The sequence below is a fragment of the Rattus norvegicus genome, chromosome 1 (genome assembly GCF_021556685.1).
Source record: "Rattus norvegicus strain SHRSP/BbbUtx chromosome 1, alternate assembly SHRSP_T2T, whole genome shotgun sequence".
Classification (NCBI taxonomy): domain Eukaryota; kingdom Metazoa; phylum Chordata; class Mammalia; order Rodentia; family Muridae; genus Rattus; species Rattus norvegicus.
Window position 1 is genome coordinate 103,043,574 of NC_141534.1, and position 127,512 is coordinate 103,171,085.

Below are 127,512 nucleotides of genomic sequence, written 5' to 3' on the forward strand. Positions count from 1 at the left end.
CACTGTCTCATGTGAACACTACTTCTCCCTTCCCGTGTCTGATATTCTTTCTTCATTAACACATTTGGCTAATGTTTAACTGTGTGATGACATACAATTTTATTTTCTGGTTGTTCTATTTGTCATTCTAAATATTTCCTATATTTTACTTTCCAAGGTGTGAGACGGTTTTCTGATCGTCTTTGCTGAACAAATTTCTACCTCTTTTGCCAGGACTTTAGCTCTTCCATGTATTTCTGCTTTGCATTAAGTTGACATTTCATGCCCATTTGGTTTGCATATTCTATCATCAGCTTGTTTGAAGATGCTGTTCCTTTCTTTTGCTTGATGTGGTTCATTGCCAAGACATCCTGGAGAGATTTTGTCTGATTCACGGTGATTTCTATTTACAAAGTTTCTATTTAGCTATTCTCGGAATGCTAACAAATCACTCTCTCAGATCCCACATCACCGTCCTTAGTTTACTTATTCATTCATTAATTCCCTGGCCATTTTTAATGTCACTAGCTTGAGCCACCATACAAAAGCCCCAATGTTTCAAATGCATTATAGTTGAAAGAGATTTTGGGATAATGCCAGCAAAATTTCCCATTAAAGTTGAGAAGTAACATGTCAAGAACCACACAACCTGATGAAATGCCCATGTCTTCTCCCTACACCCAAGACTGTCACCAACACAAGGCTCCTCTCCTGAAAGAAGTGAGGACAAGAAGAGGCACCCATACTCCAGCCTTCCTCAGAAAGTCAGCAACAAAGTAGCTATAATAGCTAAGGATCTCATTATACACTCACAGTGAAACATGGAGACGATCCAATTGGGAATGTAAAACCTTGCTTTTCCACCAAACCTTTCATCTGTACAGAAAAGCCATTTGGCTGACAGCCAGGGTGTGTGAAATAGACTTCTGAACAGGGATAGAATCTATGGAGAATAGTCTCAACATCTGGTCATGGCAAATTCCAGCATCTTTAGGCCTAAGCGTCTAGTTTCTGTGTTTCAAATCTTCCTGTAGCGTGATACCTGAGACTGGTACTTGGTGTCACTCAGTACCAGACAGGTGATCATATGGTAATTCTTTACTCCACTAATGAAGGTGTGAATGGTTGCGTCCCTTACTTGGGTAGAGTTGAAGACAAAGAATGAATGGCTGCATGACGGGGAGTGCTGGTGTAATGAAGATGACAACGATGATGGTCCTTCATGGCCTTATCGCTGTGGCCAAACAAGGTGCTTGCTTTTTAGATATTTTATCCATGTTGGTGATGACATTGCTAAGTGGACACAACCACTCTTTGTCAACCTTTGATGGAAAGAAGTCAGTGGGAGGTTTATTAACCTGCCCAGAACTGCCAGGTAGAAGCAGAGATGAGCTCAGGTATGATCCTAATATCCAGGCTCCTGTTTCATTCTTGCTTTGCATGATCAATTGTACAAAGTAAAGGGTTTTGTTCTTATACTTCATGCATGACTCTACTGCAGTCATTTAATCCCTATAGTACCCTTTCTTAGCCCCCTCCCAGTGTACCTTTCCAACATTCCAAATAGTGTCTCTTCTACTTTTATGACCACTCCTCCCATGGAGACCACATGAGAGAAGACTATAGACACCTGTTTTATAATATCAATTTATTTTGCTTACTTTGATGATCTCCAGTTCCATATATTTTCCTACAAACGATATAATTTCATACTTCCCCTTAGATGAAAAAGAAAACTCTATACGTATCTGACGTATCTTTATCCATTCACCCACTGATTGGCACCTGGGCAGATTCCATAGCTAAGCTGTCTTGAATACTATGCCAGTGATCATGGCTATGTAGGTAGCTATTGTTAGTGTGTTGTCATTCCTTGGTGGATATCCAAAGTCTTATTCAGAAACTACCCAGGTGCTCTTTTGTGTCTAAATATTCTCTATAAAGACTGCGAGTGAGTTTTTTTTCTTTTTATGTCTCCTATTAAAATTTTGAATTAAAAAGCTACCTCTGCACATCAGGCAAGCGTGTTGAAGCAGCGCGTGGGCCTGAGCAGAGAGAGGTGGATTCCCTTACGGCTGATATTCAGCTGCTATTACAAGAGGGGATTTCAAGGGGAGGTCATGTTTAATTGTGCACAAGTCATCAGGGCAGGGCTCTCAAGCTGTTCCCCAGGGCTCAGCCTTCATGTTCCTCGGCGTGTGCTCCTCTGGGTTCTGAGAGCCTCTACTCAGTGGCATTCCATTTACATGCAAGTTATGGGAACTTGGTAGCACTAAATGATTATTTGTGTCACTGTCATGATAGACATTATCCAGACAGAAATTAATCTATTCATATGTGATATTCTGGGTATGTCTGCTCACCAATATTGTTTCATCACATTTTAAATATTAAACAGTTCGTTTCTTAGTGCTTTCTATTTTGCGGTTGGGATAGTTTTCAGGACATCATTTTTCCCAATTTGAATAATTGAATATAAATTCCTACTAAACAAATAATCACTTCCCGCCACGTTCTGTTTAGATTTTGGTGTACAGTTGCTGCCAATTATCAGGTACTTAAGAATCACCCCTCTCTGATAAAATAAGAAGAAAATTCTGAAACCTTTTGGTTGGGTCTGGCTGTGCATCTGTGTGACTAGTATGTGGGTGAGAAGTTCATATCCCTGAGACCTTCCTAGAGATGTGTTTCTTAGGCTGTGAACATGTGGTAGAGAGGACTTGTAAAGAATAACTCTTCATATATTGTCCAGAGCAAGTTTTATCATTCCAGAGGCCAGCTGCTCCCTCTGTTCTTTTCAGGAGTTTATTAATTTGAGCAGTCCAAAATGACTTCCTACTGTAATACTGTGCTGTAATTGTCCTCATGACATCTTAAACTTGAGTGTTTCATTTACCTTGGATGTCAGGAGATAAGGAGGAGACTAGGAAGCTGTTTAATCCTGCTGTCAAGGAGGGGTTTGAGGGAAGAAAATGGGAGCTTCAGACAGGAAGAACCAGCTCCCCACATAAAAGCTGCCCAGGTTAAGGGGTCTGTTGAAAGGAAAGGCCAGCCTGACTGAAGTGTATGATGTTTAAAGTGTGTGTGTGTGTGTGTGTGTGTGTGTGTGTGTGTGTTTATTTTATAATACCTTTAAACTAAAAATGCAAAATATGTCCAATATGTCAATTTTGAGGAGTGGGCTATTAGTTTTCAGTATTTCATCACATTTGACACATGGTAAGGTACTGTCTCTGAGATTAAAACAAAATGAGAGCTTTGAAGGCCAGAAAGGAAAAACAACAAAACAACCCACAAATGAATATCAGTTGTTTGGCTTATTGATTGAAATGGGGTGGTTTGGGGGTAACCAGAAAGTCATGTCTGTCTTCCTCTTTAGGAAACAGACTGTATAAATAAATGAAAAACAAACCATTTAAATATCATTCTTGCTTTTTGACTCATTATGTTCTATTTCTCAATGGTAGACTAAATTAATGTGTGTGAGACCCAGATGAGTGTACATTCTGCCAAGATGTGCACACAGCACCAAAGAAAGGGGAAGATGTCAATCACCCACTCTTAAGCTAATATGCTTCCAGATCTGGCGTACAAGTGTCCAATTCATCAACTACCCATCAGGTACCCTAAGGACATTACCAGAGTTTCTACCTTCACTCACTGTAGGAAAAGAAAGGTTGGAGTAGGAGTGAATTTAGGTGGTTTTTATAATATTGAACTAATGCTTGCCTGTGTGGGGAGAAAGAGGCATCAAGTTTGCATGGCACCAAGTTTGTTGATGTGGAATGGTGTTGAAATGGATCTTAGCAAATGTTCTTGGGTTCCAGAGTTTTACATGCCCACAGTGGTTCAAAACACAGGAGCATCTGCACAGTACTTGTTGATAATAAAGGGTGCCAAGCTATGGAGGGTGTGAGATAGACACTCCCCTGTTAACTGTTACCTGCATCCTTACCCGTTCCCAGCAGTGTTGACTTTGTCCCATATGGGGCTGTGTAGATTTATAAGGGATCACTATATACCTCTGACTGAGCTGAAAATTGTTATACAGATCAAGCTGGCCTCAAATTCAGAGACCTGCATGCCTCTGCCTCTTGAGTGCTGGAACTATTAACAGTGTTCCATACCATTCAGGCCCTTAGCTTTTCCCCCATATTATATGTGTTTAAGGAAAGTCTGAGGCGAGATAACAGAATAAATGCTACTTATTATTTAGCCAGATCATACAGAACTGTGTTCATGGAGCACATACTGTTTTGTGAACAAATAAATGGATAAAGTGCCATCCATTGTTAAATTGGAAGAATTGGAGTGGTTACTTCACCTTGCCTGGCTCCCAGCTGTATCTGTAAAGCACATTTCTATGTATATTTCTGAGGATCTGTCACTCCCAGGGGTAAGCCAGTACCTCATTCTCAGTGGTTTATCTGGTCACTATCTGGTTTTAGGACAGTCTTAAGAGTCTCTGAGTACCACACTGTCCATACACATGTCATATGACCTATGTCATGGTATGTTTCATAGCCCTAGTTCTTGTCTATATATACTAAAGTTGATTTTCAAAAGAAGCAAAATGTCAACAAACTACACTATCTATCTAACAAGGCCATTGTGAAAAGGAACCAGGAGAAAATGAAAGAGACTGCCATGTGCCCTCCAAATACTTAATTTTCAGTGGGGAGTCTCTTGTTTCTTATTCCAGCTAGTTACCATAAATGTAATGGCTTGAAAGCACACAGTCTCTATTATCTCACAGTGCTGAAGGTAAGATGTCAAAAATGGATCAAGGCTAAATTAAAGTGTTACCAGAGCTGGGTTCTTTCTGAAGTATCTAAGAGTAGGGAAGTCAAGTTCTTGCCCATTCCAGTTTCTAGAAGCATCCTGTGTTCCTCAGTTCATGGTTCCTTCTTCCAGCTTCAAAACCAGCAAGACCCCATGGACTCACTCATGTTATACTATATAGGCTTCTGCTGATATGCCATCTTCTGAGACAAGGGAGCCCTGGCTATGTTTCCTAGTACAGTGCCACCTCCCTATATTCCTTCCCTCTGACCTACCTTGACACCAAAATTTCATCTTGCTTTGTTACCTTTTCTTGAAATTGTTTCTGAAATGACCTTTCCAAGAAAATGTCAGCCCTTGGTGATTTGTAAGACGGGAATGCAGATACAGTTGATAGATGATACTGTTTTGAGTTACCAATGCCTATTCAAATCCCAAAGAGAAGAGTGCCCATAGAGTCTACATCTTTCTCACTCCCAAGACTCAGGTTCATCTTTCTGAGATGAGCCTGCTTTGTGATGTCCTTAGTAAGTCCAGAATCCAGATGGTGAGGTGGCCTAAAAGCTATCTTTAGAACATCACAGGATACGACTGGATCATGTTCACCAACCTAGTACTGAGAAGCCCTTCCTATTGGGTGTGGTGGCTTCTGCTGAGTAGGGAGCTTGGGCTGATTTCCAACATTCTGCCTGCTCATTCTGTTTTTAATGTTTTTCAGGTTCTTTTAATTTCCTCACTCACATCTACAATTCAAATTTCACCTTTGTGCCATCCATAGCAATAGGTGTATCAGGTATGTGACAATGGTATCACATTGCAACTAGATAATCAAGACCAGTGACTACATCCTAGGTTACAAACTGAAGAAAGCCAATGTTATGTAAAATTTCCCTTGTTTACTTAAAGGGAAACCCAATCACCAGTTTCTGAATTTCTCCTGTTCTTGTTGACTGGAATATGCTGAAGCCATATGTTTGAAGGCTGAAGATTTTCTGCCCGTCTGAAGAGGCAATGAATATCTGATATTCTTTCATCATCATCAATGAAGATGCTGGCTGATGTGATACATCTTTCTGTCACCATCATCTCCATAGCCTGGAAATCTTTTCAGTCATAATTGCCTCCCTGCCTGAAACCAGTGGAGGTTGTTGGACATTCCTTTTAGAGGGTCAACATTTAACATAAAACCTGCTGTAGAGTAAGTGCCTGATAACTAGGAAGGCAGGGGCATAGCTGTCGCAACTACTGTCATTTCTACTGTTAGCATCTCTCTCCTCCTATGCTGTGATTCAGCTGAGGTGCTAGTCTGTGCTTCAACCCCTCAGAGATGGCATGAATATTCAATTAGGTAATTAGACAGGGAAGCATACTATCTTGTATAAAAACAGATTATATTGTAAATGTAGGGAATCGATTTTCTCCATTTCTGCTACCATGAAGGTCAACTGCAGCCCTTAAGGCAGGCTGTGCAGGCCTTGCCAGTTCTGGTGAGCTTGCTGTACTGCATACAGGTCAGGGTTACACATCCCTTGACACGCAGGGTCTACTTAGAACATAGAGGACAGGGATCTGTAACGGCACATGGGGCTAGATTTGTAGACTGAAAAGCTAATTTTCTAATCTCCTTAAATAGGACTGTCTTAGTTTGCTTCTGTTTCTGTTAAAAACATGACAAGGAAAGTAAACTCAGATAGTAAAACGTTATTTCATCTTATAGCTTACAGTCCACCATAAAGGAAAATCAGAGCAAAAAGTCAAAGCAGGAACCTGAAGATGGGAACTAAAGCAAAAACTGTCAAAGCTGTTTCCTGGCTTGCTCTCCTTCACTCTTCCAGAACAACCTGCCTAGGGTTGACACCACCCACAGTGGGCTGTGACCTTGTATATCAATCATTAATCCAGAAAATGTCCTATGGATTTGTCTACAAGCCAGTCTGATGAAGGCATTTTTTTTTCAATAGAGGTTCTCTCTTCCAGATAAATCTAGGTTTTGTTAAGTTGATGAACTCTAATTAGCAAGGAACCAAGCATTAGAACACGGTAGTTAAAACATGAATCAGTTCTTTCTTCCTACTCAACATAAGGGCAGGAGCCATCCCAGCAAGCTCCCGGATTCGCTTTGCCTCCTTTTGGTTTGTGGTACTTTATGACACCATTCTGTGTGTCTTAATTCATTGTCAAACCAGAAAAATATCAAACAATTTTGGACAGATAAAAAGATGAAATTTTACCTCCCCATATAAAGCACATTCCAAAGCTCTCAGCCTGAATACTTTAAGTATTTAAAACCAATTTATTATTTAAAAGCAGTTCGGAATAATACTAAAAGTGGATCATTGAGAATCATAAATACAACTCATAATCTTATCATCGCATAATGAATATGCCAATTCACATGGAATTGAATACTAGGTTTATGGAGGAAGAAAATGAGAGTGGACTTAGACCATAGTACAGTGGCTCCCCACTGTGAGTGGTTCCCTGATTTCATAAAGTCCCCACCCCTAAGAACTGACTTCCTGGATGTCGGCCTGAGCATACAGCACTATCACTGTTTGATTTGCCTAGCAATAACTAGTGGTCTAAACCATCCATGTATGTTCTCAAGTCTTTCATGCCTTCTGCTAGCTATTTTGCCACAGTCTGTAGCCAAAGCTACTTTTTTTTAAATTAAAGATCCAAACAAAAGCAATGTTTTGATAAAAAAAAATACCAACTTTTGGTTTTGTCTCCAAGCCCACATGTCTTCCAAGTCTCACTCCCCAGTCTGAGCTTTGGAGACATATGTTCCAAAAGAACATATGACTGTCTGTTTGTTTTAAACATTGTTTTGTCCTAAGTTGGGGAGGGATTTTTACTCTCACACATAAAGTGACACGAGTGAGCTCAATACGTCAAATAAATCTCAAGCTAGTCCTACAGAAGACTATTCAAACTTGCCACTGGGCAAAGTCATATGCTGAAAAAGAATCACTAAATTCTTCTTGTATGCAGGATCAAAATAAGCTGTTGTTTCACATTGTTGTTTTTAATCTGAGACGTCACAGGCCACACCTACTAATAGCACTACTCCCCGGGTCAAGCATATACAAACCATCACAGGTCTCTAACACACAAGATGTTCCCTTTCCTGTGATTCCTTCATACTCCTTTTACTTTATAAAATGAAAATCTGAGGTCAGAGTATGAGGGTGTTTTGCTTAATGTTAGATTATGATGTAAAAGTGAAACCAGGGATTAAACCTAGGTCTCAGAACAGCCCATTCAGCTGTCACACCTGTGTTCCCTCCATTGACCATCTTGGATAAAACTCCTGGTTTTTCTGGGTCTTATCTTGTCTGTTGAACCATCAGATATTATGTTCTTTTCTGTATTGACCTCACAGAATGTTTGGAGGACCCATGTAGATAAGAAACAGTATAGGACTTTTGTAAAAACATTAGTGTATTATTAAAATAAGACATTATCAAAAACAGTGTCATTTATTTAATACATGGGAATATCTTACTGGAGAAGACATGTTTTATCACTCTAGATACAGGGCAAAATGGCATAGTGGTTAGATGGATATATTAAATCAATGCAGACCCCTTGGGATCAGCTCAAGAGTCTTATGTCCAGAGAGTTATTCAGCATAACAGTCAGAAGCAACACTTAGGAGCAAGGTTGTTTCCATGGTAACCTCCACCCTCATCCTTCATGCTAGGAAGCGACTACCAAGTATTAAAGACTGATATGCAGTTTACTGAGGACATTCCCCAACCATCTCCAGCCAGCGTCCACTTATTCTCAAACTCACAAAGCTCTCATTTAAGATGCTATGAAGTATTCTGATGGTGTCACGTGAGACAACCATGATTGCTTTTGTCTATTTACTGTTATTTAAAACTCAGTTATAATAAGGAGAAAGAGAAAGCTTCATATGGAACCAGAACTGACGTCATCTTTATTTAATGATCTAAGTTCTGTCTTCAAGGTTTAAAAAGGTAACAGTCACATGGCAACACAGATTAGTGAGTTCCCAGGATCTCCCGATGAATGTTTATTTTTCGTGACAGTAACTCAAAATGCTATGCTTTTCCATTATGTGAATTGTCCTAGAAGAGCTAATCACCGGGCATCATTCTTCTAAGCCAACCCCTACTAAGCAATCTCGAATTCTCCCAAAGGAACTCTACCCTTCAGATAAGGCTTTGGTATCTAAAAGAAAAAAGTTCCTAGAAGAAATAACCACTTGAAATTGTTAATCATATATAATTTAGTATATTAACCAGACTTTCATGGTTCTCATGAAATAGCTGGCACAGGCTGAATTTGTAAGGGAAAGAGGTTTGTGTACCTTACTTGTGGAGGATTAAAATTCGCCCAAATGCTTGAATTACCCTAGATCCCTAGAACAAATGAAACTCAAGATGGATGATCAAAATGTGAATGCTTCATTCCTTCTTTAAAAGGGGAACAAGAATACCCTTGGCAGGGAAGAGAGAGGCAAAGATTAAAACAGAGACTGAAGGAACACCCATTCAGAGCCTGCCCCACATGTGGCCCATACATATACAGCCACCCAATTAGACAAGATGGATGAAGCAAAGAAGTGCAGACCGACAGGAGCCGGATGTAGATCGCTCCTGAGAGACACAGCCAGAATACAGCAAATACAGAGGCGAATGCCAGCAGCAAACCACTGAACTGAGAATAGGACCCCCGTTGAAGGAATCAGAGAAAGAACTGGAAGAGCTTGAAGGGGCTCGAGACCCCATATGTACAACAATGCCAAGCAACCAGAGCTTCCAGGGACTAAGCCACTACCTAAAGACTATACATGGACTGACCCTGGACTCTGACCTCATAGGTAGCAATGAATATCCTAGTAAGAGCACCAGTGGAAGGGGAAGCCCTGGGTCCTGCTAAGACTGAACCCCCAGTGAACTAGACTGGTAGGGGGAGGGCGGCAATGGGGGGAGGGTTGGGAGGGGAACACCCATAAGGAAGGGGAGGGGGGAGGGGGAAGTTTGCCCGGATACTGGGAAAGGGAATAACACTCGAAATATATATAAGAAATACTCAAGTTAATAAAAAAAAAAGCTAAAAAAAAATTCAAACAAATGCTATGGGCCTTTGTGATGCCATCATTGAATCACTTCATAGGGAGATACATCACAGGAGATTTGTGGATCAAGGGTCATACCTCAAAGCAGAGTGCTGAGGGGTTTTTCCTAGCAAGGTTATCATAAGTGGATTCAGAAAGGCAGAATGAAGAACACTTAAATCTTAAACCAATTCTAGGGGCATTCCTTCGTGACCCAAAGGCCTGCCTGTTATTAGAGTTTCCAACCACCCCCCCAATCATTCTACCTGTAATAATAAGCCTACAATACTTGGATCTTCAGTGATAATGGTCAACATTTGTGGTCAGTGATAATGTATCCAAGGTACTGAATTCCATGTGAAAGCTTTCTGAGTTCTGACTCAAGTGAGAATGTCCAAAATAGCTGATTGTGTGGTACAGTTCAAACTTCGTGAGATCATTGCAGAATGATGGGTGATTTCATATTACTGAGGCCAAATTTGTGCAGTCTTTTTAAAATGCATTATCTTGTTTAGCTCTCAGAGCCATTTATATGGAAGAACTGGTTGAGTCTCCATTTTATAAAGAAACTGAATCTTAAATATGGAGAGTCACATGGCCACTGTCACACAGCACAGAATCACTATAACAGAGGTTTGAGCTCAGAAGGTGTTCACTCTGGGGCTCATGTGCCAATCACTACCCTGCTCAGGAGCCTTTGCAAGATTTAGCAATCCTTATGATGATGATCAAGATGGGACTGAGGCTAAGGGATGGTGACACAGACTGTTCCAACATTTAAATAACTTTGGTTGAGTTACTTTAAGTTATGTCTTTGTTCTGTCACAAATTTATATACTGAGTATGTATGTAGTCTTGTGTTCTCGTGTGTGTGTGTGTGTGTGTGTGTGTGTGTGTGTGTGTGTGTATTCAAACTCATTTTTCCTTCATCTAACTTCCTGGTCAACTTCAACTACTTCTTCGTGTTGATATCCAAAAGTAGGTGAAACTTCCTGGAATTGCCTTATACCTCTGGCCTGTTTTCTTATGTGGTTATAGCACTCTAGGGGGATACACTGAAACTCCAGATTTCCATAGAGTGGAACATTTCAGCTTTCTACCATAACCTGGTTACAAGATAGTATTTATTTCTCATTCTTGGACTGTAGGCTCTTAGATGGTTGGGTTTTGCTCGTCCTTTATGACTAATATTTCATACACACTTGTTCCATGAATAATAATTACATTCAGCTATGATAATGAAAGCTGCAGTCTATCTCCTTTGATGTATTGGCCTTTGTTAAGGGTCCATTGAGAAGGCCATTATTCCTAGTAAAAACAGCAGGATATGCATAGGAATGTAGATCTCTTTATAGCTCAAGAATGAGATTCAGAAGACCAATATCTCCTGGGTACGATTCACAGGGACCAGTGCAAGCATGGAGGATCTGAGACACCAGGGGAAAGAAGTTTCTGACTTACCGCACTTATCTTTATAAGCCCTAAGGAGGGGCTTCCATGTCGTGTGTGCCTATCTCTCCTTCTGCACAAGGGCTTGGATTCTATTTACATATTTCTTCTTCTGTAGCAGGGATGCTACAGAATTCTGTGCCATAATTCCATACATATTTTAAGTTTTTTATTAGTGTACAGTCATTACACATAAATACCTTTCCACTTAAGTAGGGCACATACTTTGATCATAGTCATTCTATTTTTAAAACTTTTCTATTAGTTCTTTGAGAAGTTTCTATAATATGCTTTGATCATATTCACCTGCCAAAACTCCAGACATAACTCTCCTTCCTTTCTCATCTAACTTTGTGTCCTCCTTTTTTAGTTGTTTTACATCTCCTAGGTCTATTTTGTACTACTTATATCTTCTTTGGTGTGTGGTCTTTCACTGGAATGCTGTCAGCTTAACAAGGGCTAAGCTCTTAAAGAGAACCAAGTCTTCCCTCAGCAGTTATCAACTGCCAATAGCTCCCTGACTAAAAGAGGAACTATGTGACCTCCTTCCTTCCCCGTGCTGCTCTTTGTTCTTTCTTGAGCAGCTGAAGAACTTGGACGGGCTAACTTTCTTGTCCTCCACCATCTCTGGCTCTTCCAATTTTTCTGTCCCCTCTTCCACAATGGTTCCTCTGCCTCAGTAGAGGTAGTGTATGATATAGACATCCCATTTAGGGCTGAAAATTCCACCCTCTCGAATAAGAGTGCACTTTGAGCAATTGTGGGTCTCTATGTTGATCACTATCTACTGCAGATGGCAGCTTTTCTCATGAGGGTTGAGAGGTACATTAATCTATTGGATATAATGATAAGTCATTAAAAGTTGGTTGAATACTATGTCCATTTAGTAGAGTAATAATAACAGGCTATCCCCTCAGGCCTGTGACCTATCTAGCCATAGATTCTTAGTCTGATCAAGGTGCCAGGTATAGGTTTCATCTCGTAGAGAGAGGCTTGAATCCAATCAGAAAGTCTATTGTTTGCTGGTATGATAGTCATTCTATTATTACATCAGTGGGCCTGTCTTGCCAGGCAGGTCATTAGAATTGTTTGCTGGGTTCACAGCTTTGTTAGTTGATGATTACTCTTTTTTTCCTCTGGTAGATTGCATTGTACCTCCCAACACTATAAAAGTTAGCTCACAGGGATGACACTTTTGAGTGAATACCAGCTTTATTTCTCCATGTTCCGACTCAGGTATGTAGTGTCTTCATTCTTATTACTCTCTTCTGTCCTCCTTCTGTCAGTCCCTTTCTTTTTCCTAATCGGACTTTTACTTCTATATCATATATTTATGATATAAAATCCAGGAACCACCCATGCATGAGAGAAAACATAATATTTGTCTTTCTGAGTCTGACTTATTGTGTTTAATATATCGATCTCAAGTTTCATTAATTTCCTTGCTAATGACTCAATTTTGTTCTCTATGGCCAAAGCAAACATTATTCTGCATCTATACTTTATTTTCTTCATCTATTAGGCTGATCTCATAACTTTCACCATGACACAGAATTTCTATGAACATGAACATACCAGTGTCTCTATTGTGTTAACCTAAATACCTTAAATACTTTGGGTACCCTTACTGGTATCAGAATAAGTTATATTCCCACCAGCAAGATATGAGGTTCACCCAATCCTTATCAGCATTTTTGGCAGTTGGTTTCCTTAAGGACATGAATAGATGGAAATTTTCCTGTTCTTATTGTATGAGCAAAGAAGCCAACACTCAGAAGGATACATTACCAGACACATTACCAATCAGTAAGCTGAACAAGACCTCACACCCGAACTCTTCAGGGGGCCTTCTATTTCAGTCCAACATTGAGAAATGCTACATCATTGTTCCTTCTACAACATCAGGTAAATCTTACTAAACTGGGTTGGGCTGAAATTTGCGAGAGAAATTATGTTTAAATTTAAGAAGTGAAAGACCAAAGTGGAAGGTCTGTGCATCTAAAAAAAAGAAGCTGACTTCTATCCATGCCATCTGAGAGCTGCGTGGTGGTGGTCTACAAATGAGTCAGTAAATATAGGAACGTGAGTGCAGATCCCATTGAACATACCTCTGCCCACTAGTAGGAGACATATGTTAAATTTTGCCTTTCTGAAGCCATGCATGTGTCCAAGAAAGAAGAGCTATTTTGGGACAGGTTTGCTCAGCCAGATCTTACAGTGCATCTTCTTAAATAAAGAACCCAGTCTTACCCTTTCTCGGGAGCAGGAAGTCTTGGAAAGAGATGGCAATGCACAGCACATGTTATTAGCCCTTCTCTGTCCCTCAGCATGAGACAGAAGACAGCTGAAAGCTGACCCAGCCTCAGATTCCACCCAACTTAGAGCTGTGAACAAAAGAAGCCCATCTGAATAAAGAGCTACAACAGCCCCACTGGTATGACTTTAATGTCTGTTAGTTTCCTCTTCAAAATAACTACATGAATGGGACTGGCGTTTAATTGATCCATTTCGTAATGGATGAAATCACTCATAAAAGTTACCTTACCAAAGCCATATAAGGCAGTAAAAGGAGGGCCAGAGTATGTATATAGTCCTTCAACACAAGAGGTCAGCAATATCTGTGGGTTTGTACTTATATTTTCCTTATTCTTTATCATAAATAAAGAAGACCACGAGGCAGCACTTTTTATTTATCTGTTCTTACAAAATTTGTAACAATTCTTGCAGCCACTTATCACTGGCAAACCCTTTCTAGGTTACTCCTGTCTCTTACATAAGGCACACCCAGGTAGGGACCTTTTGGAAGTAAGTGGTATACGTAATGTAACGGGAGAGAAGCAAGGTACCTTGAGAAGCCTCATGTCCTACTGACTGGATGTATGCCATGACCTGGGGAACTGGGAACAATTCTGGAGTAAATGGTAGGCAAGGCAAAGATAGCATGGATGGATCTCACCCAGAACCACTCTCTTTCATTTCATTATGTGCTGAATGACCATGCCTTTCTGAAAGGCTGAAGGACCAATCTGCAGGAGAAAAAGTGACAGTGTTTCAAAGATGGGCTTAAAGGAGTTCAGAGCATTCACGTTGGTCACTAACCTCAGGGTAAAAGAGAGTGTGAGGATACTCAACACGTGCTATTCCTGGGTGGAGTTCCCTGCAGCATTTTTCTAGAAACATGCTTATTTCGAAGTTATAAAAGCACTGGAGTATATACACTGAAGGATTAGGTTTCATGATACCTTTAATTTTGGGTGAAAGAAAATGTTTAGTTACAGATGACAGTTGGGAGTGAAGTGGAAAAGAAAAAATTAAGCTCGACTTTGGTTCAGTTTAGAATCTGGGAACGTTGATAACTCATAATTAGGACCATTAATTTTTTTCAGCGCTTACTTCTGTATGCCAAGCCTTTCAGACACCACATCTTACTTAACCCTCCTGACAGCTGCAGTAAGTAGATCTTAGCCAGACTGGGGCTCTAGCTCATCTTTAATGAAAAAGAGCTGAGCTTGTTCCTCAGACTTCTCCCTAAAACTCCCCACATATACCCAAGAAGTGGTGAGCCCTAGTCAAGGTTCCAGTGTGGTGAAGAGATATCATGACCAGAGCAGCTTTTATAAATGAAAGTGTTCATTTGGGGCTTGCCCACAGTTACCGAAGTATAATCCATTCTCAGCATGCTGGGAAGCAAGGCAGTACACAGGCCATGGTACTAGAGAAGTAGCCAAGAGTTCTACATCTGGATCAGCAGGCTGCAGCAGGAAGAGAATGCCACTGGGCCTGACTCAGGATTCTGAAATACCAAATCCCAACCCCAGTGACACACTTACTCCAAAAAGACCAGCCCCCCAGCCCCCAACAAAGCCGCACAGCCTGATCCTTTCAAACAGTGCCATTCCCTAAGCATTCAAATATTATGAGCCTAGAGGTGCCATTCTTATTCACTACAAACAACAGGTTGCACCTGGAAAAAAGACTCTGCTTTTCACAGCTCTTTCTGTAGGCAGTTGGGAAGCATTGTTTGCCTAGAACCCCTTGGGTGCAGCCGTGCTTATCAGTTGAAACTGGACCTTGATTCCCAAGTGCTAAGGAGCTGGAAGGCAGCCCTGTAATGATGACATTTACCTAGTAAAAGACAAGTCTCTAACATGTAGTGCCTATCATTTATAGAAGCCTCTCTAGGTGACGTGTAAGCTTGTAATAGCACACAGGGACCATTAGCTGCAAAATGCAGGAGAAGCATGTAAGGTCAGCTTGGAAACTCACTCAGGCCTTGAATCACTACACTTACTTATCAAGTCATGTAATTAAAATAAGAGAAAACTCAAGCCATTTGCTTTTATATAGTAGAATTCCAAAGCACATTTGTTAGACATTGTTTAAATCCTCTCTAACTCTTCATGGGAAGAACGGGGCCATTAAAAGTTTATATCCAACCTCAGGTAATGCTGCTGATTCATTAAATAAACACAGTTTGAAAGCATGGAGGGAGATGGTGAGGAGCAGTTTCAAATTAATGAATGCAATAAATGTGACTGTCCAAGGGATAAGTACCAGAGAGCAAGAGACAGCCCCATGGAGGAAATAACTTTGGTTGATTCGGGTGATGTTAAATATAGTTGCTTGGCTGACAAGAAATAGGCTCTCTGTTGCTCCTTATTCAATGTTCTGGGCACACACACACACACACATGAACACACACACACACACACACACACGTATATATAATGTAATTAGAGATACACACACCATTCATAATAAACATCTCTAATTATCAGAAGAAAGAGAAGTGGGCCCCCATTTTTTCCTCCAAATGTCCATACTCCTTCTACTCCTGATGCAGGATGTTGTAATACAGATGAAGCCCAGGCTGCAGGTCTTAAGGCTTTTCTGAAGGAAAAAAATCTCAAACACAGACATGTGTTTGTGACAAAGGATATGAAAGAGAAGTCTCTATAATGAGTATTTTGGCACTATAAAAGGAGAGTCTTTATTGCTGCCTATTAATAGAATCCCAGGATCCTACTCTTAGTCCTGGAACTTGGCAGTGTCCCTTGACTGGGACCCAGGGATACCTCTCTACCTCTTGATTCTGTTTAGCCATATGATTTGCTTGAACCATCAGGATGTTCATGGACACAATCCAAAAAGAACTTCAACAGCACTTGTGTAAATGGCTCTTTCTCCTTGGCTCTCTGTCAACTGCCATGAAGATGGGATATAGGTAATCTGCGTGTTCCTGAAGACTATGAAACAAATGGCGGCGGCATCTCCAAAGAATTCAGCAGAGCATTCTGTAGAATATCTTGTTCTGAAAGTATCTCCTAATTTTGAAGAGACGGACCCTCTGCCGGACTTTGCAAGCAAGTTAATAATACACATTGAGATCATTTAAAAATAAATTCAATTTGCTGTCCCAGTTTGGATTCAGCCTGTTTAATTCACCGTTCAAAAACAATGCAGTCAACCATACTCTGCCTTGGGTTTCACATTTAGTAAACTTCCACAACCTAAGATAAATGTATAGCTTTAAGCTTGCGCTTTGTGTTCCTATGTACCACTGACCCAGAAGAATGTGTGTGTGCATCTGTAAGTTGTGGAAATCAGTCAACAGTTGAAAAAAACCTTACACCACTAGTATTCCATTAATGTTGGAAGCCACATGTGGATATACATTCTAACATCTGTGTATGGTTTTGATGAGTGCTATTCTGGGTCAGTAAAGTAGCTTCATTTCTTGTAAAACTCTGTTAAGGATTTTTGAAGAAAAGCATCTTTCTTTCCATTATCAGACTTTGTTGTTTGTGCTGTTCAATAAATATAGACAAAACATTTTGTTAATAGCAGGCAACACAGACAACAGGAGAGACTCAGATCCCCCCTCTCTCTCACACATACACACACATACACACAACACACAACACACACACACACACACACACACACACACACACACACACACACACACACACACCAGAAGACAACAGACAGACTATGGAGCACAAATTACAGATAGATCGAAGACAGAGAATTTAACTTTGAGCTTGCTTTTGGTCTCAACTATTCCATGATTTCATTCCTTAACAACATCTACTCATCCTTGCATTTATATCAGTGGTTCTTAACCTTGCCAATGCTGTAACTTTTTAATACAATTCCTCATGTGTGGGAGTCCCAGCTATAAAATTATTTCATTGCTACTTCATAACTATAATTTTGTTCCTTCTATGAAGTATAACATGAATATCTAATATGCAGGATATCGGATAAGCAACTCCAAAGGGGTCATGACCTACAGATTGGGAACCATTGATCTATACAATGAATGAAAGGTACTTTAAGCGACAGAATTTAGCAGTGACTTGTCTTCCATAGATTGTTTTTTAATGGCAATAGCTACTTAGTACATATATGACAGCAGGTGGATATTGATATCATAGCAGTAAGATTATAAGTGAGAGCCTATTGTGATTTTTCAAATCAAACTTTATTTCACAACCTATTCTGAAGAACCAGATGTCCCACAGGAGTATAAAGTTTTATCTGTCCCTTCTACCTGATCAATTGTTGGTTATGTGTGTTTTATCTCGGTAAGTCCATGTGGAGTCAATCATAAAGGAATCACACTATAATAAGTTTCAATATTTTGGTTTCTTATTTGTTTTGTTTTGCTTCACTTTTTCATAAGAATCTCATTTTGTAGTCATGGCTGGCCTTTAACTCTCCTGCTGTGTTCTTGTATTCTCTTGCCTCAGCCTCCTTTTGCTGGAATTATGGACATGAGTCCCCATTCCCAGTTTGTTGTGATTATTTATCTGCAAGAAAAATCATATTTATACTAAGATTTCAGAAAAGTAGCCAATTACAAAACAAATCAAAGTAGTAAGTTTTGTACAAACAAATTCTGATAAGAAAACTCAGTGGTTAAAATGATCTGATTCTCCATTAGAGAGAGAAGACAACAATAAGCAGACAGAAATAATGTTAAAATGCAACAGGTTGCTGCATAACTTTCTCAAGGTCTTCACTGTTAATTATGCCTCCCCACATTCCTCCCTTTACCTTTTCCTCCTATCTGCCACCCCACTCAATCTTTCTGGCTCCTTTAATCCCACCATTCCTTCACCCCATCTAAATTCCACCTCTCCTTCACTGAGAGTCATACATTTATTTAGTCAATGTTTTTTAAACATTGCACACATGCATGCGCACAGGAGTACATGGATACACGTGTATGTATGTCTATGCACATGAGTGCCATGTGTGTGGAAGTCAGAAGATGACGTTGGGTCCCCTGGATTTGTAGTCATATAATTAGATTTAAGCCACCCAAGTTACATATTGAAAGCTGGATTTCAGTTCTTTATAAGAACAACAATTTTCTTAACCACAGAGATGCCCTCATCAGACCCTATGATTTCTATTATAGGTATCTCTTACATATTTATGAAATGAAATGTGTCCATAATCATTTAATTTTAGAGCTGCTCAAAATGGCATGGTTTCCATTTCAAACAATTCACTATTTACAAAATGCAGTGTTGTGAATCGTGCAGATTTGCTGAATTGAAGTATTAGTAGTAACAGTCCACTTGGGGAGTATTTGAAGTCCTCCTGGTATAAAATCATGCATTCGGCAGACAATGGTGGTTAGACAACTTTTGTCCCAATTTGAAACCATAGCTTTTGTACTTGCAATACCATATTTAAATAAAATTACGTCTGTGGACATGCTTGTTCTAGATGTTATAAAGATCTTACCTTTTACTGTTTAGTATAAAATTACTAATTGGATGTTCATATGTGTTCTACACTAAAGTACCTTTATTCAATATCTTTCATTATTTTATCACAAAGAGATGGTGAATTTTACCAAATACCTCTTTTATATTTATTGGGGTTATATTATTTCTAATGATCTGTACCATGTTTATTTATGTTCATTTACCTATGTCAAAATACGTCTATCTTCTCTGCCAGTTAGAGTAATTCTAACAACATAGTATGTATGTAGAAGAATTCCTCCCTTTCACAAGTTTTGGAATAACTTCAGGATAATCAGTATTGGGTTTTCTTTTCTTTGACTCCTCAATGAAGTTCAGCAGTGTTATCAGGTGGTCCAGGTTTTGTCTATGATTGAAAATTTTCCATTATTTTAATCTGTCTCATTACTACTTATCAATATATACAAATCTTCTATTTCTTTGTGATTCAACTTTTCTAAGTTGTATACATCTAGGATCTCTCTGGTTTTCCTACATGTAAATATTTGAGGAGTATCATTTTTCAAAATAACTCCTTATAATCCTTTGTAATGTCAGATGCTGCCTTTCTCTTTACTTTATTGTTCCCTTGTTTCATTTCTTTGTCCTTCTCTCTTAGTCTAGCTTCCTGTTTGCTTGTCCTTTTGGAAGCATTCCTCTCTTGCATTGGTCATTTGCATATTTGTTTTCTTGGCATTTTTTGGTATAATGTTAATATTTATAATTAAATCCTATAGTAAGTTTAGGTTTTCTTTGCTTTTCTAATTTCTTGAGCTGTGACAATAGTTATTTATTTGAAAAATTTCTGACCTTTTGATGTGTGGTTATTATAAATAGTCAGACAATATGACCTCTACTGTACCCTTTTAGCTTTGGTATGTGGTATCTCCATTTCATTCTGTTGCAAAATATTTGAAAATTTTCTTCTTGACTTCTTCGATTCATTGTTCATTTCAAATTTGTTTGTAACCCATGTATTTTGATAATTTCCAAAGCTTTTTCTGTAATCATTTGTTATTGCTCTGTGATTTCAAAAGATACTGCATATATGCCAGGAGCCATCTAGGGGAAGCAAAAAACTAGCAGGTGATCTTCCTGAGATGTTCCACCACGGACTATAAATATATGATGGTTCCGCTTCTTTAGGGTAAGGCTGTGAAGATTATATCTGAGGAAGAATTCTTGCTATTAATATACTTTTCCTGTTATTATTAAATATATATGACAATCACTAGCTATTAGCCTACTCTTTTGAGTAGCTTTTTGGAGAGCAATGAAGATGTACTGTCTTGTAGTAATGCTGTATAGACAAATAGATGATGTCTTAATTCTTAATGAAGATTATATAAGAATTCCTAAAATTATATTAATAATTATTAAGATCTCCTATAATAAGACTGCTATTGAGTCCTTTCTGGTGTCACAACTGCAATGAGAACTGTGCCAGACTTCAAGTGCCATCAGTTAGTTGCTTCTGAGATAGCAAACAGTCATTTATAATTGAGAGCATATTCCAAGAGACTGTAAAAACAATTAACCAAAGGTCATAAAAAAGGAACTAAGGACTTACTATAAGTACAAAAACAGAAGATAAAATATTAACTGGGTTTATCTATACAAAACTTCAATAGTAACTTAGTTATGGTCTTTACCTCTCCATGAACCTGTAGAACTAGTAACAGATAATCAATGCTTAGCCAGATAATTACTTTTAATGGACATGCATGTAAGCATTCTCTGTTGCATACTTCTTATTCAAATTTTGATTTGAAATTGTTTGAACTTATAGTGAATTTTTGTTTAAAAAAAGGGGGGGGAGGTTGGAGGGATGCTTGGATAAGCCATATGACCTATTCTCCTAGGAAAGGTACAAAAGACTAGGAAAGATTACACTGCATGACATTGGGAATAAGGGATTATTATTGCTACATCAGAGCAGAAGAAGAGTGCAAGATTAGGAGAAAGAGCAGAAAGAACCTTTTAGAGAGAACTTTCTTAAAGAACTTTTTAGAGAGAGCTAAAGAAGAACTCATTAGAGAGGACTTGAAATCACTTTTCAAGGTGCCCCTTTCCTTCCTGGGATTTCACCTAGCAGGCTGGGAGTTAGAGCTTGCAATTCCTTCCTAGACAGAACAAACACTACTTTACTAAATCCTTTCTGTTTTAGAATGAGGTTCCAAATGCCAGAGACGGCAGTTTTCTGGCCTCAGAGGTACTCAAACAGGCAGGTCAACTCCCTCAGCAAAGTGACTCAGACTTTATAAGTAAACATTTCGTTATTCAACACCAACCCTAAACATCTCTCAAGACCAAGTCTTGTCCCTGCCAACTAGTCTCTTCCCCTCAACTACTTTCAAGAAAGAACTAGAAAGAAGAACAGCCAGGGCCTGCCCTGGCACATGTGAGTTGTTTTTTAAAATTTGTTGAGATTGGCGTTGAGGTCTACAGATAATCTGTCTTCAATAATAACCTATGTGCTCTTGAGAAGACCATTGGATGAGGTGTTCTGTAGGTGATTATTAAGTTCATTTGGTCTAGGCATAAGGTCTACTGTACCTTGTTGATTTCTGCCTAGATGATCTGTATATTTCTGGACATAGGATTTTTAAAGCTCCCAACCAGTAATGTATCAATGTCTATATTTCCCTTTGGTCTGATAACATTTGCTTTATATGTGAGTCTTGCTGTATTCCTCCTCCTCATAAATAGAAATGTTATTCTTATAGCCAAGTTGACCCTTTCTCATTACACAATGATTCTCTTAGTCTTGTCTCACTGCCCTTCATTTGGTTTCTTTCCTCTTATGTGACTGTGTCTGCCGATTCTCTTCCTCTGCTTTCATTTATGTGAAGTGTCTTACTCCGTCTCTCAACTTTCATTCTGTGCATGCCCTCAGACACGTGGTAAGTTTAGTTAGGTGTCATATAGTAAGATTTTGACTTACACCCCCTCACCCACTCTATGACATTTACTTAGATAATTTGAAACCATGTATATGAATGCATGTAGCCAGTTTGAATATCATTCTTCATTATATTATATTCTCAATCTTGCAATTTATTTCTTTTCCTTGCCCTTTTTATTGTCTGCTTTAATGACTAAGTTACTGATTTTTTTAATGATATGTTTTCATTTCTCATGTTTGTCTGATTTTTATTTAAGGTTTTGTTTCTTTAGATGCCATAAGACTTATAAATATACCTTTTGATTATAACACACAATTTAAAAATAATAGCAACCAAGTAATTATAAAGATAAGAGAAACAAAAACCATATAATAAAGACAAGCACTTGTACAGCATTCTTCCCATACTGAGTGTTTCTGCTATCTTATTTTACGTCTTTCCAGACTGTCTAGCTGCTCTCATTTAAATCAGTTGTAATTATTTCATGATTTTGTTTATATACTGCAGGCATTTCTAGTTTACATACTACATTTAAAATAAATATTAGACCATTGAACATTGTTCTATATTTTCTGTGGAGTTTTATACCTTCTCATGTGTTTTTAGTACTCACAAATGCCTTTTCTTTCCTTTGAAAGAATTAATGTGTTCAAGATACTATCTGTTGGCTCCTGTTTGGGGATTTTCTTATCACTGCTCTATTTCTAGAAGATTGCTTCACTGTGTGCTATATTCTGGAATGCCACTTTTCCTCCTCAGTCCTATGAAATGTCTTATGGTTTTCTCTCCAGGGTTATAAGGGTTTTGTTTGTTTGTTTTTGTTTTTCAGACTGGGGCCTTAATAATGAACTAACTAAAGAAGCTATGACAATCCGATAACACTAAACACTTGATATGCTTGGCTTGGAAGGCTTTGTTTGTTTGTTTTGGTTTTTTTGTTTGATTTTTAAATAGGCAATGAAAGAACTCGTCACAACCTACCTGGGGATGATGAGGGTAGATGAATGCCGTGGAGGTTGAGGAGCTGAGGAATATAACTGTACCCATCTCTCCTTAAGCAAAAGGCTGGATTTCCTGAGGCAATGTGAGGGAAATCAGCCCCTGATGAACTACCTCAAATGTGCTACTGGGGAATATTCAGTTCTTGCCATCTGGGTTTCTCATAAATAATCAGGGAATGAAAGACATTTCTAAGGGAGCTGGGAATGAGCGAAGCTGTGCTTGATCTTTAGTTCACCAGGCAGATGTAACTGTGTTCACAGGAGAGTTAAAAAAGAAATTGATTTGGCAAAGACCTAGAGACTGGCACTGGGCTTTAGTGGTATTTCTGAGTGCCATGGTGGGACATGATTTTATGAAGCAGGAGCAGCTTTGGTGGATGATGGAGTGCAGACTACCTTCATTCATGGCAGCCTCCAAAAGCACCAGGGGCAATGAGCAGTGATTGGTGGTTCTGGAGATAAAACAGTACATGTACAACCCATCAGCTTTGTTTTATATGAGCACAGTAATTCTCCCAGGTAAACTGTGTAAGTTTCTCTACTGAAAACAAAACAAAACAAACAAACAAACAAAAAAACATATGCTAAGGGGTGGAAATTGTTCATCTAGCATGATGCTCTCACTACAGACAGGTACAACTGAGGGGAAAACAGTGGAAGTGACTACAAGTTCAGTTCAGTCCTGAAGTCTACCAGACTCCAAGTGGGGTGAAGGTAGGCTGGTACAGTCTTGCCTTCTTTGCCATGAGTTAACTCAAGCAGCTTCATCTGGCCTCTCCAAGTCCATGAGAGCAGGGGATTCATGAAGGCTTTAAGGAAGTGCCCCAGGATGAGGAAACTAGACACCTGATACAAGAGATAGAATCTTTGCATACTCTATTAGACCCTGTTAATGCCTTTTAGAAAATTCTTTTAGCTCCAGGAACTTCAAAATCTACTTGAAACGTTCAACAATGTGTCTTTATAATAAGTAACCAAGCTGCCTAACAAGTCAGTGGAAAACCAACCCTGCCCCTAGCCTTTTACCAAACCTGGGACTTAGAAATCCCCACCATCATGACCCCAGGTTAACAAACAAGCAATATTTCCAGACAAACTGTTCTTTTCTACTATTTGACTGTGCATAGTCCACTAGCTCACTGTGTATGCTTCAAATATCCCATAAAAGTCTACTGCTTTACCCGGCCTAGTGCTATCTCTATTCCCAGTCAGAGACGACTGCCATCCCGTTCTTCTCCCAATAAATTTCTCATGCGAAGTTTGTTGTATGGTGTGACATGTGGTATTCCTTGGCTCTTGACTGACAAGATACCCTTGCACCAGAAAAATTCTTATATTGTTTCTGGGACATAAGTAGGCTCTCCCATTGCTTGTGCTCCCTCTTGGAGTCTAAGCTGCAACAGAAACCTATCCCTCATCTCCTGTCCACTGACGACAGACTCACCTTCTGGTTCACTGAATGCTTGGCATCCTATCCACCAGTGGTAATTTGGTAATTTTCCCTTCTGGTTAATGTAAATGCTTCCATGAGTCTGAGGAAGTGACCTATTTAATGTCCAAAACCCCTCTGGTACTTTTGGAGGCAAAGTCACCCATAACCAGGATTTTTATGGCTATGGCTAGCCCTCTTCATTATCCCCTACACTTCTCCTGCCACAAACGTGCATCTTTCATAAGCCCTACTGGAATATTTCCCTCTCTGCTCCCCTTTTTACCTCCTCCTTGGAGATATCTGTAATCCTACAGCTTCTCTATGCCCTCTTGCCTTTTAAAATGCCACAAAACTTCATTCCCTATCCCTTTCTCGTGGATGAGACCTCATTCCTGAGCTTGGTTTTTCACTACCTTTTGGCAAACCTTCAGGCTTAATCAAAAGCCCTGGTGCTAGACATCGAGTTTCCTAGAGTGGTTAGTCCGGAACCCTGTTGAGTGATGTGATGACTTACTAAATGGCTTGGTCTCAGTCTTCTCTGAGTCCTAGGGATGCCAACTTCCCCCAACCTGTTCTCATCCGTGTCATCTATACTCTCTCATTCTCCCTTGGGATGACTCTACAAAAACCTCCAGACTTTCCACCTGGCACCAAACCTGAAGGACCCCAGACTTATATTCACTTTCGCGACTAAATTTAGCTTCAATATGCCTTAAGTAATCAATCCAAACCATAACTAATGCAAGCAATTGGGGAAATTGAAGAGAGTCCCCATTCTTTACAATCCAGCTTTCTCTTATCTCCACTCCAAAACTGTTCTGTTTTTCCTATTCCTCCATCAAACTACTCCTAAGTATGAAGCCCAAATCACTTCCAATTCAGCTAATGAGCCTCCCCTACTAGCTCCTCCCGCAGCTCCCTGACTTCCTGTGGCCTTCACAGGTAGCCTGAATTAACTCCCCCCGGTACTACCTTCAGCCCACTGGCAGCCCTTAGTCCTCCCACTACTCCTGTTCACCATGAGACCACCTTTAGTTCTATCTACCCAACCTAACCCCGCCTAATGTGGCCACGGTTCTCCCTTTGTGGGAGATTTCTGGGATGGACGGTTGGGTCAGGGTACCTGTCCCCTCTTCAGTAAGCAAACTCCCTCAAATAGAAAATATATCACCCAATTTTGCTACCTCACCTTCCCTGACATTTACATGATTCTCACCAACAGTCTTATTCCTGAGAAGTGTAGGTGAGTCTGGTACCAGACTAGGGTACGTGTGGACAAAGATGACCAAACTAATGCCAATGCTGCCCACCCAGTTTGGGTTGGGGTTATCCCTGACAGGGCTCCTTAATGGAACTATACTCGTTGGTGGCAGGGGTGGCGTTCTAGCTTGGTATCAATTTACAACTTGCCTCCTGCCTGATCTTTGTAAGGCTGCCTTTAACGTGTTAAATTATGAAAAAAATCCAAGAGCTCGTCCCAGATATTAAATTAAATATTATTTAATATTTAAATATTAAAACCCTTCTTAATACATACTGGCTTATAAAGGCCCTCTTACAATATACCAAGCTGGATCCTGAAAACCCGGATGGGAAACAACTCCTTGTGTCCTGTTTCATTGATATTAGGGCCAAACTTAAATGCCTAGAAAGGGGACCCCTGATGCCACAGGCAGAAGTCTTAGTGGTGACCTTCCAAGTGAGGGATGAAAAAGCCTGAAAACTGACCTCGTGTTGCCTAAGGCCTTTAAACTGACCATAGAAATTGCCCAGGCTTCCTCACCTCCCAAAGCCTGACAACCTCTAGGTCCTTGCTGCAAATGCACGAAGGAGGGTCACTGGGCCTGGGCTTGCTCCAGCCCTTGTAAACCACCTCAACCATATCTAAGATGCCATCGAAAGGAACATTGGGCTGTTGCCTGCCTCCTTGTCCCTCACGGCATGAGGAAATCAGGCCCATATCTCCCTGTAGCCAACCTTGGCCTGACCTTTGCAATCTCTGACAAGGAGCCCCTGGGAATCATCACAGTATCAGAGCAAACCATCTTCTTCCTTCCGGACATTGGGATAACCTACTTGGTCCTATGGAGTTTGGGAAACCTACTTCCTGTTCTCACGTCTCTCATTGTTGATAAGAGCACAGCTTTACCAACCTCACTAAACCCTACCACTTAATTATGTCCTTCGGGGTGTCCTCCTTACCCACTCCTTCTGAGTGATACCAACCTATTCTGTCCCCTTGCTGGGGAGGGACTTCTTAGTCAAAGTGGGAGTCCTTTTTTCACTTCCCCCATATTCTTGACCCCTGGCTTTCTGCCCATTCCCCTCTCTTTCTCAAAATCACACAACCTGACCTATCTTTTCTCTTTCCAGCCTCTCAAGTGCCTCCATGAGTGTGAGACACTCAAAACTCCACTGTAAGCCTCTTGTCATCCAACTACACTCTCTTTTACTCCTATAAAGGGGGCAAAAAAAGAAACTTCACTTACCCAGCTGGTTCCCATTGTCTCATTGTGTGTGTGAATGGGTCTGTATTTACTGGTGGCAAACACAGAAGCTGAGATAGAAATGGGTCAGGTTCAGGTGAATTGAATGATGGTGGCAATGCACGTTTTGTTTTTGACTTGTCTTCTTGAGTGTGTGAGCTCTCAGTATCCTGTGTCTATTGGTTTCATTTCTGCTTTCTCTGTCACTGCCAGCCATCCACTACCACCATGAACGCTGCTTGCACTGGCTACTTTGATGGCCAGGACTCAGAATTTATCTCTGGATTTTCTGATCATTGGGTTCAGTTTATCAGGAATTCAAATGTCTTTTGAGTATGGATAATGTTAAAATTGTTTAATGTTGCTCTACTGGGAAGTTGACTCTGGAGTTAGGCTATAGTTCTTCCTCCTCTAGACCCAAACTTGTGTGTGTGTGTGTGTGTGTGTGTGTGTGTACACACATATATATATGTACATATATATATATATATATATATATATATATATATATATATTCTTCAAAATCTCCATCCCTCTCAGGGAGGCCACCTGACTGTGACAGAGAAAGGAGAGCAAAATAAGACAAAAAGATTTAAAGGAACTTGCTTTGAAAGCACTGTTCCCGCTAATGACCACTTGTGTCTGTAGTAAATGATTAGATGGAAAATCGTGAAGGCTTAAGTAAGTTCTAGCTCTAAGAAAGTGTTACAACTATCTGAGCATGTGGAAGCTTATAAGTTCTGAGGTCCAGGAAAGCGTCTGAAGATGTGAAAGCTAGTGTTGTAAGGTATATAAATGTAATTCATAATGATATAATAAAGTAATCTAAGGTAATGAAAACTGTTCCAGATTTCATTCCCTCTCTATTTTGAAGGTTCAGCATTTTAATATTGTTCAATGGAGTTCTGATACGCTGATAAGGCACTGATTATTATTATTGATCACAACAATTTTAAATTTCCTTTGGTTGCCTTCTAATAATAGACTTAAAATGTGCTTTTTATAGTCCTAAAAGATCTGTCAAAGCTTTATATCTAGTTCTCTAGACAGACGTTTAAATCCAAAAGTTCTGCTATGGCTTGAAGGCACGACAAGCATTAGCTATTTTTTTCTACGTGTGTTTCAATAGTGTTTGAACAATGGTAATGCTAATATATGCAAATTTTAGCTCTGCTTGTAAACAAAAAATATGTAAACTTCCGGGTCTTGAGGGAGCCATAAGACTTGGATCCATCTCTCACAGGTCAAACAGACTTCAGAAAAGTACAGCCTGTGTCTCTTCACATGCCTACTCCTGAGGGTGTAATCTCTCTTTCCCCTGGTTTTGGAATTCTTGTCTTCCCCCAAATACCAGGACTACGGGCTGGCAAGTGCCAAATGCATGCTTTTCTTTTAAGTTTCTAAACTTTAATGTCTGCTCTTAGACTGTATCTGTTTCAGCATATTTTCATTTACTGACAGACACCATCCAGGGATCGCCTGTGGACTACAAACAGCTCCAAATGACTGGGAGCTCTGCACTTTTTGAAAACTGATACAAACCTTCTGAGGTTTGGTCTTCTGGTATGTGTTGTAAGCTGAATACTGCTCCCTAGGCCTCTTTTCCCCCAGAGAGGAGAGTATGCACATACAGTAAGTAGTGCTATGGGACCTTGCACCTCAATTTAAAACTATTTGTTAAATAAAGATGCCACAGCCTGTAGCTGGACAGAAGAAATGTGGGTGGACTTTGAGTTCCCAGGCAGGGGTATAGAGGAGAAACCATGAGGAGGAGAGAGAAAAAAATACCATGGGATCAGAATCTTCAAAACGTGGTCATGAGGGTTAACCAACTGGAGCTAAGGGAACGTGGCAAGTTATAATTTGGGTTTATTGATTCTAATAGCTTAGAGGACAGATACCTGCCCGGATCTAGCACATTAAAGGTTTATAATATAAAAGTTTGTGTATTTTACCTGGGAATGGAATGATCAAAAGTGGGGTAGAAATCCCCAACTGAGATTAAATATTTATAAGATAAACCAGTCCAGCTAATGTGATTGTTTCCTGTCACTTTAGCTGGATCAGTAAACCAGTTGCTTCTGACAGATGCCCCATTTCCTGACTCCAACCTCCTAGCCTTTGACTACCATTGTAGCCTTCATTAGCCCTGATAGCAATGTCCTAATTTCAGCAGGAAGTAGTTATAGGAAAGAACATGTCTCTCTTTATCCTGTATGGAAGGCTGGTCCGTTAGTTCAAAAGGAAATTCCCTGGCCTAGGGAACTAAATGGTAACTGTAGTGCCCATTGGGCCTACCAGGGAGGGTTCTTGCACATGCTCCAAGGACCCCATTGACCCTACCCTCCACCTAGCCCACTGATGTCATTGTTCCTGGTCAGAGGCAGCTGTCATTTTATTCCCCATAAGAAATCTCTTGTGTGAGGTTTGTTGCATGGTGTGACTTTGTGGTATTCCTTGGCTCCTGAATGCCAACGTGCCCATGCCCTTATCTTCATAGTCCCACTTGTGATGAAATGACCTAGATTGGGTGGCTTTTGGGCATGCGTGCATGCAAAGGTGCACACACTATAGATGACACCGTTCCTTGGACTTGCATCCTGAATTGCACAAGTAGAGGAAGTGATCTGAGCATTGAGCTTGCATACACATATATTTCTTACTGCTCTGTCTGGACTGTGGATGTGATGTGAGTTGCTGTCTTAAACTTCTGCAGCCATGACTTCTCCGCACTGATGGGCTTTAACCTGGAGTTAGGAACTAAAGTAAACCCTTTCTCTTCTAAGTTGCTTTTTGTCAGGGTATTTTATTGCAGCAACAAAAGTGAACCCAGGGCAACTGGAAACCTTCAGCCTCTCTTATATGTGACATTTTGAAATAGTAGTTGTTCCTAACTACTATGCTACAACACATTAAAATGATCTCTCCCATCTAACTACACCCTTGGACACACAATGAATTGTCTTCTGCTCACTACTTTCTCCAGATTTTGGTGGATTTTGTTCTAATACCTTTTGTTCTAATGGCATCTACCTCCAATGCCTCCAGTTGAGAGTGAAATCTGTGCCTAACTGTTTTTAATTAACTTCATATCTCCCAGGATCAAGCATGCTGCCTCACATTACAGAATTATGTTTTTTCATATAACCGAAGAGTATCCTGCTGCAAATATCCACACCACCTTTTCTTTCTTCATCCTGTAATGTAATTCATACTTTAATATCGAGGACAATAATGATTAGGACAGTCAAGAATACAGATATGCATCAAAGGTACAAAAGGGGTCCAGAAGTACAATACTGTGGCTGAAGTTATTGATATTTGAAAACCAGGTATTGGAAGCACTGGGGACCCGCCATTTGCAGTGTAGAGTAGTTGCATATTTCAGGGATGATATTTTGGAGACCAGACCAGGGTGGTGAAAAAGCCCCAGAGATTATTGTAGCCGTCCCCTATGGAGAATGATCTACAATAGATGCTCTTTCGTTTTCAAATGAGTTTGCTAAGCACAGTTCAAGCAAAAATTAATAAAACGAATACCAAATAGCAGATAGACATTGAATGCTTACAACAGCCAAAAGAAATGGAGGAAGTAGCCCATTTGGGAAAACAGTGAAAAATAATACATCAGTGATTTGCAACATCTAATAGAGATGATTAAGGAAGCCCTACTGAGAATCACACTGGAATTTCTGACAGAGCTTGCCAAGTGAAGCAGGTCATTCTCTGTGCATAAGTGTTGGGCTTCTCTTTGCCACCATAGGCATGCTCATATCATGGGTAAACAGCAGTATCCTCCGTTTGAAATAGTTTAATTTCTAGCTCTTTGTAGAGGTGCAATGTTTTCAACACCCTTAGCTGTTTGCTCTTGTTGCAGAGCCAGGGAGCCAGCCTGCCCCAGGACAGGGAGGTTTGCCATATACTTGAAATAAACATTGAGTCTGAGACAATGTAGCTTGCTCTGTCCGCAGAGCTAGCTTTCAGTAAGCACAAACAGCACTTGGCAATTCACCAAGGTCATTCCTATTATAGGAGTGATAAAGACTGACCCAACCGGGACATGAATGGGAGAGCTTGAGAGGGAGAATAAACAGGACAGTCTGGTTGTTAAGAAACGGAGTCAAAGGAAGGACGATTGGGACCTGCGTGATGGGATGGAGGATCACTCTGTTGGAAGACACACTAGGGATTTGATGCATATACGATTTGAAGAGAAGAATAATACACTTTCACCTTTAGATGTTATCTTCCATCTTCACTGTTCCGTGGATACCTTGTCACTCAAAATGATCAAAAACATAGGACAGTCAGCAAAGAAAGGTCTTCAAGGTAAAAATCCCATCCATCTTGTCTTACAGCTAAAGAAATTCCCGCATCTCTAATACCTGTTAAAAGGTTTCTTCCCTGATGACACATGCATTTCCTAGAAGATAATCCCTATCAGTTTCTGTGTCTGTCTGTCTGTCTCTGTCTGTCTCTGTCTCTGTCTCTCTGTCTCTATCTCTGTCTCTGTCTGTCTCTGTCTCTGTCTCTCTGTCTCTGTCTCTGTCTCTCTTTCTCTCTCTCTCTCTCTCTCTCTCTCTGTGTGTGTGTGTGTGTGTGTGTGTGTGTGTGTGTACCAAGGCAGTCACTGAAATTACGTTTTCTGGCCAATGAAATAAAGTATGACAGGACTGTGTACCTCCAGGAGTTGAAGATAAATGTGCTTGAGTCTGAGACTCAACTGCTCCCTATTTGCCTGGTCACACTAAGCATGGCATACCTGGTAATTAGAGTCTATAATATGCATATTAATGAACACATGTTACTTTTAAAATGTAGGATTTGTTCGAGAGCTGTTGAACAATTAATTATGCAGGTGCTCCTTCCAGATGCCCTAAATTTAAACCACGTTAGTATTTTGTATTATCATTCGTATGCACAAATTAATTTTGAGGATCATTTTCTCTTATTGTTGGAATAAAAGTCTTCATGATCAGCATATCTCACGGTGGAGATGTCAGTTCATTCCCTTCTTGTCAGAAGCAGGAGAACAAGTGAGTCCATTTCAGGTAAAAATTGGATGAGCAGAGCATCGGAAAGTGGCTTTATTCCATCACCAGCAAGGATGCTGCAGGTATGTGACCCAGCCTTCCGGAGCCATTGAACACTGGCTGTGTACAAAGAGGAATGCTAGGCAGAAGAGGTGCTTGTAACTGATCCAACTACATGGGGGATCCTCAGATCTCCGCATCTGTTGGTTCTAGCAAGGTTCTGCATGGTTAGGTTAGACTTGGGAAGGCAGAACTCTCCTTAGAGGGGATTAGGGAGTAGGGTGCAAATGTCTTATATATTCATAAAACTTTTCTTTAGCATTTATTTCATTGGTACATAAGTTGTTCACTTTGCCCTTCCAGAGTCTGATCTTCACCTGGCTTGTCATTTCCTCTTCCTTTGCCCTTCTGCTCTTCACACATGTTGGATGTCATAGTGGCCCACCCCTGCCTGGAGTTTCTTTCTCCCAGTTCTTTCCCTTTATGATGTGTGCTGCACCTTCCGTGACACCACATAACACTCAGTCATATCTCCTTGGCTCTCCTTGCTCTGACCTTCTCAGGCCTGTTGTGCTGTGCATACTCTGTTCTGAATTCCCTCAGTGTGTGTGTGTGTGTGTGTGTGTGTGTGTGTGTGTGTGTGTGTGTAATACATATGTTTTTGCTTATCCTTACTAAAAAAATCAATATGGTATAAAAAAAAAAACAGGTCTTGCCAGGCATGGCTTTGCACACTTTTAATCCCAGCACTCAGGAGACAGAAGCAGCAGCTGAGGCAGATAGATCTCTATGAGGTGGAGGCCTACTTGGTCAACAAAGCAAGTTTCACATCAGCCAGTGTTACACAGTGAAACTCTGTCTCAAAACCAAAACCCCGTCCATTAGCATTCAAATGGCTGGGTTCTGACATATATTAGCTGAATCTGAGAAAGAAGGTGCAATAATAGTCTTACTTTAAGTTCCTTGAGAATGTTAGTAGCAGTTCCTTGAGGGTCATTATGTAAACTTTTTTTTTAGAATTTATCACAATGTCTGGCACATAGCTACTTCCTGGCTGTATATTGTTTCAGCTGACATCATTTTATTCCGAATCTGGATGTTGTAACATATTGAAAAATAGCTGCTTCATTGAAAAGCCAATCTCAAGACGGATGATGTCATAAAAGCTGTAATCCTGGAACTTTCTGCAGTATTTTGTAGGCAGTCCAAGAAATTTTTTCTTTCTGACTTTGGTTAGCCAAAATCTCCTGACCCAGTAGCTGCTTGCTCCCTTTTATACTGCCTGTGGGCAGGGATGAGGGTTTGCAACATGAATTTTCCAGCTTTCTGTCCTCTCAGTCCTGTGACCTCTTGATGACCTCCTGAGGCCGGAACTGGTCCCTCCCTTCTGGAAGGAGTGCTTGAATTTGGAGGAAGTTGTCATGAGACAGCTGGGATGGAGTGAAGAGCTGTAAGAAACAGCCTCTGAATTCTTTCTTAGCAGAGTTGGAGAGGTTCTCCAATTCATCATTGGTGGCTCCCTGCACACCCTGAGATCATTCCCATTTTACAGGGGAGGAAACTGACTTGTCATGAAATTCCCAATGTGTTGTTAGCATCACATCAAGGAAGGATCTGCACTGGTGGCATGGCATCCTCTGGCCACCATGAGACTCATAAATGGTCAGTAAACAGTTAAGTGCTCTATCCCATGGGTACAACATCAGAACACTCAGATGGAGAGACTTGCTCAAAGTTTTGATAAAATGTAAAATCATGTAGAGCTTGGGACCCTAGTAATACAAATACAAATATTTTGCATAACTTTTTTGCTTTTTTTCAACTTTTATTTTTCTCTTTTGTTTACATTCTGATCACAGCTCCCTTCTCTCCTCTCTTCTCAATTTTACCCCTACAAATAACTCTCCTCATTGCCCCCACCCCCCACCTCCACAGAGAAAGGGAGCCCTCTTGGGTACCACCTGACCCCGAGGCATCTAGTCCCATCAGGTCTAGGCACATCCTTTCCCACTGAGGCCCAACCAGGCAGTCCAAGTAGGGGGAAGGGGGATTCAATGGCAGGTAACAGAGACTGAGACAGCATCCACCTGCCTCCATTTCACTTGTTAGGAGAGCCACATGAACACCAAGCTGTGCATTTATGACAGATGTGTAGGGCATCCAGGTCCAGCTCCTGCATGCTCCCTGGTTAGTGACCCAGGCTCTGTGAGACCCCACGGTCTCAGGTAAGTTGACTCATGAGTTGTATGCAACTTGTCCTTTTAGTCGACAGAATAAAATGTCTGGATCAGGGTTGGGGAGGGGCTCAGTGGTTAAGTGTTCTTATCACTCTTGCTTATTATTATAAAAAACCTAGGTTGGGTTCCCTGCACCCACATCAGATAGCTTACCACCTATAACCTGTGCTCCAGGGGATATGGTACCTTTTACTGGCCCCTTCAGGAACATGCTACGTATAGTCAATAGATATAATTTATTTCTTTTATGGGTATGGATGTATTACCTGCAAACATGTCTGTGTAACACATGTGTGAGTTACAGAAGATTTTGAGCCACCATGTGGGAGCTGGGAATTGAACCCAAGTCTTCTGGAAGAGTCATCAGTGCTCTTAACCACTGAGCATCTCTCTAGACTCTTAGCCAATATTTTGAGGTAGAGATGGTCAAGAAACAAACATTTGGCAATATATCTGGTAATAAAACATTTGGAGATGTCAAATATATCTGCAATGATAACTTTGTTACTTCTTATTGGGGAATTACCCAGATTTTAGTCTATCAGCTCTGGAATTTAGCTATTGAAAAATAAAAGTCCATGTTCAAAGAATCTTTTGACAGATTCTTGTCTAAATTAAATGTTTTGCTCTAACCTTCTGCTGAAGGCAGAGTGGAAAAGCTGACATCACTGACTTGAGTTGTTGCAGGAACCCAATGTTTCACACAGAAATGTTTCCATGTATTTCAGTGTGACTGAAAAGTGTTTTCTGATACTGTTTGTTCACAAAGTTGTATTCTCGGGAGATCTGTCCTGTGTGTAGACATCCAGTGACCAAAGGACAAGTTGAGGTTGAGTTCATTCAATCACTAGTGTGATTCTTTTTTGTTCTTTGTTGTTTTTTGTTTGTTTGGGGTTTTTTTTTTTTTGCCTAAAATTAGGGCTCATGATACTTTTCATTTTTCTCTCACTAATTTCACAAGCCTAGCTATTATATTCTAAGGTCTCCAGTTACATTAACAGGTTATTTAAAATCTGTTTTTGGTCTTCTAAATAATAGGAAGAGTAATGGCTGCTTCTGGGCGACGTAGTGAGAGAGTGAGTCAGAAGAGGAAAGGATGGACTTTATCCCAAGGAGGGAAATGGAATAAACACAGGAAGCACACCAGAAAAAAAAGTAGAAAAGAAAAATGCTGTATAGATAAATAAGCCAAACATCCTCATCTATACAGTTCCCTGGGGGGGGGGGACAAGTTCATGTTTATTTTAAGGCCCTCATCTTGGCTTTATGGGTGCGTGAATACACACACACACACACACACAGAGAGAGAGAGAGAGAGAGAGAGAGAGAGAGAGAGAGAGAGAGAGAGAGAGTCACAGAGACTAAAACTTTAAATTCAGTAAGATCAAATCAGTAATGTAATGTTTACTAAAAATCATTTATGTGGTTGCAAACTCTTCAGACTAACTGTGGGAATGGGTTGGTACGTGAAAAAGATTAGGCATCTTTAAAACCTTCGGAAGGAGATGAGGTACATCAGATACACTCAGCTTTCTCAGGACAGGGATTAAGAACTATTCATCACTGTCGTTTATGATCAAGCACTACTGAACACTGTTTGAGCTGTTGAGTCAGTGCTGATATTTTATTAACACCTTTTAAAAATGTTCTTAATATTCACAGAACCAATTATTTAATTGAAGGTACAAAAAGAGGTAAGACAACTGACAAATTAATTAGAAAGGTTGTTCTAGTTTGCTTCCTATATCTGTGATAAGACACCCTGACTCATGGCAACTTGGAAAAGGAAGGGTTTATATGGCTCATTTGTCCCAGGTCACAGTTGATTTCTGATGGATCTTAGGGCAGGAACTTAAGGCAGGAATTGGAGCAGAGACCGTGGGGGGATGATGCTTTTTCTTCATGGCTTTCTCAGTTGGATTTCTTCTTCAAGCCAAGACCGACAGCCCAAGGGTGACACCACGCACACCAATGATTAATAACGGAGATGCCGCACGGACTTGCCTGCCTACAGGCCAGCCTGAAGGAAGCAGTTTCTCAGCTGAGGCTCCTTCATTCTACGTGACTCTGGATTTTGTCAAGCTGACAAAAAAGCTAACCATCAAAAGAAGTATTTAGAATGTTCAAAAAATGAAAATTGGGAGCAGGACACCACAAAAAACTGTATGGGAACATTCTTTTTCCTTTTTTTATTGGATATTTTTTATTTACATTTCAAATGTTATCCCCTTTCCCAGTTTCCTGTCCATAGACCCTCTACGCCATCCCCCCTCCCTTTCTTGTAGGAGGGTGTTTCCCACCTCCCCTTTCCACCTCCCTGCCCTGACATTCCACTACACTGGGGGCTTCTCCTCATGTGGGAACATTCTTAAACTGCACATTGAAATAGAACATTATAGAGTCTCATAATAAAGACAGATTACATGTACCCTAAACATTAAACTCAAAATAGTGACCAAAATTTTCAACTAAAGTTTAAAATTCCCTTGTGTTAAACCATCGTTCCATACACATCTTACAATACAGCAGGCAAAAATATTTCAGTGACTCCATGGCACATTTCACAAAGCTCTCACTATTTCCATAGTTCTGTATCTGATAATGTACACTTCCAAACTTTACACCGAACTATAGCTTGGCTGACAAGCAATTCAGCCCTACTAGCAAACATTTTTCACTTGTGTGTTTTGTCTTAAAGATTTAGTTTTATTTTATTTGTGCAGGTCCTTACCAAGGTCCTTAGATCTTGAGCCACCTAACCTGGGTGCTGGGAATCAAACTGATATCCTCTGCAAAAGTCAGAAGTGCTCTTAACCACTGAGCCATCCCTTCAGCCCCATAAGCATATATTTCATGCTCTGGCAAAGGGTTAGAAGTGTCCAGAGTACCCACTTGATAGGCCCTTTGTGGGGAAGCAAGTTTTTCTCTTGCCTGCTCATGACTCACATTCTTTGTAGTTACTCTGCAAACATCCAGTCAGCTGTAAAGAACCACTGTAACCTGGTTGGAGTCACACTCAGGTCAGACCATTCTGTGTGGACCAGACCAGTAATGGAAAACAGTGCTCCAAGACAGAGACAGCCCTGGGTGACTAATGGATGATCCTGCAGCTGTCTTCATCCAAGCTGGAGGAAAACTTTATCATCCTGAGCAGAAAGTTTGTGACTAGAGCAGATTGCAGTCTCTCATTTACATGCATAGCTGTGTGTGCTGGGTTTTCATCCATTTGCTCATGACATCTGTCCCATACCCCTCACAGGCCACTTCACATACTTCTTGGGTTTGCCAGATCTATTTCAAGAAAGTCTGTCTACTGTTACAACATTCAACCTCTCTAAAGACTTCCTGCCAACTGGCGTTGAATGCGATCTTTGTGGCAGTCTGAGCTGGTGACTTGGAGAAGTTGGCAGCAGCAGAGGCAAGGGGCAGAAACAGTGTAGACAGCAGTAGCAATGGCAGAGGCAGCTGAAGAAATATGGCAGAAAAACCACGGACAAGAGTTGTACTATATGAGATGCTGAGGGTCAGTGGACATACTAACAAGGCAAAGAGGAGGTGAGAAGTAGCAGAGAACTCAGTGACAGCGGAGATTATAGGGAGTCAAGGTCAGGAGTTCCCTAGTCAGTAGACAAGTTCAGAGCACTGAGAGCACTACAGTTAAGGGTCTGGATACTCAACGTTTGAGAACTTTTAACGCTAGCCCCACCCTTCTGCAATGGGTGATGACTGATGTTAGGGGCTGAGCTCTTCAATATCATTAGTTAAGAAGTAGCAATGCTGGTCAGCACTGGATATGGCCAGTGTTGGCTGCTGCTGGTATCTAAGAACTCTGAATATTAGACTGCTGCAGCCAAGACTTAGAGCATGAGCTGAGCAGCTAAAACTGTAGAACTCTTGTTTAAGAGCCTTGATCTCTTGTCCTGAGCTTTTACTTGTAATCTCTTGTCTAAGGAATCTCTTGTCCTCAGGATTTACTTTGACTCAAAAGCCCTGAACTGACAACAGGGAAGAGGCCACCTTTGTCTAGCCATGCATTTCCATGTGGACAAAGCAGAAGAACCACCTTCTTAATCATTTGTGAAGCAAAGCCTGGGTAATGAGACCTTGGGCACTGGGACTTTGTAAACAATTCTGTAGTCTATGGGACAATGTGGATGTTCCCAGCACAGAACATGCTCAAGAAAAAACTAAATGAGGACCCTCAGTTCTTACCTTGCTTGACCCTCAAACTCTGCAAAAGCAGAAAGTTAAGTAAAGACAAAGTTGCAAATTCCTGGCTGATGGGTAAAGGCATTTATCACACACACATATTGAACATGCATGCACACTGCATAAAAATATCGAGTGGCCTGTTTGTGTGTGGTATGCATGTGTAACATAGGAAGCATATACATGTAAGAAAATCTCTGTAAATAAATAGCTGACCATTAAGCTAAATCCAACAATGACTTCAATGGACAGAAGGACAAAGTACAGTGTTTTACTGAACAAGCTTTAAGAAATCCGTATAACCCACAGTATATACCAACAAACACCAAGAAGGAGATAGTTGAGTTTGAATGCCATCATATTAGTCTCCGTGTCCTGTTCAGAAGAATTTACAAGATCTATGGCCACATAATAAGGGCTTTTTGTTTGCTACTGAATTTTCACAGACATATCCAGGCTGCAGCTCATGTACTGCAAACGTCCCAAGATAGTTATGAATATGACACCATGTGCTTCTAGATGAATTCATATCTCAAGGTCAACAGGTTCACATCTCTGTGTTAGAAAGCACAATTCAAAAGATTTATGATTGCCTATTATTGACACGTTGGAAGACTAAAACTCTGCTTGTGTTTTCATTTGTTTTGAGAGCCAGGGCCTCAGTTAGCCCAGGCCAAATTCAAATTCTGTGTGTAGCTGAAGATGACCTTGAACCCCTTGGCACCACCTCTCAAATGTTAGGGTCACAGGCACACAACAGCCACGTCTGGTTTATGTTGTTCTGGGAATCAAACTCAGACCTTTGTGAATGCTGGGCAACCATTCTGTCAGCTAAGCTACATTCCCAGCCTCTAAAACACACTTATTTCTAGTTCTTAAAAATTAACCGCACCCCCTTTTGATTGCTTTAAAATTCTGTGTGTCTACAAAATCCATCAAGCATTCTAAAGAAGTCATTCACATATGTTGAGTTCATATGTTCAATGTGTAGCAAAGTAATTCATTTTGTGACAGTTTCAATGTCACCTAACATAATTATAAATGTGTCACATTATCCTTCTTTTAATAAATCTTTGCACAATATTTTAAAAGAATATTCTGTATTGCATCTCCATGTGTGAAGGCTTTGGGAAAGCATACCAAATACGTTATGTGCTGGATAGTAGGAAACACTCTAATGTTTTCAAACTAACTCAATAGTTTGTTATACATGATGTTATTTTTTTCTAATTTCATGTCTTATTTTCTTTATAAAACAATATATTCTCTAACAATTTCATATATATATGAAAATTCATATATATATATGTATGAAATGTGTTTTGATCATATTCATTCCCTGATCCCTCCCATTGGAACCCTTCCTTCCCCAATAGAGTCCTCTCTTAGTTCTATGTCTTTTTTCCTTTTTCTTTTGGTAATCTATTGAATGAAACAGTCTTTCTTACATGAACATGGGTGTGGGGTTACTGATTAGACTGTGGATAACTTTCCAGTGGGTACATCGTGAAGAGAAGTGAGTCCCTCCTCCCCAGCTGCCATCCACTAACAGTACCTTCTCAGTTCTGTAGGGCTAGGGTCTCATGTTCCTCTCCCCATCTATGCTGGAGTGTTAACCACAGTTGCCATGACTTTGTGAGGACCTTGAGCATGTCATGTTCAGATCTGAGATAGAATTCTGTGGCAGTCCTCCTTCATCTTCCTGCTCTTATACTCATGTGGGAGGAGCATTCTGAGGCTTACTGTGCATATGTGTGTGTACACGTGTGTGTGTGTGTGTGTGTGTGTGTGTGTGTGTGTGTGTGTGTGTGTGTGTAGGGAGTGATAGAAACATCCTATTTGGTGCTCTGCACTACACAGTTACTGTCTCCAGCTCTTATTTCAGCTTTTTGGGTGGGTATGAGCATCTACATTATCCATTGCCCACTGCAGGAAGATGCTTTTCTGACCAAGGATGAGAGTAATACCGATCTACGGGCATAAACATATTTAAAAGATATCTGTCGTATTTTTAAATTTCAGTTTTTCTGCTGCTATTCTTTTCATAAAACAAACCTTTGCCTATGCAGACTTCATTAACTTCTCCCCATCTTCTTGTGACTTTATTTTGTTATATTTGATAGTTTCAATTTTACTTTGAAATTACTGTAAGTGATAGGGAGTATGGGGAGTCTAGTTTCATTCTTCTATAAAAAGATAGTGTTTCCAAAAGCATTTTGGAAGAGGCTGCACTTCCAAATAGGAGTCCTTTGCTTTTCTTGAAATACCCGATGGTTTTGAATGTGTGGACCTATTTTCAGACTTTAATTATGTTGCCCTACATTTCTCTTTCTGGGTTGGGGGTCACTTGACTCAGTATGTTTTCCAGTTCCATCCATTTTCCCGAAATTTTCATTTTTCTTTACTGCTGAATAAAATTCCATTATATATAAGTATATGAAAGTGTGAGATATTACATTTTCATTCATCCCTTGATAGATATGTCACCTCACCTGCTTCCTGTTGTGAAGAAATAGAGCAGCAATGAACATGGATGCTCAGGGCTCTCTGTCTGAGGACACAGAATCCTTTGGGTATATGGCAAGGAGTGGTATGATAGGTCATGTGGTAGCTCTGGTATTGAATTTCCATGGTCACTGCACAGTTTACCCTGCCACCAGCTAGAGGTAAGGGTTCTTTTTTCCTCACCATTTTGAGGAGGTTTGTTGTCAATTATTTTGATAAGACCAATTCAAACTGAACTAAAATAGAACCTCAAACTAATTTTAATTTGCATTTTATTTGTGGCATCTTTGTTGTTTTTCTGTTGCCATAACAAAACATTCTCACTGAGGCAACTTACACAAGAGGGCATTTAATTTAGCTCCCTGTTGCAACGAGAGAGACAGGAGAAGGAGGGAGGGGGAGGGACAGGGGGAGAATTTAAGGAAAACACTGAAATAATAAAAACTGTGCTAGCGTTTGCCCTGTGAATTTAACTATTAATGAAGTATATTCCTATAGTTCTTAGAATGGTAGACGTTATGAGAGGAATGGGTTTCAAAGAGAAGAAAGTGTTAATTCGCCTTCAAAAATAATTGCATGCTCATGGATCAAGTTCAGATAAGGTGCTACATTGTTATTAACTAAATCATCTCAGTAATGAATTAAAGTGTCAATGGTGTGTGATACATTTATTAACAGTATCACAAATTTAGGGGGTTTTGTTAAAAATTCCTTCCCTGGGGGAGATATAAACAAAACCTATTTCCTCCTTGTACAATCCCAGCGACAAACCTATGTGTAATTCCACCAGAATTCACTATGTGTGTGTGTGTGTGTGTGTGTGTGTGTGTGTGTGTGTAATGAAATGAATTTATTAAGCTCTACTTTAAGAGAAATACGTGAGTAGAATGAACAGGAATATGGAGGACCTTAAAGCAGTCACACTCTAAGATGTACAGGAGAGTGAGTGACCTTAAAGCAGTCATAATGGAAGGTCTATAGCCAGCATGGATGATAACTTCCCCATCACTACATAGGAGGACACCCTCCCTTAGTTCTTCCCCACCTATATATTCCAGCCCTTTCCCAAGACCCCAATTTGTACAGCTGGTTAGAAAAGGCGAGGGTCCAATGACACTCTATTTCCTCCTTTGAGGAACAGTCAACCAGCTCAGGTGTGATATTTTTTGCAAACAGCTAGACTCCTGAAGATGGCAGGGCAGCAGTGTGCTTCCACGGGCAATCCTCTAGTGGAAGTGTATGGAGGATAAAATACAAGAATTATTTTTTTATAATGTCACTGCTGGGTCAAAGAGAACTATTAGTACCAAGAAAGTGTGTCAGAAATTTGCCCCAATAACTTTTTTGGTTAGGATTTCATTGTTAATTAAAACAGAGTCTCACTATGTAGCCCTGACTGTCCTGGACTTTTCTATGTAGACCAGGGAGGCCTAGAACTCACAGAGATCCACCTGCCCTTTTCTTCCAAGTGCCAGGGTTAAAGGTGTGTCCTTTAACCATGTCAAACAACATTGTGTTCCGTAGGCATACATTTTTTGCAACCTACCTTTCATAATGGTTCAATCTCTCCTCTAGCCCACCACCCAGCAGAGGGAGTGGAAGAGAAAAGTTATTAGGCTATGGGGGAAGTGGACCAGTTCAGCAATAATTCTTTGAGGGTGAGCTCAATAATCTTTGGCAGCAGTTCAGTCCTGTAGCAAACACTAAGTAGGATTCAGCAGCTGCAGACCAGTCCTCTAGGCAGACAGTTACCAGGCACAAAGCAGTAGTTACGGTCCAGTCCTTTCAGCAAGTAGACACCAGGCAGCTGTAGTTCAATCCTGAAGAAACTGCTGAGTCACCAGCCAGCCTGAGACAAGGATGCTGAAGCCTGGGCTGCCGCAGGAACCTCACTTTGGTGAGCTTCTCTCAATGGCAACGTTACCACAAGCTGAGCTCACCGATGTTATGTCTGTGATATTTAAACATCCTTTCGCCTGTGTCTGCCTCAGGAAAACAGTCTTTCATGTGTTTGCTTTAGCAAGACGTGTGTACCCCAGCAAAACATCGCTTGCGATGACTAACTTTCCAAAGAACCAGGCGTTTCCACTTGAATCTGCATTAACTCATCTGTTTAGAATTACTCTACAGAAGACCCTCCATTTTTCTTTTCTTACAGTGAAGAAGAATAAGTCACATATCCCATGATTCCTGGCCTCTTAACTTTTCTATTAAAATATTCATGCTGCTAGGGAGACGAAAGGTTTCCGAAGAACTGAGACTAGAAGTGCTAATAAATACGCCGAGTTTATAACTAAGGCGGCAAACTAAGACAAATTCCACCAATGAAATCTTAACTGAACCCGTTGGGTAGCCAGTGTGGGAGGCTGGCGCCGTGATGTGGAGGGGTTTTTGTCTAATGGTTCCTGCTCAGCCTCTTTTTATACTACAAAGTAATTGCAGCCCACAGAAGGTCACCCCTTGGCCCTCATCCAACTTTTAGGGCTATCACAATTTCATCACTCCCACTTTTTGTTTCAATTTCAAATTCCAGTTCCAGAAATACAATAGAAAATAAGAAAGAATTGATTACAGGGCTTTGGGAGGCTTAAAGCAATAGATGTGAAGTGACATGTTGGGGGGAGCCGAGCTCAGAAGAGCCGTGGGAATAGTGTATTCTGAACAGACACTGCCTGTGTCTTCTTCTTTTAGCAGTAACAAAAGCATATTTTTAATTAAGATTATACGTATTAATGTGAACTATCCTTGCAGAGGAGCATGTACCTATCTGGAGTCTAAAATTGCTAGGGGAAAAAATTGCAAGGTACAATGCATGCAAATCTACTTATTCATGTCATGATATTTTTACAGTAATTAAATTTGGAGTAGTCGAGATGGCTCAGTGAGCAAAGTGGTTGCTGGATAAGCATGATGGCATGAGTTCAGATCCTCAGTACCCACATAGGAAGCTGAGATCCATAGTGCTTGCCTGTAATAATAGCACTGGGAGGTAGAGTCAGGAAGTTCCTCGTAGCTCCCTAGCCAATCTAGCCATTTGATGAGCTCCCGGTTTGGTGTAGAAGCCTATTTCCAAATATTAGGTGGAGAGCAATATGTGAAAACACTGGATATTAATTCCTAGTGTTCATGTTCACATGCCTTAGGCATCCAAGCATACCTTTCTCTGTGAGTCACTCTCTCTTTCTCCCTCCCTCCCGCCCTCCTCCCTCTGTCTTCCTCCCTCCCTCCCCCTCCCTCCCCCCACTACTTGATTCAAAACAAAATAAAAACTTCAATGTATGTTGGTTTGTTTATAATGTGACAGAGTATTATTAAAAAAAACAACTGATATCCAGGACTTTCCTTAAGGAAGAATACTTAGCATATGGCCTTTCAATACTTAGTATTCACTTGAATATAGATGCAAAAATTCAAATCACCAACATATAAAACCCATTATGTGCCAAAAGTGCTCCCTGACATCCCTCAAATCTAATGATTATCCCACAATAAATGCACAGTAAATGTTATTATTATGCTAAAAGATTTCCTAATATATGCTGGGAACTCATATAAATATCTCATTTCAAATGAGTCTTAAATTACGATGATATCATTATTTCCAATAAGTGAATAAACAGGGACAGGAAGTTTGAGGCTGTGTTACAATCCACCATTGAGAAGTTGTGAACATCAATAATGTAATTAAACTTCTTGTATCAATTCAATAATTTTATCCGGGGCTCATGGCAAAGCTTTAGCATATATTCTCACAACATTTTGAAACCAATACTATTAGCAGGGCACTAATGTAGCCAAGGCTGTGTACTCTTTTCTTGCACCTATCCTCTTTATGCATAATTCAGATCAGCGGTATTAGTAGTAAGTGACCCAATCTCTTCCAGAATTCACCCCTTACAGATTTCCAGTGTCTGGCTTTTCCAGCTTTCTCGTCTGGGTTATATATTTGAATGATTACTCTACAGTTGGTGAGCCACTTGTAAAAGATTCAGAGGCGTGTCCTTGTTGAAGGACATGTGGCCTTGTTGGAGGAGGGGTGTCACTGGGTGATGGACTGTAAGGTTTCAAAAGCCCATCCACACCAGTCCCAGTTATCTTGATCCCTGTCACTTGACATGTTCCCTGCCATGATGATCAAGATGGACTCACCCTCTGAAACTGTAATCAAACCCCAAGTTAAATGCTTTCTTTTATAAGTTGCCTTAGACATACTGTCTCCTCAAAGGGATTAAAAAAGTAACTAAGATATCACAGGTACCCTGTTTGAGGTGCATAGACTCCTAGGAGGTCACACATCACAAACTTTCAAATCCCATCCATTAACACTTCCTAAGTACTCATGAAGATCTTAGAGAGCTGCAATGCCTTTCTCAGCTTATGTGTGCATGACTCAGAAACCATCACTGGACAACAAAAGTCAACCTGAGAAAATGGCTCTCAACTTCTTTAAAAGACACAGACAAAGGTGAGGCAAGTGGGACAGGAGCATATTTATTAAGGAAAATTAAGGAAAAAATGAGAGAAACTCTTGGGACTGAGAGGGGGTTTTAAATGAGAAACCACAGAGTTGCTTGTCTAGGGATAATTTATGGGATCTGTGGCAAAACTGGACAAAGACTGAGATCATCTACTGAGAATGGCTAATTCTCTAAGCAGGTTTTGGGCCAAGCTACTAGAGGGACTCATATGCTCAGTTTGTGCCCCTTTGGCTCAACCAGAGAAGTGATCCCGGCCATGGACTACTCTCCCAAGTGAGAATGTGTTGACACAGGAGATTGCCTCCTGTCCATCTTTGACCTGTTTGCTAGCTGCTAACCTTGGCGTCTTGGCTGACATTGTTGCTAGTCACCAACCTTGGCAGACATCTTGCTGGCTGTAATTAAACTCTGCTCTCTTTGTTCTCATGTATACGTGACCAGCTTATAGTTTCACCATGGGCTTTTTTACCTTACTGCCTATAGAGAGTGAATTCTTCCCCCCCCACTCCCCCCGGCTCCCCCACAGGATATTGTGATAGGTGATTTAGAGAGAAAATTGATGAGGAATGCTATATGAAGCATTATGCCTTGACAGAAGACTGGGGGAGAAGAAAAAATAGCACAAGAACAAGGTGAATTATTTTTATTGTTGATTAAGGTAAGTGTCATAAAATAGATATATGGAAAGTGTCACCGGGAGTCAGAATGAAGGAAGAAATTGCATCCATTTAGAAGAAGCAGGGCAAGCTGCCACCCTGAGGTCTGAATATATCTCTTACTGCCTGCTTGTTGCCTCTGTTTGAGTCTCAAATCAAATTCATGAGCCCCCGCTGATGAACCTGTTGCTTCTCCCTGGCTCAGAAGGAGGCAAACAAGTAACTGCTTGCCCAGGTCAGGCATTCTGGTATCTTCCTCGCCTGGGTTCACACAGTCACGGGTCAGTGTGTTCACAGTGGCCTATTCTTTCTAAGTTGCTTATGCCAACTTGTAATGGACTCTGACAATGCGTAGGCTCATTTCATCAGCCCGCCTCCCTCACTGCTTTGTAGCATCTTAGAAATTGCTCCTCGGTGTAGATTCAGACCAAGTCTGATCCCTGCCAACTAGTATTTCACAGATAAGGAAGTGTGAATGCCTATTAGAAAGAACGAATCTGAATTAATGGCTACTATTTGCGAAAAAGAAGAAAAACAAGCAATGAGAAAAACCTTACCTTTAAGATGGGTGGGGTCAGCAGGCTCTGTTGAGCTCTTGATTAGACCTTGAAACCACAAAAGGAGAGGCTGTCTATGTTAAGCCCTCGGTTTTAAGAGATAAGCCCCGTGACATAAGCTGACTGTGTGACAGAAAGCTGAGAGAAGGAGGGATCTATTACAAAATCAAATTATTTTATGGAATAGAACTTGGTTTTTTTGGAGACATGGTCTCAGTTCAAGCCCAGGTTAGACCCGAATGAATGATCCTCTGCACCAACTTCCAAAGTTCTGGAGTTACAAAGATGTACTGCTATGCCTGCCTTAAGATGAAACATTTCTTTTTCAAAGTCAAATTTGTCTCTCGGCCCCAACCCCCCATTCCGGTGTGTACCAGAGGCTGTGTCAATCTGATTAAAGCAGTCACATTCATTGTGATAGGCAGTAGGACGTTATCCGCGTCGCATCATTGTATTGATGGAAGTCTCGTGTTTAAAGGTATTTTTGTAAATGAAGGGATGGGATCAGTGGTGGGTGGGCCACAAGGAACCCTGGGAATGATTACATCATCTCTTCAACAAAACACTCAGAAGAGAATGCTCACTCAGCCCCTCCTTGGTGCTGACACTGTTCTCCTCACACTGCTGATCCTTCTGCCTGTTGACGTGGACTTGGCTTTCAGCGGCTGCTGCCCCACCTTTCCCTTTGCATCATGGTATCCTGCCTGGGTTACCTTAGATGCTGGTTCCTGGCTCCTACTCTCGACTTTTACTGCCCTTGGGTTTTGAACTGCTCTGCGCAGGGGATACAGGCGATGGTTTCCAGCTGTAGATGGGCAAGCACGAGACTTTCCAACTCAATGCCTTTACTTCAAGCAGGATGATCCCTGCATGGTAAATTGTGCCCCAGAGCCTTCTGTGACGTCACTCAAGCTTACTTCTAACTGTTCCATGCTGAGGGAGGGGGTGGGGGCAGGGGGAAATGTGTGCGCATCCCTCATTTAGAGATGACCTCTGGAAAGAACAAAATTGAAGACTCTGAGGCAGTGTTGCAATAGGCTTCAGGATCCTGTGCTCAAATGTGAATCCTTAGTCCTAATACCTGTAACCTCTGTAACCTTGGAGATAGTTTCCCTGCTCCGCACATCTAATGAGTGGAGAAAATGACACCAGCTTAACAGGTGGCCATATAACTCTCTGAAATGTCTGTGTCTGTCACCCCTTCCCTTGGTTACTGGGCGAAGATCCGAAGAAGCCTGGGCTATGCCTGTGGGCTACAGATAATCTCCCTGAATGTCTTGGTCAATAGAGGACGTTAGCAAATGCTTAGCTGAGTGCTCTGGCTGCACTTACTCCCACTTCATCCCCATAAAAAGTAAACAGCAGAATAAATTGCCCATCTGCTGCCATCAATCATAAATACGATCTTTATGTACTGCAACATGAGGCAAACATAGTAATGACAAAATCCATACCTGGAGTGATGATGGAGTGTGGGCCTGCTCTCCTCTCCACAAAGCAGCAGACTGTGATCTATTATTTAAATGCACACTGAGCGCTAAAGGGGTCAATATGTCACTTGCCTTTTCTGTCGTGCTAGGTTGGTTGCTTTAAGCCTTGAGTTGAGACTCTGGGGGTGTCTTTCAGGAGAAGATGGTCTAAGCTGGAATAAAAGTTGGGCTCCAGTCTGTGAATAAAGGCTTTTGTGCTGTTGAAAGTACGTATATGGACTCTTCTCTTCCTTAGAAAGTGATGGGAGTCAGGAAAGGGAATCGACTATATAGTAAGAAGCAGGTGTGGTGTTATGGACCTTTTAACCCCTTCCCTATTAGGAGGCTGAGGTGGGAGAGTTTTGAGCTCAAGACCATCTCAGGCCACAGAGAAAAACTCTGCCTTAAAAAATTTATGATAGTATTTCAGTGTTTTAAGGTTTCCAAGAATATGCACATACATAAAATAAGTAAGTACATAAAGCAAAAATATACTGGCTTTTAAAACTGATAGAAATAAAGAAATCTCAAGGAAAACAATCTGTATACTATGATTTCATTTCCACCAAGACAGCCACTATGAAAGTAATACTCTGTTACTTTAGGTTTTTTTCTTACATATGTAAATACGTGCATATCCATACATAAAACGCTGTTCCTCTCCCTCAGGTCTCTGTCTTTGTGGTTGGAAATGTGTGTCAGTGGTTAAGAGCATATACTGTGTTTTCAGAGAATCAAAGTTCAGTTCCCAGAACCTACATCAGACAGTCCCAGTCTCCTGTAACTGCAGCTCCAAGGTCTGCTGCCACTCACCTTACATACATGCACATGGACATGATTTAAAATACCTTAATTGTATAATTATAAGGCTACAATACTTGTACTCTTACAAGTATTTGTGTAAACATATTTGTAAACTATCTAAGCAATTATGCATATAGTTACATACATAGTTAACACACACATATATAAAACTTTACTAATAACATTTTACTTGAACAAAGTTAGGCATGCAAGCTTATTATCTAGTATTTGGGAGGTGCTGACAGGGTTATGTGAGGTCAGCCTAGGCTACAAAGTGAGTTTGAGGCCAGTCTGAACTATGTAACAAGACCCTCACGTCAAAAGATAAATGTATTCACCTAAGTATATTTTAACTACATTGAAGAATTGCATGTCATTTTATCATTGAATGCACCTTGGTTGACATGAGCACCTCCCCACTGTGTGGCCAGACCTGGAGTTATTTCGATTTTGTGTAATTATAAGCAGTGCTCTACAAACAGTGCTGCTCATCAAACTTTGTTACATCTTTCATGAGCAATTCCTGGTCAGGTCCCAGAAGAGCAATCACTAAGCTGATCGGATCCAGGGTTTTCACATGCTCCAAATTGCCCTTCAGAAGAGTTCAGTGGTCTGTATCACCATCTGTATGGTTTGCACATATTTATTTCTTTGAATCCTGACGGACACTTGGATTTTAATCTTTCAAGAAGCGAAATTCTGCTAATTAAATAGGTTAAAAACAGCGTTTCATTATTCCAGCTGGAGGTCAGGGAATTTACCACCAGACTCCTTTTGGCCCCAGTCATCACTGACTCAGCTTGACAGAGGAGTTCCAGAGAGGGAGACTGCTAGCCAGCAGCCAACATACAGCCTCCAAGCCTCAAAGGTAACACATTGCTCCTTCACTCAAATCGGTAACCAAGAGTGATTTGCATTAATATAATGAAAGTGTCATGTTGTGAAATTTAGGTATGGGTCATACATTTGAACTTAATGAAGAAAAAAATTGCTGATGAGTTTGATGAAACAGTAATTAATTTTAATCTAGATATGAGTAAATAATGTTGCTTAGGCTATTTTTCTCTTCTCTCCTTTTTTTTTTTTTGTGACAGTGGGGTTTCTTTCTGTAGCCTTAGTAGCCATGATTCTCATTTCTCAGGCTGCTAGATATAGTTTTGCACTGCCACACCAGGCTTCATTTGCTCTTAATTCAACACCTTGTTTTCAGGGTAGCAGGGTATATGTATATGTCCATGCACAGGCACACACAATATACACATACGTGTGCATCCATTTTTCCATAAATACGTACATGCATTGTGCATTTTTATAAGGGTGTGAGTGTGTGTGCAGGGGCAAATGTATGTGCATCCATGTGAATATTGGTGTACATGTGTATGTGTGCACGTTTTATGTGTTTGTGTACAACCAGGTGTTCTGGCTATGTATCTGTGCCCATGCTTATATGTGTGTTTACATATATTATGAATGTGCATATGTGCATGTGTATGCATGAATTGCTTTGTTGTGTGTATCTGTGCATACATACATGTTTATGCGTGCACATATCCATGCATGTGCATTTGTATGTATCCTTGCCTGTGCTTGTACATGTGTGTGCCTACATATGTATATGTGTATGTGGGAATATGTGTGCCCATGTGTGTAATTGTTTATATACTCGTGTGCCTTCATGGACAAGCCTTCATGACTGTGCCCTCCACAAGCACTCAGGCCTGAGGACTTTCAAGTACTGGTGACTACTGCAGCACAGGGAAAGCCCTCCACTGCCCTGCTGCTCCCTCGTGCTTTAGTCATAGTTGTAGACAGGTTCTTCCGTGTTAGCTGGGGCCCAAGGGAACAAGCCAGTGTGCCTAGGACTGAATACATTTACCCAAATATTCTTAAATTTGATTCAGGGCAGCTGTGAACACAGTAGGAGCCCTCTCCTGCAGGAAGCTGCTGCTGTCTCGTGAACTGGAGAAAGGTTCATACCTGAGGTATGAGACACCCTCCACAAGCTTGCGTGTTGAACACTTGACTCCCATCTGGTGCTGCTGTGTAGGGCAGTGGTTGACACTTTGGCAATCTGGGCTTAGACGAAGGAAAAAAGTCACTAGGTCCAAATGTTAGAAGGTTGTAATCAGGCTCCAGTTGGTTCCTCTCTCCCTCTCCCTGTTCCTGTCCCTCTCCCTCCCTCCCTCCCTCCCTCCCTCCCTCCCTCCTCCTGCCTCTCTCTTTATTTGTCTCTCTCTCTCTGTGTGTATTTGTCTCTCTCTGTGTGTGTGTGTGTGTTTCTGTCTTTCTGTGTGTCTCTGTCTCTCTCTCTCCTTCCAGTCAGTCATGAGGTAAATATGTCTCTTCCACCCAGATGCTCTACCCAAGCACATGGGGTCAGTGACCATGAACTGAGCCCTCAGACTCTGAACCCAAATGAATCCTTCCTGCTTTGTGTTATATTGTATTGTCAGAGTCTGGAGAAAGGCTAAGGGTATAAGCACATACCAGGACTTGTATGTAACCGTGGCTATTCAGAAAAGGAATAAGACTGTGGAACGATATCAATGTGAAGAGACTGTAAACCACCCAGAGAGCTGCTTCTGTTACAGAAGGAATTGTGGCTGCATTAGCATGCAAAATTAACCAGCCAATGAGAAGCTTCCATGTGTCCTACATGGAATTCAGCAAGGTCTTCTCAGGCCACAAGTACAATCAGCAAATAGACTAATGAGTTATTATGCTTTGAATGAGCCTGACTTGGGGAATTCATACAGCATGTTTGTACATTAACTAAAAATCATTCAATCAGTTATGGCAGCACACACCTTTAATTCTAGCCCAGGGAAACTGGGCCAGGAGGTTCATGAGTTCAAGGGCAGCCTGGGCTGTATTCCAAAATCCTGTCTCACAAAACAATACAAGTTCGTTGTATTATTAATGATTGGTATTGCTGTTTTAATTTCACGAGTGGGTTTGGATATCTCCTGCTAGGTCCAGCAGCACTCATCCATGTGTGTGTGTGTGTGTGTGTGTGTGTGTGTGTGTGTGTGTGTGTGCATTAAGTGTTAAGTATATATGTAACTACATGCTTAGATAGTTTACAAATATTTTTACACAAATACTTGTAAGAGTACAGGTATTGTAGCCTTATTTTTTTCTTTTTTAATTATTATTATTCCTTTTATTTTTTTTATTAACTTGAGTATTTTTTTTTATTAACTTGAGTATTTCTTATATACATTTCGACTGTTATTCCCTTTCCCGGTTTCCGGGCAAACATCCCCCTCTCCCCTCCCCTTCCTTATGGGTGTTCCCCTCCCAACCCTCCCCCCATTGCCGCCCTCCCCCCATAGACTAGTTCACTGGGGGTTCAGTCTTAGCAGGACCCAGGGCTTCCCCTTCCACTGGTGCTCTTACTAGGATATTCATTGCTACCTATGGGGTCAGAGTCCAGGGTCAGTCCATGTATAGTCTTTAGGTAGTGGCTTAGTCCCTGGAAGCTCTGGTTGCTTGGCATTGTTGTACTTTTGGGGTCTTGAGCCCCTTCAAGCTCTTCCAGTTCTTTCTCTGATTCCTTCAACAGGGGACCTATTCTCAGTTCAGTGGTTTGCTGCTGGCATTCGCCTCTGTATTTGCTGTATTCTGGCTGTGTCTCTCAGGAGCGATCTACATCCGGCTCCTGTCGGTCTGCACTTCTTTGCTTCATCCATCTTGTCTAATTGGGTGGCTGTATATGTATGGGCCACATGTGGGGCAGGCTCTGAATGGGTGTTCCTTCAGTCTCTGTTTTAATCTTTGCCTCTCCCTTCCCTGCCAAGGGTATTCTTTTTCCTCATTTAAAGAAGGAGTGAAGCATTCACATTTTGATCATCCGTCTTGAGTTTCGTTTGTTCTAGGGATCTAGGGTAATTCAAGCATTTGGGCTAATAGCCACTTATCAATGAGTGCATACCATGTATGTCTTTCTGTGATTGGGTTAGCTCACTCAGGATGATATTTTCCAGTTCCAACCATTTGCCTACGAATTTCATAAACTCGTTGTTTTTGATAGCTGAGTAATATTCCATTGTGTAGATGTACCACATTTTCTGTATCCACTCCTCTGTTGAAAGGCATCTGGGTTCTTTCCATTTTCTGGCTATTATAAATAAGGCTGCGATGAACATAGTGGAGCACGTGTCTCTTTTATATGTTGAGGCATCTTTTGGGTATATGCCCAAGAGAGGTATAGCTGGGTCCTCAGGCAGTTCAATGTCCAATTTTCTGAGGAACCTCCAGACTGATTTCCAGAATGGTTTTACCAGTCTGCAATCCCACCAACAATGGAGGAGTGTTCCTCTTTCTCCACATCCTCGCCAGCATCTGCTCTCACCTGAGTTTTTGATCTTAGCCATTCTCACTGGTGTGAGGTGAAATCTCAGGGTTGTTTTGATTTGCATTTCTCTTATGACTAAAGATGTTGAACATTTCTTTAGGTGTTTCTCAGCCATTCGGCATTCCTCAGCTGTGAATTCTTTGTTTAGCTCTGAACCCCATTTTAATAGGGTTATTTGTTTCCCTGCGGTCTAACTTCTTGAGTTCTTTGTATATTTTGGATATAAGGCCTCTATCTGTTGTAGGATTGGTAAAGATCTTTTCCCAATCTGTTGGTTGCCGTTTTGTCCTAACCACAGTGTCCTTTGCCTTACAGAAGCTTTGCAGTTTTATGAGATCCCATTTGTCGATTCTTGATCTTAGAGCATAAGCCATTGGTGTTTTGTTCAGGAAATTTTTTCCAGTGCCTATGTGTTCCAGATGCTTCCCTAGTTTTTCTTCTATTAGTTTGAGTGTGTCTGGTTTGATGTGGAGGTCCTTGATCCACTTGGACTTAAGCTTTGTACAGGGTGATAAGCATGAATCGATCTGCATTCTTCTACATGTTGCCCTCCAGTTGAACCAGCACCATTTGCTGAAAATGCTATCATTTTTCCATTGGATGGTTTTGGCTCCTTTGTCAAAAAAAAAGTGACCATAGGTGTGTGGGTTCATTTCTGGGTCTTCAATTCTATTCCATTGGTCTATCTGTCTGTCTCTGTACCAATACCATGCAGTTTTTATCACTATTGCTCTGTAATACTGCTTGAGTTCAGGGATAGTGATTCCCCCTGAAGTCCTTTTATTGTTGAGGATAGCTTTAGCTATCCTGGGTTTTTTGTTATTCCAGATGAATTTGCAAATTGTTCTGTCTAACTCTGAAGAATTGGATTGGTATTTTGATGGGGATTGCATTGAATCTGTAGATTGCTTTTGGTAAAATGGCCATTTTTACTATATTAATCCTGCCAATCCATGAGCATGGGAGCTCTTTCCATCTTCTGAGGTCTTCTTCAATTTCTTTCCTCGGTGTCTTGAAGTTCTTATTGTACAGATTTTTTACTTGCTTGGTTAAAGTCACACCGAGGTACTTTATATTATTTGGGTCTATTATGAAGGGTGTCGTTTCCCTAATTTCTTTCTCGGCTTGTTTCTCTTTTGTATAGAGGAAGGCAACTGATTTATTTGAGTTAATTTTATACCCAGCCACTTTGCTGAAGTTGTTTATCAGCTTTAGTAGTTCTCTGGTGGAACTTTTGGGATCACTTAAATATACTATCATGTCATCTGCAAATAGTGATATTTTGACCTCTTCTTTTCCGATCTGTATCCCCTTGATCTCCTTTTGTTGTCTGATTGCTCTGGCTAGAACTTCAAGAACTATATTGAATAAGTAGGGAGAGAGTGGGCAGCCTTGTCTAGTCCCTGATTTTAGTGGGATTGCTTCAAGTTTCTCTCCATTTAGTTTAATGTTAGCAACTGGTTTGCTGTATATGGCTTTTACTATGTTTAGGTATGGGCCTTGAATACCTATTCTTTCCAGGACTTTTATCATGAAGGGGTGTTGAATTTTGTCAAATGCTTTCTCAGCATCTAATGAAATGATCATGTGGTTCTGTTCTTTCAGTTTGTTTATATAATGGATCACGTTGATGGTTTTCCGTATATTAAACCATCCCTGCATGCCTGGGATGAAGCCTACTTGATCATGGTGGATGATTGTTTTGATGTGCTCTTGAATTCGGTTTGCCAGAATTTTATTGAGTATTTTTGCGTCGATATTCATAAGGGAAATTAGTCTGAAGTTCTCTTTCTTTGTTGTGTCTTTGTGTGGTTTAGGTATAAGGGTAATTGTGGCTTCGTAGAAGGAATTCGGTAGGGCTCCATCTGTTTCAATTTTGTGGAATAGTTTGGATAATATTGGTATGAGGTCTTCTATGAAGGTTTGATAGAATTCTGCACTAAACCCGTCTGGACCTGGGCTCTTTTTGGTTGGGAGACCTTTAATGACTGCTTCTATTTCCTTAGGAGTTATGGGGTTGTTTAACTGGTTTATCTGTTCCTGATTTAACTTCGATACCTGGTATCTGTCTAGGAAATTTTCCATTTCCTGAAGATTTTCAAATTTTGTTGAATATAGGTTTTTATAGTAAGATCTGATGATTTTTTGAATTTCCTCTGAATCTGTAGTTATGTCTCCCTTTTCGTTTCTGATTTTGTTAATTTGGACGCACTCTCTGTGTCCTCTCGTTAGTCTGGCTAAGGGTTTATCTATCTTGTTGATTTTCTCAAAGAACCAACTTTTGGTTTTGTTGATTCTTTCTATGGTCCTTTTTGTTTCTACTTGGTTGATTTCAGCTCTGAGTTTGATTATTTCCTGCCTTCTACTCCTCCTGGGTGTATTTGCTTCTTTTTGTTCTAGAGCTTTTAGGTGTGCTGTCAAGCTGCTGACATATGCTCTTTCCTGTTTCTTTCTGCAGGCACTCAGCGCTATGAGTTTTCCTCTTAGCACAGCTTTCATTGTGTCCCATAAGTTTGAGTATGTTGTATCTTCATTTTCATTAAATTCTAAAAAGTTTTTAATTTCTTTCTTTATTTCTTCCTTGACCAGGTTATCATTGAGTAGAGCATTGTTCAATTTCCACGTATATGTGGGCATTCTTCCCTTATTGTTATTGAAGACCAGTTTTAGGCCGTGGTGGTCCGATAGCATGCATGGGATTATCTCTATCTTTCTGTACCTGTTGAGGCCCGTTTTTTGACCAATTATATGGTCAATTTTGGAGAAAGTACCATGAAGAGCTGAGAAGAAGGTATATCCTTTTTCTTTAGGATAGAATGTTCTATAAATATCCGTTAAGTCCATTTGGCTCATGACTTCTCTTAGTCTGTCGACATCACTGTTTAATTTCTGTTTCCATGATCTGTCCATTGATGAGAGTGGGGTGTTGAAATCTCCCACTATTATTGTGTGAGGTGCAATATGTGTTTTGAGCTTTAGTAAGGTTTCTTTTACGTATGTAGGTGCCCTTGTATTTGGGGCATAGATATTTAGGATTGAGAGTTCATCTTGGTGGATTTTTCCTTTGATGAATATGAAGTGTCCTTCCTTATCTTTTTTGATGACTTTTAGTTGGAAATTGATTTTATTTGATATTAGAATGGCTACTCCAGCTTGCTTCTTCTGACCATTTGCTTGGAAAGTTGTTTTCCAGCCTTTCACTCTGAGGTAGTGTCTGTCTTTGTCTCTGAGGTGTGTTTCCTGTAGGCAGCAGAATGCAGGGTCCTCGTTGCGTATCCAGTTTGTTAATCTATGTCTTTTTATTGGGGAGTTGAGGCCATTGATATTGATAGATATTAAGGAATAGTGATTATTGTTTCCCTTTATATTCATATTTGGATGTGAGGTTATGTTTGTGTGCTTTCATTCTCTTTGTTTTGTTGCCAAGACGATTAGTTTCTTGCTTCTTCTAGGGTATAGCTTGCCTCCTTATGTTGGGCTTTACCATTTATTATCCTTTGTAGTGCTGGATTTGTAGAAAGATATTGTGTAAATTTGGTTTTGTCATGGAATATCTTGGTTTCTCCATCAATGTTAATTGAGAGTTTTGCTGGATACAGTAACCTGGGCTGGCATTTGTGTTCTCTTAGGGTCTGTATGACATCAGTCCAGGATCTTCTGGCCTTCATAGTTTCTGGCGAGAAGTCTGGTGTGATTCTGATAGGTCTCCCTTTATATGTTACTTGACCTTTTTCCCTTACTGCTTTTAATATTCTTTCTTTATTTTGTGCGTTTGGTGTTTTGACAATTATGTGACGGGAGGTGTTTCTTTTCTGGTCCAATCTATTTGGAGTTCTGTAGGCTTCTTGTATGCCTATGGGTATCTCTTTTTTTAGGTTAGGGAAGTTTTCTTCTATGATTTTGTTGAAGATATTTACTGGTCCTTTGAGCTGGGAGTCTTCACTCTCTTCCATGCCTATTATCCTTAGGTTTGATCTTCTCATTGAGTCCTGGATTTCCTGTATGTTTTGGACCAGTAGCTTTTTCCGCTTTACATTATCTTTGACAGTTGAGTCAATGATTTCTATGGAATCTTCTGCTCCTGAGATTCTCTCTTCCATCTCTTGTATTCTGTTGGTGAAGCTTGTATCTACAGCTCCTTGTCTCTTCTTTTGGTTTTCTATATCCAGGGTTGTTTCCATGTGTTCTTTCTTGATTGCTTCTATTTCCATTTTTAATTCCTTCAACTGTTTGTGTTTTCCTGGAATTCTTTCAGGGATTTTTGTGTCTCCTCTCTATGGGCTTCTACTTGTTTATTTATGTTTTCCTGGAATTCTTTCAGGGATTTTTGCGATTCTTTCAGGCATTTTTGCGATTCCTCTCTGTAGGCTTCTACTTGTTCTCTAAGGGAGTTCTTCATGTCTTTCTTGAAGTCCTCCAGCATCATGATCAAAAATGATTTTGGAACTAGATCTTGCTTTTCTGGTGCGTTTGGATATTCCATGTTTGTTTTGATGGGAGAATTGGGCTCCGATGGTGCCATGTAGTCTTGGTTTCTGTTGCTTGGGTTCCTACGCTTGCCTCTCGCCATCAGATTATCTCTAGTGTTACTTTGTTCTGCTATTTCTGACAGTGGCTAGACTGTCCTATAAGCCTGTGTGTCAGGAGTGCTGTAGACCTGTTTTCCTCTCTTTCAGTCAGTTATGGGGACAGAGTGTTCTGCTTTCGGGCGTGTAGTTTTTCCTCTCTACAGGTCTTCAGCTGTTCCTGTGGGCCTGTGTCTTGAGTTCACCAGGCAGCTTTCTTGCAGCAGAAAATTTGGTCTTACCTGTGGTCCCGAGGCTCAGGTTCGCTGGTGGGGTGCTGCCCAGGGGCTCTCTGCAGCGGCAGCAACCAGGAAGACCTGTGCCGCCCCTTCCGGGAGCTTCAGTGCACCAGGGTTCCAGATGGTCTTTGGCTTTTTCCTCTGGCGTCCGAGATGTGTGTGCAGGGAGCAGTCTCTTCTGGTTTCCCAGGCTTGTCTGCCTCTCTGAAGGTTTAGCTCTCCCTCCCACGGGATTTGGGTGCAGAGAACTGTTTATCCAGTCTGTTTCTATCAGGTTCCTGTGGTGTCTCAGGCAGGGGTCCTGCCGCTCCTGGGCCCTCCCCCACGGGAGCCAGAGGCCTTATACAGTTTCCTCTTGGGCCAGGGATGTGGGCAGGGGTGAGCAGTGTTGGTGGTCTCTTCCGCTCTGCAGCCTCAGGAGTGCCCACCTGACCAGGCGGTTGGGTCTCTCTCTCCCCGGGTCTGGGAGCAGAGAGCTGCTGCGGGCCGGGATCCGCGGGTGTGGGACTTCCCACCAGCTATGGATCTTAAGCCACAGAAGTGTCTTCAGGAGACTGTTTCCACATTTGTGGAAAGGATGACAATACTTGAAATGATGAGAAATGATCCAGATCCAGATCGAAATAGACCCACTACAGGCAAATGTACTCTACACTATGTGTAACATAGGTCATATGGATACCAAATGCAATACTGTATTAGCATTAGTATTGTTTTTAAGAGCCAAAAAAGAAACTATGCATAAAAGAAAAGTGCCACCAAAATATAAACAACAAAATGTTTCCACGGTGTCCTGAAATGGAATAGCACGCAGCCATCAAAAATAATGATGTTCCTCCCCCGTCTTCCTTATGAGGGTAGAACGAATTGTGTATCACAAGCTATCACAGAAGTAATGCTAGTTTTTGGAAGTAGAGAGGGTTGTTTTAATGGCTTCTAAATGTCAATTCAGGTCTAACTCACATATGTGCTGTATGAGTCAACTATTCAAATTCATTTGGACATAGACGACATGTCACGGAAAAGACTCGTCAAAATATGTGGGCAAGGGAAGAAGATGGTGATGCTTCTTCATGTTCGCGAAGATTTTTCAAAAGGAAGGGGAAAGGGAGAATAATTTGTAAAGTATTCTTTATTCCTCGACCTTCCATGAGCCACTACATAATAAAAAGAGGCAGACTCTTGCTACAAAGGATTCTTCATGAATAAGCAATTCCACACTCTCTTCTTAGGCCATACACATGCAACCTCAGTTTTCATGGGAGGTTGCCTGGAGCTCTGACAAACTGTAGACCTGATTCAGATTCATTTTTGAGTTGCTAAAGCTATTGTGTAGACCATCACGGCCTTCACTGATAGCCCTTTTATTGGCTGCCCCCTGAGCCCTGGCCAGGAGTTTTCCTTCCCCTTTTGGGTGTCTATTGGATGCTTCTGGTTTCATGGTCTGTAACCCCTCAGTCCCCTCACAGGTATTCAGGCTTGGCAGTACAATCCCAGCTTGTTGTTCTGTTTCTTCCTCAAAGCCAAGAAGTTGCTGTCACTGGAACATTGGAACCTGTGAAAACTTGCATGGGGAGAGCTTCAGAGTTCTGACCCAACACAGGGCAGTAACAAGGTTGGCAAGGGGGAGGAGACTATCAGGGGTATCTGCACTAAATGTGTGGGGAAAGGCTCACATAGGCATTGGGTTTCCTGGAGGGGATTGCAGTGTGGTGCTACTCTCCAGCTTTCTGGCTCGAGCTACAAAGCTGGCTGAAGAATGAATTTCAGCATCAATACCATGGACATACCTTGTGCAAAAGAATGTGAGGCAGTTTCTAATCCAGCTTTGGAAACAGATCAGCACTGTTTTTCTTTCTCTTTTTCTCTCTTTCTTACTTTTTCTTCCTTCCTTCCTTCCTTCCTTCCTTCCTTCCTTCCTTCCTTCCTTCCCTTTCTCTAAGGAATGTGTCAGAAACACAAAAAAACATCTACTTGAAGGGTCTCCTCAACTGTAAAGAACCTCAAGATTCCCAAAACCGCAAACTTTCCAAATAGAAGTGGATCCTTCTATATAATGCTATCATGCTGTAAACACTAATTAAGAGACTAATTTAAAGTATAGATCCATAAACACCATACACTAAAAATCTGACCAGAGAGTAGTGGATGGGACTCAGTATTCCGGTTACTTTTTGTTATTGTATATAATAAAGCACCATTAAAAGTGACTTGTGGAAGAGAGAGTTCCCGTTGCAGAGGTCGAGTCCATAATACCAGGGGAGTCATGGCAGAGGAGGCAGATGTCCAGAACAGGAAGCTGAGAGATCCCCTATTTGTCCACTCCCAGTGATGCACTTCCTCTAGCAAGATTCCACCTCCCAGAAGTTGCATCGTCTCCCCAAACATCGCCATCAAGTGTTCGAATACCCAGGCTTATGACCGCCATGTCTCATTCACACAGCTATACTCAGGAAATTATGTTTTGATAAATCCCCCTTGCATCATGCTGGGGCCCAAATCCACAAAGGCAGAGGTACTTGATACATCTGCATGGCATCAATACTCAGCAAGCGTTCTCCCAGAGTGTTGACAGGACCTGGGTTTTCTGACTTGGTCTTAGGTCGGTGAGGAAATGTGAGACTCTCCGTAGCCAGCAGGAATCCAAGGAAGGTCCAGACAACTTCTTAAGCCCTCACGTCATGTGCACCGTGTATTCAAATCAAAGCTTTCTCCTTTATCTTTAACCTCCAGATTGTTCTAGAATTTTATCTTTCAGTGTATTCCTTCCGCCCAAGTTCATGTAAGGGCTTTCCTTACATGGGTCTGGATTTCACAGATAAGCCGTTTGCTATTGTCTAATGTATGGTGATGGGGTCCAGAGAGAGCTCTGCCACAGGGCTCAGCTGCTTGGGGAGGCAGGACAGGGGAAGTTGACCGAGCTTACCCCAAGCAGTTACAGGAGGGTGTCAGGCCTTAGGAAAGCCTCGGGACACTGCTCTGGATTTGGGGAGATGCAGTTTGAGACAGGGAATATCTGGAGCTGGCTGGCTGTGGGGTCCCAGGGTCTTCGACTAGGCAGGGGCTGTCTGGTTCTCAGTCTCTTGGACACCCAGGCACTGCTGGGAGCCGAGGAAGAGCTGAGAACAGAGTGGGAGCCCACAGGCTGGACTAGCCCTAGCCCAGGGCCAAGGGGGAGAAGAGAGGAGCTCTGGCTGGTCCCATGGGGAGAGTTCTTGGCTTATTGCCAGTGGTTGTTGACTTGGGCCTGGGCTTGGTGGTGACAGCTGCGGCTGGGGTCGTAGAGAAATTAGATAGTGGCTCTATAGGTAAAGACTTTCTCCATGGCTCCCCTTGGCAGATCCCAATTTAAAAAGGCAGTTCATGGTTTTAAGGCACTTGTTGTCATGGTGGAAAGTAGAGGAGTAAAACCATACAGCACTTTTCAGGGTGGGCCTGAGGTTAAATACCTTTTGCAGGGAGGAGTGTCTGGGAAGGAAAGTTTAATGGCTTTAAGTACCTCATTAAAATGGAGATCTGTCTTCAGCCTACACACATCTTCTACAAGTGGAGAGGCTTGGGGCGTTGCCCTACATGAATGATAGTCACAGATCTATGGGGACTGCAGCTAGTGACTGGGCCTGGTGCCCGGGATTCCTTCAGGGTTTCCAGGGACTCAAGCCTTAGCTCAACCGGGGACCAAGCTGCCTTTCATGGTCCCACAATCTAACACAGAGTCTCTCCCTCCTGTATGGGTGTAGACTGCAGGTAGGCCAGTTACAGTAAGGCAGAGAAGTCTTGCTATTTATTGGCATTTTGAACTTTGGGGCAGGTGTGTTTGTTCTGTTAATATTTTCAAAGGTTTACCTGGCAATCCAAAGGATGTTAGGCCGGATACAGAAATAGGTGGTAAGTGGCTCTTAGATGGACTTAAGTTAGCTTAAGATCACTTTGACACTCAATTTGCAACATTTCCACTCTCCGCTCTCAGAAAGTTCTAATCCTTGATCAGTCTGAAGAGACTTGAATTTTAATGTGGCCTTTTCAGGAAACTTCAGTTTACAGACCCAAGATTAGAAAAGGATAGGTATGTTCAGAACCTGATGGGTTGGGTAGAGCCATAAAATGTCAGAGTGTAGCAGAGAGGAGGTCATGATACCTCACTGTGCGGTGGTAACTTTCTGGATTTTAGTGTTCTTTTTTTACTGTTACATCTGAAGCAACATAGAGAATTCCCCTTCTTCTCATCCACTCGTCTAATTTACTAATCTTAATGTGTTCCAGGCTTGGCAAATCCTGGAAAAAAGAGGATTGAGGCAGGGTTGTGCTGGGAACAGAGGGACAAAGTTCTGAGTGTGCTAGAGTAACAGTCCACCACATGCTTTCAGTTTATATTTAAGAGCTGGGTTTCCAGGGTCAAATCAAAAATAAACTTACACTGACCTGTCTTCAAGCCTTTCTATAACCTGTGACTAATATCAAGGTTAGAAATGACCTGGCAGAAGAAGTTTGAATTAATCCCAAAGCTCAAAAGATGGACGAATAACAGTGTATTCAAGGAGATTTTCCCCATACAGCCCAAGAAAGCAAGTATCAAAGAGAAACCGAGGCACTCAAAGATACTGGGTATCGTTTCTTCTCTTATACACAGCCTGAGTTCTAGGCTACACAAAACAACTATCAGATCACTACTGGCCTGAGCCACATAACACCAACGTTAATATTCTTCTTGGTTGACTCAAAAGGGAAGAGTATTGCTCTGATCTATAATCATCCTAGGAAGCCACATCCTTTTAGGATTTTGCACCCCTCCCATAAAATCTATATTAAGAAAGGCCATGGGCTCTTTGTTCTTTTGCTATAGCCTATGTGCCCACTTGGTCCTTCAAGCCCTTTACTTGGTCTCTATAACTAATGTAACATTCTCCAGTCCTTCCACCTCCTACCTGTGACAAGTGATAATCAGGACACCCTTTCTTTCTGTAACCCAAATTAATTGTCTTCCAGACCTTTTCTGTGTCTGTTTTAAAGTTCTTTTGTAAATAGGAACAAGGGTATCCAAAGGGGACTCTGCCCAGTGACATCATCATGTGGAAATGGTTTATAACTTTAAGTTATTGTTACACTATGAGCTTGTATCCTGTATGTGAAATCCTAGGGACAGCCAAGTATTAATACGAGCAGGGATGCATCCCTTATAGGCAGCATGCTTGCTTCCTGGGACAATGACTGCTTCCTGGGGCTTGTGATAAGGTACCTTGCGGAAGCTAGCTCATGTCCAGGACACGGGTCCAAACTAAGTCTTACCAGGGTGGTTGCAGCAGCTGGCACCCCAGTGGGAGGCAAACTGTGCACAGGGACAAAAATATAGACCTGTATTCCTGTGCATCCTGTGCATGGGAAACATGAAAACTCTTCTATTTGTTCTGAGTGCTAAAAAGAGAGCTTCCAACACTTGGTAGAAAAATGTCATAAGTAAGTTATTACAAAATAAAACTGTGGGTAGGAGTTCTGTAATGAACAATTTTTGGGGTTCAATGAAAATTTTCAAGTAACTCTAGGTAAAATACTAAAGGTTTTTAAGTTTAAAAAATTAAGTAAAAGATATCAAAGAAGATATGCACAGACACAGAAGTAAAATTTAAGTTTGATTTTGTGAAGTTTTTTATTTATTTTATTTGGCAGTATGAGTATTTGCCTACACGCATGTCTATGTACCACATTGATGGCTGGTACCTGTGGAGCCCAGAAGAGGCATTGGATCTCCTAGGACTGGAGTGGCAGATGGTTGTGAGCTGCCGTGTGGATACTGAGGACCAAACCCAGTTCTAGGCAAGAACAGCTAGTGTTCTTAACTGGTGAGCCATCTCTCCAAACCCTAGAACCTAAATTTGAAAGTAACATTTAACAAGGAAGAATACTGTTTTCATGTGCCATCTTCTTAGACCGTCATCTAGTTTGGGGGAGAAATGTAACACTGTTCATCCTGGTGACTCAAGGTAGATGTCAGCGTCCATAGGCAGACATTTGGAGTTACACAGATGAGAAGTCACATTCGGCATCTTGCATAATCTCTACAGTTTCAGAATAAATGCTGAAATGGCACCATGTGTGTTGATACTTACAAATGAATGTTGACATAAAACAGATTTGTATGAAGAGTTAAATATTTCTAGAAAGCTGTGTCACTAAAATTATTTTTTTTTTGAAGCCAGGCATAATGGCATATGCCGGCACATCATTCTAGCAGCAGAGAGGCTGAAAACAGGAACCTCTCAAATTTGAGGCCAGCCTGGACTACATGGACTACTTGTTACTGTTACTGTGTGGTCTGCTTAGACCTCAGGTTTTGAGAACTTTATGGAATAATTAAAAAGTAAACAGGGTCAGAGGAAAAAATCAGAAAAAGTGAATGTGCCACAGAAGAGCCATGGGCTTAGGCAAGATGCTCTTAAGTCTCTCATTATTTTAACTGAGGGAGATGAAGGATTGAGGAATGGGTTGAGAATGAGGGTGGATCTTTCTCCAGACTAATATTTGATTTATTATATAACTTTGGGTGGTCTATCTCTCTCTTTATATATCTATATCTAATCTACCTATATCTATATTATGTAATATATTACATATATGAGGGAATATATATTATATATTGGGGAAAGTCACATAATCTTAAAAATATCTATACCCTGTCTCCAATACACACAGAAAAACCCAGACACATATAGATTTTCACCCCACAGATCAGTTCTAGGACAGACATACACTCGTTGAGCCAAATACTGGTTTTTGCTGTTCCTCTAGTGTCTTAATGCAGTATTTCTCAATCTGTGAGTCACAACTTCTTTGTGGGATGTGTATATATATATATACATATACATATATATATATATATACATATACATATATATATCAGATATCCTACATATCAGATATTTACATTAACACAAGAGTATCAATATTTCAGTGCTAAAATAGTGTCTTAGCTAGGGTTTTATGGCTGTGAAGACACCATGACCACAGCAACTCTTAAAAAAGAAAACATTTCATTGAGGCTGAACTACAGTTCAGAGGTTTAGTCCATTATTGTCATGAAAGCACACAGGAAAAGGAGTTGAGAGTTCTACATCTGAATCCGTAGACAGCGGGAAGAGAACTGACACACTTCCCCAACAAAGCCACAACTACTACAATAAGGCCACACCTCATAATAATGCCACTCTCTGTGGGCTTATGGGGCCATTTTCATCCAAACTACCAAAAGTAGCAACAAAATAAGTTTATGGTATTGATCACAATATCACAGAAAACTGTATTAAAAGGTAACATCATTAGGAAAGCTGAGAACCGTTGTCTTAGTGACTTTCCTATCTCTGTAGCAAAACACTATGACCAAGGCAACTTTTAAAAGACAATGTTTTATTGGAACCCATGGTTTCAGAAGGTGAGAGTCCATAACAATCATTGTGGGCAGCATAGAAATAGACAGGCTGGCATGGCGCTAGGGCAGTAACCGAGAGCTTACCTCATTATTCACTTGTTGTAGGCAGAGAGGTTACTCTGGATGTTATGGGCTTCTGAAATCTCAAAGGCCACACCCAGTGCCACAGCTCCTCCACAATTCCCAATCCTTCCCAAACTTGGAATCCTTCCATTAACTGGGGCCCAAATATGCAAACATATAAACTTATGGGGCCATTCTTGTTTAAACCACCGTCTCTCTCCTCCAAACAACTCAGTATGAAGGGGTAGAGCATTTCACTTCCAGAAAGGAGCAGAAATATTCTCCCAAAGGGAGTTGTCTCACTGGGCTTTCTCTAAACCAGCTTTTCCCAACCTCAGATCAAAACCTAAACTAGAAGCAAAAAGTGAATGACCACTTCAGATCTGTTATATTTTTCCAGATATATTTCAATATTCTCTCAGCCTATTAGATATTCTTTTCAGCTGCAGTAAGTCTTAACTAGCAAAAAAACTAAACCTTTCAAAAACTTATTCCCTCTCACTTGTCACAAGACAGACATCGCTTTCAATTAAGCCTAGTGAAACAGAAAGTATTAAAAATAAAGTGTATGATCACCAAATACATCAATTTGTAGAAAAATGAGCCAGCAAAAATATAGTAACAATCAAGATTTAACATTTATTAATTATTACACTTATTTTTTAATATTAAACCATAATCTAAATACACACTTAGTTTCAAAATGGATTGATTGATATTATTATTATCTCATTATGTTTTATGCATAATATTATTTTTAAATGTCCTTTACATTTTAATGTCTCTGAATGCACCTTTTTTTCTTGTTATCGTAAAAATATAGCTTATCTTAACATTTAGTATCTGTTTTTCTGCTTTTGGACCTGGAAGAACATTAAATATTTGTCTTTTATGCCAAACACTATAAAAATTGTGTTTAACAAGGAATTAAATTCTTTTTACCTCCTCCACCTAGTAAATTTCTTAAATGAATTAAGTAACCCACTCTTTCCTGCTTTCTTTCGTTTCCTTTGTTCTGGTTCTTTTAAAAATTAGTTAACCACAAGAGACTGTGAGGTCAGATCCCAGCCAGTGAAGAAAAGAAACATGACCACCACCTATCTTAGTACAGAAGTCAAGTGCACTTCCTACTGTACTAGGTTTACTCTAATGCTTTTCTGAGCAGTGCACTCTCTTGATCAAGAGTAGAGTTTTACAACCACTCTGCAAATCAGTCTGGAGGTTCCTCAGAAAATTGGACATTCATTATCTAAAGATCCAGCTATACCTCTCCTAGGAATATACTCAAATGATGCTCTAACATACAACAAGGACACATGTTCCACTATGTTCATAGTGGCCTTATTTATAATAGCCAGAAGCTGGAAAGAACCCAAAAGCCCTTCAACAGAGGAATAGATACAGAAAATGTGGTACATCTACACAATGGAGTACACACTACTCAGCTATCAAAAACAATGACTTCATGAAATTCATAGACAAATGGATGGAGCTAGAAAATATCATCCTAAGTGAGGTAACCCAATCACAGAAAAACACATATGGTATGCACTCACTGATAAGTGGATATTAGCCCAGAAGCTCATATTACCCAAGATACAATCTACAGACCACATGAAGTTAAAGAAGAAGGATGACCAAAGTGTGGATGCTTCAGTCCTTCTTAAAAGGGGTAACAAAAAATTCATAGGAAGGGATACGAAGACAAAGTTTGGTGCAGAGACTGAAGGAATGGCCATTGAGAACCTGCCCCACCTGGGTATGCAGCCCATATATACGTACAGCCACCAAACCAGGCAATATTGCTGATGCCAAAAAGTGCATGCTGACAGGAGCCTGATAAAGCTGTCTCCTGAGAGGCTCAAGCAGAGTATGACAAATACAGAGGTAAATGCTATTAGCAAACCATTGAACTGAGAACGGGTCCCCATTAGAGGAATTAGAGAAAGGATCGAAGGAGCTGAAGGGACTTGTAACCCCATAAGAACAACAATACCAACAACCAGAGCTCCCAGGGACTAAACCACTATCCAAGGACTATACATGGACAGACCTATCACTCCAGCTGCATATGTAGCAGAGGATGACCTTGTTGGGCACCAATGGAGGAGAAGCCCTTGGTCCTGTCAAGGCTGGACCGCCCGTCCAGTGCAGGGGAATGGTGGGGGGAAAGCAGGACTGGTTGGAGAGGGGGGAATGCCCTTATAGAAGAAGGGGAGGGGTTTGGGATAAGGGGCTTATGGCTGAGAAACTGGGAAAGGGAATAACATTTAAAATGTAAATTAAAAATATAAAAAAAAAAGAATAGAGTTTTGCCTTGTCAAGACATTTTACTTGAAGTGATGATTTCTTTCTTGGAAACACCAAACTTATTTTTAACAGAACAAAGTTAAAATGACCTGCAAATAATGCAGATAGACCTGTCAGCTTCTACGGGCTGCCCACTCCTGCCCTCTGTCCATGAGCACAAAGAATCAAGTATTATTTGATTACTTTTGAATTTCAACCATAAATAGAAATCATCACTTCTGTAAATGAAGACATTGCCCAAGAAACAGGTCCAGGACCATTGTAATTATGTCTGTGAAGAGCTTGATATCTGGAAAGTATGTGTGCTTGGTTCACAGCATGGATGAGATCTTGTGTTTGATTTTGAGATATGAGCCTACACTGGTATCATCTTCCGAGGAAAGTGCCAAGTGTGAGTCCTTTGGATTCAGCTTCTCAAAGACCCAGCCCTAACATGTTATTCAGCAATTTCCTCTAAGTTAAAACAGTTAATCCCAGAGAGAAGCTAGGAATGACTCAGGACATTTTAAAGGGAGGCTTATTTAAGACTTAGGAATTAAACATCAGAAGTCTCAGGAAGTCCCTGAAATTTATCAGCCACCCAAGAATGTAAGAGTTGGAGGAAAGGGTAGAGTGCTATATAGCAAATTTCTACCAACTGAAGGTGCCACATGGAGGGGAAGCTAGGGAAGCCCCGGAAAGTTCTGAAGACTCAGGACATCCTGAAGAAAGGTTTGTTAAGACTCAGAAAATGAATAATTCACGTGTCTTTGGCAATTTATGAAACATACTATATATGCAAGGACCCTCTCTCCCCAAAGTTACATAAGTAGTAAAGACTACTGAGGAGACTGAGAATAGCTGAGCTGCCTTTGAAACCTCCCTGTCTTGATGAGCTATTTTCAAGCCTTGCAATGATCACCACGGTACCATCTTTCATGATTCATCATTTTGTGCTGGAATTTTCAATGATGCAGTTGCCTTTGAGTCATCCATGGCCTGTAAGTAACCACTTACCCATACTCTTATAAGCAACACCAGTAAACTTACTGGTTCATGAAGGTAAACCTCAGCATTACCATTCCTTTGGTCTCTTCACTCTCTGGTATGAACAGACATTATGTCATGTCTCCCCTAGAAGAGCATCACACAATAAATGCTGTACACATCTCTTCAGTCTTCCCCTCATGTATCATTTGGTCAATATTCTCATTACTTAGAAATTTCCTTCACCTAGAAACCATGGAGCTAAAATACAGAACTTTATCAACCAGCTCATTGAGGGTCCATCATTGTACCTTTATAGAATCTCAGTGTTCCAAGAGTGTATCCTTCAATTACCACATGATGAAAGGACTACATGGTCAAAGCACTAAGGAAAGTGTGTTTAACATTCCACTTCTTGGGAAATTGTCACATATATCAGGATATTACAGCCCCCTAAATTGTAACAAGAAACCCAGAGGCTTCTAATCTTATTTGAATACAAGGCTAGAACTCATATAAGTTTCCAAACTGGGCCTCCCAGGACATCCCTTAAGAAATGGGCTTTAGGCTTTTCTTGCTTAATTTTAAAAATGGGTAAACCAAGAACCAGGGAGGATATAGCAATGCAGATAAGGTCCTAAGGGTCATCCAAGAATGAAACTCATATTTTCTTCTTCTCATTTTACCTAATTCAGAAATGGACTAATAATGAAAAAATATAAGAAGGTTGATCATTCTGAAAGACTTAGGATATAATCTAGTGGTATAACATTTGCTGAGTATATGTAAGGCTCTGGGTCCAATTCCCAGAAAGACAAAAGGAAAGAAGGAAGGGGAGGGTGGAAAGAAAAAATATATACAAGCCACACAGGAAATAATAATAATAATAACAATAATAATAATTTTCAAAGTCAGTAAACATAATGAATCACTGCTTTGTGAGCACATGAAAAGCTGCAGCAGGAGGAATGAGTTCAGAGTCAGGTAGGAGCACAATAGTGAGATGCTGTCAGGATCAAACCTAAAAATATGCAAGTGAAGAAGACTGTTAGTTGTAGAGTGGAATGGTTGTGTGTGTGTGTGTGTGTGTGTGTGTGTGCGTGCACGTGCGCATGTGCATGCATGTGCATGCTTGTTTGAAGCCTAATCTGCACATGCCTGGCAGTAGTGGAGTGATCAGAACCTTCCTACCAGGCTGTATCTCTATGTCAACTTCAAAGAAGATAGCTAATAGAAGAAGCTACGAGGGAGCTATCTCCCATGTGCTTATCATCTCAGGAGGGAACACAATGAGACATGAGACACAAATGACAATCCGAGATTTGCCCAAGGATGCCCACTAGCTCTGGGGTGATCCTGTGCAATCTCTAGAACCTGGAGTGGGTCATTCTGAATAGCCAGATTTTACCCACTTGTAAGAATTTGTATCTTTAAAAACTGAAAATGTGAGCTATTGCAACTTAATCATGTTTGCTGGGGTTAATTGTAAGGAATGTCACCAAGAAAAAATTACCTAAAATACATTATTTATTTTCACTGGAAATTTCTCGTGGTCCTCAATACTGTTTTACACAGGGAGCCTGGCCAAGCATGTTTGGAGGGGTTTTCAGTACTTGCCTTTGCTCTCATGCCTGATACATGGTAGTCCGGTATAACACACAATGTTTAAATGAATTTTTATATTTTGAGATATTTATAACCGATTTGCACTGTATTTACATCATCCTCACTCTTATCTCTTCCTTTTGACTCTTCCTCCCCTCCTCATTACATCCTAGATTCATGTCCTCTTCTTTAATATTATTTTACACACACACACACACACACACACACACACACACACACACACACACACACCACTGAATCCAGTCTGTGTTGCTTGTATGTCCATGTGTTTAGGGTTTAGCGATGACCACTTTAGGTTGGATAATCTACAAGGGGCTCGCCTCTGGAGAAAACTGATTCTTCCACTCTCAGCAGCCATTTGACTGTCACTCTTCATCTCAGGATGGGTCCCTGAGAAATTTCCCACACCCCATTTGCATACCATTATATAGGTAAACATTATATTTAGGCAAACATCGTTAAAATTTTATGGATGTAGTATCCCTCTCATATCTACAAAACACTATCTTGAAGTAGGGATTGTGGTCGCTCTGACTCTTTTTCTGAGATGGTTCCTGAGCCATATGTACAGAGGTTATGTTGTATATTTACTGCTTTGTCCAGGGCACTCCATGGCCGGCTCTTCATGGCTAGCAAGACTATACATCTAGAGAAGAAACTGTTATTGCCATCCTGTGAAATCAGTATAACATCTAACTGTACTCTAAACACCTGTCCCTTTCCAGATGTAGCTCTTACCTCTCATCAAGGAAGCATCTTTTTGCAACAGATGATGATCACTACACAGACTCACAACTGGTCAAAATGCAGTCAAGGCAACTTACTCCCTCACTATGGGAACAGACTTCTGTGGTTTGAATTTCATTGTGATTGTTCTACATATTTCCCCATCTGTGGTCTTGTTTTCACTCTTCCCTTTACTTCCCATGTCACCACATTTGATTTTTCTACAACATCAATATCAAGCCTGCTATGTGAACTGAGAGTTATCTGTTGCCCAGCAATCCACTCTCGTCATGGAGCAATGGTGTCGATAGCTGGTTCTACAGTGTAGATGTTTGCAATTCTTACATTTCTGTGGCACCACATAACACCAGACTGTCCTTTTCTGTCTCTTTGACTTGACTGGGGTTCCTCATCAAGGGTGGCTGCTAGTTTCTCTTCAGGGTGTGCTCTTGTCTTCTGAATCACTCTTGAATTTGCTCTGAGTACTTGTTTCTAGTGATTCAATATAATTTGGTTGAAAGTCATGTCTGGTCCCATTAAGCTCCGTTTTTATGTTCTTTAGGCTCTTTCTTAATTTAGTTCATGTGAATTTAACCAGTTAGAATGTAAGATCTTTTGGATTAGAGCAGACCTTGACCAAGTAGAGGTTAAGAAGAACACTGTCATTTCTATTATTTTACATGTTGTATCGTTTCTGTACCAAGAGGTACAGTGTCTGGCCATGCTTGGAGGTTGATGCATGGTTGGCTAGGAGATTCCTTGAATGACTGGTAGTCACAAGATGATGGAAGTCATTCCGGTTTCCTTCTCCTTGGAAGCACGGCTGCATTCCCCATTCCTCTTTGGTGTGCCCTGCTATGTTTTTGGTCCATGATATATGAGTCACGTGACATAGCTGAGATGAGGTCCCTGCCCACATGCCATGCCCTCTTCCAAGACATTGCTCGGCACAGAGGCCGGGGATGAATCAGGGCCTGGCTGCCTTTGTCCCCACATAACACTGTCCCTTGCCAGCTTGTGCTTGAGCAGAGAGAATGAGCAAGAGACTATCTAGACCCAGGCACAGTGTGCACTTCTGTATTCCTAACACTTGGAAATGAGGCAGGAAAAACAAGAGTTAGAGGCAAGTGTCAGCTAAAGAGCAAGTCAGGGTCAACATGGACTACTTAGGGTATCGCTATGTCAGAATAAACGAAAGCAAAAGCAATTGCAAAGACAAAAACAAACAAACAAACAAACAAAACCCCTCTTATGCTAGTCCTAACTAACACACCCTGTTTATTCAGACTGCAGGTACGAAGTGCAGGTCTCCCTCTGGAGCACATATTCTTACTAATCCATTTATTTTTGTCTGTGGATGATTCCAAAGAAAAAGTCTTCAGCTCTGACCTTCAGCCTGACTTAGGTTCAGCCAAACGTCTTCCTGGTGTTTTGAACCTACACAACTGTGACAACTCTGATTCCTCTGGGACAGGAGAGAGACATTTTTTCCTAGACCGTTTCCACTTCATAGTTTCACATCAAGCTTTTTCCGTTGTATATTTTCCAATTAAGTTCATCAAATTGAAAAGCCCCTTTGTGTAAGAGAGCTCTACTTTCTCTAACTGGTGACTGGCTTTCAGCTATAAAGGCGCTTTCTTTTTTTCTTCCTTTATTTGACTTCAAACACCCTTTGTTAAGCATTTTTAATTATCCTAATATAAAAGGCCACTGGTTTTCTACACGGTGAAAATGTTTAAATCCTGTAAATACGTATACGCCTGTGTGTGTGTGTGTGTGTGTGTGTGTGTGTGTGTGTGTGTGTGTGTGCGTGTGTTTAAGCTGTAGCAAGAACCTTATCTCTCCCACCCCCAACTCCTCTGAAATCCCTTTAAAAGTTCTCAGTCTAGCTGAGGGAAGATAGCGGTGTCCTCGGCTCCGTATAGTTGCCTGTAATTACCTTCAGGTGCACAAGAATTCTTAATGCTTCGAATTCTTTTTCCACTGTATTGAAGTAAATAGAAGTGATTTATTATTGAGAGCCCCGCTGCCAGGCTGGATTGGTGGGTGGGAGTTGACATTTGGGATATTGTGTAATGTATAATGAGGCTGAAATGAGTGGTTCTGATCCAGTCAGCATCACAGGCAATTTCCCTTGTAAGGCAAAATGCTTGCAAATTAAGTTGCATATCTTCAGGGATGGCATAAACTGTGGAAATATTGATTTTGATGCTGTGTTCCTTTGAAATTGTTTGGGATATGTATTCAGAAACAGATTTTCTCTGTGACAGAACCCTATATTTTCTGCCAGAGAGATATTTGAAAGACATCTTTGGTGAGGATTGTCTTGCAGATGTCATGGAAATAAAATCAATGGGGGCTAATTTCCACTTGTCACTTTCTTTGAATATTGCCTGATGGGGCAGCAGACCAGCCACAAAATTAGGCTGCAGATCACTGCTCTCTGCCTCTCCATTCTGTGCTCTCCAACACAGCTCTGCAGAATGCCTTTGCCCAGGGGAGACCCAAAGGTAGGACTTGCTTGGAAATGACAAGTTGCAAAGGTTATCAGTTGGCTAGATGAAGTGTCCAGGTGGGGGACTTGGCTTGCATAGGCTGCCACAAACAAAGGAACAGAGAGCCACTGTTTCTAAGAGGAATGCTAGCAGCTCAGACTGTGTGACCCTACCTGTAAATCACATTGAAACAGGGCCAAATTTAACAAGACTGTAAGAGATAGCACATGCTCTGGACTCTGGTCACTACCCTTGCCTGCATTAACTGATTTTGGAAACTGCCTTCCTGATCATATAGAATATAAGTCAGTGTTGCTGGTGATAGAACAGCTGGCTTGCATAAACTCACCTTTGCTCATCGTTGTGCTGTTTGCTCCATTTTGTTTACACATAAATTAGACCAACAGGTTGCTCTGGTTTGAACTTGAAATGTTCACAGGCCTCCTGCAGATGGCAGAGATTGGGCAGTGGTGGAATTTTTGGGAAATGGGACCTATGTCTTGATGGTTATCTCCAACTTTGATTCCAGTCTACGGCTTTCTGCTTCCTAATCCAGCTCGCTGTATGTTGTTAGCACTTTATGCCCCTACCTGACAGAGCCATACCAACCACCATGCCTTCCCAACCACGATGGGCTTTGAGTCAAAATAAACCTTCCTTCCCTTAAGTTGCTTCCCTCAGGTACTTTGTCAGAGTAGCAAGAAAAATATCTGCAGATTTCTCCTAAGAGTATGCACAGGTTTAGTCTTAGGGACTCCACTCCAAAGTCCTGAGACATTAGCACTATTTCCTACTATAAAGAGCCATGGGTGGCTGCCAGACTCTGTAGAAAGGACTGGGTAAGGCTGAGTCCCTTTATCTGTCTAAGCATATTGATAGACCAGTGGACTGATCTTGAACTTTTGGCCTCATAATTGTAACATAATACAATTGTGTTGGGCAAAAGTGCTAGAGATTGAACGCATGCTAGATAAACATTACCACTGAGCTGTACCATCAGAATTTTTCTATGCCATCTGGGGAACTCAGCCGTATATCTAGCAAACAGTCACTCACTATAGTGGTCCCCACAGCTGAACCAAAAGTTCATCTCCCTGGGCTTTCCATATGCACATTCAAATACAAGCTGTTATTTGTGTTTGAACTATTAGACGGTGTTTTCCATTTCATGGTATCTTCTTTGGTAAACACTGAGTTGTGAGCATGTACATTTCATAGCAGAAGCCACATTCAAGCGTTTACTCTACCACTTCCTTGACGGGGTAGCCTTGGCAATAGAGTCTTGGTCTTCTGAGCTTCAGTTTGTTGACTGTCTAATGTGAAAGAGAAAAATATTTGAATGATATGAAAACAATGGGGGAAGTTAAAGTCACAGAGAAGTCCTGTTCAAAGCTCCCTTTTGGGTTTTATCTGTAGTACTACAGCATCAAATGAAATCATCATCATCATCACCATCATCATCACCACCACTGTCATCATCATCATCATCATCATCATCACCATCACCACCATCATCATCATCCATATGAGAAAGATCTCTCTATGGCCTGAAACTTGGGGGTGATCCTCCTGCTGTACTTTCCAAGTGCTGGGATTATGGATGTATCAACATTCCTGGCAAAAATCTTAAAATGTGGATTTGAAGTCTGGCTCCATTTGTACAAGGATGATTGCAGCTAGATAAGCCGGGAGATAGTGTCTGATCCTTTCTTAAACAGTACCATCTCTGACCAGAGCTTCAAAGCTACAAAGAATGTCGGTGTCCCAAAGTCCTGAAATGACAAAGCTGTAGAAGTTAAATGCAGCACTGGGGAGGCAGAATCGAAGCCTTCTGGCTCTGCATTCTTCTGGCTTTACCATATGACTGTGGAAAAAATAGCTGATTCTTTGAGCCCAGGAACAAATGTATCCTGTGGAAGAACTCCGTTTTTCTCTCACCAGACAGCACAGAACTCAACACCAGAGCTGAAGCAAGAAGCAGTTGAAAAATGATAGTCTCGGACGGACTCCAGGACTAAGCCTGCCTTCAATCTCTATTTCTGTTGTTTTGTTTCTCTGTCTTATCTACTGTCCTAAGAAAACCCAGGATCCAGAGTCCTCTAGAATTCCTTAGTTTCTTATTTGCATAAACCTAACTTTAGAATTAAGTGTGTATGTGTGTGTGTGTGTGGGGGATTCATAGCGTTTTTATATTTCTATCTTTGTAGAGCCAACAATAACAACAACAACAAAAAGAAACTATTTGCTGATCTATAATAAATTAAACTGGTTCAAACCAACCCAAATGACAGTTTATATAGCAAAAGAAGAGTTATTTGGAAGCATAGGGTGGCAGTACAGGGGTAATGTCTGCTCTTCATCTCTCTTCACTTGTCTGAAAGAGAAGCTAGGTACCCAGACTTTCCTTGTCAAGTGGAAAAGAGGTGACCAGGTCAATCCTGACTATGGGTTTCTCCCCATTCTACTAGAAGGAAAAAAAGCCACTTTTTTGTTTGTTTGATGCTTACATTTGAACTTTTAATACAGTCAAAGCTTCCCTGAGGGGCTTCAAATCTCAGTAATGCCTTGCATTTGAACTCAACGTGTATTCTTCTACAAAGTACTCCCACGAGTGTGTTTATGGCTGAGGTCAATGTCTCCCACCCCAACTTTCCCTCACTAAAACATGCCAGGAGAGTGTGACATCTGACATTGGACAGTGTTTGTGATTTGACATACTTGCTACTTTTGTCTGTGAACAGCTAGCTCCCTGGTTTTATTTTGTACTTTATCTTTTCCCCAATCAATAAAGCTGTATTACTGGTGCTTAAGATACTGCAGTGGATACTGAGGCCAGCAGACACTACACGCTAATCAATCTTTAATTATGGCTTTAATTTTATATGATATCATTTAATTTTATCGGATATATTAAAGTAAAGCTGTCAGATCAGAGAATCTATTGTCCGGGTCTGGGATAGGGAGCATCTGCCAGAGCCGTGTGTGGCATGTGATGTCTTGAGGATGCTCAGGAAAGATGAGCATCCTGATGTGCGATGTACATGCTGTGTTTGTAAGTTGCATCTGTGCCCAAGTTGCTGGAAAAACCTCCTCACTGACAGCATCTGTGTCACCAGCACTGCTTCTTAGAGCAGCTATGAGACCACATGAAGGGTGGTTTGCACACTGTGAGTCTGGAACCAAGATCATTTACAAATATCTTGATTACCTCAGTTAAGTAGTTTTTCACTCTCAGCATCTCAGATTGTGCATTGGTTTTAAAAATGAAGATTGTAGTTTTGTCTACTTTTTAAAGAAATGTAAAAGAGCAATTCAAACTAGGCTGTGATTGTCCCACTAACCTCCTACTACCCAGAATGGGAAAGAGAGAGAGAGTGTGTGTTAGTTGGTGGTGCCTTGCTTTCAGCTCTCACAACTTCCCTGAGCCTCCATTTGATTTGCTTATTGGCAGCTTTCATGATAGGCCCACCTTACCTTCATCTACAGAATCTAGAGATGTTTGTCGAACCCAAGAAAATGCCCATGACCACTATCAGGCTGAAGCAATGGCTATTGAAAACTGACCTTATGTGTTTTTCTCTTCATGTTCCAGCTTCCCCTGTTTCTTTTGAGGTTCTGCTGGGTGTGTTTTTCTAATAAACCTCTTGCATAGACCTTGACTTGGAATACATGAGTTAAAAAACAAGACAGAGAAAATGAGCTAGGAGACAGATCCTGCTATGAATTGAGAAAAATCCTTATCTGACCACAGGTAGAAGGGTAGAGGTTTTTTTTTTTATACCAAGTCTTCGTGTGTGTGTGTGTGTGTGTGTGTGTGTGTGTGTGTGTGTGTGTGTGTATGTGTGTGTGTGTGCGCGCGCGTGCGCGCACATGCTCACCCATGTGCACACATTCAGGTAAAATGCTAAGGACTGTTCCTCCAATGCATCATGCCTTAGAGCCACTGGATACAGAACCAAGTGTGAAGAAACAGCATGGAGAAATCGCCTGATTGATTACTGAAAATGGTGTTGTCCGTGAGAATCTGTATTCCTGTGGCAGAACTCCTTACCCTAATTTCCAGAGCTAGTCACAAATGCCACATGTCATCAACCATTAATCAAACAGAAAGGGGTCACATGAATAGCAATCAGGATGCATAACTTCTTGAAGAGGAATAGAGATGGAGTAGCCAACCGCATCAATGCATCTGGCCTTTCAAAATGGCAGAGGAATGTGAACAGTTGCTCACTGTCTGAATCTCTACTTTTCATGTCCAGTAGGCACTGGGAACACACTGCTCTGACTCAGATTCTGAAGCATCTTCCTTCGAGAGATTTTCAGCAGTCATTTCTGAGTGGATCTAAGGCTTGCCTGAGAGGCAGCAAACTCTAGGGGCTCATGATGCTACTTTGCAACTATTGATCTTCCTCGATCTGGCCACCATATCTGGTAAGACTCTGAACTCATACACTGGAGTCATTTTCTCTCATCCTCCTTTCTAACCTTACTTTCACCTCTCCTGCGAGATGTCCCACCTACTCTCATTTAACACAATACATGCATGTATGTCTTGACTAAAACTTATTAATTCATCTGTCCTGCTTAGTTGTCACCTGAGAACAGGGATCCTCAGTTAAGCAATTGTCTCCAACAGATTGCCCTGTAGGTAAGTCTGTGGATGTTTTCTTGATTAATGATTAGTGTGAGAGGCCCTATTCCTGGTGAGGAAAGTGTTTATGTGGCTTACACATCTTTGTCACAGTTAATCATTGAGGAAAGTCAAAGCATAATCTTAAGCAGGAGCAGAAGCATGAGGCATGAAGGAGGGCTTCTTACTGGTTTGCTCTGCATGACTTTCTCAGCCTGCTTCCTTATGTAACCCATAGCAACCCTTCCCCCTAGATGGAATATGCAAACTAGGACGCCATCCATTCATTTACTAATTACAGAGTACATCATATGGTCACTGTGCAACATATCCACCTCATAGCCTTACTAGGTTTATTAAGATCCTGCTATGTGCCTGTGTTCCTTTGAGTACAGTGTAACTGGCAGTCTCTTAAGTGGGGGAAAGTGTCCTTGACAGTGACAGAAGCTTAATGGAAATGACAGTTCTCAAACAAGAAATATTGAAAATGCTGTGACCTGAGGTTAAGAAATGGTTTAGGAGGAGAAGGGATGGCCATTGATATGAGCAGAAGAACAAACCAGGGAGAGGTGGAGACAGGGCCTGAGAAATATCCTCAAACAGGGAAGACAGTGGTCCAGTGAACAAGGTGAACGTTAATAGCAAAAAAGGTCACTGTATTAATCACGTTACTGTGATAAAACGGCACGACTGAAAACAAGTTGGGAAAGAAAGAGTTTCTTTGGATTACACTTCCACATCAGAGTCCATCACTAAAGGAAGTCGGGGCAGGAATGCAAACAGGGCAGGAACTTAGAGGCAAGAACTGATGTGCAGGTCTATTGCCTTTTTCCCCACGGCTTGCTCTGCCTGCTTTCTTACAGAACCCAAGAACGCCATCCCAGGGATAGCACCAGCCACACTTAATTAGGAAAATACCCTGCAGGCTTGCCTACATCTTGATCTTATGGAGACATTTTCTCATTTGAAGCTCCCTCCTCTCTGATGATTCTAGCTTGTGTCATGTTGACATAAACTACCCAGTACACTTAGGATGGTGGAAAAGAACCTACTGCAGGGCCTTGTGGGCAGTAATCAGATTTAGACTTCCTATGCCAGGCAGTCATTCTAGAGCAATCTATTTGTGCTTTGTGTAAGGTGTGGGAATGTCACTCTATGGTAGAGAACTTGACTGGACTATGCAAGGCTCTGTGCTCCATCCAAATTAATTGATAAATCAGGCCTGTCCTGAATATTCAAGAATGTGCATGCACCTACTTGAGGATTTTAAGTAGTATAGGCCAGCAGGCAAGGACCTGTCAGAAAAAAGGCAACTAAATCCAGGCCAACTTTAGTCTCTTGGCCAAAGCTTGATTATGCTTCAGCCTTTGAGCTAAAATCAGTAGTCTTCTGGCTAAAGTTTGGGTTAGGACATGACTTCCACCATTAGAAGACCTACTTCTCAGAAGGCTCTGGCCCCTACCTCTGCCTGGCTAGTTCATTCTCCCCACATAGCCCTTCATGCCAGGTCCCTATACTCACAGCATAACCTGACTTTTCTCCTGTTGTCTCTTTTCATGTTACCTGAACTCTGACACCAGATACAGATCAGACAAACACTTCATCAGAAGGTACAAACTCAGATGCCTGTGTAGTACTATTAGAGGAGCATAGGTAGGTAAAGGAACCCCAACAGGACCAATGTAGCCCAGAAAGGGAGATTTGGCAGTTTGAACCAGCTGCTGACCATTCACAGACCTCAACCTAGAACTACCAAGATCTGACTCTGTGTAAAAAGCAAGACATCTATATTACAACAGTGTCGAGGTGTAAATATTGATATTGAACTAACATGTTGACATGGCATAAGGATAATATGTCTAGTGGCACAATAATAATATGAACATTGGAGTTCCCAAGTAACCATAGTAACAATACAGGGCTCTATCTCAATACCAATTTTATCCCCATTTTCTATGAGAGGAAACTGAGATACTGAGATTGACTTGTTCAAAGTCATTGATCAAGTAAGCTAAGTGGCTAGGAAGTCATGCTTCTTGGGGCTCTGCAGCATTTGTCACCTACAAGGCAGTTCTCTGTCTCTCTCTGTCTCTGTCTCTCTCTCTCTCTCATTCACTTTTTCTCTTGCTTAGTTGTTCCTTTGTTCTTCCTCTCACTCTCACTCTCTGTCATGCACACATATACATGCACACATGCACACACACACATGCATGTATGCATACATGCAGGCATACACACATGTGCATAAATCAGCCTGAAGACCAGAGTTGCATGGCAGGCTGAGACTGGGCTAGGCACAACTCATGATTGAGAGACCAGCTACTTGGGACATATGGGTCTCCTCATGGCCCAGGTTGGGGCACTGCTTTGTTTGCATGCCATCTGAGCTGCTTCTGCATGGTGGCATGAGGTGGTCATCATACTCTGGATGTTTGCTTCAGTTTGTACAGTCTCGAAGGGAACTCAGGGTTGTGTGCCAGATTAAACTAGCTTTTTCATTGTTATGCCAAAATTTCTGAGACAAATGGCTTAAGGAAAGAAAGATATATTTCATCTTATAGTTTCAGAGAATATAATCCAAGAATGGCTGGCTCCATTGGACTGGCCAGCGATGGGGTCCCAGGGCATCACTGTGCAAGGATGTGGAAAAACAATTCTGTCAATGTCATTGTAGCCATGAAATAGAGACAAAAAGGGCCTGGGAACAAATCTGCTGCTCAAAGACGTGCCACATCTCTTCTAATTACTGTGACTTCTTCTGCGGAGCCATGAACAAATGTGTACTTACCCCAGATATGGCATCAATAGGCATAGATGAAGCTTAGTGAACCAATAGGGTTACTAGGGATTCTTATAAGAGTATGGGAGACAGGTTGCCCACAGAAGCAAAGGTGACTCAAAAACGATTGCATCATAGACAAGTCTCCCCACAATGGATACCCACTCACAGAACCCACATTCTTGTAGCTGCCAGCATGGCTTACAGACAATCAGAGAGGCTGTTTTCCCCAGCAATTGGCACCACTTATGGAACCTTAAAGAGGAACCTTGTGAATCTAACATCTCAAGAACTTCCTGAGACTTTGAGCATCATCTCTGAGCCTAGTAAGTTTGCTGCCAACAGGAAACATATCAATTCGGAGGAAATAACCATAAGCCTGTTCACCTAGGGACTCAGCCATAAATTACATTTGTGGAAACAATTAGCATCTTCACCATATAGTCCTATTAACAAAACTACCAAATGGAAGCCAAGGCTTCAATACATGATACCCTAGGGTCATTTCTTTCTTTCCTTTTCTTTTTTTTTTCCGGAGCTGGGGACCGAACCCAGGGCCTTGCACTTGCTAGGCAAGCGCTCTACCACTGAGCTAAATCCCCAACCCCACCCGCCCTCAGGGTCGTTTTATAACTAAACCACAACAGAGCCCAAACTCAGGCTCTATTACCCTTGTGTTTGAACACAATTCCATAGATGGGTGAAAAAGTTTCTCTGTTGCAGGGTTATGTTACATGGAAAGGGAATACTATGTAAAGTAAGATAGGTGGTCAGGGCACAGTTAAAGCAAGGCAGATGGTTGGGGCACAAAACATGAAGAACGACAATTGTAAGAAAAAAGTGTCCCCTTCCATTTTCACCCCAATAGCAGTGCTAGCTCATGCTTTGGTCCCAAGCAAAGCAGGAGAGCAAAGATGAGACTTAGCCCTTAACTAGGCTCATGGGGAAGACTTTATTATTATCAGTGTTATGGGTCTCATAAATGGTCTTTAGGAGTCTGTTATTTGGGCTTTAAAATAAGAAGAGTAAGTTCAGCAGGTTGGAGAGCAGAGGAAGAAAAGCAACTGTACAGACGTTGTGGGATGAATCCCCAGAAGCTGCTGTAGACGCCTGCTCACTGTCCTCTGCGTTAGTACAATGTTATCTCTATCTTATCAGCCTTACCGAATCAACTGTTCCCATCATGCATCTGACACCATGACACTTGTGAAACCCTACATAAAGGGCGCAGGAGAGAACAATCCTGAACAATAAAAGAACTTCGGGATGAATCATCATTTCTGGCCTTAAGCTGTTATTGCAGAGCAATAGTGGTAAAAACTGCATGGTATTAGTATAGAATCAGACAAGTCAATTAATGGAATTGAATTGAAGAACCAAAAATAAACCCAAACACCTATGGACACTTGATTTTGATAGAGAAACCAAAACCATACAATGGAAAAATGGAAGCTTCTTCAATAAATGGTGCTGAACTAACTGGATGTCTACATGTAGAAGAATGAAAATAGATCCATACTTATCACCCTGCATGAAATTCAAGTCCAAGTAGATCAAAGACCTCAACATATAACCAGATACACTGACTCTCATAGTAGAGAAGTGGGAAATACCACTGAATGCATTTGTAAAGGAGGCAGTTTCCTGAACCGAACACCAGTGGCTTAGGCTCTAAGACCATGAATTGATAAACGGGACCACATGAAACTACAAAGCATCTGTAAAGCAAAGGACACTGTCATTAGGGTAAAACAGCAGCCTTCAGATTGGGAAGGGATTTTCACCAACTCTACATCTGACAGATAGTTAATATCCAAAATGTATAAAGAATCCAAGAAGTTAGACACCAACCACCCTAATGACCCAACTAAAAAATGGTGTCTAGAACTAAACAGAGAATTCTCAACAAAGGGATCTTGAATGGCCGAGAAACACTTAAAGACGTGTTCGAAGTCCTGAGTCATCAGGGAACAACAAATCAAAGCATCTCTGAGGTTCTGTGTCACACCCATCAGAATGGCTAAGATAAAAATACTTAAGAGATTGGATATGCTGGCAAGGATGTGGAACACTTCTTCTTTGTTAGTGGGAATCTAAACTTGGACAACCACTTTGTAAGTCAGTATTGAAGTTTCTCAGAAAACAGGGAATAGTTCTACCTCAAGAACCAGCTATACCACCCCTGGGAATATACCCAAAAGATGATCCAATACTTCACAAAGACACTTGCTAAACTATGTTCATAGCAGCTTTATTCATAATAGCAAGAAACTGGAAAACCTAGATGTCCCTCAAATGAAGAAAGGGTAAAGAAAATGTGGTACATCTACACAATGGACTACTTTTCAGCTATTAAAAACCAAGACATCATGAATTTTTCAGGCAAATGAGAATATATTCTTGAGTGAGGTAACTCAGTCCCCAAAGCACATGCGTGATATGTACTCACTTGTAAGTAGATATTAGCCACGAAATACAGATACCATGCTATGCTCCACAGATGCAAAGAAACTTAGCATGAGGGAAGTGTCCAAATGAGGAAGCTTGAATCCCACTTGGAAGGAGGAATAAAATAGTCACAATTGGCAGATGGAAGGAAAGAACTAGGAGGGAGGGTGATGGGGAGGAGAATGGGAGAGGGGTTCAGGATCAGGTGTGGGGAGGAGCAGGAGAGATGGCTAGATGCCCATGGACATGAATGAAAATCTGCAATTGACTGGGGTGAGGAGGTGGGGGACATCTCTAAGACAAGACAGAGACCTGGGATAAGGGAGGCACTCAGGAACCCATGGGGGTGACCTTAGCTGTGACTCACTACATTGGGAATCTGGAACCTGAAGAGGCCACCTCCTGTAGCCAGGCGGGAAGCCCAGTGGAACAATAAAGACACCAACACATCCACTAAACTTTCAAACCAAAATTTATCCTATCTACCAGACATGCAGGGATGGGGATGAAGCAGAGACTGAAAGACTGGCCAACCAATAGGCAACCCAAGTTGAAACCCATCCCATGGGCAAGCACCAATCCCTAACACTATTAATGTTACTCTTATACTTGCAGACAGAAACAAGTTATCCTCTGAAAGGATCCACCCAGCAGCTGACTCAGATACAGATACCCACAGCCAAACAGTGGATGGAGCTTGGGAACTTAATGGGAGAATAGAAGGAAGGATTGTAGGCCACAACGGGATAGAAACTCCACCAGAAAGACCAATAGAGTCAACTAACCTAGTCCCTTGAGGCTGTCAGAATCTGAACCACCAACAGAAGAACATACTCAGGCTGGACCTAGGTCTCCCTGCACATATGTAGCAGATGTGCAGCTTGGTCTTCATGTGAGTCCTAAACAACTGGAGCAGGGGCTGTCCCAGAAGCTTTTGGCTGCATATGGGATATGTTCTCCTAGCTGAGCTACCTTGTCTGTCCTTAATGGGAGAGGAAGTGCCTAGCCTTATAGAAACTTGATGTGCCAGGGTGAAGGATATGGCTGGAGGGCAATGGTTGTGGGTGAGGGCACTTGCTCAGAGGGGAAGGAGAGAATGGAATAAGAGAAGGATTATGGTAGGGGGTAACAGAGAGGGGGACAGTGAATGGAATGTAAAGTGAATAAGTAAAAAAAAGACAATTAAAGACAAAAACAAAAGAGCACAGGAAAGTACATCCTACTGGTGAGGTTCTTCACTTTCACCTTTCTTGACTCATAAATGATTGTAATAACTTATCCAGAACCCTCTAACAATGTCTGTATTACCCTGGGAGATAACCAACCTATCCAAACTCCTCTAAAAATGCTGGTAACCCAGGAGGGTACACTTTCATGACCCATAATCAATCTCTCTCTCTCTCTCTCTCTCTCTCTCTCTCTCTCTCTCTCTCTCTCTCTCTCTCCCTCTCCCTCTCTCCCCTCTCCTCTCCTCTGCTCTCCTCTCCTCTCTCTCCTCTCCTCTTTCCTCTCTCCTCTCTCCTCTCTCTCTTCTCCCTCCTCTCTCTCCCTCCTCCCTCCTCTCTCCCCCTCCTCCCTCCTCTCTCTCTCTCTCTCTCTCTCTCTGCTTATTTTTTATTATTTTAATCTGTGAAGTAAACAATGGACATATAAGAAAAGGAACATATAAGTTTCATTGTGTGCCTAAGAAACAGGAAGAACAGGACTGTTAGATCCAAAGAAGGATGGACTAGCAGATTTCTATACAGAGGTTAGAGGGTTGGTGTCTTGGGGCTGTGGGCAGAAGAGAGTTAGCAGAGGCTTGGGAAGCAAGTACATATACTGAGCAAGGGCTGTCTTGTAAGCAGATAGTCACATGTAACAGCCACCTGTGTTCACCTCCAGCTTTGAAAGGCTTCAGAACCTATCTCTTCTTTCTCTGGAAAGATCCTTCGTAAGCAGACTGAGGAGAGGGTGTCAGAAAAGCCTCTGTCTGAGTTTGGTGGTTGCTTTAATGTCATATATAGTAGATATCATTTTGTTTTGTTTCAAATCAAATTTCTAAAATGAAAATTGTGTGTAGTGCTTGTGTGTCTGGCATATGAGCATGGCACATGTGTGTGAGCATGCAGGTTCATGCCCATGATGTCTTTCTCTGTGGCTTCCCACCTTATTTTCTCAAGACAGAGGCTCTCACCGAACCAGAATCCCACCATTTCAGCCAGGCTGGCCAATCAGCAGATTCTCAGGGTCTCTGCCCACTAATGCTAGGATCACTCACTGCTTTGCCTGGCTTCTTACATGGGTGCAGGGGTATTTGGACTCAGGACCTCATGCTTGTACAGCAATTGCTCTTGCCCTCCAAGCCATCCCCGCCCCCCCCAGTGTTAAACATAGATCTCTTATTAAAGAGATTTCTGACCTATTTCTGTTGTTTGCAGGTATCTGCACTTTCTCTCAATAGCCAATTCAAAACACACCAATGAAATGTATTTGGGATGGACATTTTGCTCTCCTGCATGAGTCTGGATGGCTGCATGGAAGAGTTGAGATAAGGCTACTTGGTATAATGCCTGACCCATAGTAGGAACACACAAAGGCCATTTCCAACACTTTGAGCAGCCATACGCCTCCTGCCTCTGTCAAGCACTGACCTTGGCCAAGCATTGTGAATAGTTGGAAGTGCCTGCCAGGGATGGTTCCTTTAGTGGAGCCCTGCCAGCTCTGACAATGCTACTGGGATGTGGTCTTGAGCCTGAAAAACAGCTCTGAGTGATAAGCATCCCTGCCCAATTTCTTGCAGTTGACATACAATGCTGACTTGAATACAGCTAATTTTGAAAGGAAAGGATTATACAAGGATGTTTTTCCTCCCTTAGAAAATTCTAGAGGGAGCCAAGACCCTGTTGCTTAACTAACATGTTGGTGCTGCATGGAATCCAGGTGGTGGGCACAGGAGCATAATATCTATGGTCATTTCTGCCAATTCTCCATTGCTAGGCCACACCCTGCCTACACCCACATGCCCAGTTCACAGTGCTTGGCACAGCCATTGAAAAGCAAGTCCATGTTGATCATTTGCTTTCTTCTTGTAGCCAAATACCTTCCAGATGCAACTTTTTGAAAAAGTTTGTGTGGTATAGGGATGTGTGTTGTGTGTGTGTGTGTGTGTGTGTGTGTGTGTCTTGTGTGTATTGCACAAATTTAATTGTGTGGATTGTGTGCACATGTGCTCGCAGGTGAATTCGTACAGGTGACTGTGTGTTCATGTGGAGGCCAGAGATTGGTATCAGATGTCTTTACTCAACTACTATTTACCTTTTCAAAATTTTAGATTCATTTACTTTATATTATGAGTGTTTTGCCAGCATGTATGGGTACCACGTGTGTGCCTGGTACCTGTGGAAGTTGTAAGATACCCTGGAATTACAAATGGTTGTAAGGTGCTAGAAACTAAACACAGGTCTTCTGGAACTGAGTAGTAAATAGTCTTAACTGTTGAGTCCTCTCTCTAGCCTTCTCCTTTTAGGTTTTAAGACAGGTTTTCTCAGTGGACACGAAGCTTGTCAGTATGTCTAGACTGGACAATGAGCTTTTGAATCCATCTGTCTCTGCCCCTGTCCTATACTGAGGTTACAGGTATATGTCACTATGTCTGGCTTTTTAAAACAGGTTCTGGAGATTTGAACTCTAGTTTTCATGCTTGCACAGCAGGTGCAGTGCATCTCCCAGCCCTAGGAGAAGCAATTTTCAAGAAGGAAGGATCTCTGAGGATGCTAACCATCATTGTAGGGAAAACCATAATAGCAGGATGGCTGTCAGAGTTTGTCAGTCTATGTGAACAGGGGCTTGACACTACAGCATCCTCACATTTTTGTGGACCTGGATGCAGATGGTTATAGGAAGTTATGAATCCCGTACTATGGGAAGCTGAAGTTAGCTAGGGTTGTAACCACCTACCATGGGTGCTAGGAACTGAACTTGATCCTCTAGAAGAGCAGCAAGTGAATTAGCCCTGAGACATCTCTCCATCCCCAACTTTATAGATCTTGGTATGAGCAAAGTAGCAGGATGGCATAGTAGATGTGCAGTAAAAACCTGTTGATTAAAATTTCAAAATGTGCTGAGAAGTGGGTCAATTTCAGGTAACCCACAGTTCACCAGCTACCTAAAAGGTTCCCCTACACCCGAAATCAGTGCCATCGTATGACAAGCACGTGTTCAAACAAACAAGCATTAAAACCCTAATAGCCATCTTTTACCATACGATCAGCCAGTATCTTCTGAATACGGGCCCCGTTAGAAACGAGGCTCCGTAAGGAAGAAAACGCCACAGCTACAATATGGAGGAAGCCACTAAAGAAGGAAATGCAGGGTAGTCCAATATTCACTGTTGAATGAGGCAGAGAAGTAGGTGCACATGTGCGTGGCTTTCCTGCCTGGTTAAATTTCTTGAAGCAGGCATTCACTTTATACATCTTTAAGAGAGAGAGAGAGAGAGAGAGAGAGAGAGAGAGAGAGAGAGAGAGAGAGAGAGAGAGAGAGAGAGTCTGCGCGCACACACGCATGCATGTACGTGAAGGTGCCACAAAAGCCAGATGAAGGCATCAGATGCCCTGGAGCTGGAGTTCCAGACATTTATGAACTACCTAGCATGGGTGCTAGGGAAGCAAATTTGATCACTAGAAGAGCAGCGAGTGAATTTAGCCACCCCCAACTTTATAGATCTTGGCATGAGCACAGAGGAAGGATGACATGATGGCTATGCAATGAAAACCTGCTGATTAAAATTTCAAGCACCCCACAGTGGAAGCAATCCCAGGTCTAGAAATCATGAAGACCAGATGAAGGACACCTTATTAAAAGAAGCTGGCCTTTCCCAGAAGATTTGCTACAGGATCTGGGAAAATCACTGCCTCTCCTTTAGGCTAGAGAGTCAGCTTAGCTATCCAGCAAGAACGGTGGGAATAATGAAAATGTGAGGGGTGTGTGTGTGTGTGTGTGTGTGTGTGTGTGTGTGTGTGTTGTATGTCTTTATATGTATATATGTATGTATGCATGTATGCATGCTTATGTGTATCTTTATGCGTGTATATATGTGCATATGTGTGTACATGTGTATGTGTGTCCACATGTGTATGCATGTGTGTATGTGTATTTATCTGTGAGCATTTATGTGTACACATGATGATATTTTCTTCAGCCAAAAAGAACACTGAACTGTCATTTTCAGGAAATTGGCATTTGTGAATCTTAGATTCACTTGTGGATCTTAGATTTCATATAATAAATTAAGCCATATATAACACAACAAAACATATGTGCATAAAATAAAATTAGTTATATAAAGAAAGGAAGAGAACTAATGGGAGAAGAAGAAGAGAAAGGGGAAGGGAGGAGGAGTGTGCTATGTCAGTTTGACATAGATTTGAGCCACTTTGGAAGAGGGAACCTTAATTAAGACAATGCCCCATCAGATTTGCTGGTAGGCCAGCCTGTGATGAATTTTCTAGATCAGTGATTAACGTGGGTGAATGCACATAACTCTAGGCAAGCCACCCCTGGAAAGTTGGTCTTGGGAGCTATAAGAAAGCAGGCTGAGTAAGAAGCACACCAGGAAGCAAGCAGCATTGCTCCATGATTGTTGCATCAGCTCCTGTCTTATTTGAGTTTCTGCCCTGATGTCCCTCAGTGATGAACTTATAAGCTATCAGGTAAAAGAAATGCTTTCTTCCTCAAATTGCATGTGATTATGATGCTTAATCACAGCAGTAGAAACCCTAACTAAGAAAGGGGGAGGGGAACGGGCATGGTCCAAGTACACTGTGTACCTGTATGGAGTTGCCCTTACAAAACCATTACTATGTATAATGATTGTAGGCCAATGAAAAAGGCAGTGGAGGTGATAATGACCTTCTGGAACATAACCACTGGCAAACAGAATTGGCCTTCCAAACAGGGAATTCAAAACCATGGAGGGATTTATTAAACATTTGTACAAATTCTCTTGCTGAGGAAGCTGTGCCTCCCCTGGGGCTTGTTCAAGGGTTTGTAAAGTGGTAATGGCCAAGTCATCTTGCAGGCAGCTGTGGCTGAACAGCAACACAACAGGGACACCAGCAGGTCAGCAATGACCTTCTGGCTGGGCAAGGGCCAAGGTATTCAGTTCCCAGAACTTTCCATAGGTCACCTGTATCAGAACTTTGGGCAAGTTTCCAAAACCACAGCCTACTTTGGAGGTTGGGATGGAGGCCAGGTTCATGGGCATCGTCTATCAAGACAAGGTTGTAAAACAAGCCTGCTGGCTTCATACTAGGATAGGAAGGGAGAGCGCACAATTAAAACGAAAAGCTGGTGGCAGGCCCCAAAGGATGGTGAAGAATTGAGCAATTAGGAGCACATGAATGGACGCATTTGCAATGACTGTAATAATTATTCCTTGAATTTATAAAACTTACATAACTTTGCATTTCATACATATTACCTCGTTAATTCTCATTGTTTAATAATTTAAAATTGAGTTTCTGTGCATGTAAGTTTTCATTGAGGCTTCATAACCACTCTGGGCAATTTCCACAAACCCACTGAGGCCTTTGCAGAAGCATTATAAAGATTTATCCAATCCATCAAGCCAAAAAATAGCACAGAGAAAAAAAATATTAACCCTCTTCACCCATTCTACCCACTCAACATCAGGAGTGACTCTACTCTTAAACGCTGCTGGCAGGTTTCGCTTGTTTCCGTCCTTCCCACCTCTCCAGCTGTGGTGTTTGGAGTGGGACTCACATCCCACAGACTTCTTCAAGGCAGATTCTAGTCCTGGACACCCATTTTTGATCCTCTGGTACCTAGCTCAAAAGAAGAATTAGCAAACACAAACATAGCATTGCACATAATAAATATATCCGATATTTTTATTTTTTTTAATCACAGAACTTCTTTTTCAAGAGACAAAGAATTGGCAATATTGGTTACATTAAGATGACAGATAAAACCTCAAATTTGTGTTCCCAAAGACAGGATTTAAGTTTGTTTGCTTGTTTGTTTGTTTACTCAGGATATTTAGGGATTGTTTTTATGTCTTGCTCGTAACCCAGGCAGGCCTAGGTCTCATTATGTAATCCAGTTTGGCCTCAAAATTTTTCTTTTCCTTTCCTTTTTTGTGTTCTTTATTAATTATTAATTAATTAATTCTTTATATTAATTATTCACAATAATGAGTTTTATTATGGCATTTCACTCATTATCTCCCTTCTCTCTCTCTCTCTCTCTTCTCTCTCTCTCTCTCTCTCACACACACACACACACACACACACACAAATAAGTGAACAAGTATGTGTGTGTGTGTGTGTGTAATTTATTCATATTCACTCCATTACCATTGTGTCTTTTTCCCAGTCCTGCTGATCCCCTTTCTCTTCCCAACCTAGCATCTGTAGCAGGAAATATTAAATAAGGAACACACCATCACCAGCGGGCCACAGGGTACCAGCGGGGTCTTCCCATCTCTGTCAGCCAAACTCGGCAAACTCTCTGGCCCAGAGCTCCTGAAAAGTCTCCACCCGTCTCTCTAAGTTCCTTTGTCAGGTTGCAGCTATGCCAGCCCCATGAGACTACAGAACATCTGGTGGTAAACTGTTACAAACCCCTGTAATCCAGTAAAATCAAAACTATAGAGGCTTGTAATTTATCAATCAGATTTATATCAGTAAATTCTCACCCCACAAAATGTCCACACAATGAACTCAGGGCCAATTGATATTGATATAAACTGCCCACCTAGATAAGACAAATTGTCTTGTAATTATCCAACCCTTATAACATATTCATAGCTACCTGTGGCTATTTAAAGCCACATGGATCTGGGTCATCCTTCTCTTCCTCCATCTTCCTTCTTCCTCTGTCCAGTCTCTAAAATTCTCAGTCCCCCTTTCTTTTTCACTGCCCAGTCACAGGCCTTGCCTTATCTTGTGCCTGACCTCACCTGTTTGTAGACATCAACCCACAAGCACCCTTCGACACTCATGTCTACGTTGAAATTTTGTGACCCAACAAATTTGATTCGTACTTCTAGAAGGATGCACACTGTGCCAATGGCCTCACTTTGTATAAGCAGTGTGCTGGTAGTCACGTAGTTGTGCATTTAATTGTGTCTCAGATGCACTATGCCTGGAAGACACTGTTACCCAACATGTCACCCCTTCCTCCAGCTCTTACATCTCTTCTCATCTCTTCTGCAGTGTTCTCTGGGCTCCAGAGGACATCACACAGATGTTCCGGTTAGGGCTGAGCTTTCTAATAGTCATTCATTCTTAGTGTTTGACCAAGTTAAGAGCCTCTGCAGTTACTGTGGTTCCTTACAAAAAGAAGCTTCTCCGACCAAAGCTGAGAGCAGCACTAACCTACAGAGACAATTATTTAGAAGGCAGTTTGATGAGTATATCATATCTACTTAGCAAAATAACAGCAATATGTTCCCCACTAGGACTTAGGTCCTCCCTAGTTGTAGTGTTTTGACCAGATTTTGTAGTACCAGACAAGAATTCCCTCCTGTGGAGAAGGTCTCAATTCCTTTAAGAAAGCTGCTGCTTACCTTTGACATAGAGGTGTTCCAGTCCGTGATCTGCTTCTTCCTTGCCTATTTGTGTTGTGATGAGAGTAGCAGAGGAAAGCCTTTCATCCCATGGATACAGGAACCTGCACTGGGGGGGAGGGGTCTCCTCCTCCTTCCCCTTTTGGTTTCATCTGGACTTCTGCCCCAATCATATGGGATGCTGCCGCCTACAGGTTAACCCTTAGTTAACAGTTTCTGGAAATATCCTCACAGACTCACCTGTCTATTCACTTCTCAACCCAATCAAACTGGAGATCAGGGTCAACCATCCATATTTGGCAGATATATGTGTTTTCTAGTTCTGTGTATCCTTCTAACAAATTAACAGAATCTAAGGAGGAATAAGTACCCCATAAGTCAATGGCTTAGGACTAGAAGCGAAAACCTAGTAGTTGTGACCATTATCTCAAGTGAGCGACAGTGTGTGTGAATGAACATTTTACCTGTGGGATCAGATTCTGAGTCTAAGCATGTGGTGTCAGAACTGAAATGAATTACGGGACAACCCAGTGGCTTCTGCTGGAGAATGATTTGATAGGAAGTATATGGTAGTTTGGATGAGAATAGACTCCCAAAGCTCATATTTTTGAATGCTTGGTCCCCATTTAGTGAAACTGGGAAGGGTTAGGAGGTGAAGGTGCATAACTGGGGATGGCCTTTGGGGTTTCAAACACCCATGCCAGGCTCAATCACATTCTCTGTGTCTCTGTCTCTTTGTGTGTCTGTCTGCCTCTGTGTCTGTCTGTCTCTGTGTTTGTGTGTCTGTCTGCCTCTGTGTCTGTGTCTGTGTCTGTCTCTGTCTCTGTCTCTCTCTGGCTGTTGCCTATAGATGTAAATGTACAGCTCTCAGCTAATACTCCAGCATCATGCCTTTGTGCTGTCTGCCATGATGATCACAGAGTAACCCTCTGAAACTGTAAGCAAACCCCCAGGAAAATTCATTGTTTTATGAGTAGCCTTTATCATAGTGTCTCCTCCCAGCAATAGAATGGTAACTAAGACAGAATGAGTCACTGTCTGTAGAAGTTAACTGTGCATGATGTGATAATAGAAAAAAGTTGAACATTTTTAAAGTCTGCTAATGTCTCTACGACATATGTCTGTAGAATATGTACTCCTAAGAACAGTAATTCTGCATCCTTTTAAAATCTTGCCCCTTTCTAGTGTTGATAAAGTGACTGGCAGATGCCAGGCGCTCAGCAGATGTCCATCTTCATGAAATCTCCTATCTTCAATAATTGCACTTGAGAGCATATGGCTTTGGCTACACATCCTGTTGGGAAGAGGGCATTTCTAACACACATTATGCAGCTTTTTGGGCAAAAGTTTGATTGAAAATGGGTATTTGGATAGGCTAAGTAATGGGAGGCAGCTGGCTGGCAATGTTATTTGTTGAAATAAATATTATGACATCCCAGCGGTGGGTTCACCACCCACCTCAATGCTTTATGTTCCCCAATGAAAGACACCAGCCTTTACACTTTAATATGCCTTAAACAGCTCGATCGCTGAGCCACTGCCTAATCTCCACGTGGCTATTCTCAAGTTATTACTTCCGGCACTATTCCCAGGAATGGCATCTCTCCTCCCTTCCACTCTCCCCGCCTTCCTTCTCCTCCCAGTCCCAAGCCCAAGAATCCTAAAAACCTGCCCCTCTCTGGTCTGCCCAGCTATTGGCTGTTGGCATCTTTGTTTACTAATCAGAACCAATTGGGGGCAGGTTCCAGGAAGCTACTCGCAGACACTCTGGTACAAACAGTTTTTTAGGGAACATAATTACCATTTATAATACAAGCAGCTACAATTATCATGCCAGCTTCTTCCAGGATGGCCAAATCAGAGTCCTTTGGAATCAAACTCTGGAATCAAAGGGGCACATTCTCACTGCTTTCCCGCTCCTTTCTGCAACCCCCTGCAAGTCATTTTCAGACTGTTTTCAAGGATTTCAACTCCCTGGTGACTTCACACTTCCGTGATTCCAGCAGGTAGAGAGATTGGCAGGTGGAAGAACACAGGACGTGGCATTAGAATCAGACCAGAAATAAATCTAGGGAAGTATGGGTGGGTACAGGCAGTACCCACAACCCCTGCTCAGAAGAACCAAATAACATACTGAGCTGAAACCTTGTCTGTGAGTCCTGCATTACACCTTTGCACCAGCATCATTGGGATTTGCCTCGGTCTCATGATTCAGACCCAGGGGCTTCCCAACAGTGAAGATGTTGAGACTCCTAGGGAAGAAGGTAGAACCCAGCTGGTAAATTTGGTTGCATCTGATCTTTGCCTCTGCCTAGCCGCTGAGGGGAGCTGTTATTCATTCCTAATGATCCTCTACCAAGGCTGGATGCCCAGAGTGTAAGGACCCCTCTTCCCTGCTGTGAAGGAGCACATGTTCTCTCATCAACAGAAGTATTTTCTTCAGTGACTAGCAGAGCACCATTAGACAAATACAGATATGAGAATATCCATATCTTCCAGAGAAAACTGTCATGAAGGTTTTGTTGTGTAGACTTTACTAGACTCTGTGTGTGTGTGTGTGTGTGTGTGTGTGTGTGTGTGTGTGTGTTTTGGGGAAGTGAGAGAATGTTCACGCAGAATTTAAGTAGCCTTTGGCATTCAATGTCTTTTTTGTGACTTTGGGGGACCTTTTAAAAATGTTCATTAGCTACTTACTCAAACATCCTTGCAAACAAAGGTCTGTGACATCTACCACTGCTGACCACTAGAATAAGCCCACTTCTGTTGTGGTTTGCCCTGAAGTTATCTGTATTTTGATGATAATTCCACTGCCCCAAGGATAGCTGCCTAGTCTCCTACTCAGGAATCAGGTGACTTCATCAGAATCTTTTCCTCATTGAATTTGTAAAGTACAGGTGAGGGGCAGGTACAGGATAGAAGGAGGCCTGTCATTGGAGGAGAAGGAAGAATGGGCAGGAGAGAAGTTTGAAGGAAGAGGAGGAGACTAGGACAGAGAGAGAAAGGAGGAGACAGGAGAGAGAGAGAGGGGAGAAGCCATGGCCGGTGATGTTAAGATTCTGCTCTGTGTATTTACAGGTTGTTATCAATGTTCCTAAGGGATGGATGGTACCGGGCTTTGTATTAAGTGGGCTTTGTATTAAGTGAGCAATTATATCTTATCAATTGGGTCTAAGATTATTGTGTTGTGTGTTCTTTTATGTGAGGGTTTGAGTATAGGAAAGTGTGCGGCGGCAAGAGACACTGGGCCGCCGAGGAGTGGGGATGTGTTTCTGCCAAGATATCTAGCAGACATCTTGGGGCACCACGGTGCAGGACCTAGCGGGGTAAAAGACAACTATACTCTTTTCTATTTCATATATTTTTACAACACACTTCAAGGATATTGAGCAAGACAAGGCTGGAGACCATCCAGATTAACACAGCAGACATAGGTGAGGGCTTCTCTGGCCTCCATCATCAGCATCAAGCTCTTAGCTGCCTTGTTTTCCACAGCTATTAACTGATCTTTTTCCTAAAACACTTGTCCAACTATGTTAGGTTAGGTCTTAGCTCAAATGTCAGCTTGTCAGAGAGATTGATCCTAGCACAAGTGTACACAGCATGCACTCTGTTGCCTGCCCGCCTCGTTGCCCCTTAGGGTCTCTGTTTGTTTGCCCAGCCACTTCATCCACCAGCAAGCTTCAAGCATGCCATGATTACAGTCAATGGTATCCAGAACATTCTCTGATATACCACAAACATATGTAAGTTTTCTTATTTGTTGCTGGAGAGTTGGGTCCTTTACCTCAAGCCAGGTAAAGGACCCAACTGCAGGCTGAAGAAGTTACGAATGGTTTCTATAGGACAGGAACATATAAACATAGCCTGACTGGCAAGTAGGAATCACTCAAAAGTCCAGGTCAAGGTGTGCTAAGTTCTTTCAGTAAAGTACAAAACAGTATATATTCCAGCCTTTTCTGGGACATATGATCTCTGCCATACCTTCTTTTATAAAACAACAGAGAAAAAATATCTCTTGAAAAACTATAAGATTGGAGTTGGAGTGATTAAGAGTGCTGCCTGTTCTTGTACAGAATCTGAGTTAAGTTCCCAGCCCCCATGCTGGGTGACTCACGACCTCCTGTAACTAAAGCTCCAGGGGATCTGATACTCTCTTCTGGCCTCTCAGGGTACCTGAACTCATGCACACACACGTATACACATAAAAACATAACTAAAAATAAAAGTGAAATCTTCAAACATGTAAAAGTATGCTTGACCTTCTCTTGGTCCACAGACATAGTTTGCTAACCTTGATATGGAAAAAAAAATCAACTCTTGTGACAGGGAAGCTGGCATAGAGATCCAACCAGAGCAAGGGAGTGGGGACTTAACTGACAGTCAGAAGGTTGTCATGGCAAGGACACAGTGAGCAGCATCCAGGAAGAGATGGGACAAGCCAAAGGCAGAAGGAGAGACACTCAGATCCTAGGTAGGCATGGACTGGCATATTCTAAATGAAAGATGATACATTTGAAGATTTTTAAATAAGGGGAGAAGAGTGAGCTAATGTAGTCTCTATTTTACCAAATTATCACTATGATGCTATTTGGGGGAAAGCTTATAGTGAGAGCAGAGAGGTCGTGAGCCTCTGATAGGGTTGGGTGGGAGGCAGGTGAGAGATGTCAGTACTTATGGTAATGAAAGGACTCAGTCTGATTCCCAGCACAGAAGGCTCGTTCCTGGATTTGCACCCTATTTCGTTGCCTTTAACATGAATAGTTCCCTGTAACCGTTACTATCCTTTCTATTCACAGTCTGTCTGGAGGCCCAGATATACTGTATTGGAGAAGTCTCTAGAAAGGAGACAAGCTTGTTTACAGTTGTTCCATGATAGGAATAATCTCACAACTGCATTTACCTTCTCAACCTGTCATCTTCACCAAGATTTTTGTCTCTAAAATGGCCCCCAGTGATATATGAGGAGTCCTGGATTTTCTGCATTTCAAAAGAAATCAGAAAAACCAAATTGGTAATGTTCCCCAGTCCGGTGACCCTTCTCTCAAAGTCTGGGACCTCTTTTACGGTCCTCATCAGCATCCCTTTCCAATTGGCATCCCTTCCCCTTTCCACCTAACTCCAAGTTCTTTTCTTTTACCTTACAGTAGCATTTTTGGGGTCTTTGCCCCAATTATTATCTATTTCATATGGTCTTACTTGACTGGCAAAGGGGTTGTTTTTTTCCTCCTCAATTAGTGTACTTATTTAGAATGTTTGTGTTTGAAACCCTTCGTGTTTGAAGACTTGGTATTCCTGGTGCTGTTGTTAAATGTCTTTGACAGGACCTTTGGGACATGGGGCCTATTTGGTAAGGGTTAGTAGGGGCTGCTCTTGAAAATTATACTTGCCTCTAATTCTGATCGAGTTGCTGATTCCTGGCCTACCTGGTGAGAATAGCTGCCCCTTCACACTCACATTGCTGTGAATAGACCTGTTCAGCTTCAATGCCTTCCCAGGATGCAAGATAGTGTGATCCAGAGTAAACATCTTCTTCCGTAAATCACATTTTCCCCAACCCTGTAACAAACGAACAGACTAAAGCACACAGAAAGGATCAGAGTTGACTTTTCTTACCCCTGGCTCTCCTCTTTACCCCTTCAAATGATCCTTAGCTATGACTGTGCTCAACCCTTTCTATACAAGGCTCTATGCTATGGTTGGTCTTCTACAGTGGCTGGTCTGTCCTGTGATTATCCTGCCTGTAACTGCTCTCCTCTGATGTCTCCCCTGAAGTCCTATAAACTAGCAACTTCACTTGACACTGCTGTAGGATGATGCCATTATGCAAGTGAAGGCAGGTACAGGATAGAATGAGGCCTGTCATTGGATGAGAAGGAAGGATGGGCGGGAGAAAAGTTTTAGAGGAGGAGACTAGAGGAGAAGGAGAGCAGCCGAGAGAACATGGAGGCACATTTACAGGTTGTTATGAATATTCTTAAGGGATGGGTGCATACAGGGCTTTGTTTATCTAGGTGGGCAATTATATCTTATCAATTGGATCAGAGGTTATTGTGTTGTGTGTTCTTTCGTGTCACAATTTAATTGAGTTCAAGAGAGTGTGTGGTGGCTGGACACTCTGGGCCGCCACAGAATTTGGATGCTTATGTCTCGCATGCTGGCAACCTGCCTTGGGAATTAGATGGGTAGAGAGATTGTTGCCCGGCTCAGAGAGTAGCCATCGGCAGTGTGATAGGGGATGGAACAGAGCGGGTGAGACACTTTGCCGACTGAGGTGAAAATATCTAACAGATGTCATGTGGCACTACGGTGCTGGATCTAGTGTGGGATAAAAGAAGTCTATTTTAATTTTACAGCCACACTCTGCCTGTGTGGATTTGCCTGCTGCTCACATATTCCTTTTCCTGTTGGCTTTCCCCTCCATGTGATTCTTTCCTCTTTTTGTTGTTGTTTTCTAAGTTTCTCCCTCCTCAGTGGCTGACATCACCAGAATATGGGTATCGCCCATCTGGCCTGGGTAGGAAATCCTACCTATTGGGTTCTCAACACCTGGAAAGGGGGAGATGGGAAGGAAATCCAAATCTGCCTTTGTTTTGACTTTCTGCTTAGAAAACTGGGAAGCAAATCACCTTGCAGGGATGGAGTCAGCACTTAGGAGGGTGAAGCCACTCACCTGTGACTGCTAAGACTTTCTCAGACTCTCTTTCTGCTGCTTCTGCCCATCTGCATTACCTCTGCGCTTTGGGGTCTTTGCATAGAGCATGCTACAGATCAAGATATGACGAATGGAGAGAGCTTCATCAGTGTAAACACAAGGCATTTAAATCTTTAAAGCTCCCTGGGAACAGGACGCTTCCAGGGTTGAAACTAGAGGATTAAATAGTGTTCAAGGCCAACCTAGGCTATATAACTTGGTAACTTGGAGGGAGGGAGGGGGAGACAGAAGGAGGGATGAAGGAAAGAAGGCAGAGAGGAAAGGAGGCAGGGAGGAACAGAGGGAGGGAGGGAGGGAGGGAGGGAGGGAGGGAGAGAGAGAGAGAGAGAGAGAGAGAGAGAGAGAGAGAGCGAGCTGTAGAAACTAGAGTCCCCATATCATTTCCAGTATAGCGTCTCCACAAATATCAGTAAATAGTGACAACCTCAGTGGGTAAAAACATAAATATGAAAACCTATGTAGAGAGTCCCCAAACTCATTCAAATGCCAGATGCCAGAATGCGTTTGCAATCCCAGTATACCTAAAGGAAACAGGAAGCTGAGAGAAGAGAATTCCTTGAAGTTCGTAGGCCAATAAGCTTGGCTTATACCAACTGAAAAGACCCTGTCTCAAACAAGACGGAAAAGTGGGGGTCAGACCTAGAATGACAACTGAGGTCCACACATTTTGAGGGCACATAATACCCACACTTACACACTCACACACACACACACACACACACACACACACACACACACACTATCTAAACAGTGTCCCAAAATGTTAATGTGTGTTAGAGTATTCTCTCAAAGTTAAGGCATGGCAGAAACTATAGACCTTGACAGCCCAAACTGTGCCTGTGGCATAGCCATCCACAGCTCAAAACCAGAAGCTACTACCATTCCATAGGTCGGAATAGTGCAGTGAGTAGAGCCATGAAGAATAGAAAAATGTAGGCATTATGAAGTCACCCAGCCCAGGATAAAAAAACACCATGGAGCTACCTTGCACAAGACACTGCAGATACCTTTTCCCTCATGCTCCATGATATGGCTACCTGGAATGGCTTTTCTTGCACCTCTCTGTCTTCTTCCTGTCCCTATTGCCAGAGAAATTTTAGTTACTTCATTCACAGTTCCCAACTGAAAATGTTTCAGTGTTTTTCCCTTCTGTCAGTCCAGAATCAAGTCTTTGTTGGCCAGGCAGTGGGGTGACAGGTGAGAGGCAAGTCTGCTCATGCCTCGAAGGCACTTCCTTAGGAATCTCTTTCCATCAAGAAAGGAATCCAGTCATGTTTGCCTCTGAGGAGAGGGCCCTTCATGCTAAGTACTGCCCTTATTGGGACATTGCTTTTCATAATAGATAGAGACAGAGAGTTTGTGTTTTATTAAGCAGTGATATAAAACCAATTAGCAGGCAGAGTGAGCAGCAGCAGCATTAGGCCGGATTGCTACATGCTACAGAGCAGGCCCATCCCGTGTGTGCTTCATTCCACTTCATTTTCACAGCCCTCAACAAGGTTGATTACTGTTCTTTCTTTACAGATGAGGTAGAGAGGTCGACCCGGGACTGCTAAGTATTAAATCAAGCCTGGAAAGCAGGTGCTTGCAAGTCTGGAGACCTGTACAAGCTGACAGGAGCACAGCCAAGGCTGCTTCATGCCTCAGGGAGCTGCCAAGAGTTGAAGTCCCAGCCCCTGCCTCAGTTGGCAGTTTGAGAGCTTCTGTAAGCGCCCCAGAAGACACCCTACAAGTGATTTTTGTGTCTTTCTTGCTCACAAGTGGGTAATTTGGTCTCCTTTCACAATTCAGGTTTGCTTTTTTTTTTTTTTAATTTGAAATAACACCACCCAGTTGGTGAAGCCTACAGGGAGAACTCTTTTATTACTTTTTCTAAATATAATGTGAAAAAAAAGCTGCTGACCCAGAGCTCTGCAACAGGAACAAATTATGCAGGGTCTTTTAAAGAAGAGGCTAGATGGCCATCTGAGGTTGAAGAAAGGGAGCCCTTCAGCATGGGGTTTCTGGACAGGCTTAAAGCCTCAACTCTGCTTTCTTCCTGATACAAGCATCTGCCAGAGGAAAAATGGACATTGTTCATGACCTGTCTGAACTCTGTGATGCTGACTGGTAAAGAAGGGCACCTAGGCTCACATTCAAAGCTCTTCTTAAAGCATCCTCTGAGTGCTCCCTGCATCAGTTAAGGGCACCACAATCAGGGGCTTTGTATATGCCATGTCAGGAGGTTGCTGCCCTTGCACATTGTTTGCTGGGGAAGTGGGAAATGAGTTTCTTTTTTGCACACGCACCTAGAATCTAGCAGTGAAAGGCACATGGTGGGTTTTCAGTACTCAGTAATATGTATCTGAGTCTCACCTCCTTAAATAGAAATGATAATATATGTACAGCCTTTAAGCATGCTCTAAGAATACCAGATTATGTATATAAAGCATTCATCTCATGACTTGGCAAACTGTAAGCAATTCATTAACAGTGTCTATGATAATGTGCCTCAGAAATAAATAGTTGAAAATGGAACTCTTGTTGTTTTCCTTTGGGGAGTGAGATGGTATGTCCTGGAACTCTGGTGAGGTCAGTCATCTGTGTCACCATTTAACTTGTTTATCGATCTTAATCCACTTGCTGATGAGACCTTCTGCAGATGCTGCCCTGGGAGGTGTAATTAAAATTCAAGCAAGCCAAACAGATGCAATAGAGTCTAGAGAAGTGAGGGCTGGAGACCAGGTAGAAATACGCTGGAGAAATAAGAGGCTTGCTTATGGGTATTAGTTTCCATGCCTAGAAGAAAGAGGGAAAACATTTTTACTCTTGGGCTGTTTTGTTCTTCTCATCCCCATGTCCCAAAGGTGTGGGGCAATGGTCAACCCCAGACAAAAGGCCCTGGAAGGCGCTTTGAGACAAGCGTGGTTAGATCTGATGTGTGGGTGTGTATAGAGACAGTCCTGCTCTCAGAGACAGCTTTTCGGTGAGCTCAGACCTTTGGTTTTGCTATTGTATGTTTGAATTGCACCTCAGGGTTATTAGTTACTTTACTTGCTGCTATAATAAAATATCCAACAAACGCAAGGGACAAAAGGCATGATTTTACAAAGTTCATCGCCTACTTCGCTCTGCTGATTCTGGGCCTTTAGTGAGGTGGAGGAGCACCGTGGTAGAAGCAGAGAAATGAAATCCAAAGTCTACCAGAAACCCATTCCCTTCAGCTTTGCCTCACCCCCCTCAAGTTTCTAGAACCTCCATAAATAGCACCAACAGCCGTGGGCCAAGGATCTGGACACGTGAACCCGGGACCATATTAGGTGGCAACACCTCAGTACCCATTTTTAAATGATTTTTTATTGGCTATTTCATTTATTTACATTTCAAATGTTATCCCCTTTCCCAGTTTCCCCTCCACAACCCCTCATCCCGTCCTCCCTCCCCCTACTTCTATGAGGGAGCTCCTCCACTCACCCACCCACTCTTGCCTCACCGAACTAGCATTCTCCTACTTTGGGGCATCAAGAATTCACAGGACCAAGAACCTCTCCTCCCGTTGATGCCAGATAAGGCAATGGCTCTTCTCCTCCTATGTAATGGACAGAGTCATTCTCATCTCAATAGATTTGAGCTCAAGCATCCTTTGTCCTCAAACTCTCTTCTTGTCATCTCTCTTAGAACAAGCTCTTTTCTCTAGTGAGTGTTCATAGCTCCACGAATGGATGATACCTCAACACTGGTGATGGCTCGTCTGCAGGCAGTCAATTTTAATCCACTCGGCCCTCTCCTATTCATAACACTCTGCTTTGGGACATCTTTCCTCACCCTATCTCAGCTCATGTAGCTTGGGTGGAATTGATCCTGCACTGTTGCCAGTGCCATAAGTCACCAGAACTGGTCAGACTCTATTTCACGGCTGTGGGGATCGGTGATACAGAAACCCAATAGGGTAGGTTACAGACTTTTGCTTGAAATATTGGCTCAAATATAGCTGTTCAGATGAGTCATAAGAAAGTGTGCACCCACACAACAAGTTTCAAGGGAAGCAGAAAGAGAGATAAAATGGGTTCCAGGACCATCTATGATCTGTTAGCATCCATGTAATTGGTCCTATGAGTTTGAGTCTGTATCACTAATTAAGACCTTGTTTTCTGGGTATGGCACTACTGTATTTGTCCACTGGTATGAATTTAGGCTCTGTCACTTGCAGTAGGAGTGCTCAACTAATGACCTTGATCCATGGTAGGTACCCAAGATGTGAGTGAGGATGGAGGCTACAAAGACAGGCAGCTTCATACTTACTTCCTCAGTGCCATACTTCCTTCCCTTTTCTTCTGCTCACTTCTGTGTTCACTGAGTACGTCTGTATGGCAAGTGCCCATCCTCTGTGCTGTTTGCCTTGCTGGGCACTTTGCTCCCTTACTGCCCTAGCTCTCCCAATAGCTAGGAAATTTCTTCAGAGGATGAATAGAAAACATACACTTTAAATGATGTATCTTCACCCCAACTCCCTTTTGCTTACAAGTGTACAGATGTGTGTGTATGTATGTATGTGTTGTGTTGTGTATATGTGTGTGTTATAAGCAAAAGTATTGCATGTTTGTGTATGTAAATGTGTGTGCATATATGTGCACGGTGTACATGTAGGCATATGTGTGAGTATGTGCTGTGTGTGTATTGTGTGGTGAATATGTGTGTTTGTATGTGTATGTGATGTGTGTGCCTATGTGTGAGATGATGTGTGTGTATGTGGAATATGAGTGTATGTGTGTATGTGCGTGGTGTGCATGTATGGTATGTGCTATTTGTGTGTATATATGTTGTGTGCTTGTTGCACGTGTATTGTGTATATGTGCACGTGGTATGTGTATTTGTGTACAGGTGTATGTGGTGGTGAAGGGGGACAGAATAGTTGTCTACTGGCCATACTTTCAATTGGGGAGGAAGAGTAGGAGAGTATGCCTCTGAAGCTTGATCATTTTACCCCAACATAAAGTACCTCCTGATAGTCAATTGTCATATGTCCTTCTAATGACCAATTCACTGGTGGCCAAATTACAGGATGACATTCTGTGTGATGGGATCCTCCAGCCGCTCCTCAACATCTACTTTCTTCAGATTATGGTTTCTATGTACCTAGAACAAGCTGGCTGTAGCTTCCAGGTAGGGTTAGGATGGCATTGCTCTGGGGTGGGTACTTGAACAACAAGACATCAAGCAACTCCTCTGGGAGTCAGAGACCATGAGTGAGTCTTATCTGCCAGAGAGAAGCTGTTACCCACAAATTGGATGGTGGACTTTTTTCCACTTCTGCTTTTATAGGAAACTTAGAAGCCTTTGAAGAGGGTCACTGGCTGAACACACCCCATATGAAGTCCTGGCAAGACCTGACTCTGAATTCCAGGATCTGAGCCCCTGGGTCATACATTGCCATTTGAAGATGACAGAAATGATGGCAGAATCAGCAGGAGGCTACAGTCAGGGTAAGAATAGAGAATACTGAACCTCCATAGTGCTCAGATATGTTCTAAAGTAGCTACCCTCCCATGCCAACAGCTCTTCTTCGGCCTATTCTCAGGCCAACTAGAGCAGGCAGACTCTTCAGACCCACAGCAGGAGTCCCTCTCCTCTCTATTTCTCTAGAACTATGCGCACCATCGCAGTAAGTGGGATTGCACACCAGAGGTTTGGAGAGAGTACAGAACCAGCTCTCTCTTATTGGGAAGATGCTGCTTTCAGCACATTTGATCAAATGCAGATTAATATAACCCAAATAAAAATCACATCTGCACGGATCCCGTCATTGTATTGTCCTCTGAGCAATATAGTGTAACCTCTACTCACACAATGTTTGCACCATGACAGGATTCTAAATAAGCCAAGATAACTTACAAACAAGGCAGTGGGGACAGAAGTGGGGCTCAGTAATAGAGCACTTATCTATAATACAGAAGTCCCTGGCTTCTAACGCTAGCCATGAAAACAATAAAACTGAAACAAAATTAGCCCCAAACTGAGAGGGTGGAGTAGTGTAAATGGAAATGCTCTTCCTTTATGTAGAAGGAGGAAGTTGAGACTACGGAAGTGTTTTTTCCACATGTGTCAGGACATGAAGGGGTGCCCTGAAACCAATTCCCGGTCATTAATGAGGAGGATTCTGGATTAGCATTTGACTGTTCTGGATCACCTGACTCACCCTGCTTAGAGCCTTACTTGTTCTGAGCAGTGAGTTATCCTCTTCTGCCGCCTGGTGGCTATTTAGGGTATATTCTTATCGATTTCCAAGAGATGCTGGCGTAGTACTGTGAGAAAATCTAGTTTCCTCCAGGTCTTTGGGAGGCTTGATTCTAGCATTTCCCCCCGCATTCCCAGCACAGGATACACTGAAGGTTCAGTCAAACACATACGCACATGCCAATCACCCCTTCTTTTTTCCTTAAGCGGGATGCGATCATTTTCCGAACACTGAGTTCTCTGGGCTTTGCTGCAAGCACTTAGGAGTGTGGCTCCGTTCAACTGTGGTGGGGTGTGTTTAAAGTGGTCCAACTAGTTGAGATGCTAGAACTGGAACAAACAGTGGGCACTATCACCAAGATGAGTTTGTTTTAAGCTTCGGTGATGGGATTTGAACCTAGAACTTTGCACGTATTAAGCAAAAAGAATACCCCAGCTCTCAATCAGATATCTTTGACTATTCCACACCCTTCAGAGTTAGACTAGACTCAGTAACTTTAAATCAAGAATGGACAAGTAAATAGGTCAGGAAAGGTGCTTCTCCCAGCCTTTCTCTTGACAAAATCTATCTTCTAATCTCAGGTGATGCTATGCTCTCAACTCTCCATTGTCCCCTGTGACTGCAGTACAGAATACCTCAGTCAAGGCAGTGGGAGCTGAGATTTGCTCCTCACATTTATCATCTTTTGAATGATCGGATAGATTAATCCAGTGCAGTCCTCAGACAGCAACATTGCCCAGGTGATGGGTATGTATCACCACTATGTGAGGAAAGCTGCAGTCTCTTTGAGGAGAAAGAACAATGCTGGAGAAAGAGATCAAGTTAGCAAGGCCCAGCCAGGATCCTCCTGCTTTATTCTTATGTCAAGGTCATCCTAGATGTGAAGACAAGGAAGAATAGATCTACTGAGTGAGACTTACTGGTAAGCACACTTCCATCCTACCAGCCTTATGTCTTTTCTGCCTGTGTCCATGAGTGTTGGACGATAGAGTCAGAATCTTCTGTACGTTGCTATGACATGGCTTTGAGTTCCTACAAGTCCATGAGAGAAGACTTGTATTCTGTGTCAAAATGCATTGCTCATTGGAAAAACAACAACAAAAAAAGGAGGATAGGAATGGAGAAAACAAAAGGGAGAGAAAGGGAGAAGGAAAGAAGGGGAAGAGAAGCTGGCAAGATGGTTTAGTGGTTAAGAATACTCATTTCTGGGGTTGGGGATTTGGGTCAGTGGTAGAGCGCTTGCCTAGCAAGCGGAAGGCCCTGGGTTTGGTCCCCAGCTTCGAAAAAAAGAATAGAAAAAGAAAATACTCATTTCTCTTTTAAAGGAACCAGGTTCAATCCCTAGCACCTACATAGCAGCTTCTGACCTTCTGCAACTCTAGTTTGGACCTTATTGGGCTAGCTATACATATACACATACACACACACGTACACACACATGCACACGCACACATACACATACATGTACACATGTACACACACACATATATATACATATATATATTTATACACGCAGACAAAATACTCATACCTTGTACACATAATACAGACACACATATATATGTATGCATATATATGTACATATATATATATATATATCTTTAAAAGGTACATCTTGGAAATTCCAGGAGATTTGGGATAAAGTACCAGTGGAAGAGCGCTAGCTAGGAACAGGACTGATGCTCTGTAACCATGTAAGCAAATGTATCCAGGAGTGATCTAATGGGGAAAGTGTAACTAATGAAATTAAATTCGAGGAAGAAAGATGAGCTCTGCTAATGATTAATGTTCAGCTTAATAGATCAGTGGGATATGCTGGGTAGAGAGGCTGCCCAGAGGGTTCTGGTCCAGTGCCCACACAGAGAGAAAACAAAGGGGGAAAGACTCCCGCTCCCACCCCCACTCGCTGCAGCTTTCTCTGGGGAGGTAGTTATTAATTGCTCCGAAATGTCAGCAGCTTCACTTCAAAGTAGCTGTTCCCTCAAAGATAACTTCTAATGGGGGGATGTTTGCTCTTCTATGTGGAACTGTATTTGGGGGAGAGGGGACAGCAGCACCCAGCACCTATCCTCTGTGCCTACGTTTTACCATGGAGAGGTTAGGCCTACTCAACAATTGTGACAGAGTTGCTATGATTCCTACCCATGCTCTCAAGAGAGACAGACAGCATTGGAGGCATAGACAAGCTTGGAGGATTAGGGATTTGCCCAGTTTTGGGAAACAGACAGGGGATAGGGTAGAAAGCATAAGTTCTCAGCAGCAGTAATGCCTGTAGGCCACAGGAGCCAGAATCCACGTGGCCATCCTGCAGGGACTGGCTCAGAGCACTGAAGTGTGGCTGGGTGTGTGTGGCTGCTCTTTATTTTCCAGTCACACATGCTCATCAGGGAAGGGCCACTCCCCTGAGGACATACAGGCTCCCTCCCTCCATTCCTTTCATGAAGCAACAGAGCCTGTATCTGCTTATGTGTTTAGGCTGCAGGCCTGAACAAGCTGTCTGGAGAGTGGACAGCTGTTAGAGGACTGGGAGCGAGCAGGCCCAGTGGCTTGGCACTGAGGAGGGTGCTTCTCCCCTGGGGGTAGATATCTACATTACAGCCAAATAATCCCCCTATTTTTTACTTTGTCCTATTTAATTCTGCAGTCTTTAAAATAATGTAATCTCTAGGACTCCGTGGCTTCCCCCAAATCCTATTGACCTGTGAGTCGGATAAGAATTGATCTCATTTGTGTCTGAATGAATGAATGTTGTCTGTGCAGCTACAGACTTCAGAGCCAGGCTGGAATCCAGCATCATAAAAGCAGAGGCCCATGCCTTGTGGTTACAGATGGGCACAAAAGCTAGCTAGCCAGCCTCTCTCATAGTCTGTAAGGGCTCTAGGGGATGAGGGAGCAGATGCCACAAGTCTGCCTCAGTATTTGTTGTCCAAGAACCTCATGACCTTGCTGGTGTGTGTCTGATCAGCCTTTCCCCTGTGACTAAATATTTGGTCATGGCAGCAAGAGAGAATTTCATCAGTGGACAGCTCTATCTTTAAGGTTCAGGTTTTTGTTTTCTCTCCCGTGAGGGAGCCACTCTGGCAGCTCTCAGCATCTCTCACTGACAGCCACCCTTGCATAATGTTAAGCAGGTGCTGGACACTTCCTGCAAGGCAGGAGAGGCAATGCAGAGGACCTGAGTGAGGCTGTGTTCCTTACCTTCTAGGCTGTTGCTGTATGCCTGGGGGCTCTTCACCAAGCTAAGGTGATACATGCTTCCCATGGAATAGGTGTGTGTGTGTGTGTGTGTGTGTGTGTGTGTGTGTCACACACACACACCCTTCTTCCAATTCAATTGGTGAGCCAATTATTCAGATTCCCCTCTTGATCTTTCTTCTTGCCTCCTCTCCCTCCTTCTCTCCCTTCCCTTCCCCTTTACTCCCTCTCTTCACTTCTTGATCTCTTGAAGATATGGAGGAATTGGATGTTGTCTAAATGAGCAGTAGAGACTGGAACACTGGCCCAGAACCTCTCTGCTATAGAGGATTCCACGGGCTCAAGGATGAGCAGAAAACAGGAATAAGGAAGCAGGCCCAACATGAAGAATTTACAGTCTTCTAAAAACCAGGATGCCACTAGACAGGCAACTCCACGGAAGCCTGGGACAGGGGGTGGGGGTGGGGAGTGTTTGTTTGGTTTGGTTCTGTTGTTGTTGTTGTTTTGTTCTTAATAAGATTTCATAAAGTAGTTCAAGCTGACCTTGAACTCAAAATTCTCCGACCTCTACCTCTTAAAGTGAGTGCAGATTGACGGCATCTCACGTAACTCACAGAAAACATTTAACCAAGACCAAGGAAACTCTTTTCCATAAGGGCCAGCAGAAAGGCTACCTGGGATGTATTTTTATGCCAAATAAATCAATGGCTTTGACATCTATCTTAATGGGCAGGTGTGAGTTTTAAAAGAGTCAGACTTCCTGGATTAAAATCTATCATCTTGAAGCTGGAGAGATGGCTCAGTAGTTAACAACATTAAATGCTCACAACCACCTGCCACCCACTCCAGTCTGAGGGGATCTAACACTGCTTTCTGCCTTCTTCAGTACTGGATACATGTGGTTTACAGGTATTTATGTGGGCAAAACATCCATACACATAGAATTTACAACTGAAATCTAACAGATCTCATCTTTAAATAGCCAAAACATGTTATGTTGACCTATCACAGGGCAACATTGATTTCTGAAGGTCCAAAACAATCAAAGTAAGCACGATAAGGAGCCCATAAGATCGAATTCAACCTAAAAAACAGTATATAGATATAGCCATAAACTGCTACTTGAGGAATCAAGACTCATGGCATTAAAAATGAAGGAAAGAAGGGGAAGGAATGATGGAAGGATAGAAAGAAGGAAGGAAGGAAAGAAGGAGAAAGGAGGAAGAGAATGAATGAAAGAAGGAAGGAAGGGAGAGAGGGAGGGAGGGAGGGAGGGAGGGAGGAAGCCAAACATGGCGGTGTACATCTGTGACCCAGAATTCCAGTGTTCTGGAGAATGAAGCAGGAGAATCATAAGTTAGGGGCCACGCTGGGCTTCATGGTAAGATCTTTTTGACTTATAAATAAATATATCATAAATAAGTAATCAAGTAAGTAAATAAACAAACACTCTCTACACTGGGTCTTGCTCCTCCTGCCTACACTGGCTCATCCACAAATTCCAGTGATTCCTGAAACAGTTAAATGTAACAGTGTTGCAAAGAAGAAACAAAAGTTAGGATGTTTAATCTGCCTTGCTCAAACCCATAATTCAATATGCAGGAGTACAAGTATGGTGAGGGAGAATGCTGGTCTATTCCTGTTCAGTAAGTTTCATTTAAATATGTTTCTACAATGCTCATTCATGAGCAACTCCAACTTGACGGGGAAGGAAAACTGAGGCCCTGACATCCTGAGGTGATCTGACTGGACACGGTCACTCAGATTCCTGTGTGAACGCCCCTGCCTCTTTAAGAAGCTGAAAGGAACTGTGCAGCAGGGATGAAGGGAGGGAGGCTGTTTTGGAGAAGATGGACAGTTAATTGCACAAAGTTCCTTTAAGGAAAGGTCAGTAGAGCACAGTGTAAACTCCAGGGAATTCTGTGTTCAAATTGATTCAGTGGCCCAGCACGAGTCAGAAGAGAAGGGAGCCGGAAGCTGGTGACTACACTGTGGACAGAAATTACATGGCTTCTGAAAATGAGTTGTGTTGCTATAAAGGATCTTGTTTATGAATGAAACTGATGGTATTTTCCCTTTGGCCACTTGTGGGTTTTATCCTGTTAAGAAGAGTCTCAGCTCATAGGACCCCAGGCCCCCTCATCATAATACAGACAAGGTCCTGGCTCACACAGTCCCAGCTTCCCTTAAGTAGCTTGCTTGCTTTTTGGCTGCTTTTATTCAGGGTCCGATTCAGAAGTGGGTGGGGAAGATCAGCCAGTAGTGGGAAGACTCATGTAGAAGGAGAGTGTGTACGTGACTTGCTAGTTTTATATGATGTCTTGTAAGCTGTGTGCAGTCTGACAGTGGCTCTCTCCCTGAGTGCCTTTTAGTGATGTCTACATTTGGAATCTGTATCCATTGCTCTATGAGCTGCAAAGTGAACTAACTGGATTACAGATTTTATCTGTAATCCAGAGTTAGAGGCAGAGCCTTTATGGAAGTAGGACTCTATGCAGACATTATAATTAAGTGGAAAGTTGGAACACTATAAACATATTCATGAAAATCTACTAACAACAAGGATGTAAAGAATCAATGGTTGTGACTAGGCCTTCAGGCTCAGCAAGTGAAAGACTTTGAAGTCATCAAACCATGCCTCTGGTGAGCTCTGATGAGCAGCAGAAGACTGGAGGTCCTGCTGCCCAAGGAGTCAGGAGGGCCAAATCTGTTTTGTAGTAGTTGAAGAGGGATGGCCAAGATCCTTTTGTCTTTTGCTGCGTCACATCCCTGGGGACATAACTCGGGTTTGCCTCCAGTCCAAGAGGACTCTGAAAGATAAAAACCAATAGTAGCTGAACAATTTGGCCAGAAGCAAAAAAAAAATGCTTCATCTAGATCCCTGCAAACCACTCATTCTGGAGGTATGGCTTAATGGTGCAATTACCTAGAGTCCCCCAGTGAGTGGCTATAGGGTGTGTGCTTAGCATTTCTGAGCCTACGGTGCTATAGTAGTTCCATTTCTGTTGCCATGATAAAATACACTGAGAAAAGCAACTTAAGAAAAAAGTTTACTTTTGTCTCTGTGTCAGAGAAATACAGTCCAAATTGGTGAAGAATTCATGGCAATTGTCCAGAAAGTATGGCAGCATGAGTAGGAAGTTGGCTCATGACATTTCAACTACACACAGGAAGAAGAGAAATAGCAAACAGTGGGACCAAGTCATAAAGCCTGCCCTTTAGTGACATATTACCTCCAGTAAGGCTCCACCTCTTGAATGCTCCATAACCTTGCCAAACAGTTCCACCAGGTGCGAATCAAGTGTTCAAATACACCATCATGTGAGGGACCTATTTCTTTCAAACCAGCACAGACTCTAACCCCAGTCTTACAAGAAAACTCTAATGCACACCACAGCATCTTTCTCTCTTGGTATGGACCGGGCATTTGTATGTGTGACAGATCTGTCCCTAGGGACATCTGAGGTAGACAGATGTAGACAGGGGTAGACAAGGGCAGATAGTCAGTGTTGACATCTCCACTCACTGCTCTTTGAGATTTAACCAGTCTCAACCAAATCCTTTATCTTGGTAAACAGCCCTCCTTACAAATCAAATGCTATTCAAATGATTTTCCCAGCAGAACACAGAGCAGTCAATCCTAATAACTATTTAATTTTTTTAAATGGCCCCTTTTACTGATTGCTGAGGTGAAGGTAGGCTGAGCAGGTAAAATGAGTTCTGCTGTGGCATCAGGCAGGGCACTGTGTCTGCTTGCTGGTCTGGGCACTTAAATAAAGGGACTCCGTGTGCTTATTTTAGGTGTAGATAACTTCGAATGGATTCAATTCATAGTTTTTGGTGGTTCTGAGGATGGTAACCAGGGTCTTGTGCATGTTATGCAACTACTTCACTATTAAGCCACACCCCCACCCCTCATTGGGGAATTCTAAGCAAGCGCTCTATCGCCGAGCCATGCCCTTTGCCCTTTACTAGTAAATTTTAAGCAAACCATTGATTCCTACTGCTTAAGTATGGGTGAATTGTAGGCAAGCAATGGACCACCTTGCCATGCTCTGAACTCTGGAGCCAGTACATTTTTAGAAAGGAATTTTCTAGAAATGTATGGGCAGTGCCGTTCATGCTTCTCTGTGGAGGAAGGAAATTTCAATGAGATTTCAAGACTCAGGCTATGACAATCCACACCAACATCTGATACACTGCCAGGCAACACTCATGTGAAGAAGTATATGGAGATGTGTGTGGGATTTGGTCCTTTAGCTTTGCACTGTGGAGATGAATGTGCTGGATGGTACCACTGTGCTCCACTGATCTGCTGCACAGTTGTCTGGGAGCAGAGCCCATGGTCCTACCTGACGCATCACAACTTTTGTGGAAATGCAGTGACCAGTGCTGTTTCTCCGTAAGGAGAGATCTCAGTGTAGAACTTCCCACCCCCACTGCCTAACTCTGTCTTTAACAACTGCAGTCTCTGAAGAACAAGCTATCATAGCCCATCTAAAGAGCTTACAACCAACACAGCCTTATATCTGTAAGGGAAAAAAAAGTAAGTGATGGGTATTAAATGGTAGCTATCTAAGGAAATAATAAAAAATATTTTGAGCAGTGAAAGGCTCGTAATTGCCCAAGTCTCCATGGCTGAGACTCTATCAGCCTTTCCATTATGAAAGCAATTTATAACTCGCAAGTGAAAATGTCCTGCAGCGGAAACCAGGTGCATGAGCCCTCTGTCCAGAAAGAGCGACTTGAGCAGATCTGTTCACGTCAGTTTGAGGGTTGTAAAGGAAAATCACCCTGAATATGCAGGCAGGTCTGACGTTGGGAGAATTCACCCAATACAGGATGCAAAGTAATCTAGTAATGAAGGAAGTGGGGTGTCTTTGATCAGAAAACCTGTGTGGTAGGCAGTGCTGCAGGCTACTCATACTCCACAGATAACAAAACTTGAGATTTGCCATTCATTGCTCAAGATGACCATTAGGGTGGCTTCTTTTCAGAAGAAGACTTGAATGATCTGGAACACCAGGGCTAAGGCAGTTCTTCAGATTGATTTGTCAAGGTAACTGAGGGTGACTGCCCCTCTGATGTAAACATCCAACCCAAGAACCAGTCTAGAAATGCCTTTGATTAGCAAGGTTGATAGGACCCCACTGTCTGATAGCCATTGATTCATGCAGTGGAGGTCGGCTCTGTGTTCATCATCAGAGAGTGAAAAAAGATGTGCCTAGGCACAAGGCAAAACAACCCTGATGTTCTCAAGGAATGTTCATGTGCAAGTGGTCCTTAACTTGGATTCTCTGGGAAGCTTGTGAAAACAGAACCAAGTTTAAAACACTCCACTCATTCCCTGTGGGAAATTTGATAAAAATAAATAAATAAATAAATAAATAAATAAATAAATAAAAGAACAAGGAATACTAGCACTGAGATTACAGCTGTGTGTGTGTTTGTGACTGTGTATGTGTCTCTGTGTGTGTTTGTGTCTGTGTGTGTGTTTGTGTGTATCTGTGTGTCTGTGTGTGTGTGTCTGTATGTGCATGTCTGTGTCTTTGTGTGTGTATGTGTGCGTCTGTGTCTCTGTGTCTGTGTGTGTCTCTGTGTCTGTGTCTGTGTGTGTGTGTCTGTATGTGCATGTCTGTGTCTTTGTGTATGTGTGCGTCTGTGTGTATGTGTGTGTCTCTGTGTCTGTGTGTGTCTCTGTGTATGTCTGTGTATCTATGTGTAAGTGTGTCTCTCTCTGTGTGTACATGTATACATCACATTCTGACCACAGTTTTCCCTCTATCCTCTACTCTCAGACTCTCCCCTCACCTCCCTCCAACTCCCAGTCACTCCTCCTCAGTTTCTCTTCAGAGGCATCCCATGGACGTTAACCAACCATAACTTAGAAAGTTGCAGTAAGACCAGGTACCTCCTTTCCTATTAAGGCTAGACAAGGTATCCAGTAGGAGAAAACGGTCCCAAAGTCAGACAAGAGAGTCAGAAACAGCTCCTGCTCCCATTTTTTGGAGTTCTACAAGAAGGCCAAGCTACACAACTGTAACATTTGTGTGTAGGTCAGTCCCATGCAGACTCCTTGGGTATGGTCTCTGTCTCTGTGAGCTCCTAGAAGCCCAGGCTGGTTGATTCTGTGGATTTTATTGTGGTGTCCATGACCACTCTGACTCTTACAACCTTTTCTCACCCTCTTCTCTAAGATTCCCCAAGTTCTAATGTTTGACTGTGGGTCTCTGCATATTTCCATTAGTTGCTGGGTAAAGTCTCTCTGCTGACAATTGATCTAGACAGCCATCTATGAGTATAGCAAAAATATCATTAGGAACCATTTCATTGACTTTTTATTTATTTTTTGTCATGTTCACTACTATCCTAGGTATCTGGGCTATCCAGCCTCTGGGTGCTGGCCCTCTATGTAGTGTTAGGGCTGGATTCCCTCTCATAGTATGGGTCTCAAGAGGGGCCAGTCATTGGTTGGCCAGTCCCACAATTTCGGTGCCACATTTACTCCAGAACATTTTGCAGGCAGGATAAATTGTAGGTCAAGGGTTTTGTGGCTGGGATGGTGTCCCTATCCTTCCACTGGAAATCTTGCCAGATTACAGAAGGTGGCTGGTTCAGGCTTCATATTCCTCATTGCTAGGAGTCTTAGCGAGGCTCACCCTCAGAGATTCCTGGGAGTTTCAATTGCCCTAGGATTTTAGCTCATCCCAGAGATGACCCCCAGTTCCAGTTGTATCTACCAGTACTCCCTCCTTTTGTCCTCCCCCAAAACTGATCTCTCCTGTTACCATCTCCACTTCCTCTAGACCCCTTACCTAATCCACCCACAATGTCTATTTTATTTCCCCTTCACAGTGAAATTCATGTATCCTCGCTGAGCCTTCCTTGTTACTTAGCTTCTTTGGGTCTGTGAATTATAGCATGGTTATCCTTTCCTGCTAATATCTACTTATAGGTGAGTGCATAGCATGTTTGTCTTGGTTACCTCAGTGAGGACTATTTTTTTTTTTATTTCCAAACATTTGCCTGGAAATTTCATGATGTCACTGTTTTTCCCAGCTGAGTAATACTCCATTGTGTAAATGTGCCACATTTTCTTTATCTATTCATTGGCTGAGGGGCCTTTGGGTTGTTTTGGTTTCTGGCTATTATGAATAAAGTTCTGAGAACATATACAGTTGAGCAAGTGTCCTTGTGGTATGGTAGAACATTCTTTGTGTATATGCCCAGAAGTGATATAGCTGGGTCTTGAGATAGAACTGTTCCCAATTTCCTGAGAAACTGTCATATTGATTTCCAAAGTAGTTATCCGAGTTTGTACTCTCATCAGCAGTAGAGGAGTGTCCCTCTTGCTCCAAATCCTTGCCAGCATGAGCTGTCACTTTCATTTTTGATCTTAGCCATTCTGACAGGTTTAAGATGGCATCTCAAAGTCATTTTGATTTGCATTTCCCAGATGGCTAAGGATGTTGAACATTTCTTTGAGTGATTCTCGGCCACTTGGGATTCCACGGGAGAAAATTTTCCGTGTAGGTCTGTTCTTCACTTTTAAAAGTTAGATTACTTGGTTTGTTGATGTCTAGTTCCATGAGTTCTTTATGTATTTGGGATATCAGCCTTCTGTCAGATGTGGGGTTGGTGAAGATATTTTCCCATTCTGTGGGCTGCTGTTTAATTCTATTGACAGCATTCTTTGCCTTACAGAAGCTTTTCACTTTCATGAGCTCTCAATAACTGCTGATCTTAGTGCCCATGCCATTGTTTAGGATGCTGTCTCTTGTGCCAATGCATTCGGGGCTATTCCTCCACTTTCTCTTCTATCCAGCTCAGTGTATCTGGTTTTATGTTGAGGTCTTTGATCCATATAGACTTGAGCTTTGTGCATGGTGGTAAATGTGGATCTATTTGGGTTCTTCTACATTTTGATTTATTCATCTGGTATTATATTAGGAATAGGTTCTTTAAAAACTAAAATTAGCTTCATAGTGACTCCCTGCTTCCCCCATGTATATTGAAATACTGTGTTACTGGACACATTATAATGCTGCTTTTTAAAATTATAAAAATCCATCGATGAGAATATTCATACACACCTATTTTTGAATCTTTGATTATTTTCTTAAAATGCCTCCTGGAAGCTTCCAAAAGCAACTGTGTTGAAAGATGAAGATATTATGAGTTATTCAATTGTTTATGCAAAGTCAGACATTGGCTTCACCATTTACTCCTCCTGCAAATAGGTAAAGCTGATGTTCTCAGTAAGCTGGAGTAGGTGCTCCCTGGTCTTTCTGTTGCTGGAAGGGGAATATCAAAATAACACTAACTCTTGAGGATTTTTTTAACCCTTACTATTGTGCCTGATAATAAACCAACCATTTTCCCATTTTCTTTTGTATGACTTTGCACAATCATATAAGAAAAACATTATTTTTCCCTAGGCAGAAGTATTTCTTTACAACTTTTTCATCCCTATTTTTTTCTGTTTCCTGAAGTCAAGGCAGATGTACTCATCCTGCTACCTTTGGCATGGGCGTGACTGGTTTGGCTACTATGACATGAACAGATACTCAATGGAGGCTTTACATCTGTTTGAGCCCCTTCTCTTCATCTCCTTCTTATACCACACTATCTACGGAAGAAAGCACAGTGCAGTTAGTGACTGATCCCAGAATGACAAGACTGGTGGGGCATACCTATGCTGAAATCTAAAATTTTACTCTGGAACCGTGCCAACCAAATCTAGTCATGCAGATGCTTGATTGCACATCTCCAATTGAGATGTAAGTGTTTGTCACTGTAAGCCACTGAGTTTTACAGGATGCATATCACCCAGTATAACTAAAGCTTCATTTGTCAGATAAGGAATCTAATATTCAGAAAGATTAAAATTTTTTTTACCAAGGTCATACAAAAGAAAAGAAAAGAGCTCTAACTCCTCAGCCTGCCTTCATTTTGGAAACAGTGTGCAAAGAAGCCAGGAGTTTTAGGCAGAGAGGGTGTATAGGCACAGTATCATCGCTTTCTGTATGCTGGCTAGAGATTGGGGATCTTGGGACAGAGAGCCCATTTCATTCTGGGTAGCTGTGATAGTTTAAATAAGAATTGCCACATAGGCTCATATATTTGAATACTTGGTACAGAGTTGATGGGACTATTAGAGAAGAATTTGGAGCTGTAGTCTCCTTAGAGAAAATGTGTCACTGGAGCAGAGGGCTTTGGGGTTTCTCTGACCATGGTCCATGCTCTGTCTCTCTTTGCCTCCTCTTTGTTGATCGAGATGAGTGCTCAGCCAGTCCTGCTGCCTGGCCTTCATGTGGCCATTGTAGACTCTAGCCCTCTGAAACTGTAAGCCCAATTAAACGCTTTCTTTAGTAAGCTTCCTTTGTCTTGGTGTTTATCCCAGAAGCAGAAAAGTAACTAAGGCAGGAGTTGTCTGTTATCACAGGTATCTGCAGGATTGGGCTGAGTCTAGGGAAAGCAGCGTGTGCAGAGACTACAGGAGCAACTTATCATGAAGATGGATTTATCTAGAATCTGAGAAAATTGACATCACACGTTGATACATCACACGCGCTCATAATTCATATTTGTGAGCATGAGCTGGTGAGTTCCTTCTGCTCAATCACCCACAGCATTCTGACTTAGGCAAATGACAGGACCTCTTTATCTCAATTCTGTCCTCTAGAAAATGAGATGACAAGAATGTTTTCCTCATACAAATGATGTCGTGTTTAGGTAAAATAATGTCCATAAATGCAGAGATGATTATTTACTGGACAGTAAGCCCTCAGTAAATATTAAATTGTTTCCAGCTTTATCTTCTATCCTTCGTGGTCCATGTAGCTCTGGCGTGAGGCATGGCTACCTAATTAGCTTTTCCCACTATACTACTAAACAAAGTAATAATCCTGTGGTTAAGACATCAGAGACTCTGGACACTAAGCTATGGCTGTTTTAAATTATATAATTTTGGTCACTTGTGTGATTAGACATAGCTATCAGCAGTTGGTACAATAGGGTCTGACTCTCCTGGTTTGCATCTGTATTGTTGTGATCATGACTAAAATCAATTTGAGGAGGAAAAGTTTCATTTAGCTTATACTTTTAAGCTCACCAGTGAGGGAAATCAGGGCAGGAACATAGGGAAGAAACCTGGAAGCAGGAGCTGATGTAGAGCTCATGGAGAAGTGCTGCTTGCTGGTTTGCTTTGCTGGTTTGCTCAGTCTCATTTCTTATACCACTCAGGGCTCCCTGTCCAGGGATGGCACCACTCACAGTGAGCTGGGCCATCCACATCAGTCATTAATGAAGAAATTGCCCTATGACCAATCTGATGGGAGGCATTTTTTTAATTGAGGATCCTCTTCCCATATAATGTCAGTTTGTGTTGAATTGATAAACTAACCAGAACAGGGACTTTGGCAAACCAAAATATATTTCAAGTAGCATCAACTCCATCTTCAATTTTGACTATGTCAAAACCCTCTGATTATGATAACAGTATAATGTTGGTACATGTTCTGAATTGTACTTGATGGGGCTACAGACTCTGTTTTGGTATGTGTCTGTCTCTGTCTCTGTCTCTGTCTCTCTTATCAGAGTATTATTATGCAGCCTACACAGCCTACAAGTTTGAGATCTTTGATCTTTCTCAAACTTGTGATCTTTCTGCCTTAGCCTCATGGGTGCTAGAATTATAGGCATGCACTGCCAAATCTAGCTGCCCTAAAATTTCTTTTTTTAAAAAAATATTTATTTAATTAATTAATTTATTTATTTATTCATTCATTCATTCCTGTGTGTGTGTGTGTGCATGTGTGTGTGCCTGTGATGTGTGTGCAGATGTCCTTGGGGGACAAAAAAATGGGGGATGGGCATATCCTTTGTAGCAGGAGCTACAGGCAGCTGTGAGCAACTCAATGTGGATGCTGGAAGCAAATTTGGGTCTTCTGGAAGAGCTGAAAGAGTTCTCCGTCATTGAACCTTCTCTCTATCTCTTGCCCTAAACTTTCTAAAGTTCCCTTGGCCTGGACTCACATATGAGAATGCATCCCAATTATATATTTTTGATATTGAAAAGTCACTATGCAACATGTTTTGATACTAAAACCCATGCAGAAGTGGAGAGAAAAAGAGTGGGCACAGGACCCTGAGAAAGAAAGGATAGAAGGAGCCTGAATAGCAGGTGCCAAAGGAGACTAAGAAAAGAGCAATCTGTGACATTCTACAGCACAGTAAGGTGACCAGACCACACCGCTGATTATGTCTTCTGTGAAAAACTAGCAGGAAGGAATTTGAGGTCTTCTAGAACCAAGAAATGTTGACTGTTTAAGGAAAAGAAATGGTAATTACCCTGATGTGGTCATTGTTTGCTCTATCCATGTCTCATAGATCACAATGTGCCCCACAAATATATATATATATATATATATATACATATATATGTATATATATAATGATTATGATATCTGAAAATGTGACCTGATCATAATTATCGCACACTTGCAATTCTAGCATGGAGGAGGAAGGCTGAGGCAGGAAGTTGGCAAGCTCAAGACCAGCCTGGGATGAACAAATTCCATGTCAGAATAAATGCAAAGAAAAAAAAAGCATGTGAAGAAAAAGAGTGTCAGTCTTCAGGTTAAAGGGGACATGGATTTATTGCCATCAATGGACTGCCTGTAAAAGTTATTGCAGTATTGAAAACACAGAATTCACAGATAGTCTGTGGGAGTATGGGAGCCTGCCAGAAGCCAGAATGTTCTACTTGGAAATGGAGTTGAGGCATCAGCAAGCTTAACTGACTGGGTCAGTTGTTTGGAGCTTAGTGTGAGTTGATTGTTTCCTTACATTAAGTGGATAACACCACTTTCTGCTGCCATAACTTTGGCGGGTGCCTCTTCCCCTATCTACTACTGGTTGCCAAGATCCAGACATGGCATCATCCGAAGGCCAATGTGATTGTATTTCTGGTGTTCCAAGAGGCTCATGTTCAATGCTTAGATCTCAGCTAGCAATATCTCAGAAGGTTCTGGAGACTTAGGATGTGGAGCCTAGCTAGAGAAAGAAAGGCGTTGGGGAGATGCCTTGAGTGTCATAACTTGTTATCAGTACTTGTCTGTTACCTGTCAACTGTGAGGTAATTAGCCCTTGCCACATGTTTCTGTCCTCGGGTGGTATTCCTAACCACCAGCCAATATTCAGTGGTGCCAAGTGACAGTGAAATGAACTCTTCAAAACCACTAGCCAAAATAAATCTTTCCTCCATTAAGATGTTTCTGTCTGGTATTTGGTGACAACAACACACAGTCATCAAGAACCTAGTACCCACTTACAGGATGAAAATAGAAAAGCCCCAGTTGGCTGCTCTGAAGCCTGAAAATGTATGTCTTCTATAGCTTACTATATTGACTCATAAACAACATTTGCATTTCCCTTTTATTAAAATTAATTAGTATGCTGTGTTAGGTGATACTTAGAAAAAATAGAGTCTCTGAGATAAAGGGACCTCGGACAGGGGTCACTATAAACTGTACAAAGTACAGTTCACTCAAATTCTGTTCACACATTTCTCATGAGCAGAGCTGCCTACGCTCTGATAAAGTTGATTTTATTGGTTGGCAGCTCTATGTGTTTAAAAGCTCTTTATTATAACAAGTCGAAACTTCCGCACTGTTCCATTAACTAAGAGAAAGATGGCATAAGCCCTGTTGGTAACATCCTCTATGTTCCTTCCGATTCTCCTCATCAGAGAGTTTCCATGTGAAAGAACGAAGGGTTCTATTTGCAATGGATAATGATTAACACAGGGCACCACATCTGGCTAAAGGGCAGACAATATGAGACTGCAATATGAGAATGCCCAGCCCTAAATGAAACACAAATCCCACACCCCCTTTTTCAGGGATCACTGAAGACGAAGGCTGGAAAGATATTAAGAGGAGGAAGAGGCAGGGGATAATTAGAAGGAAAGTGCATCTTCCGGATCCAGTGGGCAGTTGCACTTGACGGAATGCACAAGACCAGGACAAGCCCAGACCAAATTCCAGCATGGAGCAGTGAGGCAGCATGAGGCTATGGTTAGCTGCCAGGAAAGAGAGAGTCAGTTTTCCTAATAACTCCGTGTTTGCCAAATATGCTCCAGTGGAAGACCAATTCAAGACTATATGAGCAGGAGAAACTGAAGGAGCAGGAGATGAAGAAGAGGAGGAGGAGGAGATAAAAAGGAGGGGGGGGAGGAGGAGGGGGAAGAGGAGGAGGAGGAGGAGGAAGAAAAGAAGAAGAAGAAGAAGAGAAGAAGAAGAAGAAGAAGAAGAAGAAGAAGAAGAAGAAGAAGAAGAAGAAGAAGAAGAAGAAGAAGAAGAAGAAGAAGAAGTGGAAGAGAGAGCAAGAAAAAGGGGGAGAGAGAGAGAGAGGTGGAAAGGCAGGAAAAGCAAGGAGTGGATCTGGTAAGAGTTGAGAAAGATGACATGATTATAATCAAAACATGCTGTAGAAAATTCTCAAAGCATCAATAAAATATACTTTGAAAAGGAAGCTGGAACTTCATGAAGTAGTTCATTTAAATATGTTTCCATCTTTCCGTGCTAGATGTTATACAAACAAGAGAAGATGAGGCTAAACTGTGGGATAGGGGAATAATGCCTGCTTCCCCAATGCTGGAAGGTAAGAGGCCTTCACCCTGAGCAGCACCACCTTCCTGCGGGCTGGTGACATTCTTCAGGGTAACACTGGCCCTTAGTTGTGCCATTCTCTAGAGTCCCTTCCATGAGGGGTTGTTCAAAGCCAGAAAAGCCTATATATCTTTAGTGCCTGACATTAACTGGTCAGGAGAAAAATGACGAACATTCAAATATAATTTGAACTTTAACTTTAACTCTTATAAATTACTCCGTGTCAGTTGCCAGGAAAGGTCACAAGCCAAAATCTGTGCCCAAGTGAAATAAATGCATGCTTTGACTTGACAGTAGCCCAACCATCCTGAGTGTCCCTCCCACATTTAAGATAATCTGACATGTGGCAGCTTAGAAAATGGACCACCAAGCTCACAGTACTTTACATAAATACGTGTCTTAGGTCAGGCCAATCCAATTTAAATACCTCAGTGTTAGGCGCTCTCTGTTTGACATCATAAAGACAAATATACTGGAACGGAGATTAAAATATCAGGGTGATATGAGATGACTGTACCTTGAATTACAAAAAAAATTACAGGCATTCTGGAGTGACAATTTAATTTTAAAACTTTGCCTCTTGTTCATAACATCATGAAAACTCACTCCTCTCCCAAACTTCCATTGGACAAGTAAAGTTATATGTGTTCCTTTCTTACTAGTTCTTTGACAATTTTATACAATGAGTTTTGACCCAACTCCTTACAAATCAAGCCCCTGGCACCCCACTCACCTGATTTCGTGTTATCTTTTTATGTTTTACACATTAAGTACAGCTTGTGCTTCCTATATATTCATGCATGTGTGGCCTTCAGGTGGGATGTGGTTGACATATCAGGGTTACAATCTTCAAGAACAATGACTGTCTCCCAGCAGCTACTGGCTACCAATAAATCCTAGGTTAGCAGTGGGATTTCATGCCCCACCTCCCTTCTCCATGATGGGATTTGCTTGTGTGTGCATTGAGTTCATATAGCCATGCACTGCCTCTGTCTCTGACATTTTTCAACCCTTTCACATGCCTTGGGAGGAGGGGTGCAATATAGGTGCTCCATTTAGGGACAGTGTGAATTCTCCTATTCTCTGCATGTTGGTGAATTGTGGGGTTTTTTTGTGTTAATTTAATTAAATCCAAACACTTCACTCTTCTCTTTTTGACAGAAGTTGTATTCAATAACAGTAACAGTAATGATGATGATGATGGTGGTGGTGATGATGATGATGATGATTTTATCCCATTCTTACACTCAAATGGATATTCACACAGGATCTAGGCAAAATCCTTCTGCTTACCTAGGCTCCTGGTCCAGTAACTCATGCTAACATCCTCCCTATTCCATTAGCCCTATAGAAAACCATGACCTGACAAGACCTGTGATAGATTCTAGAGGCTTAGGAGACAGGATAGATCATAGATTTGTTTCTTCTGGCCTTGCAAATTTCAAAGAACTGTATGACAGCTCCTAAACTGTGAACTGTACTATGAAATAACTGAATATGGGGGAAGGAGGTAAGTCTCAAAAACTGGGGAATATTGAGAAGTTTCCAAGCATGGGGTAAGCAAAAGTAAGCTGAAAATTAAATGCATGATGAATCCAAGATTTTTCTAGCAGCAGGAGCCTGTGGTACATGGCCTCTCATCACTGTAGCAGTGATCCTAAACACTCACCATACAATCCTTGCACAGTGCGAGCAGTCATGGGATGATGCTAATGATTGCTGCCTGAATCACTTCAAGGCAGACTTGAAACTATTTTACTTTATGAATTGCTGTATTTGTACTCTACACACAGAGTTTTCTGCTTTTATAGAAATAGAATAACGTTTAAAAGATTTATGTGTATTTAGGGTTTTGTCCGCGTTCATGCATGCAGTACTATAGGAAGTCAAGAGAGGGCAACAATTTCCTGAGACTGGAGTTAAATATGGTTTTGAATCACCATGTGGTGGTGCTGGGAACTGAACTTGGGTCCTCTAGAAAAGCTTCTAAGTCTCTTAATGGCAGAGCCATCTCTCTAGCACTAAAACACAAATTAATTGCAGAAAACAAGAAATTCTAATTCTATTCCCGTGGTCTGCAGTCCTCTCACTTCCCTGTGGGGTGGCAGATATCTTTTTACACCAGACCAAGGAGGGTGAAAGGGAGCCTGGGACAAATAGGTTGCACAGGATTCCCAGGGCCAGGAATGCTGGGAGTGTTACAGTTCTTAAAAGAGGAATAACAAATTGTATCTTGGGTAGTCCAAGCTTTTGGTCTAATATTCACTTATCAGTGAGGGCATATCATGTGTGTTCTTTTGTGATTGGGTTGCCTCACTCAGGATGATATTTTCTAGCTCCATCATTTGCCTAAAAATTTCATGAAGGCATTGTTTTTAATAGCTTAGTATTATTCCATTGTGTAAATGTAACACATTTTCTGTATCCATTCCTCTGTTGAAGGACATCTGGGTTGTTTCCAGCTTCTGGCTATTATAAATAAGGCTGCTATGAACATAGTGGAGCATGTGTCCTTTTTATATGTTGGAGAATCTTTGGGTATATGCCCAACAGTGGTATACCTGGGTCCTCAGGTAGTACTATGTCCAATTTTCTGAGGAACTGCCAAACCAATTTTCACAGTGGTTGTACCAGCTTGCAATCCCACCAACAATGGAGTGCTCCTCTTTCTCCATATCCTCACTAGCATCTGTTGTCAACTGGGTTTTTGATCTTAGTCATTCTGACTGGTGTGAGGCAGAATCTCAGGATTGTTTTGATTTGCATTTCCCTGATGACTAAGGATGTTGAACATTTCTTTAGGTGCTTCTCACCCCTTCAGTATTCCTCAGTTGAAAATTCTGTATGTCAGTTTTAATAGGGTTATTTGATTCTCTGGAGTCTCACTTCTTGACTTCTTTGTGTATTTTAGATATTAGATATTAGCCCTCTATTGGATGTAGGATTGGTAACGATCTTTTCCCAATCTGTTGGTTGTCGTTTCATCCTATTGACAGTATCCTTTGTCTTACAGACATTTTGCAATTTTATGAGGTCCCATTTGTATATTGTTGATCTTAGAGCATAAGCCATTGGTGTTCTGTTCAGGAAAATTTCCCCTATGCCCATGTGTTCGCCTCTTCCCCACTTTCTCTTCTATTAGTTTCAGTATATCTCATTTTATGTGGATGTCCTTGATCCACTTGGACTGGAGCTTTATACAAGGAGATAAGAACGGATCAATTTGCATTCTTCTACATGCTGACCTCCAGATGAACCAGCACCATTTGTTGATATTAGCCCAAAAGCTCAGAATACCCAAGATACAATTCGTAGATCACATGAAGCTCAAGAAGAAAGACCCAAGTTTGGATGCTTCAGTACTTCTTAGAAGGGGAAACAAAATACTCACAGGAGGAAATATGTAGACAAAGTATGGAGCAGAGACTGAAGGAAAGGCCATCCAGAGACTGCCACATGTGGGGATCCATACCACATGCAGTCACCAGTCCCAGACACTATTGGGGATGACATGAGGTACATGCTGACAGGAGCCTGATATAGCTGTCTCCCGAGAGGCTCTGCCAGAGCCTGACAAATACAGAGGCGGATACTCACAGCCAACCATTGGACTGAGAATGGAATCCCCAATGGAGGAGTTAGAGAAAGCTGAAGGAACTGTAGGGGTTTGCAACCCCATAGGAAGAACAACAATACCAACCAACCAGACACCCCAAAGCTCCCAGGGACTTTGTACACCTTGGGAGACCCATGGCTCCAGAGGTATATGTAGCAGAGAATGGTCTTGCCGGACATCAATGGGAGGAGAGGCTCTTGATCCTTTGAAGGATTGATGCCCCAGTGTAGGGAAATGCCAGGGCGGGTAGGTGGGAGGAAGTTGGTGAGTGGGTGGAGGAGCACCCTCATGGAGGCAGGGGGAGGGAGGATGGGATAGGGGGTTTCTGGAGGGGGGAACCTGGAAAGGGGATAACATTTGAAATATAGATAAAGAAAATATATGATCAAAAGAATGAAAAAATAAAAGAGGAATAATGAGGTTTGGGTGTCAGGGTTCTGGGTCCCTTGACAGCTACAATGACAGTGGCAGCAGTAGCAGCAGCAGCAGCAACATGAGCTGCTACAGCTCTGGTATGAGCCTCTGTAAGAAGCAAGGGCCTGGCCAACCAGGAGAGGCCAGGATCCAAGAGAGAGAACTTGAGGGAGAACTCTTCTCCAACTGTTACAGCTCAGTAAACGTAGCCACTCTCAGAAGATCCTTGGTGAAATAACTTGTACACTTTATTCCACGTGGACAGAGACTATATGGACCCGGGTAGTGGGGTGGGATTTGGGAGGTAAATGTTTTCTATTGGCTGAATTTGGAGTGTTGGTGATGTTAGAGTTCCATGGGGGAAGGACTCCAAGTGCTGCACTCCCTGACTGCCAGGGCTGCTATCCTTTACTTGTTCCAGAGCAGGCATGAGAGGCTGGGAAGGGGCAGCTCTACTCCTGCTATCTCAGATTTTGGAGATTCCCAGGATTTGAACTCCACCTCCCTCACCTCAGCAGTTCTAAGGTCTGCCTGGTAGCTCAGCCTACATGCCCTATGTACTCCTATGTCTGTGCATGGAAGGATCAAATTAGGATATCCTTTTATTGTGCTGTGCCAGAATGCTCTACTTAAAGGAAATCAGAGTCTGTGCTGCTGACTTGAGTTTTACGCAGTTTTTATAAATGATTGTCTGAAGCTGTGTTTAGAACAGATTTACAATTTCTAAAATGGCCCTGAATTATATATATGTTTGTGTTTGTGTGTGTGTGTGTGTGTGTGTGTGTTATTTACATGAAGTTCTATTCTTAGCTCTGACAATTAAACAATCAAAGCACTGATCAGCTCTGAAAAAACATTGCAGATTTCCCACATCCTGCAGTAGCAAATATTTAGCCAAGATTTAATTCTTTACATAAAGATAACAAGGCACGCCCACCTCAGCAATCTAGAAGAGTTACCTTCATGGTAAAATGGTCTGTGTACCAATGAGTTGTTTGAAAATACATTTTTTATGACTCGTTGTCAGCAAATGTTTGATTTGTATGCCTGCTTTATGCTTTTATATACGATGGTCATGTAAACAGCTCTCAGATCTAAAAGATCCGTGTGTGGGAAGAGTTTGAACGCTGGGCTCATCCTCAGTTGCATCTTCTTTGTTCTGCACCTCTCATCATGACTTGGTGTGTGAGCCTACAGGAGCTTCCACAGTGTGCTTGAGATGAACGTGGGCATTTTGGGTAACCTGAAACCCATCCTTCTGGGACATTCTGCCCTTAAATGGTTCTCTCCAGGGTCTAGCATGCTGCCTCCATCTGAGATTAGAAGTTCTCCTATTTCATTCTCTCAAAGTAGAAATGTCTCTTCATTCATTTGCTAGTTCTAGCTCACCTTTCAGGCTTCTGAATAATAGTTCTGCAGTCAGAAGTCACTTCTGTAGCATCAATATATGGGATTCCTTCTATGTCAATCATGCTGAAAACAAGCCAGGAATCAGGGAGTTATTACTTTAACCCCCTCCATGAAGAAGAAAAAATACAAACATTTTGGATAGTGTAAGTAGCCAGGTCAGTGTTTGAACATGGGAAGGAACTTTGTTATGCTTCTGGTGCCTTCTTCAAAACATTCACATCTCCCCCTTCACCCCTCCTCATTTATC

General features: G+C 41.8%; 1 long non-coding RNA gene across 1 annotated transcript; it reads left to right on the forward strand.

The window, feature by feature from the left end:
• Positions 1-40,995: 40,995 nt before the first annotated feature.
• On the forward strand, positions 40,996-101,258 carry LOC147996784 (uncharacterized). Its single transcript, XR_015654866.1, has 3 exons — positions 40,996-41,032; positions 77,862-78,033; positions 100,268-101,258. It is a non-coding gene; the product is annotated as an uncharacterized LOC147996784 (long non-coding RNA).
• The last annotated feature ends 26,254 nt before the right edge of the window (positions 101,259-127,512 follow it).